This window comes from Acomys russatus, chromosome 25 (genome assembly GCF_903995435.1).
Source record: "Acomys russatus chromosome 25, mAcoRus1.1, whole genome shotgun sequence".
NCBI lineage: Eukaryota > Metazoa > Chordata > Mammalia > Rodentia > Muridae > Acomys > Acomys russatus.
The window spans coordinates 8,961,830-9,106,008 of record NC_067161.1 but is presented as its reverse complement, the minus strand read 5'-3'; the positions used below and the strand labels follow the sequence as shown (position 1 = coordinate 9,106,008).

The following is a 144,179-nucleotide window of genomic DNA, read 5'->3' as shown; positions in this document are numbered from 1 at the left end:
CTCGGATGAGCACCAGCCCTGCTTCCAAATGACAGCTTCATGGAACCAGCCTCATATGACATCACTGTTTTGGACTCCAGCCTAATTCACTTGTGGCTTTTACAGCCTGGCTTTCGGACACGGGCATGACATATTTGTCATTTATGGGACTTGGAGTGGCCTTGGGCCTGGCTTTCATCATTTCTCCTCTGTTCTGAGCTTTTATTTTATTGGAGTTAAGCTATATTGCCAGTGTTCCTGTGTGCCCAGCATGAAGATCTTGGCCCTGAACTTGAGATGATAATTGTGACCTCTTGTTAATGTGTGAGTAGCGTTGGCCATGAGGCACTCAGTTCTTCTTGGGCAGGCTGATGGGAAACATCTGTTGGGAAACCTTATTCAGCTTGGCCCCAGGATTCTGGGGTCCAGAACCCTTCACTATGTGTTTAGGGGCATAGAAAATGCTGTGAGGCTAGGGATGGTCATAGTCTCCAGTGTGGTCTAGGCAGGGGTGGGCCTCCAGGTACACAGTTGAAACAGTGCTGGTTTTGGGGGCAGAGGTGGAGACCCTGTGTCCTCTAAGCAAGCACCCTGCCTCTACATTGTCTCCAGATCAACAGTGCTGATCTCTGATTTTGGTTCCCTGAGATTTGGGGAAGGCTTCCATCAGTGGCAGAGGGAGTGGAGATAGATGAAGTCTAGTGTGTCCCAGGAAGCTGGGGCAACTCTGGGCTGTGTACCATCCTGGCATCACATCTTTGACGTCAGAAAATGTAGGCCTTCAGATCCTAGCACAACTGACTCCATGTTGGAGATACCAAGGAGCCATTCTGACCTGACAGCTCAGCATGAAGACCACAACACTTTCCTGAGAACAGAGACCTAATCCATCAGCCCATAGTCCTGGGAAACTCTCTAAATGTATTAACCTTGCTTAAGAATCTGTGTGTTCTCTGGAAGAGTTACTTTGACACATTCTGGAGGTGCCAATGGAATTCCCAAAGATGCTGGTGGCCTCTGGTCCCTTGGGCTGATAACAAGGGAATTGACAGTTCCTGGGGGTAGGGGTGGGGGCGGGTTTGCACCCTGAGACATTCCAGGGTGCCAGGATCTTCTGCCTCTGTTCTTGTCGACTCAGAGGCTCCTGACGCCTTCACCCTGAATGGGAAACTACAGAAAGTTGCCTGGATCTGTTCCTTCCAGAGGTGAGTCTGTTTATGGCCCCTCCTGCATAAGGCACTCAGGGAGACTCAGGGAAGGCTAGACTCAGCCCTAAGGTCCATGTGAGATGTCACTGGGTGCTGGGTGTAGTCTGTGTGATTGTGTAATGGCCACTCCTGATTGTCTTTACTCTTTGTCCCTCAGCCTCTTTATGTGTTTCTGTCAGCCCAGTTTGTTGGAAAAACAGATCTAACATGCAAAGGGGAGTGGGCAATCCCAATATAGAGGCCACTGTGCCACTGTTGTGACTGCAGCTGTGGCTTCAGTGGCTGCTGCTGCTGTTGCTATGGTGATGCCAATAGTGGTCCAAGGTGGGTTTTGTGGAGAGAGACAAATATGATGTCTGTTTCTTGCCCAGAAAACTCAACACTTCCTGCGAAATCAATTGGTCTAGTGATGGTTCAGGCTGTCTGGAACATGGTGACTGGGAGAGCTGGGCCATCCCAACCAGTTTCACTGTAGTGACCAGTGACTTTCTCTGGCATGCGACACCTCCCACTGCCCCCTCCATCCTAGCTTAAAACCTGTGCCTTCTCCTTGGGTACCCGAATCCTTTTGGCTTAGGCAGGCTATTCAGAAAAACCACAGCCTCCATCTGTTCTCCTAGCCCCACATGAGGAAACTGACCTTCTCATTCCTGTTCTGGTCCGATGGCTTTGTTGCTTGTGGTCTTGGTCCTTGTCTTCGTCCTGCTTGACTGGGAACACTTCCTCCAGTCTGGAGAGCTCTCTTCCTCCTTACTTCACTCTTGGCTTCTTTCTCTGCACTTTGACAGCCTGGGTCCTAGTTTCTGTATGGAGGCAGGGAGGAGCCTTGCCTCTCATCTAGGGCCCCTGCCATCCTTTTGTTGTTGTTGTCGTCATCTGAGTGCTTGTAAGCAGAGTACACACAGGGGGAAGGACATCATTTGTTCCCTCTCTGCTCCCTGTGCTGTCTGCTCCAGCTGCCAGCTGTGCCTGGTGGTGGGGGTGGAGGGCAGGGACCTATAGTGTGTCCCATCATGTCCCTTACCCCATCAACCTGGGGGTGGTGATGAGATAGTCTGTTCTACCTCAGATGCTCTCCCTTCTACACATGCAGAGAAGTTTGGCTCTGGGTGCTCTGAGAAGAATTTCTTTGGGGGCAGAGGCAGTCCCACCCTGCCTCTGTCAGTCCTAAAGCCTGATTGATCCTTCCCTCCCCATTTCATGGTCTATGTCCCCTTTTCAACCAATGATCTATATAAGTTGGAAAACTCAGAATCCATCCTTCTCTGCCTGGGACCCCCCAACACTGACCAAGGTTGACAGGTCTTTGGACAATTTCTGCCAGGCCCTTTTAGGAGGATTGAAGGCAGCTGCTACAAAAATCTACCAATTTGTCTAAGGTGAGTGTGGTAATACAAGAGCCCTAGAATTGCCTGCTGGGTTCCTGGAGCCTCTCTGTGATTGTTTGTTTTTTGAGACAAGGATGTTCTACTTGGCTCAAAGCTTGCTGATTAGGCTCAGCTGGCTGGCCAGTGCGCACCATGATCTACCTGTCTCTTTACCTACTCACCCAATGCTGGAGTTATAAGCACATGGAGCCATGTCTGGCCTTGTGTGTGTGTGTGTGTGTGTGTGTGTGTGTGTGTGTGTGTGTGTATATATATCTTGGGAATCAAATTCTGGTCCTTAGGCTTGCAAGGTAAGCAGTTTGTTGTCTGAGCCACCTCTCTGATCCCTGGCACTTGGTTTCTCACGTGACAGAGTATTCCTTGGAAAGCCCAACTCAGAGAACAGGGACATCTGAGAGATCTGCTGGGTTTTGGGAACCAGCCACAACACACAAGCATGGATGTCAGCAAAGGCATGAGTGGCGGGTATGCCTTCTAGGTTCTGTGTAGCTTTTGTGCCACCAAGATGCAACACTTCACAGGGGAATCTTAGGGGGAAAAGGGTTACCACAGTTTCCTCTCTAGAGGGAGGGCATCGTGCAGCTCATGGTGACAGGAGTGTGTGGCAGGTGGGTGGGGAAGCAGAAAGTGCAGTTGAAACCAGGCACAGGGTGTCAGCCAGAGACCGAGCACTCAGAACAGGAGCCTGTGGGGGACATGCAGGATAAAACCATGCTTTGTCCCATGGCCCCTGAAGCAAGAGAGAGAACTGAAGGGCTAGCATGCCTAGACCATGGGAAAACTCACCTCATTCTCTTTCTCCCTCTCATCTCCATATTGTCTGTTGTACATCTTGAAGAATTTGGCAGAAGATTCTTACCCATTTTTCCTATGGCTTTATCTTGAGGAACAAAACAACCTCCTTCTCCTAGCTACAGTTTGAACTCTCCAGAGGAATTGTGACTGGTCTCTCTTGGGTATTTGTTCCCCGTAGACCGAGACTAGAGGTCTTACAGTCCATGAGTGACCTGCCTGCGGTCTTTCCGTACCTAAGGATAGTTTGGGGTGGTTATGTGTTACCATGAGTGAGGGGCAGGGAGCAGAGGCAAGAGTGCCTAGGAAAGACCTCACCCCAGGCAATTCTGACCACACTCTTTGCAGCACTCCATTTCCTTACTCAGCTCTGGCCAGGAATAAGTCTGAGCGCCGGTACCATCCACCAGCACAACCTACAGTTTTGTTATGGCAGATGTGAGAGTGAAGTTAAAACAGAGAGGCCCACAAAGACTCATGAGTCACCGGAAAACGACCAATAGATCAACACTGTTCTATTTATTCTTGACCATTTGTAGTTGTGAAGTGAACATGGCTGAGCAGGGGATGAGAGTGCAGGTGACTTTATAAGTTGTCTCTTTGGAGAAATAGAGGAAAAAATTGTTTCTTTTTGGTGTATCTCTGTGTGTACATATATGTGTGTTTGTATGCACCAAGGTATGTGTAATGGTTGTGCATTTATGTATGGAGGCCCAGCTAACCTCTCATCTCTGCCTTCCCCAGTGTTAGCATAACAAGCTTGCGCCATCACACACAGACTTAAACATCAGTTCTAAGGGACTGAACTCAGGTCCTCATGTTTGTGAAGCAAGCACTGCAGTGACATCTGTCCTCCAAGATCATGTTGGAGCCAACCTAAAAATGGAAAAACAGACTTTGAATAAACAGGGGAGCACAGTACTGGTACAACAATAGGCAGGTTGATCAATGGAATCGAATTGAAGACGCAGAAATGAATCCATACACATATGGTCACTTGATTTTTGATAAAGAAGTTAGATCTATTCAATGGGAAAAGAATAGCATATTCAACAAATGGCGCTGGTCTAACTGGATGTCTACATGTAGAAAAATGCAATTAGACCCATATTTGTCACTATGCACAAAACTCAAGTCCAAGTAGATTAAAGACCTCAACATAAAACCAGAGACACTAAATCGCTTGGAAGAAAAAGCAGGGAAGAGTCTGGAACACACTGGCACAGGAGACAATTTCCTGAAGAGAACATCAACAGCCCAGGCCTTAAGGTCACCAATTAATAAATGGGACCTAATGAGGCTGAGAAGCTTCTGTAAGGCAGGAGACACTGTCAACAGAACAAAGCGACAGCCTACAATCTGGGAAAAGGTCTTCACCAACCCTACATCTGACAAAGGTCTAATATCCAAAATATATAAAGAACTCAAGAAATTAAACACCACCAAACCAAATAACCCAATTGAGAAATGGGGCTCAGAACCAAACAGAGAATTCTCACCAGAGGTATATCGAATGGCTGAGAAACACTTAAAGAAATGCTCAACATTTTTAGTCATCAGAGAAATGCAAATCAAAACGACTCTGAGATTCCATCTTACACCCATCAGAATGGCTAAGATCAAAAATTCAAGTGACACCACATCCTGGCAAGAATGTGGAAAAAGAGGAACACTCCTTCATTGCTAGTGGGAGGGCAAACTTGTACAACCACTTTGGAAATCTATCTGGCATTTTCTCAGAAAACTGAGAATAGGGCTTCTTCAAGACCAAGCTATTCCACTCCTTGGAATATACCCAGAAAATACTCCACCACACAAGGACATATGCTCAACCATGTTCATAGCTGCCTTATTCATAATAGCCAGAACCTGGAAACAGCCTAAATGTCCCTCAGTTGAAGAATGGATAAAGAAACTGTGGTATATTTACACTATGGAACAGTACTAAGCTATTAAAAACAAGGAATTCCCAAAATTTGTGGACAAATGGATTGAGCTAGAAATGATCATACTGAGTGAGTTAACCCAAAAGCAGAAAGACTCACATGGTATATACTTACTTATAATTGGCCACTAGCCCAAAAGGCATGTCCCACAAAGGTCTTCACTTACCAGGAGATTGGGATAGATATGAAGACATCCTATTGGGACTCTAGGCAAGAGAAATAAAGGAGATGGGGAAATAGAAGGACTAGAGGGTCCCAGAAACCTACAAGAAGAACATCGTGATAGGTGGATCGGGGCCCAGGGGGTCTGCTCAAACTATTGCACTAACCAAAGACAATACAAGTAGTAAATATTGGACCCCTACTCTGATTTACCCAATGGATAGCACATTCTCCACAGTTATGTGGAGAGCGGGGATTGACTCTGACATGAACCCTGGTGCCCCATATTTGACCACTTCCCCTTGGTGGGGAGGCCTGGTAGCACTAAAAGAAAGAATAAGCAGGCTACCAAGATGAGACTTGATAGCCTATGACCATATAGTGGAAGAGGAGGTCTCCCTCAGTCATAGATCTAGGGGAGGGGAATAGGGTGAAAGTGGGAGGGAGGGAGGAATGGGGGAGATACAAGTGATGGGATAACAATTGAGTTGTAATCTGAATAAATTAATTTTAAAAAAGCAAAAAAAAAAAAAAAAAAAAAAAAAAAGAGAATAAACAGGGGACATGGCTATTGTGAGATAAAGATGAGCCCAACACCTTGGAAGAGCCAAGGACTGACTGAGGGACACCCATGGGAAACCCTAAGTTATAAGCACAGGTAAACCGTTACATCTGAGGTCCTCATGCAGGAGGACGCAGTTATTTTTAGCATCATGTGTAAAGGCAGTGAATGCTTGCTGAGGGAATAAGATGACCAGCTCATCGCAGGGCCACATTTTAAATTATCAATTTGTGGATTTTTTTGTGTTTGGGGTTAATTAGGGACAAGAAGAACTGATAACTCTGCCTGGCTGCTTTTAAACTCCGGCATCCGAGTCTGACATGGGCCGACTGCGTTGGAAACAGAATTTTCTTGTCTATAGTGATCGATGCAGGCTGAAAGCTAAGAATGCCAAATGCAATCTAGCTTCCTTTGACATGTGAGGACCTGTGTTTGATTTTCTTCTTGGGTTATGGAGCAAAAGGGACATATTTCTCTTTCTTGGAAAAACCTCTCCATGTGTGGTGAGCAACAGCCTTTGCTGCTGAGAGGACTGACTGATGCTGGTATTTTTCCAGCAAGGCACTGGCTTGCATTCCTGGAGACTGAGCTGAATTACTGGGATTTGTCAGGGAAGAAATATTGCTGAGCTTCCTCCTAACTCAGGAGTGTCTCTGGGTTCTGTGGGAAGGTCTGTGGCTAGCTGAGAAAAACACACCGAGTGAGAGTTCAGATTCACTGGAAAATGCCAGAGGGACCAGGCCATACTGTACTTGTCTGCCATGCTGGAGTAGCTGTGGGCATGGATGTCTGGAAGCTGCCCAAGGGACCCCAGAGAGCTCTCTTTTTTTCTTGTTTTCTCTTCTGTTCTTTTCCTTCCTTCCTTCCTTCCTTCCTTCCTTCCTTCCTTCCTTCCTTCCTTCCTTCCTTCCTTCTTTCTCTGTGTGTATGTGGATACATATGCTTGCAGAGGCCAGAGGTTGATGTCAGATTTCTTCCCCCAATCCTGTCCAGTTTGTATTTTGAGAAAGGGTCTCTCATTGGCCAGAAACTACCTGAATCCTCTTGTCTCTGCCTCTACCAGGCTACAACCACAGGCATAGGATTCCATGCTTGGCTTTTTAGGTAGGTGCTGGGAATCTGAACTTAGGGCCCCACGCTTGATCAGCAAGCACTTACCTCCTAAGCCTTCACACCCCTCTGACACTATGGAGCTGTGGGGCACTCTTTGGCACAATCCATTGACCAAGACTGAATTATTTTTGTTTTTGTTTTTTCGAGACAGGGTTTCTCTGTGTAGTCTTGGCTGTCCTGGACTCACATTGTAGACCAAGCTGGCCTCGAACTCACAGAGATCCACTTGCCTCTGCTGGGATTAAAGGCATGTGCCAGCATGCCCAGCCTGATCAAGACTGAATTTTAGCCAGCCAAGACTGTCCTGATTTGCCTGACTCTGATTTGCATGGCAGAGGCCGACAGCGGCTCATACTGGCCTCCCCACGTGTTGCAGGCAACTCACACAAGAACCTTAGGCCAGAAAGACCTTTTCCCAAATGGAGATCCCCTTCCACTCCTGACTCCCCATCCCACACCACCTGTGCTATGTTAGCTACTGCCCAGCCTATTGCTTTCCTTCAGTGAGGGCAGGAAATTATTCTAAGTTCAATTGCTTCTGCCAGGGCCCTTACCTTCTACTATGGTGGCTAGTAGCTTGCCAGCCAGTTCACTGCAAAAAAAAAAAAAAAAAAAAAAAGACTGGTGTGTGTGTGCATGTGTGTGTGTATGTGTGTGTGTGTGTATATGTGACTGTGTGTACATTTACATGTTTGTGTAGATATGTACATGCTTCTGCTTGTGACTGAATGTGTTTGCACACACACTTATTTATGTATGCATTTCAAAGCACAGAGTCATGGCATTCTGAAAATTCTTTTTTTCTAAATACCATGTCTTAGAGACCTTTGCTTGCTCCAGTTTTTTGGTCACTTTCTAGCGCTTCCACAAACATGTGTTGCCTTTCTTCCACGCGGCGGACCTGTCAGCTGTTTTTGGCTGCTGGCTCTTCTCTTCGATTTTGGTGTGCACTTCCTCCAACACCGTCTTGGCCCAACCTCAGGAGTGTTCCTCAAGAAGTGAGATCTCTGGGGCGGAGGGTACATGCACTTAACACATGCAAAGATATTACTGAATTAGTCAGTTGAATTTGTAAGAGAGGCTCATTAGCAGAAAAATCTGTTAGGTTAAATCTGCCCTGTAAATGTTATATTTGAGGAATTCACGTTACAAAATTGACTTGTGTTCTGTTTTTTTTAATTTTTCTTTTATAAAAGGGTTCATAGAAGCTTATAGCAGGAAGCATGTTATTTAAGGCTGAAGATGCTGAACACACAGCAGTACAATGTGTGTCTTAGAAAGCCAGGGCGGTAACCGTGCTAGCTCCCTCTGTCTGAGTACTGGCAGGAAGCCACACAGTGTTCTTAATGAAACCCCACGATGTCTGCGTGACACAGACAAATCCGGGCCAGGTGCTAGTTGTTTCCTTGCTATGACAGTGTTTCCAATTTAGGATGGGACAGACTCCTTTTGATTCAGACAGAGGGTCCTGTCCATGGTTACTTGGCTCAGTTGCTTCAGGCCTTTGGTGAGGCAGAATATTATGGTGGGAAGTTGGGGGTGTGTAGGGAGCAAGGCTGCTCAATTTGTGATGGAGGGAGGGAGGAAGAGAGAGAAAGGAGGAAGAGGAAGGAAGGAAGAAGGAAGGGAGTCAAGGACAAGAGGATAGCGTTGAGACTATTATTGACCTGCTTCCTCTGTCCAGGCCCCGCATCCTCAGGGCCTGGTTATGAAGGCCAGACTTTTGCCTCACATCTTCTGGTCACCTTTTGGGCTCAAGTGAGGAGTTAATGCTTTCAAGCAAAGGCAGTTTCTAGGCATCTGTTTCACTCTGCGGCTCTGGCCTCTCTTGGTTGTCTGCTAAGCCAAGCTGGAGTAAAAAACATTTCCAGTCTTAATTTTGCTATCGGTGAAAAGGTAAAAAAACAAAAATCAATACCATTTACAGGAGTCTCTTGGAGGTGTGTGAGTTATACAAAACAAGCCAGCCCACTAAAGCAAAATTCCCATCCTATCAACAACACCATTTTGCTGAATCCTGCTGAATCCAGACCTTTGTCCTGGGCCTGTGACGAGGGATGGGGTGCCTGGGTTCTCTGCTCATAGGCTGCTGGTCGTAAAATCAAACAGTCACAGCGCAGGCAGCAGCAGATGCTTACCCACCGCTTCTGTGGTTGCTAGGCACACTGCTAGGGACGTCTCCAGAGGTCAGTGTTGCTCTAACACACCTCCTCAGACTAAGAGCTCTTAGAGGCCCCATTTTATAGGTGGGGAAACTGAGCCCCATGGTGGTTACGTGCTTGTCATATATCAATGGCTAGTAAGAGGAAAAGCAGATATTCAGGGGGCCTCTGGATTCTAGACTTGCAGGCCCAAACAGGACAGCACCTTTCTTCTGTGCTGTCAACTCACACTGAGACACAGAGAGAAAGAGCAGGTGACTTAAGACCAACATGGAGGGCCTCGTGTCTACTTGTGGAATCCGCTTCCCTCCCTCCTTCCCTCCCTCCCTGCCTCCCTCTCGCCCTCCCTCCTTCCCTTTCTTTTTGTTTTTGTTGTTTGGTTTTTTGAGACAGGGTTTCTCTGTGTAGCCTTGGCTGTCCTAGATACAGTTTCTTTTCTTAAATTTCTCCTGCTTGGTTACACTGTGAATTCTTATTTTAAACCGCATTGTTCCCCGAGGGGGTGCACTGTTCCTGGAGGTACTGCAATACCAGGTCGATGCATGGAGTAGACGGAGCAAGCTCCTATTCCAACTCCTACTTCCAAAAATCCATTTAATATATTGTCCTCGGAGAGAGGACGTATCAGATTTTTGAGACAGGGCTTCTTTGTGTATCCTTGGCTGTCCTGGAACTCACTCTACAGATCAGACTGGCTTTGAAAAAACAATCCCCCTGCCTCTGCCTCACAAGTGCTGGGATTAAGGACTGCCTTGCTGAAAGTGAGGCCTGAAGCAAAACGGAAAGCTACCTGCTACCCGCAGGAAGGCACAGGAAGAGAGTGGTCCTAGCTGCTCCTAGAGCTGATCAGATAAAGCTGGTCAGCTTTCTTTCATTTGGGAGTGAGCTCAGGGCTGATCTAGTCAAGCCAATGCTGTGGAAAAGTCCCCAAACAGCAAGGAACACTTACTTAAGGAAGAATTGCTTCCCCAGGGAAGGGCTTGATGAGCTGACTTCAGGGTGAGACCAGATGTGTGTTTGTGCGCATGCGTGCTTCCTCCCAGCAGGCTCAGGCTGACTGATGTCAGATGTGGTCTCTATCCAGGGTTGGCGCTAGCCCTGCTCCCTGAGACCCAGGATAGAGATGAGCTCTCTAAGCAAAGGAGTCCTTGTCACCGTGCACGTTCTGGGAACAGCGGATGTCATCGCTGGACAGACTGACACATAATGTGGGCAAGGCCCTCCTTTTTGGGCAGCAGTCAGTGGAGTGATGCCTAGTCATCGAAGGTCACCCTGGAGTTAGCAAAAGAACCAGAATTCAAAGTTAGACTTGGCATGGTTTGCAATCCAGACCCTTGGGGAGGATTATAAAGTGAGATGGGAAGAATTTATTTTGGCTCACAGTTTCAGAGGTTTGTCTCTTGTTTGTATGGTTTCTGGGCCTGTTGTGAGTTTAAGCCCATCCTGGGCAACTTAATGAAACCATGTCTAAAACAAACAAACGAACAAACACATACCCTCCAACAAACAAAAAAATCAAACCCAAAATTGAATGGCAACAAACAAACAAAACCATAAAATAAAACCCAAAGGATTAAGAGTCATTGCACTTCCTTGTCCAGGGCTGTTTGCAACACAGAACCCAGATTCCAATTTAATAACGAAACAAAACATATGTTATCACAATATGAAGGTCTAGCCGGGCGTGGTGGTGCACACCTTTAATCCCAGCACTGGAAGACAGAGGCAGGCGTATCTCCGTGAGTTCGAGGCCAGTCTGGTCTACAGAAAGGAGTCCAGGACAGCTAGGGCTACACAGTGAAACTCTGTCTCAAAAAACCAAACCAAACCAAACCAAAACAAAAACAAAACCCAAAAGCAAAGAGCAACATGAAGGCGTGCTGTTCACTCAGCCACAGCTCTTCCTTTTCTTTGATGGTCCATAAGCATGGGAAAGAACTCACTGCAGCCAAGAATAAGGGCTTATACCTGAAAGCTCAGCACTTAAGAGGCCAACGTAAGTTCGAGGCCAACCTGGTCTAGATTGTAAGTTCCAGGACAGGCAGGGCTGCACAGTGAGACCCTGTCTCAGAGACAGAACAAACAAAACCCAAGCCAGCCAATATTCAACGACAAGGAAGCAAACAAACCCCGAATAGAACCGATCTCACCAGTGCTGGCTTTACAAAATTCTTGCTTGAGGTCAGAAGACAGAAGAGCCAATTCCAGTCTTGCGATTCTCTCACATAGGACTTGTATCTTTGAACCATGTGACTTAAAATGTTTATTATTTGTGTGTATGTGTAGGAGCTTGGGGGTGGGTGGGGACAAGTGCCATGGTGCGTGCGTCAAAGGACAGCTTGTGAGAGATGGTCCTCTTCTACCATGTGGGTCCTGGGCATGGTGTCAGGTTGTCAGATATGGTGACCAAGCCCCCTATATGCTCTACCATGTCACCAGCTGGAGTGTATGGCTTCTGATTGCTTCTGTTCTTGTGCTATCCTCTTCACTTCCTGGCTGTGTGACTCTGATCAAATTGATCAACCTCTCTGAGCCTCCAGGTTCTAATGCATGCCGAGGAGATGGATTGGATGGAATGGTGCATTTAAAACAGTCGGTGGTGCAAGGCTTTGAGTGTGAGGTCTCCTTAATTCTTTGCACAGGGAAATGGAAGGAGCCAGCCCCCAGGGGTGCACACCTGCAGTGACTTGTTCTGTCTTTAGCATGCTCCTCCTTGGTCTCCAGTGCTCCCTTTCTCCCTTCCACCTTGTGCAGATGTGTACACCTGGTGCAGATGCTCACATGAGCGTTTCTAACTCAGATCCTCTGCTAGCTATGACAGAGGAAGCCAGAAGGGAAAAACATCAGCACTGGGTCTCCTTGTCAGTTTCCAGTTTCACCCTGCCAGTGCCTGGGGTAGTGTAATGGTTCATCTTCATCATCAACCTGACCAGGCTTTAGCATCACCATGACAACCGGCATTCATGTCTCTCTACTCCTGACTGTGGATGCAATGTGACCAGCTGGCTCACGATCCTCCCACCATACTTCTTCCCCCACAATGATGGCCTCTCTCTGTGCAGAAACTGAGTGTGTCACACAGGAGCTGGACACACCTGCGCTAATTCCTGGCACTGGTGTGCTGTCGGTGAGGTTCCCTCACACGCCACTTGTGTGAGGAGGCTCTGGGATGAGACTGGAATCCAAAGAAGAGCTGGGTTTGAGACCCTGAAATTTATTTCAAACACATAGTTTCCCTTGCTGTCCTAAGCAGGCAAGTCAGACTGACTGATCTTATTGCTCTCACCGGAGAGTTCTAGAAGGTGGTGTCCCTGTTAGCTTACAAGCACATAGTCGAGGCAGACAACTGCCACACAAGTCTCTGCTCTACCTCTTTCTGGCTGGCTGGTCCTGCACTGGGTTAACTTTTCAGGCTTTGATTTTGTCATCTGTGGAATGGAAGAACAGCATCCACTGGATGAGGCTTACCTCACTAATTATGTAAAATGCACAGAGTTACTAGTTGAACCAGTAACCACCAGGTTCAGTTAGGGACCCTGTCTCAAAAATTAAGATGGAGAGGAATGGAAGAAGATATGCAAATTTTGACCTTTGGCCATCATGTATACCCACATACACACAAATGCACACACATGTATGCACACATGCAAAATTGAGGGTAGACCCCTATTTCTCTCTCAGAGAGAACTTAGTTTTTCACATATAACTTCAGAGAGTTCAAGAAGTCAGGAAACCATTTTGTGTTTTTTGTCTCATTGCCCATGAGAACTCATTTTTATCTCCTTCATACAATGACTTACAGAGACTATTCTAGAAACACAATAGAGCCTATACTCTGGTGATGGCGAATCTGAAGGCCTGGAGGTTATTTTTCTTGTTGCTGTGACTAAATATTTCCCTGAAGCAACTTATGGGAGGAGAGGCTTACTTTGGCTCATGGTTTGAGGCTCCCATCTCTCATAAGAGAGAAGGCATGGAGGTAAGCAGCTCTGTAGCAGTACTGATTGCTCACATGTGCGCAGGTCAGGAAGCAGAGGGCTCAGGCTGGAATCCCTTAGACTTGCTCCCAGAGATCTATTTCCTCTAACTAGACCCAACTTCTACAAGGCTTAACAGTCTCCCAAAGAACAGCCCACCTGCTGCGGACTAAGCGTTTGTGTGTGTGTGTGTGTGTGTGTGTGTGTGTGTGTGTGTGTGTGTGTGTGCGCGCGCGCGCACGCGCGCTTCAGAACCCAGAACATCAACTCTTTGTGGGACTCTTGTTCTAATCTTTAAACTGCCCCACAGCCCTGTATGAAGCTGTCTCCCAAGTCTCTCACACATCAGGCTGCGTGGGTGCTGCCTTTAAGACTCTTCTTTTACACTCTGCAATTTATGGTGCAGTCATTCTGGGAGAAGGCAAGGATTAATCTTTGTTGTCGGAGCTGCTGTGCGTATTAAAAAGCTCTTGTGGCAAACAGCACCCGATGGGAGAAAACAATGGGGAACTTTGTAGGCCCACTTAGTCAGAACAAGAGGGGTGGAGATTTGGATAATCAAGACAAATGTCTCTGAGGCCAGGTCGTCTCTAAGAAGGGAAGTAGGAGCTGGGCAGAGGCCAGTGTTTCCTGTTTGTTCTCTGGTCTTGGCAAATGCCTGCCTGGTCACAGCATGGAGGAAGAAGAAACAAGGTCTTGAGGGGTAGAGTACCTGCCTAGAATCCCCCAGTAAGGGCCTAGGGGCATGGCTCAGCAGAAATACCACATGTCAGTCATTTCAACTTCAGCAAAAGGCAGCATTCCAGTTACACCCAGAGTAAAAAAAAATGTACAAGCTTGGTGTGGTGGTGCATGCCTAATCCCAGCACTTGAGGCAGAGGCAGGCAGATCTCTGTGAGTTCGAGGCCATCCTGGTCTACAAAGAGAGTCAGGACAGCCAAAGGCTACACAGAGAAACCCTGTCTCAAAACAACAACAACAACAACAACAACCAACCACCACCACCACCAACAATAACAAAGAATGTATAAAGTTATTTTCCAAATTGGAATCTTTGAACTTGAAAGAATGTCATTTATATCTTTTATTTGTTTGAGTCAGGATCTTGCTGTGTAGCCTAAGCTGGCCCCAAACATTTGACCCTCTTCAGTCATCTAAGGTGCTGGGGTTACAGACATGTGTTACTGAGCCAGCCTGTCACTTGCATCTTGATAATCAACACACTTCCTCCCCCCCCCCCCCATATAAATCTCTGGCAGAATTACATCCTCCTGGCTTGCCTAGTGAAAATTCACTGGTGGTCCTAGTGGCAACTGTAGGTCCCTGTGTAGTTCACAAACTCTAGTCACAGAGATGGACACATATTCCAGAGGAGGCAGAAGTTAGGATGATGTCAGAAACACAGACACATGGGCTTCAAGGTGTGTGGCCACCTGTCTCTGCCTTGGTTACTGCTCTGTTGCTGTGAAGAGACACCATGATCAAGGCCACTTACAAAAGAAAGCATTGGATTTTAGGGCTCACAGTTCCATAAGGGAGTCCATGGCTATCATGGCTGGGAGCATGGCAGTAGGCAGCAGGTGTTGGGCTAGTGCAGTAGCTGAGCCCTTACATAGGCACCACAAGCAAGCCAGCAGAGAGAGCTACCTGGGAATGTTGTAGACTTCTGAAACCTCAACGCCCACTCTGAGTGACACACTCCTCTGATAAGGCCACACCTCCTAACCCTTACAAAACAGTTCTACTGGCTGGGACCCAGATATACAAATATATCAACCTCTGAGGGCCATTTTCACTCAAACCACCACAGGCCCCTGTACTTAAGATGAAAGTTCTGGCAACAGCACCGAATGGCTGGAGTTCCGATTTTTTCTCAGTGTGTTGGGGATGTGACTGGCAGCTGAGTCTATGCTTGGTGATTTTCATGTAGTATTGAGAGGTACTTCCTTAGACTAAGGGGGATGTGTCTGAAGAATTTGTGGGCTCAGGGTTCACTACATCCTTTTGAGGGTTTTCACTGGAGAGAAAGCTGAGCGCCTCTAGACAAAACCCATATGACTTGGATGGTGGGAACCTGGTACAGGAACTATGTCATCTGAATGGAGCCTTGGGGACCCAGCTGAGAACTCAGACCTGTGTTGTGGGAAAAGGTGATTTTCATTGTTAGAACTCTTTCTCAACTTTGCCCAAATGTCTAGAAGCCTGTCAGGGGGGTTTCAGCAGGGAAAGCAGTCTCTTAAATGATCAGACCAGAGCATTGTGCTCCAAGCCTGGTTCAACCATGCCCTTGGGTTCTTGCCTCTGGTACGGCCTCCAGTCTCACCAACAAGCAGTTTCCTCTTTCCTTCTCACATTGACATTATCTCTTGACCCTCTGTGTCAGTCATTCTTCTCACTGCTGTGACAAAAGCAACCAAAAGAAGGAAGGAAGTGCTTATTCTGGCTCACAGTCCAAGGGTACACAGTCCATCATGGTGGGGAAGGCAAGACAGCAGGATGATGAGGCACTGGTCACATTGTACCACCGTCAGGAATCAGAGAGAGCTGAATGCTGGTGCTCACCCAACTTCATCCCTTTTACTCCACCCAGGACCCTCAGCCCCACACACTTATCCCACCACAATGCAATACAGGAACCCCCTCATACTTGTACCTGTCAGTTTGTGTTCTGGGTGATTCTAGAGTCTATCAAGTTGGCAATCAACATTAACTGCCACCCCTTCAGCTTCAGGGCTGAGTTTGCCTTTCTCATAAGAGAAAACAAGTAGGTTGACGACACTTAAACAAGGCACTGGGATTGGAACCTTCCTTACATGGCAGCCAGGCAGCTTGGCTCGATTCTCACAACAATCCTTGAGACCCAGCTGCTGTCTTGTTCCATATATGAAGCTCCCAGAGGTCACTGTCCTTGCTTGAGATGACTGGGCTAAGCATGGTAAAGCCAAGGCGCTCACAGAGTCCTCCATGTAGGGCACTAGCTGAGCCCAGCCAGCTGTCCAAGCCCCACTGTGGAAGGACAAGAACCCAACATCTTTGAGACCTGCCTCAGGAAGAGTCCCATCATCACCTGATACCCTGATGTCCCCCTGCTGCCCATCCGCTGCACGGAACTATCTTGGCCACAGGGATTGGGCTTTGTAGCATGGGTGTTCCATGCCTTCACCTCAGTGCATGTTGACTTTTCTGCCTGGAGTTCTCCATGGCTGCTGACGCCCATTTCTGGTGGAAGGACTTGGATATCTATCTATCTATCTATCTATCTATCTATTTATTTATTTATTTAGTGTACATGCACATATGTCTATAGGTGCACAGGCACATATGTTAGAGAGAGAGAGACAGAGAGGGAGAGAGAGAGAGGGAGAGGGAGAGAGAGAGAGAGAAGAGAGAGAGAGAGAGAGAGAGAGAGAGAGAGAGAGAGAGAGAGAGAGAGAGAGAGAGAGAGAGAGAGAGAGAGAGATCATTCCTCAGATCCTGCACTCCTTGTTTTCTTGAGACAGGGTCTCAATGGCTCAGCAGACTAGCTGGCCAGCAAGCCCAGTAGATCTGCCTGTCTCCACTTCCCAGTACTGGGATTAAAAGCACACACCGCTATAACTTGAATAATTTTTTCCCCCTAATGGGCAAATCAGACTCAGGCTCTCATAGTTACATCACAAGCATTTTCCTGGGTGAACCATCTCCCCAGCCCAGACTTGGACATCAGATCCTCTGGGAAAAGGCTCTGTGTGTGTGTGTGCTGGCCACCCCAATGCCTGCACCTCTAGGAGGGGTTGAAGTGGAGGCATGCCCTCTTCCTACCAGGTGAGTGAAGCTTCATTAACAAGCCCCCTCTTTCCAGTTGCCTTCACTTTTCTAGCTTCATCTCACCCCCAGCCCATCACCACACCTCCTGAACTGCCTAAGAACCAAACCCTTTGAACGTGACTCCTATCCGGAGGGGTCCACTTTTGGGGGGCATGTGGGCTCTCAGTGAGCGACGTGTTTCTTCCTCTGAATGGTTCGCCATTGCTCACAGCCCCCATCACTTTCATTGCTGCTCCTTGTTATTGATGTGCTTGTTCTACAGGGAGATGGTGAGCTGTCTGGCCTCGGCGCCCCCGAGTCTTCCTGCAGGGCCAGGTCGTCGGTAACATCCTGCTTCCCTTTAATTGCCATAGATGAAAACATTTGGCAGCACAGGTGGTGAAAGAGCAACCACTGACAGCCCCTGACGCAGTTAAGGGCTTGGCAGCAGGGACAGCTGTGGAGGCTCTCCTAAAGGTAAGCTGTGTGTGGGACAGCTCCAGGGTCGGGAGACGTCCTCAGGACATGCCACGGGGATTATGGTGTGGGACTGTCAGCGTGTTTGGGGTGAACGATGCCCTCTGGCACTCTTTTGGGTGTCTCTAAGGAGTTTTCCAGAAAGGATTAGCCCAGTGGGATGACCTGCCACGAATGCGGGTGACAGCACCTCCACTGGCTGGGGTTGTGGAGCTGGGTAAAAAGAGGATATGAAGAAAACCAGTCGAGGACTAGCATTTCTCTCTGTTTCCAATTTCTTCACGATGACACGGGAATGACTCCTGCCTGCTGCCTCCGCTTTCCCACCAGGAGAGACTAATGGCCTTCAAACCAAGAGCCCAGTTAGATCCTCCCTCCCTTAAGTTGCTTCTTGTCAGGTAATTTGTCCAAACACACGTTGCAGGAGAGAGCCCCGAGGTTAGCTATAGACTTTCCTTAAAACAATATATCAATATTGGCTCACAGTGTTACAAACATACTACCCCGAAGCTACAGTGAGTGACAAGGTTAGGGAGTGAGGGAAAAAGGGTGTGTGTGTGTGTGTGTGTGTGTGTGTGTGTGTGTGTGTGTGTGTGTGTGTGAAAATGTCACTGCTCATTTTTCTGTGTATCTGAAATGACTTTGAACATAGTCTTGTGTTCTGGGTATATGATGCAGGAAGATTGTGAGGTCAAGGGCTTCCTGGATGACACCAGGAGATCCTGTCTCCAAAAAAAAAAAAAAAAAAAAAAAAAAAATCTGTTAGTTAAGAAACAAGAACAAGAATGAATGAGTGTACAGCCTTTGTCCTTACGGAGTTTAGTCAAGAAGAAGGTAGCTCATGTCAGCTGTGGGGTGCGTCTCTAGGAAGGCCGGGGGTATTCAGCTTGAACCAAAGCCATATTTACTGATCACAGTAGAGAAACCAGGGCCTGTTGGTGGCCTCATGGCACTTAAAAAACTCTGTATGTGTGTGTGTGTGTGTGTGTGTGTGTGTGTGTGTGTGTCTGTGCGCGCGCTACAGGGATGGCTCAGGAACTAACAGTGCTTGTTTTTCTTCCAGAGGACCTGAGTTTGATTCTCTGTACCTGCATCAGATGGCTCATAACTGCCTGTAATTTTAGCTTTAGGGGCTCTTATGTCCTTTTCTGGTCTCCCAATATACCTACACACATACACACAGATAAAATAAATCTTAACTCTCTCTCTCTCTCTCTCTCTCTCTCTCTCTCTCTCTCTCTCTCTCTCTCGTGTGTGTGTGTGTGTGTGTGTGTGTGTGTGTACATAAGTTTATGTGTAAGAGCAGGCATGTGGGTACAATGGCGTGCATGTGGCAATCAGAGGACGACCTTGGTGTCAGCTCTTGCCTTCCATCCTGTTTGAGACAGGACCTCTTGTTCCCTACAGCATTTGCCAGCCTAGCTGACCCTCTCTGGAGTTTCCTGTTTTAATCTCCCATTTCATTGCAGGAATGCTGGGGTCACAGGAGCACACCACTGTGCCTGGCTTGGTGTGGGTTTGGGAGACCATGCTCAGGTCCTCACTGCTGCAAGAGCGTTTTCCATTGAGCCATGCCCTTGTCCTGTGATCCACTCACATCTTTCTGCCAGGTTTCTGGTGCTTCAAAAGAAGGACTTGATGCTGACTATAGAGACCCTCGGATTGTACCGGCCATTCTCTCCCAGCGTCTTCTGCTTCTCTTCCCAGGGCAGCGGTGTGACTTGGTTGGAGATATGGCTTTGCCTCAATGGACTTCGGCGCGCTGGCTTGAGCCGTCCACTCGCAGTGCCTGTGACGGCCAGCAGAGGGAGGTGGCGAGCCAGCAGAGCTGCACAGAGATGCCCGGCTCGGACCCTGAGCCCGAGAGAGCGCAGAAGCCCCACTGCCACCGCGAGGCCGCTTGCAGCGGGAGGCGCCTGCTTCTTTCCTCGTCCCCAAGAGCAGGAACCGAGAGCCCCCACCTGGAGCCATGGCCAGCCCCCCAGGCAGCCCTGAAGAAGCAGGCAAGCTGCGAGGAGGCAGGGAGGGCCGGCAGAGGAGGGAGGACGATGCTCCGGAGCAGAAGAGGTTGAGGCTGGGGCTGCGAGCGGGAAGCGAGCCTCAGGACGGAGCTACGGCACCGCGTCCAGCCCCGGACGAGCTCGCCACCCACACAGGTGGCGAAGGCAGAAGTGTAAGTGAGCCTGGGCAGCTGGGACATGGGTCAGGGCTGTGGTAGTCTAGGGATGCTTGGCCATCGCCTAGGTGAAGTTGGTAACTGGACAGCAACTCCTGCAGGCGCATCGTGTTTGCTTGGAGGGACCGCCCGGGGATGCTTGGTGGCAGGAACTGTCTGTGTTTATGTGCTGTTGATTTCCTAATAAGCCCACAAGGTGTGGCTGGTGGGGAACAGACCCAGCTGGACTCTGTGGCTTGCCTAAAGCGGGAGAGGGAGGCCTCCGGAAGGAAAAGGATGTGGGTTGCTTTAAACAGCCCTGGACAGACACCCCATTCTGGCCAGGGCTATTGGGGTGCCTCTCTGAGACTTCACTGTCTCTCCGAGAAACTGTCCCTTTGGGGAGGGTCTCCGGTGGGGACATAAGGAGCACCAGGCTCATTATGCCTTGCGGTGCTCAGCCTGGGACCGCAGTCAGTGTGTACCAGTTACCAGCTCCGCACCTTCCTCCTCTCTTGTCCTTTCCAAGTCTTTTGGGAAGTGTGGACAGGAGGCACATGGCTTCCACCCCAGTGCCCACATTCCTCTCCCTAGCTCCACAGAGGGGGGCAGCCAGGCAAAGTTCTCGGAATCTGCTGGCACTTGTGCCAGGCTCTGTCCCTACCAGCCAAGGGTGCCTCTGTGGTATGCTGTTTCTGGGGCTACGAATGGGATGGAGACGGTCAGATCTGCTCCCCCTGTGGACTCTCTCCCGGGTGTGAATGGACAGACCTTGCTCTGGGAGGTACATACCTGGAGGCCACTGTCCTTGCTGAGGCTGTTTTTTAATGGCTAGTAGGGTTGAACTCTTTCGCTCTCCCCCATGTTTGCTTGGCTGAGCTTGTCTTATCAATTTGATGAGTTGCTGACGAGCCCCTCCAGGGAGCGGTCCCTTCCTCCTGAGTCATTTGGATGGCAGCTGGCCACCTCGGAGCTCAGTGGCTCAGGCACCGGGGCGCTCTTAGGAACTTCTGAAGCCTCTTGTATAGATGCCCACATCTCTCCATAGATGCTACTGCATTCTGAAGGGGGCCACGAACCCACAGGGACCAGGTGAACGGCCTCTGAGATTCCAGGGGAAGAAAATCCTTACAGAAGGTTTTCTGGTTCACATGGTGGGAGGGGCTGGAAGGAAGTGGGGTGAAATGCCTGGCCCCAAGCACAGTGCAGTGAGGTATCACGATGCTTTGGTTGCTGGGAGCTTCTCCTTCCCCTGCCTTCCTTCGTCCCTGGTACAGAACTCTGTTAAAGGCCAGGCTTCCAGAATCAATGGAAGAGACCCAGAGCAGCTGAGTGCCGAGATGTCAAGTCTGAGTGCATATTCTGCCTGCCCTTAGCTGGGTGTCCTTGGGCAAGTTACTTAACTTCTCTGAGCTGTGGCATCTTGGTTGGCAAAACGGATGTGCCAATAGGTCCAGCTTCGTGGTGGTGTTCCCGAGATCAAGTGAAACGCTTTGAGCGGCTTTGGTACACAGTGTGCTCAGTCATGTGCTTTGGTGCCGACATTCACCACAAGGAGCTAGCTCCTGGTGGGGCGTCAGCATGTCCCCATTGAGTGCCTTCTGAGGGTTACAAGAATTCTATGTATTTGAGTGAAATTTACAAAGACAGGAGCCCCACTGAGCCTCTGGCATGGAGTGTGGGGGGCAGGAGCTCCGTGGTATAGGTTTGAAGGGTATGCGGGAACTAGACAGAAATGGTCTTCCCTGGCTTGGTCGTAAGGCTCCGTTTAAGGGGTCCTGTGGCCCCCAGTGCAAACACTCCTGCTTCTTAGTTTAAAGATTGCCCAGAGCCCAGGGTTGCTTGTAATACCTGCCAAATTCTCTTCTTCCTTGTGTCATCCGATCATCCAGGGAGTGCGCACAGGCTGGGGCAGATGTGTGTGTGTGTGTGTGTGTGTGTGTGTGTGTGTGTCTGTGTGTGTACACATAGGGGATGGGAAGCAGAGACTGAGGGGTTGGTGAGGAGAGATGGCCTCTCCCTGGGGGAGCAGAGTCTTTGTCTCTACCCATGGCTCCCAGAGAACGGGTCAGGCAGAGCACAGCACCCTTTCCTGGGTGTTTTTAGTGACAGTTAGCTTGTTGAAAGAGCTGGGCGTGGTGGCACACGCCTTTAATCCCAGCACTCGGGAGGCAGAGGCAGGCGGATCGCTGTGAGTTCGAGGCCAGCCTGGTCTACAAAGTGAGTCCAGGATGGCCAAGGCTACACAGAGAAACCCTATCTCGAAAAACAAACAAACAAACAAACAAAAAAAAGAAAGTGTCACAGCACTCCTTGTTCCATAGTGACAGGTCACTGTGGACTCTTCTCTGCAAAGCTGCTGGGCCATAAGGCTATATCCAGACAGGTTTTTTTTGTTTGTTTGTTTTTTTGTTTTTTTAAAGAATAAAATGTCCCTTCTCATCCCGGCTCCCGGTGATCTGGTGGCAGAGGCTTGCTATGCCTGGCTGTTCCTCTGAGTGGTTCCCTGGCTGTGCTTTTTTTGTCTTTGGGCTAGGGGGTTGGCTGCTTGCTAAAGGTCACTTTTAGGGGGACACACCAGAACTCTAGGCCTCCCTGAATGTGACATCTTGCTGGGGTGCTCTGGAGAGGACTTCTTACTTTTAAGCTCTCCCTTTCCTCATTTTATTCGTTCTCCTTCCATTTATTCCAAATAACATTTTTTATATTCTTACATTAAAGTTAGCGTATAAAGTATTAGGTATCGTTATGGCATTTTCAAACACACCCACACCCACCCACACGCGCACACACACACACACACACACACAGACACACATACACACACCCCACACCACACTAAAGTCCCTTTTTCCTCTTCTTCCCCATCCTGCCCTCATTTTATCCTGTCCCCCTTTTTTCCCCCGCTTTCTTGTTATTTGTATTCTATTGCCCTCTCCTCCTTTCCTCACCACCTCTTTCCTCCTTTCACGGTCACTTTTTAGTTTTATGACCTATTCCTGTACCTGCCCTTACATATATACATAAATAACTATTAAAATATAGAATCCACACAAGCCAGCCTCAGAAAGAAAAATACTGCTGACTGCCTCTTGGGGTCAGAAGTCGCATGGTTTCTTTTGCATCCTCTAACCCTAGGGAAGGATCTCAGAGTGATTTGCAGCCCATGGTTCTTCCAGGAGGGGAGAAAAACCTCTCCAGGGAATTGCTTACTTGCTTTGACTTCTTCAACACCAGGCAGTCCACTTGGTGGAGCTGAGTTGTCACTGAGGCCCTCCTCCGCCCAAATCTTTTTTTTTTTTCTTTTTGTCATCTTGATACAAGGTAGAATTATCTGGGAAGAAGAACTTCAATTGAGAAAGTATCGCCACCAGATTGCCTGCAGTGCAGGTCATTTTCTTGATTAGTAATTGGTGTGGGAGGGTCCAGCCCTCTGTGGGTGGTGTGACCCCTGGGCAGGTGGTCATTCATTGTATAAGAAAGGAGCCTGAGCAAGCCATGGGGGACAAGCCAGCAGGCAGTGCTCCTCCAGGGTCTCTGCCTCAGTTCTCTCAGTGATGGAGACTTGGTTTGTAAGCTGAAACAAACCCCTTCACCCCCAAGTCCCTTTTGGTCACAGTGTTCTATCATAGCAGCAGAAAGCCTAACTAAGGCATTGTCTTTGTTGGTGATGGGTCGCATGGACTCCCTCAGTTTGCTTCTGGGTGCTGATCCAGACTGCTCCTAGTGGAGGTGACAGGGATGTCCTCCTGAGCTGCTAGGTGAGCAGGGCTGGACCTGAACTCTGCCCAGGTGACAGCCAGAATGTCTCCATCTTTGTGAACAGCCTCCCAAGGAATGAAGGCAGTTGAAAGCTATTGGCTTGCTTTCAGTTATTTCAGTGTATGTGGGCACTCAACGTATTTGTGCATATTTCTTCTTTCTGTTCTCTTTTAAAAATTTATTTATTTATTTACTAACTTTACATCCTGATTGTAGCCTCCTCCCTTTTCTCCTCCTGGTGCTACCCTCCCTCTCTCTTCCTCTTATCCGCCTCCCCTATTCTTCAGAGAAGGGGAGCCCCTCAACCCACCCCAGCACTGGTGTGCATCAGGACTAAACACATCCCCTTCCCCTGTGGCCTGGGTGAGGCAGCCCTGCCAGGGGGAAGTGATCAAAAAGCAGGCAACAGAGTCCATGTCAGAGATAGCCCTTGCTCCTCTTACTAGGGGACCCACATGAATCCTGAACTGCTCATCAGCTACATCTATGTAGGGGGCTAGGTCCAGTCCATGCATGGTCCTTGGATGGTGCTTCAGTCTCCACAAGCCCCTCTGGGCTCTGGTTAGTTGACTCTGTTGGTCTTCTAGTGGAGTTTCTGTCCCCTCCAGATTCTTCTATCCTTCCCCTAACTTTTCTACTCCCTAAGCTTTGCTTAGTGTTTGGCTGTGAGTCTCAGCATCTGTTTTGATCTGCTGCTGGATGGAGCATCTCAGAGGACAGCTAAGCTAGGATACTGTCTGCAAGAATAGCAGAGTGTCATTAATAGTGTCAGGGTTGGCTCTCTTCTGTGGGGTGGGTCTCAGGTTGGGCCAGGCATTGGTTGAACATTCCTTCAATCTTTATCACTGAACATCTTGTAGGCAAGGTGAACTGTGGGTCAAGGTTTTTGTGGGTGGGTTGGTGTTTCCCTCCTTCCACTAGGAGTCCTGTCTAGTTAGAGGATGTCTTCTTCAGTCTCCATGACCCCTGCAACCACGAGTCTCAGCTATAGTCACTCCCATATTCTCCTAGGAGCCTCCTATTAGCCTCCTGTAGGTCTCTAGCTTGTCACAGAGAAGCCCCCACCCATGGTTTCTCTTCTCTCTGCAGGCCCTCTGTCCTCCCACTCTCCCTAGGTCTGATCTACACCCTCATTTCCCTCTGCCCTCCTTCTCCTATCTTATTCCCTCTCTCCACTCACTTCCACTGTCTATTCTATTTCCCCTTCAGAGTGAGATTTAAGCATCCTCCCTTGGGTCCTCCTTGCTACTTATCTTCTTTGGTCTGTGCATTGTAGTATGTTTACCCTGTATTATATGGCTAAAATCTGTTGATAAGTGAGTACATATCATGTGTGTCTTCCTGGGTCTGGGTTACCTCATTCAGGATGATCTTCTCTAGTTCCACCCATTTGCCTACAAATCCCATGATCTCTTTGTTTTTAATAGCGGAGTAGTATTCCATTGTGTGTCACAATTTTCTTTATCAATTTTTTTCAGACGAGGGACATCTAGATTGTTTCTAGATTCAGGCTATTACAAATAGAGCTGAACATAGTTGAACAGACGTCGTTGTTGCATGGTGGAGCATGTTTTGGGTGTATGCCCAGGAGTGGTAGAACTGGGTCTTGAGGTAGTCCTAGTCCCAGTTTTCTGAGAAAGTGCCAGGTTGATTTCCAAAATGGTTGTACAAGTTTGTGCTCCCACCAACAACGGAGGAGTCTTCCCTTCCCTCCACACCCTCGCCAGAATGTACTGTCATTTGAGTTTTTGGTCTTAGTTGTTCCAGTGGGTATAAAATGGAATCTCAGAGTTGTTTTGATTTGTATTTCCCTCATGACTAAGGGCATCGAGCATTTCTTTAAGTGCCATTCCTTTGCTGAGAATTCTCTGTTTAGCTCTGTGGCCCATTTTTAAATTGGGTTATTTGTTTTGTTGGTGTTTAATTTCTTGAGTTCTTTATATATTTTGGATTTTAGTCCTTTGTCAGATGTAGGATTGGTGAAGAGCTTTCCCCAATCTGTAGGCTGCCATTTTGTCCTATTGACAGTGTCCTTTGCTTCACAGAAGATATTCAGTTTCATGAGGTTCAATTTATTAATTGCTGATCTTAGATCCTGAGTTGTTGGTGTTCTGTTTAGGAAGTTGTTCCTGGAAGAGTTTGAGGCTGAGCCCCACTTTCTCTTCCAATAGATTTAGTGTGTCTGGTTTTATGTTGAGGTCTTTGATCCACCTGGACTTGAGCTTTGTGCAGGGTGATAAATATGGACCTTGTTGCGTTTTTCTACATGCTGTTCATCAAGTTAGACCAGCACCATTTATTGAAGATGCTTTCTTTTTCCCATTGTATGGTTTTGGCTCCTTGCCACAAATCAAGTGTCTGTAGTGTGTGGGTTTATTTCTGGGTCTTCAATTCCATGCCATTGATTGATCAGACTATTTCTATGCCAGTACTATGCAGTTTTTTTTATTACTATTGCTCTGTAGTACAGCTTGAAATCAGGGACGAAGATACTTCCAGAAGTTCTTTTATTGTACAGGATTGCTTTAGCATTCGGTTTTTCTTTTCCACACAAAGTTTAGAATTGTTCTTTCAAGGTCTGTAAAGAATTGTGTTGGCATTTTGATGGGAATTACATTGAATCTGTAGATTGCTTGTGGTAAGATGGCCATTTTACTGTGTTAATCCTACCGATCCATGAGCTTGGGAGATCTTTCCCTCTTCTGATATCTTCTTCAGTTTCTTTCTTCAGAGATTTGAAGTTCTTGTCCTACAGGTCTTTGACTTTCTTTGTTAGAGTTACACCAAGATACTTCATATTTTTGTGGCTATTGTTAAGGGTGTAGCTTCTGCAATTTTTTTCTTAGCCTGCTTGTTGTTTGTATACATGAGGGCTACTGACTTTTTGAGTTAATTTTGTATTCAGCCACTTTGCTGAAGTTCTTTATCAGCTGTAGGAGTTCTGTGGCAGAATTTTTGGGGCCACTTATGTGTACTATCATATCATTTGGCAATAGTGATACTTAGACTTCTTCCATTCCTATTTGTATCCCCTTGATCCCCTTTAGTTGTCTTATTGCTCTAGATAGAACTTCAAGTACTATATTGAAGAGATATCGAGAGAGTGGACAGCCTTGTCTTGTCCCTGATATCAGTGGAATTGTTTTAAGTTTCTCCCTATTTAATTTGCTGCTGGCTGTAGACTTGCTGTATATTGCCTTTATTATGTTTAAGTATGTGCCTTGTGTCCCTGATCTTTCCAAGACTTTTAACATGAAGGTGTGTTAGATTTTGTTGACTGCTTCTTTGGCATGTAATAAGGTGTTCATGCATTTTTTCTTTCAGTTTATTTATATGGTGGATTACATTGATGGGTTTCTGTATGCCTTGGATGAGTCCTACTTGGTCATGGTGGATGATATTTTTCATGTGTTCTGGATTTGGTTTGTGAGTGCTTTTTTTGAGTATTTTTACATCAGTGTTCATGAGGGAAATTGGTCTGAAATTCTCTTTCTTTTCTGGGTCTTTGTGTGGTTTTAGTGTCAGGGTGATTGTGGCCTCATAGAATGAGTTTGGCAATGTTCCTTCAGTTTCCATTTTGTGGAATAGTTTGAGGAGTGTTGGTATTAGCTCTTATTTGAAGGTCTGGTAGAATTCTGCACCAAAACCATCTGACCCTGAGCTTTTTTTTTTTTTTTTAAATGGGAGACTTTTAATGATTGCTTCTATTTTCTTAGGGGTTATAGGACTATTTAACTTTTAAAAAAAACTTGATTTCCATTTAACTTTGGTAAGTGCAATCTATCAAGAAAATTGTCCATTTCACTTAGAGTTTCCAATTCTGTAGGTACAGGCTTTTGTAGTAAGACCTAATGTTTCTTTGGATTTTTTTCAGTGTCCATTGTTACATCTCCCTTTTCATTTCTGATTTTGTTGATTTGGATATTGTCTGTTTGCCTTTTAGTTAGTTTGGCTAACGGTTTGTCTATCTTGTTGATTTTCTAAAAAAATCAGCTCTTGGTTTCATTGATTTCTTGGTATTGTTCTCTCATTTTCTGATTTATTGACTTCAACCCTGACTTTGATTATTTTTTCTGTCTTCTCCTCAGGTGTATTTGCTTCTTTTTTTTTCCTCCAGAACTTTCAGGTGTGTTGTTAAGTTGCTAGTATGGGATCTCTCAGATTTCTTTATGAAGGTGTTTAGTGCTATGAGATTTTCTCTTAGCACTACTTTCATTGTGTCCCATAAGTTTGAATATGCTGTGCCTCATTTTCATTGAACTTTAGGAAGTCTTTAATTTCTTTCTTTATTTTTTCCCTGATCCGGTAGCCATTGACTAGAGAGTTGTTTATTTTTCATGAGTGTGTAGGCTTTTAAAAACATTTCTGTTGTTGTTGAAGTCCAGCGTTAATCTTTGGTGATCTGATAAAGTATAACGGGTTAATTAAATTTTCTTGTATTTGGTTGAGGTATGGTTTGTGTCCGATTATATGGCCAATTTTGGAGAAGATTCCATGTGATACTGAGAAGAAGGTATATTCTTTTGTGTTTGGGTGATAAGCTCTGTAGATATCTATTAGATCCATTTTATTTATGACATGTTAGTTTATTTCTCTATTTAGTTTCTCTCTGAATGACCTTTCCATTGGTGAGAAAGTGTGTTGAAGGTCACCCACTATTACTGTGTGGGGATTGATGTGTGAGTTAAGCTTTAATAATGCTTCTTTTACACACGTGGGTGCCCTTATATTTGGGACATTGATGTTCTGGATTGAGATATCATCTTGGTAGATATTTCCTTTGATGAGTATTAAGTGTCCTTCCCTCCTTCCCTGTCTCTTTTGATTAATTTTTGTTGAAAGTCTATTTTATCAGATATTTAGATGGTAACTCCAGCTTGCTTCTTGGTTCTGTTTGCTTGGAAAACCCTTTTTTCCAGACCTTTACTCTGAGGTAATGTCTATTGTTGTTTCTGAGGTGTGTTTCTTGTGTGCAGCAGAGTGTTGGGTCTTGTTTACATATCCCTTCTGTTAGCCTGTGCTAACAGGAGAGTTGAGTCCATTGATGTTGAGAGACATTAATGATCAATGATAAATAAATGATAAATAATCATTGCTCTTTAACTGCTGAGCCATCTCTCCCTGCCCCTCCCCTTTTTTTTTTTAGATAAACTCAGGTCCAAGGTGAGCACATCACTGATAGTCTCCTTAGTTTGTGTTGTCTATTTTGTTTCTGCCCTGCTGGGGAGGTGTCACCCAGAACTTCCACGCATTAGTTACTCTTCTGTTGCTGTGACCAAGGCAATTTATAGAAGGGCTTATTTGGGCTTATGGCTCCAGACGGATAGAAGCCCATGATGGTGGAGTAAAGCCATGGTGGCTGGACCAGAAATCTAAGCGTTTACATCTTCAAAATGTAAAGCAAGTGTGTGAAACAGAGAGGGAGAGAGTTCACTAGAATAGCACAAGACTTTTAAAACTCTCAGAGCCCACCTCCAGTGACACGCCTCTTCCCGAAGGGACACACCTCCTTACTGGCTGCGCCAATGGGGCTCGAGTATTCAAATGCCAGTCTGAGGGGAGACATTTAGCACTTTCTAGGCAAGTGCTCTTCCATTGACCCAGGCCACCAGGTCTATACTTATGAATGTGCTTAGAGAGCTACTGCCTGACTTCTCCTGGGAAGCCTGTTCCCATGCACCCCAGACAGAGAAGGCAGCCACAGACAAGACAAATAGTTTCACCAAGTCCAGCCTGGTGAAGCAAGAAACTTATTTGATGTTATTTACAGGGCATGGCTGAGGGATTGATTACAGAAGCCTGGACAACTATACCACAGAGTAGAACACCCCAACAATTGGTAACCTCTCTTATCTCCTCAAGGAGGTGAGGGGCCTCATGTGCCCCAGAGGGAACACCAAGAGCCTCAGTCTTGTGAGGACCTCTGATTTCAATGCCTGTGTCGTGTCAGGGACAGAGGCCCACAAAGGGGCATGCTGAGTGTCAGCCTCTGCTGTGCCTCTTGGCCGTGTGGCATTGAGAAGCCTACCAGACTGCCATGGTCCTCAGTTTCCTTTGTGGTTAAGCAAAGGTAACTAGATACCTCAGAGGAAGGAGATGTGGGGCCTGAGATAGTCATAGAAGAATGGGACATGCTTGGTGCAGCACTTCAGCAAGACAGAAAATAGGTAGTGAATGCCTAAACATTGCTTTGAGTTGGAGAGAGAGAGAGACAGACAGAGAGAGAGAGAGAGAGAGAGAGAGAGAGAGAGAGAGAGAGAGAGAGAGACAGAGACAGAGACAGAGACAGAGACAGAGAACACATTTATCATAGTGTGCATGTGGAGGTCTGAAGAAACTTTTATGACCCATTTCTCTCCTACCATGTGGGTCTTGGAGATTGAACTTAGTGGTAGGCACCTTTATCTGCTGAGCCATCTGGATGGCCCAGAATTTCATTTCATTTCATTGTATTTTTATTTAATACTGTGTGGGTGATTCCAACTCTGCTACCTTTCTCAGATCCACTGACAGGGTACAAAGGGGGTTCCTGCCCATGTCAACCTTCTGGCAGATTCAGGTAGCACCTCTATCTTCTTCTTGAGGCTCCTTGGTCTCCAGATTGCCTGCTGGGGTTCCAGGGAGGCAGGGATATGGAAGGGCAGAGCAGGTACTGCCCAGTGTTCACTTCCATGCTGGAATCTTCCAGAACTAGCTAGTGACACAGAGTTAGGACCATGCCTGGGTTCTGGATCCCCATCTGAGCACCGTGGACTTCCCGCAGGGAAACGGTCTCCCTGAGATGGAAATTTCCCCTTGGCAATGCTGTCTCAGGCTTACTTGGAGACATGACCACCCACTGGAACATGGCATGCTGCAGTTTGTACAGCAAACTTCCATGGGGTACAGTGCAGAAGTAGGAATCAGAAAGGAGTTCATATGTTTCCCAAAGGACAGAAGTTTGGGGTCAGTCCTAAGCACAGTGCAGTGACATTCATTTGAGCTGAAACAGAAAGAGTTTGGGGTATATATCACTACTGTTAGTCCCTTCTGAAGGTACACACCTATTGGTACCTGCTGAGGTTATAGAGAGTGGCTTGTGCTGGCTCCAGCTGTGCTGATTTCAGAAATATTTGATCAGTGCCTGGTTAAATGGCAGCTGCTGTGTGCTGCTGGGCTGTGGTGATATGGACTATAGGTGACTGTCTGTGTAAATTGTTTTTGATGGTGTGTGTGTGTGTGTGTGTGTGTGTGTGTGCGCGCGCGCGCATTCTAGTTTTGAACTCACAGCAATCTTCCTGCCCCAGTGCTGAGTTGTAAGCCATTGATGTGCGGTCTAAGATTTCCCATCTCTTAAAGCTGGGAGCATTTCACTGTTTCTGGCCCATCACAGACACCAGACTCCTTAGATGTTCAAGTCCCTTCCATAAAACGATGGAGTATTTGTGTGTGACCCACCCTTCTGTAGACTCTCAGCCGTCCCTAGGTGACTTACAATAGCTATTACAGTGCTGTTTCCTAACAGTGGCTACACTGTGCTGTCCAGGCCTTAATAACAAAACCATCTCTACGTGTTTTGTACAGAAATAATCTTTTTGTATTTTTCCTTTTTGCATTTTTGTGTGTGTTGTGCATGTGTGTATGCATGATCTTTTGCATGTAAGTGGCTCCATGTGTATGCGTGTGTCTGTGGAGGCTTCAGGTTGATGTTGGGACTGATCTTCCATTTTATTCACTGAGCCAGGGTCCTTCAATTAAACCCAGAGCTCATTGATGGGGCTAGTTTCACTGGCTAGCTTGCTCAGGGAGATCCCTTGGCTCTACCTCCTAAGGTTTCTGGGGATCCACACTTTTCCAGCAATTCCTTCAAGCACTGAGCAATCTCCCCAGCCCCTTAAATATTTCTACTGTGTAGTAGGTGGAGTTTTTGGAACCTCTGGATATTAAGGGCCACTTGTCTGTACCCCACATTTTGCTGGAGTCTTTGCTGCAGCGTGTGGAGGGGGTACAATGCTTTATCCCTAGTCAGGATACTGTATCTGCCACACTGCTCTTCTCCACCACACCCTCTACCCTTGGAAGAGAACCCTACCTCAGTGGAGTATCCTGCCCTGGTGGTTCCTCAGCATGTGATGTTAAAATTTGGTGCCCTCACAAAGCTTCACCTCGGTCCATGGTGAGGGGAGATATTGCCCTTCTCATACCAACTCCAAATATTCGAGCAACTGTAAGCTGGGTGAGCATACTCTAGCAGCGACAGACTGCCGCACTTGGGCCAGAGCTGGCAACCAAGTTGTGTAGATCAATAAAGTTTTATTTAAACACAGCTAGATACATTCATGTATATACTGTTTTTCACTGCTTTCCCACTACAAAGGAAGTTTGGGATATAGATGGTCCTGCCTCCAAGGCTGAAACATGTCTTCTGGCCCTTGCTGGTCCTTGTACCCCGAGAGTCCCAGGTTAAGAAGCTTCACACCCCTCTGGAGTTCACTGGGAGTACGAATACAAGTGCTCATGAAATAGCTGCAGCCCTAGAGACTACAAGCTGCCTTGAAGCAGGTAGCCCCAGCTTTGCCTGTTTCAGGTATCTCCTGCCACCGTGGCCAGGCTGCAGGTTAGCATGCTGTTCAAGTTTTGTACAGTCAGGAGGAGATGGAGGTGTGATGATTTACCTCTCCTGAGGCGTGTCAGTTCCACAGGTGCAGTGAGGATAGCCTCCCTCTGCTTGGGCTCCTAGGGACTAAGCCATCATTATGCTGGGGGCACAGAGAGGAGGAAACAGATCTGGTGCGCGCGCGCGCACACACACACACACACACACACACACACAGAGTTTACATACATGCAGGGACTGGGGTTATTGTAAAGTAACAATACATATATTGTAATTTCCCTCCAAGTTCCAGACTGTCTAGGCGTGCCTGCCGACTTCCAGTCTCCAAAGCTCTTGTTAACAGCCAGATGGTACCATTTTATTTTATTTTTCTCTGAGAAACTTGCAGATTCTTGCACAGTCCTTCTTGCAGTCAACCATCTGTGGCCAGTGACAGGACAATCAGGAATGGCTCAGAAGAGGAAACACTGTCCTTCCACTAGGCTGCTGGGGTATCATGGGGAACCTGTGCACTCCCCAGAGCCCAGCCACCTCCTGCCTTGGCCTCATGGTGGACTCTTGGCTCCATTTGAGCCCTGGGACTTGTCAACCATTGGAGCTATCTTGCTGTGTGGTCTTTGTTGCGGTTCATAGGTTCACAGCTGGGTAGGAATCCCGAGCGCTTTCCTCCCTTGGCAGCTTACAGAGCACCTTCTGGTACCGAGGAAGCTAGTCCTTGGGGGCGGGGTGGGGGGGCGCAGGGAGGCTTCCAGGCCAGACCCAGTTGGAATCCTCTGAGTCTCTGCATCCAAAGTGCACGGTGTCTTCAGCAATAGAGACTCACCTTCAACTTCTGGAATGCAGCCAAGGACAGCAGCAATTGCCTGTGCTGCTTTGGGAATCTCTTGGACAACTCTGACCAGCAACATCTCAGCCCTTATCAAGTAACTTGAAAGGAGATTTCTCATGTCTGTACTGAGATTTTATAGTCTGTGGCTCTTGCAGGAGGCATTATCATCCCAAGTGGCATGACTTCACCTAAACAACATGTATGTATGTATGTATGTATGTACTATGCATGCATGTATATACACACACACTATATATACACATAGAGATATATAGACAAACACACAAATATATACACATACGCATGCACATATACACATGTACACATGTGCCTACACATACACAATATACACATTTATATATACACACATACATGTGTACACACATATACACACACACATACATACACACAACATGTACACACACACATACATACACACAACATGTACAAATACAAACGCACATATATGTGCACATACACACATATAACACATAAATACACACATATACATAAACACACTTAAGTATGCACACATATATACATACATGTAACAATATACACACATAGACATGTACACAATATACAAACATACACATAGATACAAGTACAGGCATAAACATGCATGTATATACACCCATAAATATACATGCACACATATACACGTAAACACACATACATACCCCCACTTATACACACATGAACACACATGTATACACATATGTATACACACATGCATACATAACCTATATGTACACACACAATATACACATAAACATACATGTATACTCACACACACATATGTATACTCACATATATACACATACACATATACGTACATGGCCGCTTTTGCTTTCCTGGCTTGTGTGGTCACTTCAGGATGTGTCCTCCCACCTGAAGATTTGGAGCTCGGAGCCACAGATGAGAGAAAACGTGGTTTCATCTTTCTGGCTTTGGGTGATGTCACTCAACATAGTGTTTTCTGGTTCCGCCCATTTACTTGCAAAGTTCCGGATTCCAGTTTTCTTGGCACTCTTCCATGGTGTGCCTGTGCCACGCGTTCATTGTCTGCTCATCGGCTGAAGGACGGTCAGGCTGCTGTGGGTACAGAGGGAATGAACACGGCTGAGCAGGTGTCTGTGGAGTAGGGTGTCCAGTTCCTTGGCCGGATGCCGTGGAGTGGCATAGCTAGGTTGTATGGTACATTTGTTTTTAGTTTCTTAAGGACTGTCCATACTGATTTTCACAGTGGCTGCACCACCTTTCGATGAATGAGAATTTCCTTTTCCCCAACATCCTTGTCAGTTACTTTGTTGATCTTAGCCATTCCGACTGGGGTAAGATGAGTTCTTGGGTTTTAATGTGCATTTCCCTAATTGCTAAGGATGACTAACATTTTCTGAGGTGTTAGCCATTTTTATTTATTCTATGGAGAACCCTCTGTTCAGATCCACAGTTCACTTTTTAAAAATCGGGTCTTTTATTTTCTTGACTCTTTGTATTCTGGATATTAACCCTCTGTCAGACATGTACCTAGAAAAGACACCCTTCCTCTCCATGGGCTCCCTGTTCACTCTGTTGTTTCCTTAGCTATGTCATGAGTTCCCACTTGTCAGTCGTTGGCACTAACTCCTGGGCAGATGGAGTCCTATTCGGAAAGTCCTTTCTATGTGGTTTCTTTGGTGTGGTAGTTACCATGCTGGTGGAATTGCGAAGAGGGGCAGCCACTATGGCAATTACGTAGGTCTTGGGGTTGGGGAGGCACAGGCAGGGTAGGGTCACCAGGCTGCACTGGAGCACAGCATGTCTGAGTCGTGATACTCCTAGGAGACAGAATGGATCTGTAAGAAGCAGCTTGGGGTGGCCAGAATGGGGGAGCACTGTGCTGGGGAGCACAGGTCGTTACCTGCATCTTTGGGTGGGCTGAGAAGTCAAGGTCCCTGGTAAGCAGCCCCAGGGGGACCAGAGTGGGGAGTCTGAGGTGGGTGGCTTGGTTGTTAGTTGATGCAGGAGGCCCAGCCCACTGTGGGCAGCACCATTCCCTGGGTAGGTGGCCTGAACTGTCTTAAGAAAGTTAGCAAAGCAGAAGCCTGCTAGAGCCAGCCGGCCTTGGCTGTGAGTGAGTTCCCTGATCACAGGCAATGCTGCCTGGAACAGCAGCCACACCAGTCTTCAGGTTCCTTTCCTGACTTGCCTCAGTAATGCACTGTGACATGAAAATGTAGGTAAAACAAACCCTTTCCTCCACATGTTGTTTTTGGATATATATATATATGCAACAGAAAAGAAACAAATACTGGAGTATATAAGATCTTGTCTCAAAAAAATAAAAGGGTGCGTGATGGTTTTTTTTTTTTTTGACCTTGTGTTGTAGAAAAGACTTAAAATTGAGCATCGTAAGTGGCACTGAGTGAACAGTAGGGAAGGTGCACCATATGGGATTGGGCAGAGTTGTGCATTCATGCTGTAAGGCTTCACAGCATACCCCATAGGCCTGAGCGATCGTAGGCATGCAGCTGCTGGTTAAACCAGGTGCGCTCTCTCTCTCTCTCTCTCTCTCTCTCTCTCTCTCTCTCTCTCTCTCTCTCTCTCTCTCTCTCTCGCACATGGGTGTGGTAGAAAGAAGGAAGATGACATTTAGCGGTGTTACAGATGGAGCGGTCCAGGCTGACCTGGAGACTCAAGGCCATGAGGAGTGGGTTTGGGAGGGGAGGAGGCAGGAAGGGTGCAGGGTCTGAGGACATGGTTGGACTTTACATCTGGAGGCTTCAAGGGATGGAGATCAAATAGAGGATGTTGGAGCTGGGCTGTAAGTCACGGAGAGGTGCTGGGTGCGAGGAATAGTTTTGTGAGCTTGAGCTCTGGTGGCGAGGGCACCACCTAAGGGGCCTGCACTATCTCTTTGTTATTTTTCCAGCCTATTTAGGACAGGGCTCCCTCAGGTGGTACATCTTAGTCCCTGTTGATTTGGTGTCAAATATTCATGGCATAAGGAAACAAAGACACTGAGAAAACATTACAGGACGGGACTGTGAATATTGATAGAAGATTCTCTCTCTCTCTCTCTCTCTCTCTCTCTCTCTCTCTCTCTCTCTCTCTCTCTGTGTGTGTGTGTGTGTGTGTGTAACGATAGCAGAAAACTTTTTGAATATTTCTTGCTGAGGCTGGAGAGATGGTTTAGTGGTCAAGAGAGCTGGCTGCTCTTCAGAGGAACTGGGTTCAATTCCCAGCACCCACATAGTGACCCACACAGTCTGCAACTCTTATTCTGGAGTATTTAACACACTCTTATGGCTTCTGCAGGCACTAGACATGCATGTAGTACACAGACACATGCATGAAAAACACCCATGTACATAAGGGGTACTGGCATGTATTCATTTTCATGGTAATGGGCCTCATAAAGTGTGTGTGTGCACGTGTGTGTGCATGAGTGTGCTGATGCTTATTTGCATGTTCAGGCCAGAGATTGACATCCTCAGTTGTTCTTCATTTTAGGTTTTATTTGTTCGTTTGGTTTTTCAAGATACAGGGTCTCTCTGTGTAGCTCTGGCTGTCCTGGACTCACTTTGTAGATCCACCTGCCTCTGCCTCCCCAAGTGCTGGAACTACAGGTCTGTGCCACATGTCCGGCTTCTCTTTAGATTTTGAGTCAGGGTCTCTCACTGAGTCTGGAGTTCGCTGATCGGGTTAGGCTGGCCGGCCAGTGAGCTCCAGGCGTTTTCCTGTCTCCATCCGTCCAGTGCTGGGATTATAGCTGTGCACCACTCAGCTCAGGGTTTTTTTTTTTTTTTTCCTTTTTTTTTTTTTTTTGAGTTGGGCTCTGGGGATTGGCACTTGGTTCCTGGGGCTTGTGCTTTTCTGACTGAATCATCTCCCCAGCCCCTAAGAGGACATCTTCATTGAAGTATGCTGGGTAATTTGCCTGTAATGCTCCCTCCACACCCTCCGTTTTCCTTTTCCCTCCCACTACTTCCCCTTCTCCCAGACAGCCTCACTTCTGTTTTTATTTCATGTCAATGATTTTATGCAGCTATATAAAATCTAGGATCCATAAGTGAGAGAAAATGTGATGTTTGTCTTTTGAGTCCGGCTTCTTTCCCTCCACACAACGATCTCCAGTTCCATCCATTTTCCTGCAAAAATGGTTTCATTTGACTTCACAACTAAATAAAACCTCCATCTTGTACACTTGCCACATTTTCACCATTGATCAATCCACCCATCCCTCTTGCTAAAAAGAAAAAGCATGTCAACTTTATGTTGATTTCAAAAATGTAAAGCTAAATATATTTTACAGGTTTGCAAAATAGAAAAATCAATCAGGAGTCAGTGGTTTGAAGAGCCAGTGTAAGATATCAGCAAGGACCAGCGAGTGCCAACTGCCTCTCCTACCCTAAGTTTCCTGAGAGTTTGGAGCGATGTCAGTGGCACTCAGCGACTTCTCAGTGCAGCCGCAGTGACACCTCATGCCTTCAGATGTGTGCGTTCCATGCTAATTGCATTAAAACCTGACCAGGGCCTTCGCGCTGTCATTGCCCAAATCAAGCACCTTAATCACAGAGGCACGTAGAATTGGATTTAGGGTGACTGATTCCCACCCGTCAGGAAGGCTATAATTAGATTATATTTTTTCTCCAGTTCAACTAAAAGAAAATTGACAATAAAAGGCTGATCAATATGTGCGGCTCAGGAGGTAAAGCCTGCTTGTAGACGGAGAAGCGCTTGTTTTGAAAATCTATCTTCTTGAGTAAAGGAGGAAAAAAAAAAAAAATCCATCTTTCTTTTCCAGAGGGGAAAGAATCTGTGAAACAGTCTTAGCTGCAGCTTGACCATTAGGGTTTTCTGCTGTTTGGCCTTGTGCTCACGGTGATGTGTGCTCCAGCTTGGAGCTTGTCTCTCCATGTGTATGCCTGCGCCTTTGTATCTGTGTGTGTGTGTGTGTGTGTGTCTGTCTGTCTGTCTGTGTCTGTGTCTGTGTGTCTCTATGTGTGTGTCTGTGCCTAGGTGACTGCATGCAGGCAGCAGGGTGTACCTGGCCATGTGCACACGCTTCCATGCGAACCACAGCTTTGCAGGGATCTTGGTGCCTGGAGCTCAGCACATGCCACTTAAAGAAAATTCATTTTGGGAAACAAGAGAGGAGGAAGAGAAGCCAGGTCCTCACTCTAATGGCACCAGGCTTTCAAGCTCTCAGAATCTTTGTTTTGAACTCTGCCTTCCTTCCTGTGAAATTTCTGGTTGGCTCAGAATGAAAAGGGTTAGAGTAGGAGGCAGGCACTCAACAGCAGGTCACACGTGCTCTCTCCACATCCAGATCCTCACCAAGTATCTGGCCACTCTGGTTGGAATATTTCTCTGCTGATGCCTCCTGGTGCACGGTAGGATGCTGAGCAGCACAATGGCCCCTGACACTAGATGCCAGGAACACACCTTCCCCATAGTGTGTCAGCCACACACATCTCCAGATACCGACGGGTGCCTGGGGAAAAACCTGCCTTCATTTGCTGTCATGATATTGCCATGATTTAGGAAAGCCTGGCCTGGGTGGGACAGCTGAAGCCGTTGGTGGCTGGGCATGAGGAGCTCGGCGGGAGCCTCTGAGTCTTGCCACAGTGGGTGTTGGCTGTACGATTCTGCTAGTTTGTGAAGAGGGCGTGACATCTTACATATCTCATGAATAGGCTCTCTCTGATGCTGTTAGTTAAATGTGCTGCTCAAGGCATGCTGGGGAGGGTTGCCTTGATCTGGAAGCTCTCAGAGGAAGGTGGGGGCTGCAGGGTGAGACTTTCAGGGTGGGGTGTGTTGCGTGTGTCTGTGTTGCTGGTCACACAGGAGACAGAACTGGTAATAGAAGGAGGTTTTGCGGCAATCTCAGGCACACTGGGTCCTCAGGAAACCTGGGTTGGTGCGCAGAACACTTTTGTAACAAAGGCCACACGTGGGGCTCTAGTTCACATGCAGGGATTGTGGCTGCCTGAGGAATTTGGCCTCAGTGTCGGAACGATACTAGCTGTGCCTCAAATCCCTCCTTCCCGTCCAGAGTTGGCCATTGCTCCCCACTTTCTGTTCATCTACTAGACTGGTGTGGAGTGCCCACTGGTCCAACTGTGCCAGGAGGGCAGAGGCAAAGATGACTGCAACTCAGGCTCCATAAGGGGCATCTGGAAGCCTGCTTTGAGACTAAAGAGCATTTTTAATTTTCCATGAAAATTCATGGTGCATTACACACACACACACACACACACACACACACACACACACACACACACGTACATGCACACACACAGGCTTGTACACACACATGGCTGTGATATCTCTGTCTCTATAGTGGCTGTGTTCTTACTAATTTTTTTTCTCCTTTTTGGAGAGATGCTTGTTTCTCAGCAAAAAGAAAATCAGTTTTGAGCACGTTGAACTGGAATTTTCCTTAGGCACAATCAAAAGCCAGGGAAAGCCTGGTTTTATGCTCCGGTTAAGTTCTAAAGTCAAGCGAGGGAAATGGGTCACCTGGGATGGGGCAGGCCACACTGGGGGTCCCTGTCAAGCCTCCATGGCTCTCTGGCTCCCATTCGTCCTTCAGAACCAGGCACAGCTTCTCTGTGAGAAACTGATGAGGTCTCCATAGGTTGTGTGTGCTGCATACTTCTCGGTGCATGCCCATGGCCCAACTTCTCTTCCTGGCAACAGGAAATAGTTTATTTGCTGTGTGTGCATGTGTATGTACGCATGTTCATGTGTGCACAGGTGCACACTGTGTCTGCAACCAAATATGAATGAGCATGGCCCAGGAACAACATGTTCCAGTCGGGTAACAGTTTCATAAGTTTTTCTTTTGGTGTGTGTGTGTGTGTGATTGTACAAGTGTTTATGTATATTCACATGAATGTTTTGGTGTGTGTGTGCATGTACAAATGTGTATGCGTATTCACATGAATGCGCATGTATGGAGGCTTCAGGATGACATTGGGTGTCTTCTTCCATCAATCTCCACTTAAAAAATATTGTATGTGTGAGTGTTCGGCCGCTGTGCCTGTATACCGCTTGTGCGCCCAATGCTGGAGAGGTCAGAAGGAGGTGTTGGGTCCCCTTTGACTGGAGTTGCCGATGGTTGTGAGCTGCCATGCAGGTTCTAGGAGTTAAATCTTGATCCCCAGCCCCACATCTGTTGGTATCCCTAGGCTGTTTCCTGTTCAGATACTAATCAGGCCCAATCACGCTTAGCTTCCAAGACCAGATGGGACTGGGTATGTTGAGTGAGGGTGGTATGACTGTAGATTTTTATTTTTAAATTTAATTTGCTATTTGTGTGTGTGTGTGTGTGTCTGTGTGTGTGTGTGTGTGTGTTTACAGGTACATTTGAAGGCAGGGAGGGCATCAGATCCCTGGAGCTAGAGTTACAGGCAGTCGTGAGCTGCCACATGGGTGCTGGGAACTGAACTCTAGTCCTCTGCCAGAACAGCCAGAGCTCTTAACTGCTGATCCATCTCCCTAACCCACCCACCTTACATTTTGAGACAGTGTCTCTCACTCAACCTGAAGTCCACGAATTCATGGAGAGTGGCTGTCGAGCAAGCGCCACAGGGATCTGACCATCTCCATCCTCCTGGTCCAGTCACAGAGTTTCTTTTAAAAATAGTAACAGAATGAATAGGACAATACACCGAGGCATGTTTTAAGTCTGTCAGGTAGCTGGGTTGCAGGAAAATAGGGGAGCCAGCTCCACACCTCAGATGCGCTCTGATGGCGTTCTCAGCCTTTGGGTTGTTGGAAGCCAGGGGAGTTTTTTTTTTTTTTTTTTTTTCATACACAGTAAGAGGATTTACCTAATGATCACAAGGATATCGGGCTACTCATGGAGAGAACAGCGAATGGCTATTTCAGGGGCTAAAGATAACTCGGGATAATTGGCTCGGGACCTGCCACCTCCCAGTGCTTCACAGCCACAGATCACTTATTCAGCCTTGCAAAAATGCTTAGCACAGTTGTGCCTCTTCCCCCGTGAACCTTAGTTCACACTTGCAACGTTGGCCCCCTGGGCTGAACCTGTGCTTGGTGGCACCACTCAATGGGATTCTTTTTGTTGCCAGGGGCTCCAAAGGCTGAGACTAGGAGCACAGACATCGTAGCCTTCCCTGGCCTCTGCGCCTGCCTGGGCTTTGACCAGCCATGGAGCCTAGAGTTCTCCAGGCCGGCGGAGGAAGGACAGCATCCTTGATGATGATCACAGTATATCCACCTGCCAGAAGTTTGGGGCTCATAGCAGCTGTGGCTGAAGTTACAGAGACAGGAATATGACATCTCTCAGTCCCGGTGCTGTGGTGAAACTAATTCACTCCGCTTTAGAGGGAAGGCAAATCTGAGCAGCCCATGACTCCATGGCACATGCTTGGAGCCCCAGTAGTGGGGGATGGGGAGGATGCGGGAGGAGCTGGAGTTCAAGATTTCTAGGTCAGCACCAGCTACGTCATCAGTTCAAGGCCATCCCAGGCTACCCGAGACTCACCTGTAGGAGTCTCAGAAATACAGGCTGCAGTGGGGGCTCCAGGTCCATGCAAGGAACATGTCCGCCGTGGCTGCTCTTGAGCCTGGTACTCTGTTCTTCCCAGCTGTAGGTTTTCCTAGAAAAACCTAGCAGACATCTTATGACTGAGCTAGCCAGCCATCAGGATGGAGACAGGCCAGGGACTGGCAAGGCAGAGCTAATCTTGATTACTGTTCTGTTGCTGTGAAAAGACACCATGGCCAAGGACACTTAAAAAAATTTATTATGGCCTCTCTTACTGCTTCAGAGGGGGAGTCCGTGGCCATGATGGTGGAGAACATGATGCCAGGCAGGCAGACATGTGCCGGGAGCTCACATCTGAAGACACAACCACTAGGCAGAGAAAGCTAAGTGGAAATGGCATGGGCTTGTGAGACCTCAGAGCCCAACCCCAGGGACACACCTTCAACAAGGCTACACCTCCTAATTCTTCCCAAAACACTTTAGCCAACTGGAGACCAAGTACTCAAACATACGAGTCTATGGGGACCATTTTCACCTCACGTGGCAAGCACGTCACCAGCTGAGCTATCTTCCAAGCTGCATGAGCGGTATTTTAGGGTGAGGAACAGCACAGTGAGGGCAGGTTGCAGGGATTTCAGAGAGGCGGGTATGACTGGAGACTGGAGGGTTGGGCAGAAGGCCAGATGTGAGGATGGAGCGTAAGACATGGCACAGCAGGGTATCAGGCTCTCCCGGGGTACCTGGCTGAACTAGACAGTATCCCTATGGTCTCATTATGAAAGTGAGGACTATCATAGGATGCCCTGGGACAGTGTATGCTCAGAGAAAGTGAACTCTATTGTTTTAAAAGTTTTGTTTTATGGTATATGTGTGTGTGTGTGGGCGTGTATATGTACGTATGTATACATATGTATAAGAATGTGAGTGCAGATGCCTACAGCAGCCAGAAGAGAGGGGTTGGATCCCCCAGAGCTGGAGTTGCAGGTGGTTCTGAGTTGCCTGATGTGGGTCCTGTGAACAGAACGCCAGTCCTTCACAAGAGCAATAAGTTCTCTCAGCCACTGAACCATCTCTCCAGGTCTGGGGGTGAACCCGCAGTCATTGTTAACAGACAGGGAAGTGGGGAGCCACGGCAGGTGAGCGAACTGCCTGGATGGGGCGTCTCCTCTGGCTCCTGTGTGGGTGGGGGAGCTGGAGGCAGGCTCAGACTAGAATGTCTACAGCACATTGCCAGGTGGACTCTCGAGTGCTCCTGGTCCCTTGGTGAAGAGGAGCGTGTGCTTACAGTGGAGATATCTAGACTCTGGGAAGCCTTCTGCCTGGCCTCCTGTGCTGCCAACCGCTCCCTCCTATCCCGATTTCTTAGAACTTAGCAATTTCTGGTCAGAATTCATGGCTGAAGGATTTCCATTTGCTTTTGAGAGAAATATAACATACCACCAAGAAACTGCATTAAAACCATTTAGAGTGCTGCAGGGGAGTTAGATCTGTTTAGATTTGTACCCGGGTGGATATTTTGGTGTGAGGCCGTTCCTAGCCTGGGGGCAGAAGGGCCATCATCTGCTGCTTTAATTTGCAAGACCCCATTCGGTGTTCCTAGCCAAGCCTGAAGGAGTACTTCTGCCATCTTCCCCCCAAATCACAAGGCAGGGGCGGTGCTGGTGCTTTGCTGTTCTTCCTCGGCTTGGTAGCTCTGCAGAGCCTCCACCGACGCTCGACCGTGTTATTAAGCTCTGGCTCCAGTGTGGGCTGTGATTTGTTTTTCCTTTGAGTGACATGACCATATTTTCCATTAAAAACGAAGCAAATAGCTGCCTAAGTGCCAGCTCTGTCACTTGCCCTGCCTGGGAGGGAAATCAGTCGGGGTGAGTCTGGTTCTGTATTGGTATCCAGATGGTTCTGGAAAGTTCCTTCCTCTCAAATTAACTCTGACATGCCCCACAGCAACTCAGGCCGACTTTTGAGATGCTGGGAGGTGGCAAGTTATGTTTTCAAAAGGGGCCTGGCAAGTCAGGTTGTACCTGTGACTCAGGTCAAGTTCAATATCATAAGTGGTCTCTGTTTGTCAAAGAACATGTCACTCACGTTCTCTGCAGTACACCACTCTCTGGGGTTCCAGTAGCCTGTGTATTGGGGCCAAGGCCTCAGAAAACACCCCAGCTGGCTGAGGATAAAGAAGAACCACTGCTTCCGTATTCCCTCTTTCTGGGCATCACCACCAAGCACTGTCCATGAGACAGCACTCTACCCTCACCATCTTCCTTCTCCACCTGACCTGTCACCTCTACCTAGGGTGGCTACAAAGTGTCACTGCCCTTTCATTAGGGTGACATTTGTAAGGCTCATTCATAGTCTAGCATAAGTTAGAGTTTTAGGGACGAATCATGCTGTTGTAGGGCTACCTCATAGTTTCTACCCATCCATCCATCTCTCCATCCCTCTGTGTACTATCACCCATTTATTTACCCACCCTTCCACCCATCCTTCCATCCATCCATCTATCCATCTGCCCACTCACCCACTTTTTATTTTTATTTTATTAAATTTATTTATTTATTTCACATCCTAATCACAGATCCCCCCTCCCCTCCTCTCAGTCCCATACTCCCACCCTCTTTCCATTTCCCCCCTTCTTCTCCTCAGAGAGCACATGCATCCACACACAGCATGCACACATACGTGTGCATACAGAAATAAGTAAGAGTCATAGTCACTCTCTGAGCAGGAGGCTGTGTTTAGTTTCAGGGATAAAAACGTCAGTAAAAGGATTGGGACACAGTTTAGTGGTGGAGTGCTTGCCTGGTCTACGTGAAGACCTAGCACCTGCCCCAGCAGTGAACAAAGACAGAAGTTGACACAGCCCTCATTGTTAGGCATCTCACAGTTTAATGGAGTAATTCATACTTGAAGCCAGGACCAATGTAACTCATTACATAAAGGAAACTTTAGCTGAGCCAAGAGCTACTCCGAGGTGCCACATGGTCTTGGCTAAATAATGTGTCAGTTACTTCATGACAAAGTTCTGCCTCCCTGGGTTCTCGCTCATCCTCCCAACTGTGAAAAACAAAATCTGGTTGGTGTTGATATGTCTTTGACAGCTTGGATTTTCTCTTTCAACACAGAGGGCAGGTGCAGCCATCTCGCCTAGAGTCAGTGGAGTCTGACTACTGATCAGTTCCATTGCTGGGTTGCCATTGAAGCTGGTTTTAGGCGTCTTTATTTGAACTATCTTAATGGGGTTCTTAGACCTCTACCTCCCTTCCAACGCTTATCCACCCTAATACCTTCCAACCCCTCAACACTAGGTAGGAATAAAAAAGGTTAGTGGGGAGAGGAGGCATAGTTCTCATTAGCCACTTCCTGCTGTTTAGGGATGTAGCTCCTTGGGGCAAGTCCAGTCTTCATAGACAGGATATCCAGCAGTCCAGCAGTCCAGCAATAAATAAGGATCGTAGTGATGCGCTGAGTCAGAAGCTGTGTTTAGTTTCAGTGATGAAAAAAAAATCTGTAATAGGACTGGGATGTAACTCAATGGTAGAGTGCTTGCCTGACAGGCACAAGACCTGTCACCTGGCTCAGCAGCGAACAAAGCAGCAACAAGATGAGCAGCAGCCATCGTTGGTCCTCTCGGGGTCCTGTTCCCACTTAGAGTCTCCAGAATTAAACAATCTGCAGCTGGCACAGATCATGCCCCTGCAAGAGCATGGGATGAGCATAGTTAACAACTGTGAGCCAACTAAAGCAGCCCCACATCCCACACCTGGGATTAAAACAAAAACATGTTTACACAACCAAAACTTCTGCTACAGTTAGTGTCCACGTCACATCTATATGCAATAGCCTTTTAAGAGGGAATGTATTTAGTTAAGAGAAAAAACGCGACCAACTTTAGAAAGAAGCAGTCACGTGTGGTACCTGTTGATGGCGTGTTTAAAAAAACGACGGGCAGCTGTCAAAGAGAATAAAATGATGTTATTTTTCAGAGAAAGTGATGGAGATGATTAGGTTAGATGAAACAACACAGAAGAGGAAGTAAACATACCCTGTGTTCGCTCATATGTGGACTCAAGACAGAAAATTAAAAACTCCACAGGTCATGAAAGTAGGAGGAAGACTATGCTGGGGAAGGTGGGAAAGAGGGGTCTAAAGAGAGGGAGGGAGAGAGAGGAGCTTAAGAGGGACGTGGGGACAATAAAAATCGAATACTGCACGGCTTCTCTCACATGCAGAATCCAGACTTAAAAAGAGGGGCTGAGAAGATGGTTCAATGGCCAGAAGCATTCACTGCCCAAGTGTGAGGACCTGGGTTCAAATCCCCATCACCTCCATAAAAACATAGGTATAGCTAGGCGCCACATGTAGCCTCAGCTCTGAGGTGGGTGGAGACAGGAGGACTGGACTGCCATGGTTTGTTGGCCAGCAGCCCAGCTCTAGGTTCAGTGAGAGACCCTGTCTCAAAGGAATATGGCAGAGAGTGAAAGCAGGGCACCAGTATCCTTCTCCGACCTCCACCTGCATACCTGCACACACGTGTGTGCACACATCCCCCTTCTCACTCACACAGAAGCATATCATATGTGCACATAAGACATGAAATCAGAGGCAAGTCTATGTGGGGGAGGAAGGGGACCAGGAGAGAAGGTGCTAGAGAGAATGTGAGCAGAGCACAGTGTTAGACACTTGTGAAAATGTCCTAGCAAAAGCCAGGGTTTTGTACACCAGCTCAATTTATGAACAGAAAGGAAGAGAAAGTCTGGAAGTGTGAGTTTTTCTCTGAAAAGGTTTGAGTTACTGCATGCTAGATCCAACAGAAAAAAAAACTGGTTCAAATTAAAGCCACTGTTGGACAGCTGGCCTGTGTTCGATAGTTGGGGGGGAGGTGGTGAAGGTAGCAGGCTTCATTTAGAAGTAATAGCATTATTGGACTTCGTTTGGTGGCTCACATCTGCATTCTACAAGTACAACGACGACGACGATGACGACGACGACGACGATGACGACGACGACGATGACAACGACGACTACTACAGATAGCTTGGGCTATAGAGTGAATTCTAGGCCAGCCTGGGCTATAGAGTGAATTCCAGTCCAGCCTGGGCTACAGAGTAAGGCTTTTTCTCAAAAACAAAGAAACAAAAACAAAACTCACAAACCCCAAACAAATCCAAATCAAACAAAACAAAAACAAAAACAAACAAACAAACAAACAAAAAAAAAAACAAAAAAGGAAAAAGATCAAGTATTGAGGGAATTTTAGGCATGAAACACCTGAACGTGGTGGTTTTAGGTTTCTAGAAGGTTCTTAATACAGACCCCAATGCTGTGTAGGAGTGTGGTTCTTCAGTACTTGGCTGGAGGCCAGGCAGGGGCACACATTCCTGTAATTACAGCACTCAGGACTGAGTCAAGGGGATTGTAAACTTGTGTCCATCTTGGGCTACATAGGAAAACTGCAACAAAATAAGACAAAGAAAAGCAAACCAGCCATTTGACAGTAACGTTTGTTAAGACCAACAGACCAACTGTGTGGAATACCAGGGGTTGGGAGTCAGACAATGGGGAAGGAAATGACGCTTGAAGTGTCTAAGAATTTAGTGTCTGCAGTATGGAGGGGACAGAGCTCCGAGAAGGCCAAGTCATATGTCCTATAGGTTAAAAAATGTATCTGGGGACTGGAGAGATGGCTCAGAGGCCAAGAGCCCTTGCTGCTCCTGTAGACAACCTGGATGCCCAGCACTGAGTGATGGGTCACAGTTGCCCCTAGCTCCAGCCCCAGGGGACCCAAAGCTCTCTTCTCTGTAGATGCACACATATGGTGCATCTACATACTTTCAGGCAAACACGACCCACATAAAACCAATCTAAAAATGATTAAAAATACTTGCTGAGGTGTCTGGAGAGATGCTTCAGCAGTTACGAGCATGTTCTGCTCTCCCAGAGGACCTGAGTGTGGGTCCCAGCACCGCATCTGGTGGCTCACAACCATCTGCAACTCCAGCTGTCTGGGACTGGACACATTTGGGTTTCATGGACACCTGCGCTCACATGAACATGCCCACATATGGACACAAACACACACACACACACACACTTAAAAATAATAAAAACTAAATCTTGAAATATGTGGAGTAGGACAAGTGGCTCCATAGTGTCATCCTGGCTCCATAGTGTCACCCTGGCCATATTTCTTTCCTAGTTGCTTTATCAATTGCTTAGGATGGGGCCTTATAACTTCCTAGCAGGACAGGTGGATTTATCTTTTGTTCTTTCAGTAATTTGTTTATGCCTTTTGGAACTCAGATGCTAGGTGTAGCGTACTCAGGGTTGTTCTGTCTTGCCTATCAATGAGCATATTTTAACCACAAATGACCACTTCTATCTCTCCTACGATTCCTTGTCTAGATGCCTGTGTGATCTGGCGTGATGAGTGTGACTGCTCTGAGTGTCCCTTACTTTTACTTTAATCTCTATGCCCCTTTATTTAATCGCTTCTCACAAATAGCATGCAGCTGGCTCTGCTTTTGTTCAGCCTGTCCATTTCGTGATTTGTACGTGGAGTGTTTGGGCCATTAATGGTTGCTCTAAATACTGATAGAGTCAAGTTTAAGTCTACTATCTTGACTTAGATGATTCTTTTTTTTTTTTTTATCATTTATGTGTTCATCTGGATGTATGTATGTGCACATGTGCAGGTGCTCACAGGGGCCAGCAAAGGGGGTTGAACCCTCTGGATCTGTAGGTGCAGGCAGGTGTGAGCTGCCTGACATGGGTGCTGGGGTCTCGAACTCCCATCCTCTGAAAGAGCAGCAAGCATGCTTACCTCCCGAAGCATCTCTCCAGCACCTTACTTTTATTATTTTCTGTGCCCTCTCTTATTTCTTCTTCTTCTTTTTTTTTTGCTCACCTTCTTTGGAGTTATTACTATTTAGTTATTCAGCATTCTGTTTTTTATTGTTTGATATCTTCTTATAGTTACTAAGGAAAATTTATGCAAAGCCCATCTCCATCCTTTTAGATTCAGCTGCCTATAAGTGTAGATACTGCCTGGGGAGGATGCTCCACAGTCTTCCCATTAATATGATGATTATAAACTGACGGTCCCTGTAGGACAAGCACACTGGATACTGTCCCCTTTGTCCCCTCTGTCCCTGGGCTTTGACATTATGTAGCAGTGGCAGAGGTGACTTGCCACATGAGGCTTGGTCTGTGGTAACCGCTCATCTTTTGGACCTTGTGCTTGGCTTCCCCGGCCAAGCCATCTCCCTCTCCTGGGGGCTCCCAGGCGTCTGCCTGCTGTCACTCCTCTATCCAGCACAGCTGCTTTTCTCCATCTGGCTGGAGTTGGAAAACATTCTGGAGCCCCGTGAAAAGCTGTTCTGTGGAAGCCACGAATGCCAGCGCTTGGGATAAACTTCAGCAAGTCCCCGATTTTGAGAGTCACCGTTGCCGACACGGCTGTGTTTTCCCCACTTCCTGGCCACACGTGCTGGAGGGAGAAGGAGCCCTAGCTTAGAGGTGCTGAATCTTCACCCATTCCATCCCACGCCATTCCTCACTTTGTTTATGACTTAGATTAATTCTGTGTCTCCAGTACCCAGATTCCTATGAAAATTCCAATAAAGCAAAACTGATTAAAATCGGATTGCCCCTGCAAGCGAGATGTTCTTTTCTTCCCCCAAAGCTATATCCAGCATCTAAATAAAGCGAGGAGACCCAAGTTCTTTGCATCAGCCTTTAAAAAAAGGCTCGGTGGGAACACCTCCATTTGGACCCATAAATATAAAGCAGGAACACTAAATGGACTTTTCTAGCTGTTCAGAAAAAAAAATCCAATATGAAATGATAGCCTTGATCATAACTTAATTTTTCATTTCCATTTGAACTTTAATTTTACTTAACTTTTCTTCTGACAAATCTGCAAGGGGATATTTAAGTGACATGGCCTAATGTGGGCTGATTATTCATCTTTCAGCCTTGGGGCTACCCACGAAGGCTTCATCAGCTCAGAGCCAGTTTTATTAGAATCCGCAGCTCAGGAAATATTGCTTTCTGACAGCTCCTGGGCTGTAGAATTTAAAAGGTTTAAGTTTTGGGAGAATTTACACCGTGCCTTCTCTTGTACCTTTCAGGAGCAGTAAATCCCAGATTCCTGGTGCTGCTCAGAGGGACGGTGTCACCTCGCCGAGATTCTGCTTCTCTCTGCACTGGTCCACATGTCCTAGGCCAGCCCAAATTCCTCCTCATAGCACCCAGTGGGGGCTCTATGCCTGGCAGGCAGATACTACACCCGTGAGCTCCCCTGCTTTGGTAGAGATGGTCCTTCATCTGAACATGGATATGAAATGTTTTTCCAAGGCCGTAATGAGTTAAGGGTTCTTCATCCTCATTGTGTGCATATGGGTTCACATGTATGTCCATGTGTGTGCATGCACGCAGGTGCACATGTGAGTGTGTGTGTGTGTGTGTGTGTGTGTTAGAGGAAAACCTCAGGTGCCATCTGCTTTTTAATTTAATTTTATTTTCTGACAGCATCTCTTGCTGACCTAGGACTCCGCAGGTAGGCTGGGCTGTCTGGCCAGCAAGCCCTAGGGCTCTGCCTGTCTCTGCCCCCTCAGTGCATGTACCCCCTCACCAGGGTTTTAAAACATGTGCTCTAGGGATGAAACCCAGTTCTTCATGCTAACATGGCTGACTAGCACGTTACTGACCAAGCTACCCCAGCCCCGAGTAAGTGCTCACTGAATGTCTGCATTGGCTGCTTCTGCACAATAATAAAATACCTGTGGGGACAACTTGAAGGAGGAAAGATCTGTTTCAGGTCATAGCTTCAGAAGGTCCATGACGGCTTGGCCCTCTGAGTATGGACGGAGCATCATGGCAGCAGGAGTGTGGCAGAGCTTCTTCAGCTTAGGGTAGCAGGAAGCTGGGGGGCAGGGGGAGTGCGAGGGGTGGGGAAAGTACAGGGAATTGGCATAACCTTCAAAGGCACACTCCAGTGACCCACTTTCCCCAGACATCCCCAACATCTCAAAATAGCCCCACAGGCTGTCAATGAAGCACCCAACACATTTCACATTCAAACAGTCACAGCTGCTTTCGCCACACATTCTTAGTCCTGGGACACGATGCTGAATAAATCAAATGCCGTCGCTCCCTTCGTGGACCTCCCAGGCTGGCAGGGAAGACAGGGACTAAACTCTTAAACACACACATGAATCACACCCGGCAGCTAGAGCTACGCAGAAAATAATATCTCTTTGGAGGCTTTTAGCAGAGATCTGGAGCATAAAGAGGCTGCCTAGAGGAGGGTACCAGATAACTGACAGGCTTTCATAGGATGGGTAGATGCTGCCCAGAGGAGGGTCCCAGCTAACACAGACAGGGGCGTTTGTTTCATTTCCTGCCCCTTTCCCAGTGGGTTTGCACTTCCTCATTCTCAACTTTTGGCAGCTCTAATCTTTTGTGACCCTTGCCGTCCCCGCTCTCACAGCTCTCTCACTCTTACCTGTTGCTCTAGAGAGTTCTGCCGTGTGTGTGTGTGTGTGTGTGTGTGTGTGTGTGTGTGTGTGTGTGTGTGTGTGTTGGAGTTGAGGCACTTGCAGTGTGTGGATGTAACTCTCCACCTTCGTTGTCAGCTTGTTGGGAATTGGATCACCATGGGGGCCAGCCTCTGGGCATGTCTGTGGAGTGGTTCTAGCCTGGGTTAATTGAGATGGAAAGACTCTCTTGAATGGTGGGTGGCACGATTGAGCCACACAGGTCCCAGACTGAATAAAAAGGAGATATGGTCTGAGCCCTAGCACACCTCTCTCCCTGCTGCTTCTCGGTAGATGCAGCATGAGAAATAGTTTCAAGCTCGTGCCACTCTGCCTTCCTACCATGATGGACGAGACCCTTTCTCCTCTAAGTGTGTTTTGTCGGAACAATGGGAAAAGTAACTAACGCAGTGTCGTTGAGTGTGTGGCTTGTGGGCGTCGCAAATGGTCTGGAATAAGGGGTCACATCACTCTGACCAAATATCTGACAGAAACTGAGAGAGGAGGCTTTGTTTTGGCTCACGGCTTCAGAGAACATGGTCGATTGTGGTGGGGAGGGCACGGCACTATGGCGCTATCTGTGCATGGTGGGACCTTGCAGCTTGTCCACAGCATGGCTGACCAGAAGCGGAGAACTTAAAGCGGAGGGCTTGGGCTGGGAGTGGCTCCAGGATCCTGTCTGTGAGGCCCACCCTTAGTGGGTCATGGCTGTGCCTCCAGCTGAAAGGTTTTTATAAACGTCCCTAGATGGCACTGCCAGGTGTTCCAACATGCTAGAAAGGGAGGGCACTTCCCATCCAAACCATGGCAGCTGTCCTGTGAGGAGAAGTCTAAAGTGACTGCCCGCATCAGTATGGGACCAAGTGGGGGACACACTGGAGACAGAGTGAAGCCTGTTTTGACTGGCTTTGGCATCGTTCCAGAACCTGGGCTCAGTGAGAGGATGTCTGAACAGCACCCATGGCCTCCAATGGTTGTCAATAAAATATTGGTAGAGATTCTCACACTGTCTAAAATACAGGCAGTCTGTATTCAGCTAAGGCCCTTACTTCTGTGGAGGGTGGCTGATGGGGGTGGGGGTTGTGGTAAACAGTGGGTGCTGCTTTATTTCTCAGCTCTGCATCTGTCTCTCGATGTTTCTTTGATGTCTTTAAAGACTCTGTTTCGCTCTATTGATCGGCAAAACAAAGCGGCGTTCAGAGCTCTTGTGTGGAGCTCCGAGAAGTTCTATTGAGCGATAGCTTTCTCTATAGTTTTTGCCCTTGCAAGAACTTTCTTTCTAAAACGAAGGCTGTGAAGAAGAGATGGGAGGTACCTGAGGTGCAGAGGCCACACAGAGGCTTCCTACTTCCTGAGTCTCAAGAGCCTCCCTCCAGGATGGAATGTTTCAACCAGGAGGAAATTATTACACAACACTATCCCATCATGCTATACCCTGTGTAGACATTACTAATTTCATCCTAACTCATTTTCAGGAAACGTTTCTTGTACAGTGCTCTTGGAAATCCCCGATAATGAGCTGGGGCTAGCTCGTAAGTGGAAGTAAGTACCTTTGTCTGACCTCACCGGAATTCTGCCCTTCTGTGGTTGTTGTTTTCTATTCCAGTTGTTGCATTTTGTGCAGACGTCACTAATTGATCCTAATTGTCTTTAGGGTGCTGACCCATACAATACTCTTGGAAATATCTTTCAGGGATTTGGGACCAGCTCTTAGTAGGAAATATATATCAGCCTGCCTTTGCCAGAATTCGCTTCCTTTCAGTTTTCAAAGTAGTCTGGGTAACCCTGTGTTTTTTGGCCTGGAATTTTCTAAGAAATGTTAAGCTGACAAAAGACTCCTGAGATAAAAGAATGTAAATAAATGCTCTTTCTTCAGCTTATTTGGGCATCTCTGTATCCCTTGTGTGAACAAATGTGCATATTTGAATTAGCCTTTTTTTTTTAATAGCACCTGTCAAAAACCTAAAAGTATGTATGATGCACCATCATAAATTGTATCATGGTTATTCATCCACTGATGATGTATCCACTGGGAAGCTAGCTGGGTACTGTTGGTGCCATGTGAGAGGAGCCCTCAGGAGAAATTGGGGTAAGGGTCTTGGGCCGAGGGAGTTTGCTTTTTAGTGGGGTGGTCAGGAGGAATCCTATTGTGAATTTGGTGAAGAAGACAGGCTGAGGCCCTAGGAAAGAACATTTGGGCCTAGGAGGAGCAGGCAGAAAGGATCTGAGGTTTGAGCTTGCTCAGTAAGTGTGTGGGGCCAGAGTGGAAAAGACCGTGGGGGAAGGGAAAGAAGGCTGGAGCTGGGTACCGCCACAGGGAGTGCCTCCCCTTATGGAGTGTGGGTGGGATTGGGAAGATGCAAGGAGATACTTAGGACAGAGTTTTGTCCTAAGCATCGAGTTTGATACGCTTACATTTCCTTAAAAAATGTTTAATGGAGGTGTTGATCAAGGAAATGTGGCACATGTACTCTATAAAACGGGATCTTTCTCAGCATGAAGAAGGATGAAGTCATGTTGTTTGGGAGGAAAACGGACACAACTGAAGATCATCGCAGTCAACCAGTCTCACAAAGAGAAAGAGTGTATACAGATGCACTGCACGGCGTGTGTGCACATGACAAGGAAGCGAGCACGAGATTATACAGATGCACTGCACGGCGTGTGTGCACATGACAAGGAAGAGAGCACGAGATTATACAGATGCACTGCACGGCGTGTGTGCACATCACAAGGAAGCGAGCACGAGATTGCTTAGGGAACAAAGGAGACTAATGGGAGGCGAGGGACAACCAAGGGAGGGTCACAGGGTGGGAGGGTGTGCCCAGTGTACATTATATGTGTGTGAAAATGGCCTTATGTAACCCAGCTTAATACAACCAGTGTAACTGTGCATTCGTTGCACAGAGTAACGGTTTCTGTCATTGTTTTCACACGTGTGTGTCCTGTGCTTTGCTCACCTCACTCGCATTGCCCTTTCTGTTCTTTCCTCACCCCTCCTTCCGGTTCATGTTCATCTTCCTTCTATTTCCATGTACACATACAAGTGTAACACACACACACACACACACACACACACACACATACACACTTTAAAATCCAGATCCCATAGGGGAGAAAACGCACAGGATTTTGTTTTTCCAAATCTGGCTTATTTCACTTAACACACTGATCTCCAGTTTCGTCTATCTTTCTGTAAATGACAGTATTTCATTCTTTTAGGGAGTGTCATTTGGTTTTCCTATTTGAAGTCTGCCTGTCTGTACTCCTGACCCTGGCTGTGTGACTCCTCACTTCCCACAGTGTGCAAGATTCCGCTTCCCCACGCTTTGGCTGACAGCCTCTGGCAGGTGGGAGGTGAAGACTCAGTGAGGACTGGATTTGCATTTCCGTGGTGATTGGTGGTGTGGAGTGTTTTTTAATGAATATATAATTATGATTAAATAGGAAAAATTTTAAGAAAACATCCAGAACCGGCAAATGCATAGCCAGGAAGTGTGTGATAACCTACGGCTGGGGCGAGAGGGGAGATGTTGGGGAGGAGGGGTGGAGTGGCTGTGGAGGTTGATAGTGGGGTGATGGAAAATTTCTCCAGTTGACTGTGGCGATGGCTTCGCGCTTGAGGATTACGAGCCACTTGTAGACTGTGTTCTTGAAGTGCGTTTATTAATACTGTGTGTGCGTGGTGTGTATGGGTGTTGGTGTCATGGGTCATGTATGGAGCCATCGAACAAGTCGGTGGAGTCGGTTTTCTCCCTCTGAGGCTCAGATTCAGGTTGTCAGGATTCTGCACCAGGAACAGCCATCTCATCAGTCCTGGGTTGCTCTGAGCTGCAAGCCTCTGCCTGCCAGATGGCATCCCTGGTCCTGATGCCATGTCACTTGGATGCTCTGGTCTGAGCCTGAGATCCCAGACTGGGGATGTCGGTCGGTTAGCTAAGTGCTTGTCTGACGTGCACCGAGCCCCAGCTTTTATATCTGGAACTGAATAAAGCCAAGGTGATACGCGTCTGCGACCCCAACACTCCGGAGCTGGAGGCAGGAGGAACAAAAGTTCAGGACCATCTTTGGCTACAAAGGGAGTCTGAGGCCAGTCTGGGCTACAGGAGACCCGTCACACACAGATAAACAAACATCCACTCCACAACACACACAACAGTCCTCCAAATTCAGCTTGGTGGAGCTGGGCAGAGCAGCCCTAAGCCTCAGGCCTTCCGGGGTGCTCTGTTGTCAGGGGTTTTGGGGGACAATATTCTGTAAGCACCCAGGGAGAAGCACCCAGAGAGAAGCAGCAGCCCCTTGGACTGAGGCTGGCTGCCCCTCCCCCACGGCTGCAATCCCTGCAAACTTTAGCAGGCAGTACAAGCTGCTTGCAGCATAAATTAGAGATCAGTATTTTCATTTCTTCCGAAGCTCTGTGGTTGGGGAGAAAACCCAGGAAAACACACCCGTCTCAGAAGCTTGGCAAAGCGCTTATTAAATGTCACCTGGTGTGTCCCAGGCTTGTCACTGTGGCTGCTCTGTCTGCATTTTTTTTTTTTTGTTCCAGCAGTGTTCAGGGTGGCACATGGCAGGTCCTGTTTTGGGGCTCAGACTACAGAATTTTTCTGAGCTCCCAGGTGGATTTGTCCTACCCACCTGCCAGCGACTTCTGGATTTTTAATTCTCTCCCTGTCACCAACAACCGCCTCCTGAATCACAAAAGTAACACATGCTTATAGTGAACTTCCTTACGCACGCACGCACGCACGCACGCACGCACACCACAAACTGTGGATCCTACATCAGCTCCAGTCTCCATATCTGCCATTTTAAATCATTCATTTATTACTTATTTAATATGTGTGTGGGCACGCCCATGCCGTGGCAGTTGTGTGGAAGTCAGAAGTCAACTTACAGGAGCATGTTCCTTCATTTCACCACGCGGGTTCCAGAGACCGAAATCAGGCAGTGTCTGGCCCGGCACCAAGTGTCTTCACACACTGAGCCGTCCTGCTGCCCACACCTGCCACTTCCTGGGGGCTGTCCAGTGAGAAATGTTTTATTCTAGCTGTTTGAGGGGCTCACAACTGATCACACACAGGGTGTCACATGAATGAACACACACATGCCCAAGGGCTTCAAATATGTTATTTAAAATGATCATATTTACAATTAAAAGAGGAAACCCTGAAGGGCTCTTAATAAATAATTCACTTTATGCCTCTGTCCTCTTGAAGGGAGCTGGCTCTGAACCTTTTTAGCTTCAGTGCCACTCAGCTGGTATGCGTCGACCAGACATAAGCAGCTGATGTGCTTGTGGGGCGCTGCGATGTTTCGTTTTTACGTTCATTATTTTGAGGTTATCATGCATTCACATCACGTTAACCTCGTCCTCTCCCTCTTCCCAAGCTCTTTCTGTGGTCCCTCCACTTTCTCTCAGCTTCATGACCTTTTCTTTATTATTGTTACAGACACACAGCCACCCACACCCACATCCCCACCCACACTCACACCTCCACCCCCACACTCACACCCCCCACTAATATAACCTGGTGAGTTCATTTTGTATTGCTTGTGTGTGCGCGCGCGCGTGTGTGTGTGTATGCATGTGTGTGTGTGTGTTTAGGGATGACCAGCTGGGATTGGGTGACCTACCTCTGAAGGTGAGGGGAGGGGGGGATATGGGAAAGAAGGAGGGTAGGCCGGAAGAAGAGGAGAGAGGGGGCTATGATTGGGATGTAAAGTGAATAAATAAATAAATAAATGCATTTTAAAATACCAAAGAATTAAAAAATGTATACTGCATTCTAAAAACCTACCTTATATGTACCCTGCAATGCGTCAGTACACATATACTGTATAATGATCAAATAAGGGCTGATGTGTACATATTTCATCTTAAATGCTGATTGTTTTTCAGAAACATTTACATTTCCCATTCTAACTATCTGAAGTGGCAATCTTTTACTGCTAGTCATCCCACTACACAGTAGTATCTACACACTTGTTCTTTGTATATGTTGTGCTCTTAGCCAGCCTTTCCCCCTCTGTTCTTCCTTGCTCTTCTCCCAAGCCTATAAGCACTGCAATACTCATAGTTTCTGAGACTTGAAAGAATTAATGTGTGTGTGTGTGTGTGTGTGTGTGTGTGTGTGTGTGTGTGTGTCTTAGCATATGTGTGGAAGTCAGAGAACAGCTTGCAGGAGTTTGTTCTCTCTTTCCATAATGCAGGGTCTGGGGCTTGAACTTGGGTCATCAAGCTTGACAACAGACACCTTTTTTTTTTTTTTTTTCCTACTGAGCCATCTGGCATTTCACCTATTTTTTGAGACTGGTCTCTCACAGAACCTGGAGCTAATTTATTTGTCTAGACTGGTTGGCCAGTGAGCCACAGGCATCCTCCTGTCTCTGCCTCACAGCTCTGGGGTTATTACACCAGCTTTTAATTTTTTTAAATGCTTGTTTCATTTTTCAATTATGTGTCTGTGTGTTGGCATGTGCACATGGGTGCCAGTGCCTGCAGAGGTCAGAAGAGGGCAGTAGATTCTCAGGAGCTGTAGCTCTAGGTGGTGTGAATTACCTGATGTGGGTGCTGGAGCCAGACTAAGGCCCCCCAGAAAGAGAAGAGCCTGCTCCCCGATCTCCCTTCTGCCCCTGCACCAGTGTTGACAGGGTTCTGAAGTCTGTGCTCAGGTCCTTATGCTTGGGTGGCAAACACTGTGGGGACTGACCCCACCTCCACCCTGTCACCTCTCTCAGTGCCTGACCCCACCTCCACCCTGTCACCTCTCTCAGTGCCTGACCCCACCTCCACCCTGTCACCTCTCTCAGTGCCTGACCCCACCTCCACCCTGTCACCTCTCTCAGTGCCTGACCTCACCTCCACCCTGTCACCTCTCTCAGTGCCTGACCTCACCTCCACACCGTCATCTCTCTCAGTGCCTGAGCCACCTCTCAGTGCCTTTTAATGATGAGTTCATGAGGAGTGGGACTCTGTAAATTCATACAACATGGGAGAAGCAATTTTGTTCATGTCTAGTACACGCGCAGAGCTGCCCGCAGACGTGAGAAGCTGCAGCTCCTTCCAGCCCTGGAGGCTTCATTTCCTTGCCAGACTGTGTTGGCTGCACACGAGTGTCTTTCCTTGAGGCATTTTCCAATGAGATGGGGGCCAGGCATTTTTCTGCTTCTTTGATTTTTTTTCCCCCTTTGAGACAACAGTAGCAAATGTGAAAATCTTGGTGGCTGTGGTCAGTGTGCTTCCTGCTTTACTTTTGAGATTCACTTTCGAGGATCCCCTTCCTGCTCTGCGCAGACATGGGTGGGGTCCAGAGCGGAATGTGTGGGTCTGGGGGCTAGGAAGACGTGTGGTGGGGACCAGAGTACAGCATCTTCCAGGTGGAGAGGGCATGGCCATGTGACTGGACATCTGTCTCTTTACTTGTATGGCATGTGGGAGTTCTACGTGCCTGGCCTCGTGAGTGCGTGTGCTGGAGCTCACCAGCAGGCTGTCCACAACCTGCTCTGGGTTTACGGTTGATTTTCAGAGCCTGAGAGTCATTCTCTGTGAGATGTGGTGTATTTGCACACATTCTTTCTGAGGAAAATGCACGTCTCAGATCTTCTTTCTTCTGAGTGTGTGTGTGTGTGTGTGTGTGTGTGTGTGTGTGTAAGCTGGAAGTCAATCTTGGGTGTCCTTCCACTAGAGGTCATTTTGCTCCCCCCTCCCTCTCTCTCCCTCCTTCCTTTCCCCTCCCTCTTCCCCTCCCTTATTCCTCCCTCCCTCCTTCCCTCCCTCCCTCCTTCCCTCCCTCCCTCCCTCCCACCCTTCCCTTTTGAGGCAGACTTTTACTGTGCAGCCATGATTGGCCAGGAACTCAGCTTGTTGGCCAGGCTGACCTCAAATACAGAGGTTTGTCTGCTTCTGCCCTCTGAGTGCTGGTATTAAAGGTGCTCACCACTATGCCTGGCTCCACCTTTTATTTGACAAGGGTCTTATTGTTCTGGGCCCTCCTTTTGGAGCTGGGCTGTCCAGGGAGCCCCAGGGGTCACCTGCCCTGCCTCCCCAAAGCACTGCATTTTAAGTGTTTTTCACATGGATTCTGGGGATTGAAGTCAAGTCTTTGTGCTGTGCAGCCAGCACCCTACTGGCTGAGCCACCTTCCTGGTCCCCTCGGTCTATATTTTTTAAAGGAATAAAAATACAACTGGTAGCATACGAAAAACTAACCTCTCAGATCAAACAAGATCCTACTGTTCAGAGAGTCATTCTCTGAGCACCAGTGCCCCTGTTCATGTTGCTCAAGTATTGGGACTTGACTATATTTTCATTGGTTTATTGGAGACAGTGTCTCTTGATAGAGCCCAGGCTGGCCCGGAACTTGTAACTGTCTGCTTCAGCTCGCTCCCTTCAGTTTTGGAATTACAGGTGCATTACCCGGGCCTGCATGTCTTTTCTCTGAGTACAGTTGTGGTAGCCGTCACATTCTCAAGAGAGTCCAAAGAACAAAACCAACACCAGTGTTGTTTGTAATAGTACCCCTTATCACGAGAAGCTGTCACTGGGCACTACCTGAGTTTTGGCTCTTTAAATCCTCTTTGTAACCTGGTCAGGCAGCTGTTACATTTTTTTTTTTTTCTCCTCTCACCTACTGGGAGACAGAAGTCGCTTAGTCAAGGCCACAAGCTGGTCCTTGATGCAGCTGAGCCCCACTTAGGTAGTTCAACTGCAGAAAATGAATCTGGCTGCCCCAGCAGAAGCCATCTTCTGGGGTGGGTGTGCACCCCATCTTTGGGATGGGAGGCTCAAGTGTGGAGACTTGAGGACCACCAAGGTCTAGAGGGGAAGCTCAGGGCTCCTGGCAAGGGTGCAGCAGGCTTTGCCCCAGGCAGCATTGTGGACAGTCTGTTCCCTATCCTGGGATGTCTGGGGCGAGTGCAGCAAGGTCACCCTCCATTAGCATAGCAGGTTCCCGGCTCCTTACGGATCTGCTTTCTTTTCTTTCTTTCTGTTCAGGGGACGGGCTCCAAGACTTTGCACGGAAGACAAGTGCTCTATCGTTCAGCTAGACACACAGCCCTGATTTGTTAAAGATTTTTACTTTTATTTATGTGTATGCCTGTGTGTGGGTATCCACGTTTGAGCACAGGAGCCCGTGACAGCCAGGAGAGAGTATTGGAGTCTCTGGAGCTGGCAGCTCGGAGCTGGGCGACGTGGCTGCTGGGAACTGAATCCAGGCCCTCCAGAAGAGCAGTAGCTGTTCCTAACCATTGACCCACCTCTCTAGAAGAGCAGTAGCTGTTCCTAACCATTGACCCACCTCTCTAGCTTGAGGATGGTTTCTTTGAAGACAGAAAAAATTTGTCCCCCATCCTGAACTTTTAGGTCAAAGAGAAAAATTTTAATTCACAATAATGACATGTTCTTTCAAAAAACCCATAAAATTTACATTTATTTATTTTGGGTGCATGCATGTCAGAGTACACACGTGGAGGTCAGAGAACAAACTGCAGGAGTCTGTTTTCTCCTTCCACCATGTGAGTCCTAGCAATTGAACTCAGGTTGTCAGGCTTGGCGGCAAGTACCTTGGTGTGTGTGTGTGTGTGTGTGTGTGTGTGTGTGTGTGTGTGTGTGTGTGTGTCCATGCCACAGTGCATATGTGGAGGTCACAGGAAAACCAGCAGGAGTCAGTTCTATCCTTCTACCATATGGGACCTAGGATCAAACTCAGGACGTTAGTCTTGGTGACAAGTGCCTTTACCCACCGAGCCGTATCTCCAGCCCTAGAAGTTTACTTCCATTTTTGAAAGAGTGCCCCAAGACTACCAACACTGAGTTGTGGCCTTGGGAAGGGCACGGAGCCTCTGGCAATGGTGTGTCTGCCTTGGGAGTTTACTCTGGCTCTGAGATTTATGAACCAATGGAGTCAATTGAAAGTGGGTGGACTCCTTGATGGAATCTACCAGGCCAGCTACTGGGAGGAGCAGGGTCTGGTAGAACCCCAGAAATGCAACTGCCACATGCTGAGGGCTGTGGCCCCTGTGTCCAGGTGAAGATGATCACCTTAGGGTTAGCACTGCCACGGATGCCTCAGAAGCTAGGAAGTCATAAGTGATTGCCTGCTGATGGGAGGGCTGCCTGGGGCTCACCTCTCTGGCATCAGAACCAACAGTATCAAAGGCTTCTGCTCCACTTCTCAGTTTCCCTAAGTCCAACAGTCAGCAGCTCTGTGGGGTGGTTCCTGGGGACGGTCTCTGCGTCAGGGCCAGCTGGTGGCTGGGGACAGGAGTCCCTATTATGCTTGACATTTGTTTAGCGGGACCCCATTTGTTCAGTGCAGTGAGAGCTTTGCAGGCAATTAGCTTCAGGTCTGTTTAATTTGCTCCGCTGCTCGCGCACTTGTGGAAATATCAGGAGGCAGCTGCCAGCCTCAGCTTTGACTGATCCTCTTCTGCAGGCTGTGCAGGGCACAGCTGCACTCCTGGGGGTGTCAGGCACCCTCAGCCCACGTCGCCCAGGACATTCAGCAGCACCTTGTGGTATGAGGATAATGAAGGGCCACCCCGACTAAGGGTGTGGCTGAGTTGACGCAGGGTGCTTTTCTATCGCCCATGAGGCTCCCTAGCTCTGACCCTTAGCGCTGCAGAAATCAAGTGCGGTGGTGCGGGACTGCAATGTAGCTCTTGGGAGGGGGAGGCAGGAGGGTCGGAAGTTCAAGGTCATCCTTGGCTACATAGTGAGCTTGAGCCCAGATTGAGCTGTGTGAAATGATCTATATTACTTACTTTTCTGTTATGGTGATAAAACACCATGGCCAAGGCAACTCATAGAAGAGTTTATTTGGGCTTGTGGTTTCTGAGGGATAATACTCCATGATGGCAGACAGAGCAGTGGCAGACATGCTGGCAGGAAAGGGAACAGGAAGAGGGAGCAGAGTAGAGAAATGGAATGAGTCTGAACTCTCAGAGGCTGCCTCTGATGACATACTTCCTCCAAGAACCTCTCCAAATAGTGGCAACTACTAGGGACCAAGTAACCAAATGCCCACAACTATGGAAGATATTTCTCATTCAGGCTACCTCTTCATCACTTACTGAAGAGATCCCTGGGTCTCAAGCCCATCCCTCTGGGCTCCCTTAGCCACGGAGACTTCATCTGCCTGGCTGTTCTCTTATTTCCCTCTGTTTCTGCCGTGTGTGTTACTTCTTAGCTTCTCTGTTGGTTGCTTTTCTAGGGTCTGATGAAACATTGTGATCTATGGGAGAAAGAGTTTATTTTGGTTTATGGTTCCAGAGGGAGGCATGGCAGCAAGCAGCCGGCATGGAACATGAACATGGAACATGAACATCTTCAAACGCAAGCATGAAACAGAGTGAGTTAGAAGTGGGGTGAGGCTGTGAGCTCTTAAAGCCTGTTTCAGCGATGTACTTTTTCCAGTAGGGATGCAGAACCCTCCCCCAATACCATCCCCACACAGCACCATCAGCTGGGGACTAAGTGTCAAATACCTGAGACTATGGGGAATGTTCTCAGTCAAACCAGCACAGGCCCCACGGCAGGGTGTCTGCACATTCACTGCACCCCTGGTGTGGAGTGCTCTTGTCTCCTTCACTAGCACAACGGGGTGCTCTACAGATATGCACACACACAGCTTGGTGGGTGGAGACAGAGAAGAAAATCACAGAGCTCACTCTGGTCCCTCAGATGGGGATTTCTGGCAGGAATAGGGTCTTCGCCTGATGACTGAAGGATACACAAAGCTGAAAGATCTAAAGATCGGTGCATGCAAGCCTAGAATGTTGACATGTGTGCGCTGTGGATGAGGCCTGTGGGTATCTAGGCAGGAAGAAGGGGGCAGGGAGACGGTGTTGGGCAGAGCTAGCACACGTGGTGTTGATTCTTCTCATGACTGAGGCAAAGTAACTGACAGGAGCAGCTTCAGGAAGGGCTCATTTGAGTTTGCAATTTGAGGTCACAGTTGGTCAGGGAAGGAAATGCAGCAGGACATGTTGCAGCCAGGAAGCAGAGAGAGGTGGGAAAGGGGCTAAGGGAGTCTCAGGCATGGCTGTGACCTGGGGTGTGTTACAGGCACAGCGAGACCATTCCGTTACGTTACACTTTGTGGAGCCCTTGGGCCATTCTATCTCTGGCACTAGAGCCACTGCTGTGGGCTGCCTGGGCATGGATGGACTCCAGTGGATCCCGAGGCCGTAGCATCTCAGGCCAGACGTCTCACTGGCTGTCTTTCCCAGGGAGGCCATGCGTTTGCACTCAAGCACTGGACACTGAGTGCTTTTGGTTTTTTGGCACTATCGACCTTGGGGGGGGGTCAGACCTTTCTTGGTGGCAGGGCGGTGACCAGCTTCTCTGGCCTTTCCCTGATGGACCCTAGGAATAGCTCAAATTGAAAGATCCACTCTAAATCTGGGCCACACCTTCTTTTGGCAGCTTATATAAAGGACAGGGAAGAAGGAAGCTTTTGCTCTTTGCCTGGCTGTCCTTGTCCTTCCTGCACTGGCATTAGAGCCTACGTCTAGATTCTGAAGGCCAGCAGAGACGTCCAGCCTTGTGGACTGAATAGCTGCTGGATTCTTGGTCTTTCTGTTGAGAGACAGCCATTGTTGGACAGGGTAAACCACAGCCTGTATGCCACTCTAATAAATATATATATGTATATATTATGTTAATTATATATTATATACAACATGTATATTACATATATGTGTGTATATGTATGCATGCCCACATGCGTGCGCGCGCGCGCGCGCGCGCACACACACACACACACACACACACACACACACACTCATTCTATCACTTCCGTTGTTCCAGATTACCCCATTAGTCCAGATTGTGGTACTAGAAGTGGGTCTGATTCTATTCACTGAAAATTCCTATGGTTGTACCCAGTGACTTGGGCTTTTAGTTATTCCAGATGTAGTCAAGTTGAGAGCTAACAGTAGCCACCACACCATCCACGACATAGATGTTGGTGGGACTTGTTAGACTGTTCCTGGGGCCCACTGAGACAGTAGAGATGGTCCAGCACAGGTGTGTGCCCAGCTTGGGCTCAGGTTGGACAAGCCCTCTCACAGGCGATCTGCTGCAGGCTCCTGGTCAGCATCATAGTTCATGTGTCACAGTGTGCTGGAGCCTCCAAATCCTCCCTGTCCTCCAAGGATCTGTCGTCCCACACCATGGAGACAGGAAGCACCTCCCTTACAAGGATCGGAATGTTTAACATTTCATAGTGCTGTGAGCAGTCTTGGCGAGCAGCAAAAGGCTGCAGATGCATGCATCAAAAGAAATGCATGCAATGGCGCTCAGCACAGATGGGATGCATACATGTGGAGCATGTTACATGGCATGCACCTGTGCTTTTCCTGCATCTCTCCTCCCCTCTGTCCCTTTCCTTCCTTCCTTCCTTCCTTCCTTCCTTCCTTCCTCCTCCTTCCTTCCTTTCCTCCCTCCTCCCTCCCTCCCTTCCTCCTTCCTTCCTTCTTCCCCACCTACCCCTGCCTCCTGCAGTATCACTTTTCTATCACTGCGATAGAATCCCTGGCTTTAGTAACTCAAGAGAGGAAAGGTTTATCTTGCCTCAAGTGGGGACAGATATAGTCCATCCTGGCGTGGAAGGCAGGACCACAGGAGTGGCTCTGGCTGCTGGTGGCATTTGCTCATGTGTGGGCCAATCAGGAAGCAGATGAGGGGAATAGTGGCACTCCTTCTCTGCTTTCTTTTCAGTCCAGGACTTCTGTCCCTGGTGGGATGGCTCACACTCAGAGTATGTCTTCCCTACTCAGCTCAAGCTCTCTAGAAACACCTTCCATGATACCCTTAGATGTGTATCTTCTAGAGGGTTACAAATCCAGTCAGATTGACAGTGAAGACAAACCAGTGTCCCCTCCCTCCATTGATGCCTCCCTCCCCTGGCTCATTCCTTTACTTGATCAAGTCATGGTCCAGCGAACTGATTTCTCCATTTGTGTCTGGGTCCTGGTATGTGGTTTGGATGGACCCTTGCATCCTGTTTGGCTCACTGAGATGTCTAAGTCCCTCACCTGCCCATGATTCTCCTGTCTCTTTACCCTGCACCACCTCTATAGTCTGGGCAGACTCAGTGTCCTGTGCACCTTCATGAGCATAAGGTTAATTGCACATTTCAGTGGACATGGATTCTTGCAGCCATGGGCTTCATTAGCCCACCTATGCAGGGAGCTCTGGGGAGTGAAGCGCAGTTATCGGTGTGTTGATGGGCTACGAGGAGCCTCACTAGCCGGTCTGATGCTTTGGTCTTAAATGGGTCTTCTGTGAAACTTGATCACACTTACCTCACAAGGATCTCTGAAGATTTTCTTATCTCCAGGCTGCTGTGGCCAGATAGGGGACAGAGGCCAGGGCAGGGTCCTGAAACCAGATATGCTGTGTGTGTGTGTGTGTGTGTGTGTGTGTGTGTGTGTGTGTGTGTGTGTGTGTGTGATCTGCTGTGGACTGTCCTAGGAGCATAGTGATGCTGATGGATGCCATGTTATTTGCACCAGAAAGAGGAAGATAAAGGTCTAGGGACCCCTTAGAGTTTTAATATGTGCTTAAATTAAACAGAGGAAGAATTAGGGCAAAGGGCAAGAGGTCTGTGTTGTTAAGTGGTCCTGATCAAGATGGCCTGTTGAGCACTGTCTTAGCTGTGGTTCACACATAGCTGTCAGTCTGTCAGTCCCCCATCAGAGGAGAATTGATATGGCCCACACGAGATGATCTGCAGAGCAAAGCCTCTCCACCATGGTTGGTCCCATCTTGGAGTGGGCTCTGCTGTGGCCTAACTGTAGCCCACGGGTGGTTTTTGGATCGGTCCCATTCTTCCTGGAATCCAAAGTGATGTGTGTGGAAAGGCTCATGTCTGCATGTCCAGCCTTGATGGGGATGGGCTGGTTAGGTAGACAGACCCTCCTTGGGTGATTAGTGCAGGGTCCAGGAAGGAGTCTTTCCAATATCAAGGAGGGAGACACAGAAGGAAGGCAGAGAGCAGAGAAGGCTTCATTCTGCTGTTAGTGATGGTGTTCGTTAGGGTTCTCCAGAGAAACTGGCCACCATAGGCTTGAATATTTGGTCCCGGCTGGTGAAACTGTTTGGGAAGGATTATCAGGCATGATAACCCTTGTTGGAGGAGGTAGGTCCCTGGGTGAAGGCTTTGAGGTCCCAGTGTGCCCTCTCATCATGCTTGTGGGTCAAGATGTGAGCTCTCCTCTGGTCCACCGTCATGGACTCTAACGCTCTGAAATCATAAGCCCAACTAGACACCTTCTTTCGTAAGCTGTGTTGGTTTCATCAAAGCAATAGGGAATTACCTAACATGGGCAGAACTGAGGGTGAGCATATGTGTTAAGTGGGGATCCATTCTGTTGTTTCCTAGGATGCAGTCTGGGTGGTCAGTAACGGCTGTCTTACCCTGGAGAGGCTGAGAGTCCAGCTCAGAGCATGGAGCCCCAAAGGCCTCGAGGATCCCTAGAGAAATGCTGGTCTTCATCGTCTGTATGAGAAACCTAAAGAAGCTGGTTCTAAAATCAGCAAAGGGTGAATGAACTTTCCAAGCAGGGTGAAGGCAAGCAGGCAAAAGCAAGCATCATCCTCCCATCTGCCCTTTATCTGGTCCGCAGCTGGAAGGTGTCACCCACATTCAGGGCAGGTCTTCCCACTTCCAATAATCTGACCAGCAAGTCTCTCCCAGAGTGTCTTGAGACTTGCATTTTAGTTGGTTCCAGATGCAGTGAAGCTGGCACCAAGAGTAGCCATCATAATCACCCATGGGCCCCGTGAGGCATCCGTGTTCTTCAATTAAAGCAGCTTCTAGGTGCCCGTGGTAACCTGTCTCATGTGTGTGTGTGTGTGTGTGTCACTGAACACCCCATCTCCCAGGGCCTTGACATGTAGACCAAGCTGACCTGGCACTCAGGATTCTTCTCTTTGCTTTCTGAATGTTGGGGCGACAGGCATTCAGTGTACCCCTAAGGCAAGCTCTGGGTCTCTTTGCCACTTAAGTGCCTGTAGCCTTTCTACATAGCACCTGGCTCCTTGCAGCAGGGTACTGGGTCAGTAGCTTCCGTGTCTCACAAAAGTCCTAGACATGGGTTTTCCTGCACACCTCAGACTTCCTCAGGGCCTGTTTGTGACCAAGCAGTTTACACACTGGGTCAAGCCGGGGAAAGGCCAGGTCACCACAGCTGCTCCTCACGCACCCTTTCTCCTACTCCTCCCCCTCTCCTTTTTCCATTATTCATGCAACTACACATCTCAGCCTTCTGCAGAGCTCTGGTGCGTGGGAACAGAGACGGCCTTTAGTCCCTGTGTCTGCGTTCACTTTCATTTGACTGCCATTCCCTCCTACACACTAGCGTGAAGACTAAATTTAGTGCAATCCAGTAAATTTCCGATCATGTTCGTTTTTTAAAATATTTTTTAAAAACATTAACATGCATTCAAACCGAATTTATCTTGGATATATAGTTCTTAGGATTTTCTTTGTGTGTGTGTGTGTGTGTTTGTGTGTGTGTGTCTGTGTGTCTGTGTCTGTGTATGTGAATATGATGTGCAGATCCCCAGGGAGGCCAGAAGAGGGTGTCAGATCCCCTGAAGCTGGGAATTACAGATGATATTGAGCTGCCCAACATGGGTGCTGAGAACCAAGCTGCAAGTTCTCCTAACTGCTGTGCCATTTCTCTAGACTCCAACCTTTTATTTGTGTGTTTTTGCCCTTATGATATTTTTAAACACACATCTTGGTGTTTGTATATGCTCCCATAATCCAGATACAGAGCAGCTTGCCCGCCCTTGTGATGGGTCTCTGTAGCACTGTACCTCCTCCCACTCCTAGTGCCCCCATCTGTTCTCCAGAGCTATGACTTAGTCCTTCAGGACTAAGATGTGGGTGCGATCTACATCACGTGGTATCTGACCTCACAGTAGCTATTTTTTTTCTTAGCATTTGAGAATTTGAAAATCCTGCAAGAGGCTGTGTCATCTACTTTTCTGTTGCTGTGATAAAATATCATGGGTAAAATCAACTTACAGAAGAAAGAGTTTATTTTGGCCGAAGGTTCCAGAGGGAGGGTCCATAATGTCGGAGGAGGCATGGCCGCAGTTAGCTGAAAGGTCACATCTTCAACTGCAAACTCCTTGAGCTGAGTTCCACCTCCTAGAAGTTCTATGAATTTCTCAAACAACATCACTAACTAGGGGACAGGTGCTCAAATACTTGAACCTATAGGGCGGGTATTTCTCATTCAAACCACTACAGTTAGCTCCTTTTATGCTGAGTGGTATTTCACTGGTAGCTGTACTCCTGTGTGTTCATCCATTTACGCTGTCTTGGACATTGGGCTAGATTCTAGGTATTCGCAATTTGAAATAGAGCTTGGCTGTGCACATTTGTGTCTATACTTCTTTGGGTAGGTTTCCTGCGTTTAGGATAAATGCATCAGAGAGGCATGCTAGGCTGTGTAACTGTCCATTTGACTAGTCAAGAAATGCTCAAACTGTTTTACATTCCCATAGCAAATGTACAGAGTTCCCACTGCTCTGCATCCTTGTCAACACCTGATATTGTCAGTATGATCTCTGGACTAGCTAGGTCTGTCCTAATGGGTAACAGCACCTTGTAACTTCTTTAACTCCCTATTCCTGGAGACTCGCCTTCCTTCCACATCCTGACCTCCCCACTGTGCTGAGGAGACACAGATCTAGAGAGAATGTGGCCAGTGCAGCCCCAGGCTATACTAGCTCCAGTGTATAGGAGCTGGGCTGTTCCTCCTACCACACAGACTTAGAGGCAGACACAGGGTCTCCCTGGTGCTCTGAATAACACCCCAGAGTACCACACCCCCTCTCCCACCCTCAGCCTCCTCATATTCTTGAGGATGGGATAAATTGAGGAAACTTGGGAAGAACAGAATTTTCACTTATTCCTTTGACCAGTGAGGGAGCCCACGCTCACACAGAATCCCCGATAGTAGGTCTCCGTACCCTTGTTCTAGGCTTTAGATCACAAAAGATGGAGGACGGACATCATTAATTCCTTTGTATTTGTATGCATGTGTTGGAGGTGTGGAGGTCAGAGAGGGTGTTGAGTGACCTGCTCTATCACTTCCTGTTTTATCCTCTTGAGATAGGGTCTCTCATTGAATACGGAGCTAGGCTGGAGGCCAGAAAGCCCTGTCTTCAGCCCTTTTCCCAGTGCCGGCATTGCTGGTACATATAGCCACACTTAGCTTTTTATGTGGGCACAGAGGAGTCTGACTCAGACCCTCATGCTTGGATGGCAGTCACTCTTACCCACGGGGTCATCTCTTTAGCCCTGTCATAATAGTTCTTAGTTAGGCTTGAGACCTGGTACCCACCCTAGGTCAGCAGGTGCTGCGGTTTGGTGACTGCACCCTAAAAGGCTCCAGGCTGAAGGCTTGGTCCCAGCCCACGGTGGTATGGAGTCATGATGTGAGGTCTAGTAGGAGGAAGATAGACGCCTAGCAGAGGGTCCACGGAAAGACATATTGGGACTGCAGCCCCTTCCTCTCTGCTTCCTGGCTGACAGGATGTGGGCACTCTTCCTCTATCATGTGACCCTTCTTTGATGTTCTGCCTCCTCACAGGCCCCAAGGCCACAAGCCCCAAGACTATGGACTGAACGCTCTGATACCATGAGCCAAAATAGACTTTTTGTCTTTACAAGTTGTTACTCTGAGGTACTTTGTCGTGGTCACAGAAGGCTGGCTGCCACAGCAGGCATCTCCCCTTCAGCATTATCTGTCTGTCTCGATGAAAAAGAAAGCTTCCAAAGCAGGATGGCTTTGTGTGGAGCCCAGTGGCCTGGGCATCTCTGCCAATCAATAGAGAAGGAAGGCCACATGCTCAGAAGTTCAGTGCCTGGGAGGGGCCTTGTACTAATTCCCTTTTAATATTAGCTTGTCAAGTGGCGAATGTTTTACCTCAGTGAAGGTACATTCACTCATTCAGTCTGGGGCAAGTATGAGTCCTAGGTGCTGGCCTTGGAAGGACACGTGGACAGATGAGCATGCTGGGAGGCAAGGTGAAGGAGGGCAGAGGGCAGATGGGGCTTGGCCTTGGAGGCCCATGTGCGTCCACTTAGAGAAGATCAATGGAGACCTTTCTGGTGGCCCTTGAATAACTCGTGCTCCCTGCATCTAAGTTCGTGCGCGCTCTGTCACTGTAACAGAATCCTCAACAACACGTGGTTTATCTCTTCAGCTTCCGGGTTCAGAGGCTGGGATGTCTAAGAGCATTCAGCCGGTAGCGCCTCCACTTCGGGGATGATTTTTAACACACAGCGGGAAGTGGAAGGGCAAGTGGGCACCTATTTCACGGAGAATGGCGTTAAGTCTTGTCCCTAGAGGGTCCAGCCTCCTTAGAACTCACCCAACACTGCCGTATTGAAGAACTTATGCCCCCAGAGTGATCGTTTGAGAGATGTTCTCAAGTCCCACAGCGCCCCGTGTGCTAGGGTCTGTGAGGTCGGAAGACCCTGCTTCCGCCTGCATCTTCCCATGGTGCACCTGGGTAGAGCTGGGGCATCTGCATCTCCCTCCAGCTTCCTGGGATTTTGAAGCACACTACTGTGCCCTGCCACCTCTCCGCATGTGCTTGTAGAGGTCAAAAGTGGAAGCTGAACGCCTTTTAAAACGACTTTCTACCTTTTAAAATTTACATGTATTTATTTGTGTGTAAGTGTATACGTGCGTGGGACTACAGTGCACGGTGGTGGTCAGAGGATGACTTGGGAGAGTCAGTTCTTGCCCCCCCCTCCCCCCATCACGGGGATCCGGGATGTCGGGTCCTCAGCTTTAGCGGGAGGATGCCTTTACTTACTGAGCCAGCTCACTGCCTTTTCACTTTAGTTTTTGAGACTGGTCATGCCTCTGGCCCTGCAGCTTGCTCATTCTGCTAGGATGTCCTGGAAATGAGCTTCAGGAATCCTCTGGCCTCTACTTCCCCAGTACTGGGCTGACTGGTACTCACTGCTGTGCTTGGAGTTTCGCACGGGTTCTGGGGATGGACCACATGTGTGTGCAGCAAGCCCTTCTCCTGACTGCTTTGTCTCCCCAGTCCGGTAGCCCACTTTGTCAAGAATCCAAGTTTAAAATAGTCTGTGTGGTTTTGGTCCCAGGAAGTGAGTGACGTTGTCAAGCTGGGTCCAATTAAAAGAGCATTCACTGGTCTCCCCATCCCTTGGCTGGGAAATGGTGAATGTTTAGAATGTTTACCACGCAGCTGCCTCCAGTTAATTTTAGCCTCAGGGAGCAAAGCTGGGCCCTTGACTGTAAGTTCTCTGGACCTTGCCTGACAATGCTCCTCCTCTGCCTCCTCCCTCCCACACCCTGCCCTCAGCAGAAGGCTGACTTTTGCTGCAACTGGAGTCTGTTATCTTGTTCAACCAAGAAAAGATGAAGTCTGAAAGATTCCCTGGACCAGTCACTGGACCCACTGGAGCATCATCACCTAGTGCACCCTCCAGGACTCTCCCTGGAACATCCTCTGATCACTCCCTGAAGCATTTCTTGGAAGCCCCTGGAGGAAGCCCGGAGTGCCCCCTAGGGCTCTTGTTGTAGAATACTAATTAGGTTCTAAAAGGCTCTTCTAAGACCTGGCTAATTCCCAAGTAACTGAGACAGAGACCTATCGATTTATTTAAACAAGCTTTAAGCACAATAACTGGGCAGGTGTGATTAAAACTAATTTTCTTAGTTAATCTGGCTACTGCCCAGCTGCACTCCCCAAGTTACTTGCCAAAAAAGGTACTAGCCCATTCGTCCTACATGGGCTGAATCTGCTCCACCAGGCCGTGATCTCTTTCCATCTTCTTTTTCTTCCTCTCTCTCCTGGCCTTGTGGTCCTTACTTGAGACCCCAAGCCTTGGAGGGGGAAGCTCTAACTACTTCTCTTCTGCCCAGTTCTAGGATGTCCAGCCTTTAAATTTTTAATTAATTAATTTTATGTCCTGGTTGTAGCCCCTCCCTCCTCTTCTCCAAGTTCCACCCTCCCTCCCTGCTCCCTCCCCTCTCCTATTTCTCAGAAAAGGGGAGTCACCTCCCTAATCACCCACCCCAGCTCATTGAGTCAGGATTGAGATCTTCCTCTTTCCCTGTGGCCTGGTGAGGCATCCCTGCCAGGGGAAATTGATCAAGAAGCAGGCAACAGAGTCCCCATGTGAGACAGTCCCTGCTCCCCTTACTAGAGGACCCACATGGACCCTGAGCTGCCCATCAGTTACATCTGTGTAGGGGACGTAGTTCTAGTCCATGCATGGTCCTTGGTTGGTGTTTCAGTCTCCACAGGCCACTTTGGGCCCTGGTAAGTTGGCTCTGTTGGTCTTCTTATGGAGCTCTTGTCACCTCTAGGTCTTTTAATCCTTCCCCCCACTTTCCCATGGGTCCAAGAGAGGATGCTTATATTTTACTCAGAAGGGGAAATAGGATAGACAGAAGCAGTGGTTGAAGAGAAGGAACAAGGTAGCAGAGGGAGCCCAGAGAGAAATAAGTATGGAGATCAGACCTGAGAAGAGTCGGGCTGGGGTGGGGTAGGGGTGGGGTGGGGCAGAAGGCCTGCAGAGAAAAGAGAAACTGTGGGTGGGGACATCTCTGTAATAAGCTGGAGACCTAAGTCAGGATAGGCTTCTAGGAAGATATGAGGGGGACCCTAGCTGAGACTCCAAGTAGCAGGGGCCATGGAGACTGAAGAGGATACCCTCTAACTAGACAAGTCTCCTAGTGGAAGGAGAACACCAACCCACCCACAAAGACTACCCTGTCTACAAGTTGTGCAGGCATAAAGATAGGGCAAATAGAGCAGAGATAGAGGGAATGTCCAATCAATGCCTAGTCCAACCCAAGACCCACCCCTATGGAAGAGAGCCAACCCCTGACACTAGTAATGATACTCTGCTATGCTTACAGACAGGGGCCTAGCAGTAGCAGACAGGGTCCTCTGAGGGTCTCTACCCAGCATCAAAACAGATGCTGAGACTCACAGGCAAACATTGGGCTAAGTATAGGGAGTCCAGCTTTAACTGGGGAGCAATGTTTATATAACAAAGAGCAGTGTATGTGAGAGTACACTCTTCTGGACTGCAACCAGGTCCTTGGGGCCCAGAATTTAGCATTTGTATACATAGCACCAGCCTATCCCCTCCCCCACGCTCTTCTTGGACCATCCTCTAGATCATTCTATCCCATCAGTCTGAAACAAATGCATGGACTGTTAGCTCTGTGGCCTTAGCTGGTGGGGAAGCCAGACTGGGGTTTCTCTTTCTCACTGTTTACTTCTGAGACTGACAGGAGCTTGGCAACCAGGAGAAACTTCAGAGTGCTCTGTGCCCTGTAGGACTGAACGCCCAGGCCCAGCATCACTCTGTTACTTAGGAGTCCAGGGACTAGGCAGAAGGGGCATCTTTGGCTCTGGAGTTTGCTGAGTAGGTGTGAGTACTTGGGTTTGCCCCCTAGCTTCTGCATAAAAATGGAGTGTGGTGCACACTTTGGAGCCAAGTAGTGGAGACAGTGCACTCCTATTTTTGTTGACCAGCCAGCGTAGCCCACTTGGCAAGTTCCAGGCCAATCAGGTCTTGTACAGACACACACACACACACACATACACACACACACACACACACACACACACACACGGTGCAGGAAAATAGAAACATGAAGCGTCTATGACAGTCCTATTTAATTATGTTCAAGTCCACTACCACATCTGAGCCCATTTCTAGGAGGCAGCTAACTCAGGCAAACTCATAGCACTGTTCATGGGAGCCATTGCAATGCAGTCACCCTAGGTGCCAGTCAGTGGAGGACTGGATAAAGGAAGTAATTATATGTGTGTGTGTATGTGTGTATGTGTGTGTGTGTGTGTGTGTGTGTGTGTGTGTGTGTGTGTGAGAGAGAGAGAGAGAGAGAGAGAGAGAGAGAGAGAGAGAGAGAAAGAGAGAGACAGACAGACAGACAGACAGAGAGACAGACAGAGACAGAGAGACAGAGACAGAGACACAGAGACAGCAACACAGAGAGAGACAGAGATACAGAAACAGAGACACAGAGACAGAGACACAGAGAGACACAGAGACACAGAGACAGAGAGAGACAGAGAGAGATAGAAAGAAGCAGAGATGATACTTTTAGAGATGTGGAAGGATAAAAGCAGAGAGGAAGAAGAGGAAAAGTTAGTGGAGAGGTGAATATGATCAAAGAATACCATATCCGAATATGGGCTTATTGTCATTTCAATTAATATATGGAACAGAAACCACGGGGCAGTGGTTGCTTGGGGCTGCAAGAGCTGCTGTTCTCCTGGTGTAGAGTTCCAGTTATGTCAGACAGGAACGTTCTTTTATAGCTGCCAACACTGCCTTGTGCACTTCAAGTCTCGTTGGGATGGCAGACTTCCTATTAAGCATTCTCCCCGCACTTTTAAAAATTAGAAAAGAATTGTGGCTTCCAAATAATATTTAAAGCTGGCACTGTCTCTGGGTCTGGCAGGGACTCTGGGAGCTACCTTGGCTTGTGGCTGGCACTGTTCACAAGCCATGGGAGCACCCTACATTAGGGTGAGCAGAGTCCCTCCTGGATGGGCACCCCAGGCTTGCGCCATCAACTCCCGCTTTTCTGAGTGGCCTCCCACTCTTCTGTAGTTAAAGCTCTAATTGAATTAACTGATCTGCTGATGGATGCTCATTTTCATGTTGTAATTTGGCTTTAATAGAACTGATGCTTGGATGAGAGGAAATGAGAGCCCAGTGGAGAAGTGGGACCTTACAATGCACAAAGAGAATAATTCTCTCCAGAGACAGTGTTTGCTGCGTATGCTTAGCGTGGTGTGCTGGGTGTCAGCGCTGATTGGGGGTGCAGTGTCTCTTAGCAGGAAGAATGGTTCCTGAGAAATTCACATGAAGTCTTGACACGAAATTCATAACTTGGGAAGCAAGTGGGGCTTGAAGAGGGGGTGGTGGTGGTGGGGCTCTCTTCACTGGGCTCTTCCTCCTGTCAGCTCTGAGTAATGTATGTTGGTGTGTCAGGCTGACTCGAGGTGAGCACAGGAGGGGAGGTGTCCCTAGCCTCTGCGATCACGGAGAGTGTAATTTGGGGCCCAAAACCATGCGGTTCTGCTTTTGTAAATGGCCTTCGCTGACTCTTAAGTTTACTCTTGTAAAAAGCAATTTGCAGGGGTATGGACAGAGCTCAGTGGTAGAGCATGTGCCTGCTGTGTGTGTAAGGCTAGTGCCACCAGCAAAATACAGCAGAAGGGACAAGACAAAACAGACACAAGGCTGCCTGGGGTGTGTGAGACCATCTCAAAAACAAATAGCCAAGCCAACCAACCAACAACAATAATGCCTGACGTATGCCTGATGATGTAATGCCTGATGATGTAATGCCTGATGATGTAATGCCTGATGTATGTAGATGGAGAAGGATCAGGAATTTCCGGTCCTCCTCAGCTACATAGGAAGTTCAAGCATACACCACACACACACACACACACACACACACACCTGCCACCTTGCAAGATTGTGTTGGGGAATGACTGCGTTTGAACCACTGCCTGGTATTTGGTGAACACCATAGAGATGGAAGGGCTGGTAGCATTGGCATCAAAAGCAATCTGTCACCTGCCTGGCATTTATGAAGCATTAGTCTTGAGCAAGGCCTGTGGTGGTGAGTCAGGGCAATCCCAGGCGGGGGTCAGCGTTGTGATAATGCTGTTCTCCCGTAGGGTATCTGATGCCTCTTCCCACCACAGCAGAGGTCATTGGCCTGGCTGCAGAATTCATGCTGTACTGGTCCTCACTGTATGAGACGGCAAGCTCAGTCTGAGCCCATTAACAAGCCCTCATGGTCGTTACATCTAGTTCTCTGCTTCAACCTGCCACAGAGCACCCTTTTGTTTGCTAGTGGTCTGTGAGGCAGACACATTCATTGACCTCTCCTTCAGGGTCAAGGCTGGCAGGGTTCAGAGAACAGAACAGAGAGATCTGAGGTCAGAGCTATTGGTGTGTGTGTGTGTGTGTGTGTGTGTGTGTGTGTGTGTGTGTGTGTGTGTGTGTGTGTGCGCGCGCGCGCGCGCGCGCGCGCGCGCATGCGGGACTTGAACTTAAGACCAGCCCACTCCAGGTTTTGAATTCTGTTGCTCTAACTGCTGCCCAGTAGTGGGGCTGGTGGAGATCCTATATCTCCTTTCCCAACTTCCGTGGTCTAAATTCAACTCAGAGGCACGAGAAGGCAATGGCAGACCCATTGGAAACGTCTGCTCTTGGCTTGAATTCTGGATTCTACAGGCCGGTGAACTAGAAGCTTGGTAAAACACCTATAACGCAGGTGGCAGGGGGTCCTGAGGCCTCGGTGTTGGTGGACAGGTCTATTTCTAGGTTATCTTTGCAGAGCTGTGAGAAGGTACAGGCACAGAACAGCGAGTCCCTGTACACCATGACCAGGTGTTAGGTGCGCTCCCTGTCTCCTCCCACTTCCGCATTCTACTGTGGTCACATGTTACTGACGGTCAAGGGCGTTCTTTTCCATTAATCATGACTCGGCGACCACACTAGGGAAGTTTAATGAGGAGGAGCTGAGGAGACAGCTCGTTCCGGAAGGCGCGGACCCTGAAAGCACACGGACCAGAGCACATCAAAATGCTGGGCTTGGCATTATGTATTTGTAATCCTGGCACTAGGGATACAGAGAGGTGGGGCCCTAAGAATCTGGCCGGCCAACCTAGCCTATTTGGTGAGCTCTAGGACAGTGAGATACCCTGTCTCAAAAGACAAGGCACCTGAGAAATGTCACCTGAGGTATGCTCTGGTTTCACATATGTGTACACACACATGACACCCCTTCCCATCGCTGCATGTATGTCTTTCTCACACAAAGAAGTTGAATGGGGGTGCTATACTTATTTAACCTACAGTCACTCCCCAGTCGCCTTAGTGTCCTCTGCAGCTGTTCTTCCTGGAGTACAATGCCCAATCAGAGACAATGCATTGCATTTAGATCTCACATTACAAACACTTCTTTACCCTCGAGGAGTCCTGGGCTACTGTGCGAGCACTGTGCATTTTTTTGTCATTGAGTCCCTTAGCAGAACTTGTCCTTCTCGGATGTTTGGCAGAGAGTCCTGTTGCAGACACAGGGTGGCTCTGTCTGTCACCTTCTGAGGAGGCTCAGGGATGGAAGTTTTGGCAGCTGCGCTAAGGAAGCCACGTAGTGTCCTTGGTGCATCACACCCAGATCGGATGACGTCAGTGTCCTCTGCTGGGGGTGTTAGAGGAGATACGTTCTCAAGTCGGTCTGATGAGAAGAGTCGCTTCCTGTCTGACGCCCAGGCTGAGAACTGATTTCCCACTCAGGGAACAAGGGCCAGCTGCATTCTGTGAGCCCTCACTGAGCCCTGTCCTGGGATGGCTGTGTGGGTTCAGGGCTGGCTGGTCGATGCTGCCACACAAAGACTCTCCTGGGATGAGGTTGTGACTGATGCAGTGACTAGTGCAGAATGGAGAGGGAGATCAGCCCCTGGGAGGTGGTAGAGGGAGCTTTACACATGGGCAGAGGTGGAAGGAATACATTTTAGCTTCTTTTCCTCTTGTGATAAAAATATCATGACAAGCAGGGCGTTATGGTGCACACCTGTAATCCCATCACTCGGGGCGGAGCCGGGGGAGAGGGAAAAGGGGGGCTGCCGGGGGTGATGGAGGCAGACCGCTGTGAGTTTGAGGTCAGCCTGGTCTACAAAGTGAGCCCAGGACAGCCAAGGCTATGCAGAGAAATCCTGTCTGGAAAAACCAAAACCAACCATCAAAACACCATGACAGAAGCAGCTTAGAGAATGTCCCCCACAGGCTCAGGCATTTGAACCCTCGGTCCCCAGCTGGTGGTGTTATTTGAGAGGTTTGAGCAGTATGGCCCTGCTGGATGAAGGGTGCTAATGATGGGCTTCGAAAGCTCAGAGACTCTTGCAGTTCATGATGTGAGGCCTCAGCTTCTGCTCCGGCCACCACATACATTGCTGGTTGTCATGGTTCCCGGCCACGATGGACCCTGAAACCATAAGCCACATAAACTCTTCCTTCTAGAAGTTGTCTTGGTCACGGCATCTTATCATGGCAATAGGAAAGCAACAGGTGCATCTATCTGATACTGTGTTTGTGTGTTAGCTCAGCACTCCAGGATCCAGAAGTCATGGGGACAGGAGCCTGAGGGGGATTGGTTGTATCACGTGCATAATTAGGAGCAGGGGGCCAAAGATGGCACTCGCGTTTGTGCTCAGCTCACTTTTTCCCATGCTCACACAGCTCACAGTGGGCACTTCTTCCCACTTGAATTAATGTAATCAAGGTAAAATGTCCACAGGCCAACCTGAGCTAGACATTCCTTCATTGTGACGTTTCCCACCCAGGTGATTCTAGACAGTGGTAAGTTGGCTGCTAAAACTAACATCCCAAGCATCGAGGGAGATAAGTAGCCATGGGAAACTGGGGTGAGGCTAGGAACAGATGGCTTCCAGAAGGATCCAGTTCTACTGACTTTTATGTTAGACTTTTGACCTTAATACATGTTAACACTTTCCTCATGGTTGTGACCAAGACTTGACAGAAACAGTTTTTAAAAAGTTCACTTGGTTCACAGTTTCTAATACTTCTGTCCGTGATATCTTGGGCTCATGTGGTGAGAGTGCCAGGTAGTGTGTTTGTGTGTGTGTGTGTGTGTGTGTGCGTGTGTGTCTGTGTGTGTGTGTGTCTGTGTGTGTGTGTTGTAGTTCCTCAGTAGGTATCTACTCTATTTTCTTTTTCCTTTGATCCTGAGTCTCTTGCTGGGCCCCAGGGTTTGCTTTAAAATTATTTACTTATTTATTTTTTAGGCTAGGCTGGCTGGCCGGTGAGGCTCAGAGAGACTCCTGCCTCCATTTGTTAGTCTGGGTTTCCTAAAGGACTAGCACCTTGACAGAATGAAGATCTATGGGATTTACTCTGTTGGCTTTACCGGATGCACTCTGGGGAGTCCAAGAGTGGTGATCTCACAGCAGAGGGGCTAAGAATCCTCAACCTGCCCAGTCCAGGATGCTGGATGGTTCAGCTGTTCAGTCTGGAGCTGAAGGGGCGGAGGATTCCTGCAGAGCTGCTGGTGTGTAGTCCACACTGGAAGCCCAAAGACACTGGCTCTGACGTCTGGGAGGAAATCCCACAGCCAACAGGAGAGATGAGCTTGCCAGTGAGAGCAAGGGCGAGCGGATGGACGGAGAGCAAAGTCTCCTTCTTCCATGTGCTTTTATGTGGGCAGCTACTGGAAGGTGCAGCCTCCATTTTGGGTGGGACTTCCTGTTTCAAATACTCTGACTAAGGAGACTTACACAGGATCCCAGAGGCTTGTATTTTAGTTGTTTTCATATCCAGTCAAGCTGACAACCAAGAGTTGCCATCACACTTGGCCTCTCCAGTGCCGGGTTTATAAGCACGTGCGCCGTGCTTCACGCGGGTACTGGGGCATTGAGCTCATGTCCTTGTGGTTCTGCCTCTAGCACGTCACTGAGATAGCTATCACCCTAGATCTATTATTATTATTATCATTATCATTATTATTATTATTATTATTATTATTATTATTATTATTATTATTATTATTATTATTATTATTTTGAGACAGGGTTTTTCTTGTAGTCCTAGCTGTCCTGGACTCACTTTGTAGACCAGGCTGTCTTCGAACTCACAGAGACTCGCCTGCCTCTGCCTCCTGAGTGCTGTGATTACAAGTGTGTGCCATCACGCCCAGCTTATTATTTATTTTTCATTGCTAGGGTGGAACCCAGGGCTTTACGCATGCTAAGCAAGGGCTTTATCACTGAGCTATGTCCCCAGGCCTCCTTTCATTCTTAATTTTGAGACTGGGTTTCGCTAAGCTGTCCAGCCTGACCTTGAATTTGTGATGCTCCTGCATCAGCTGTCTGTGTGTGATTGTGTGTTTGCTTGTGGGAGTGAGTAGGGACACACACCTGCACTGGAGTATGTGTGGAGGCCAGAGGACAGCCTTGGGTGTTGTCATCACATTCCTGGTGTGAGACAGGTTCTCTTCTTACTTGCTACCATGTATGTACCATGGCCAGCCTATGGGCTTCTGGGGAGCGCCTCATCTCTGCCTCCCATCTTACCACTGGAGCACTGAATTACAGATGTGCGCTGCTGCTCCTGCCTGTATACAGCTTCCTGGCGTTTGAACTCCAGGCCTGATGCTTGTATGGAAAGTGCGTTGGTCACCGAGCCATTGCCCAGTCTTTCCTTCATCCCTGTGAGTAGCTGAGTGACAAACTTGTGTCACCGCAGCAGGCTAGTTCTCACGTTTGAAGTCTCCTGCTTGGTCTTCTTTTTTATTTGTTTGCACTTAAGATGGAGCTCAGAGCCCTGTGGACCCTAAGCAGTCTTCTAGTGCTGAAATGCAGCCCGGCCGCATGTTGGTTCTTTTTGTGTCTTCATCACAGAGTGTATGTTCCGGCTGGAAAGCAATTTTCAAAATGCGCCCACACAGAAGGTGACACAGATGTTCTCTAGGGTGTCTGCTGGCCAAAGGACACTGCAAGGATCAGGTGACTGCTGTCCAGAGGAGCAATTGACTCCTTTGGGTCAGAGGCAGTCTGGGGACCTTGTCCTTTGCCTCTCCTCTATAGCTGCAGAGAGGGCTCAGCCTGGCCAGCTTGGTGGCTGCTGCTGACAGGTGGGAAAAGGCAGCAAGTGAGTGACAATAAGAGAGGTGCCTCCCGGAGTCAGGGCTGCAGACTGAGTCCTTCCGTCCTGGGAGCCGGGCAGCAGAACATCCCTGACTGCTTCCTGTATTCCTGTATTGTGGTTAGAAGTGCTTGTTTTCATTTGGGACTGAGGCACAGACTGTCACCAGGAGGTCTATGGGGGACCAGGCACACCACACTGTAACCGTGAGGGGGGAATGGGCCAGAGTTCTCAACTTTGTGCCACCTTGGGTTGGGTGCATTGTCCCCAGGTTGGACTTTTCAGGGGGGAAAATGGAGAATGGGGCAACGTGAGCAGCAAGCGGGCTGACTGCGAGAGCTCAAGGGGGGTGGAGAGCTGCAGAGGGGCTGGCAGCTGGCTTGCCCGTTCCTATGAGCCAGAAGAGAGTATTGCCATCTTGGGGACAGAGAAGGTGTGAAGACCTGCACAGAGAGACTGCGCCTAGTAACATGCCCTTGTGAAGGGAGGTGGGGGATGTGCTTGAGGCAGGAGAGGCTCCGGAACCTTCTAGCCTTTATGAAGCCTGTACCAGGCCCTCCCTCTGCTGCATAGCTTTCAGTAGGGGTAGAGGGAAGAAAGGCCTGGAAGGGACATTTTAGCAGCGAGCTTCCCGTGAGCTGTCCGTGCTATGGATGGTGTAGCTGCCCTCCTTCATGTTCACATGGGTGACGGACTCCAACAGACCCATTGATTTACTAAGCTGGAGTTGGATGGCAAGACAGCCCTTGGGATGTGGCTGCGCTTTCTATCCGAGTGGATGGAAATAGTCGGCCACAGTCAGTACTGTTTTTCCTGGATCTATGCACTCAACGAGAGCACTCCAGAATGTCTCCCGTCCTCGCCTTTTTCTCCCTTAGCTCTGGAGAAGCATGTGACTGGTGATGTCATATCATTACCCGCCCCCCCCCACCCCCACATTCCTTCAGTGGTAACAGCACAAGAGGAAAGAAATATCTAGAGACCTCGGCCTAATGGGGAGAAATCTTGCACCCCAACTGGTGTCCGCACTGGGAGGGAGCACTGTGGTTGTTACAAGAATTTCTTCCCTGGGGAGATAGAGAATCAGTGTCTACCCTTCCTCATAATATGCCTTTGGTAAACCAAAGTACAGTTCCACCACAGCTGGTCCCCAGGGAACCATGTGCAGCTAGGGCAGAACTGCCTACAAATGGCTGGAAGGTACAGGAGGAGGTGGACAGAATCTCAGGTGAGGGATCCACGGCCCTCCCTGTCCCCTCCTTCTCTGAAGGAGCCTCAGTAGTCAATACAGCCATTCGTGATGGCCTCTTCTTGCAGGCAGGTGCAGCCGATATAGGAAGATGGTGGTTATTTACTGAGAGTGCTGTGTTCTACAAAAACCGGAGCACAAACAGCACAGTCAACACTCTTCCTATGCATGGCGCACTCTGCGCTTACGGCCTTTTTAGCCCCCACAGCCACTGGGTAGCTCTGTTGTCTCCTGGGTTCAGGAGCTGTTATAGCTTCTTAGGTGTTTCCCACAAGCCCTTGTGTTTGAATACTTGGTGTCCAGCTCTGTTTCTGGAAGTGGGTTACAGGAGGTGGTGTCTTTAGGGGTTATAGCATGCCCCAACTTCCTGCTCTCTCTCCCTTGCTTCTTCATTCTTCATATAGCGTCTCAGCTGTACCCTCCCACTGCCATGGCCTCTGTCCCGCTGTTTCTGCCCCGATAGAATGTAGCCTTCCAAACTGCCAGCCCGAATGAACTCCTTCTACCTTAATTCTTTCTGTCAGATGTTTGTTACAATGACGAAAAAGCAATTAATGCAGAGAGGTGAAAGGCAGAGCTGGGATTTGAACCTACCCAGTGGGCTCAGTGAAATCGTTATTTATGGAGATGGCCTCATCTGCTGAGGTTGTCAGGCTGCCCAATGCAGAGATGCTAACAGCCGAGCTGCTGTCCAAGGAGCCTAGTGGTTCTTGGCTGCAGAAGTAGGTTAAGGAGTGGGCCAACTGGGTAGCTGCCCAGGGGCCAGTCATTGAGGCCCAAGAGTGTGGCTGGACAGAAAGTCTGTGCTGATTTGACTTGTTCATTGCTGTATAGGGAGAGGCTGTTAGTGACTGAAGAGAAGAAAAACTGTGGCAAAACAGCCTAGGATGTGGCCAGACCAGATGGATGTCATAGAATTGAGGTTGTCAGGGTATTGACAAGAAGCTGAGCACAGGCCCTGTTGTCACAGCGCTGGGTGATGCCCCTGAGGCCAGCTTGAGGATGGAAAGGAACACTTGGGGCTTATTTGTCAAAGGCGATGCTTAGTCCTTCCTATCTGGGGGCCCACTGTACTGTTTCTTTGTGTGCGTGTGCTCACGGGTGCATGCAAACATGTGTGTGGGTGCCCATAGACACCAGAGGCCAGTGCTAAGTGACTTCCATTTTTGTTGTGCACCAAATTAAAAAAAAATTTTTTTTAAATATTTTAAATTATGTGTGTCTCTGTGGGAATGTGCATGTGAGTGCATTTACCTTCAGAGGCCAGAAGAGGGCGTTGGATCCCCAGGGATGGAGTAACAGGCAGTTGTGAGCAACTGGACTTGGGTGCTGGGAACAGAACTCTGGTCCTCTGCAAGAGCAGCAAGTACTCTTAATCACTGAACCATCTTTCAACTCTCATACCTCATCTATCTGTCTGTCTGTCTATCTATCTATCTATCTATCTATCTATCTATCTATCTATCTATCTATGTTCTTTACTGAAGCTAATGTTTACCAATTCAGCTAGACTTGCTGCCTAGTGAGCTCCAGGGATCCTCCTGTCTCCCCTGGCCCAGTGCTGGGGCCATAGGCACACAATGTTGTGCCTAACTCTATGTGGGTCTGGGAGATAGAACTAAGGGCCTCATGCCTGTGTGACAAACACCTTACTGCCTGAGTTGTCTCCCAAACCCTGATTTGATGCTTGCTTGGGATGTCCAGATGTCTCCGTGAGCCTGTACAATTCTCACACCCAAGGGAGGCCCTCAAGGATGCAGAGAAGGGGCTACAGGGGCTGAAAAGGGTCTCTATTTATAGCACACCACTCACAGGTAATGGGCATTCCTGAGTGTTCCGAGGCTCATGAGAGTGGCAGGTGGGTCACACCAAAGTAGTATATCGTTAATACAACTAAAATGAATTAATATCTCAAGCAATATTAAACAACTTAATTTAGCAACATATCTGGAATAATATAAAGATTTCAAGTGTTAAGACCATATTTAATAGTTATTGTAGTTAACAAAAAAATTAATATTGAGAGATTAATTATGTCAGGTGTGTGTGTGGTCTAACTCACTGTCCTAGTTTCATGCTGTCACTGAGATAAAACACCAAAAGCAACGTAGGGGATGAAAGGGCTTATTTGCCTCACACTCTCAGTCTACTGTTTACCATTTCAGGGAAGCCAAGGCAGGAACTTAAACCAGGAAGCCCTGTCACATCTGCAGTCAGAAGAGAAATGGATACACCCTCGCTACCTGTCTGCTGGCTTGCTTCATGCAGCTCTTCCCCGCTTTGTGTAGCTCAGGGAATGGGCTGAGTCTTCTGACATCAATGCATAATTAAGACACCTCCCCTGGCACACTCACAAACTGATCTAGACAATTTCTCACAGAGTCTCTCTTCTCATGGGATCCTAGGCTGTGTCACATTGATACTTAAAACTATCTGGCACACTTGCATTGCTTACTTTTTTTTATTGGAATTAATATCATGCATATGTGCTTGACCTAAGACATAGCCTGTTAATAAACATTTACATGCCAGGTGTGGTGGCACGTGTTTTTAAACCCAGCACTTGGAAGGCAGAGGCAGGTGGACCTCTGTGAGTTCCAGGCCAGCCTGGTCCACCGAGGGAGTTTGAGGACAGCCAGGGCTACACACAGAGGAACCCTGTCATGAAAAATGAAGCCAAACAAAGGAACAAACACAACAAATAAGCAGCGTTGTCATGTCACGGATCTCTAGAACTCATTTCATCTAACAGCATGGACAGTTCCCTGTTCACCACCTCTTAAGTCCAGGCAGCCATCTGCTTCTGTGAGCTTGACAGCCTTTGGGTCCTCGTATAAGTGGGGCTGTACTTACCCTTTTGTGAGAGCTTTCCGTCACTTATACTAGCTTAGGTCAACTGCCATGCCCCGTGCTATTGTATATTACAGCACACCCTTTAGAAGGCTAAATACTGCTCTATCACATGGACATGCCACATCAACTCTGTCCCTTTACCCCCGCATTTTAACACCAAACATGGAGATGTGGGTGTCTTTTTTGTGATTCTCCCTTTTTTCCCCTTTTGGGTGATGTCTTAGTCACTGTTCTATTGCTGTGATGAGGCACTCTGACCACGGCGACTCTTATAAAGGAAAGCATTTAATTGGGGGGGGCTTGCTTATAATTTCAGAGGGAGAGTCCATTATCATCATGGTGGGAGACGGGCAGGAGCATGGGGGCACTCATGGTGCTGGAGAAGGAAGTGTATCAGGATATCCCAATTCACAGGGGGGCAGAGAGAGAGAGAGAGAGAGAGAGAGAGAGAGAGAGAGAGAGAGAGAGAGAGAGAGAGAGAGAGAGAGAGAGAGAAGCACTGGCATGGGCTTTTGAAACTTCAAAGCTCACTCTCAGTGACTCACTTCCTCCATCAAGGCCACACCTTGTAATCCTTCTAATCCTTTCAAACAGTGCCATTCTCTGGTGACTAAGCATTCAAATATATGCGCCTATTGGAGCAATTGTTATTCAAACCACCACAAGTGAGGGCCTGGGAATAGGACTGTTGGGGTTCCAGGCTTTGAGGATCTGCCACACTCCTTTCTTGGTTTTCCTCTGCGTCCTATGATGGTTAGTTTTGATTTTTTTTCAGTTTAACATAATCTAGAACCACACAGGAAGTGAGTCCCAGTGAAGGATTATCTAGATCAGACCCACTTGTGAGCGTGTCTGTGGAAATTGTCTTGATTAAAGACCCACACACTATGCGTGGCACTATTCCCTAGGCAGAGGATTCTGAATTGTGTTAGAGGGAGGAGAGAGAGAGAGAGAGAGAGAGAGAGAGAGAGAGAGAGAGAGAGAGAGAGAGAGAGAGAGAGAGAGAGAGAGAGAGAGAGATCATTCTCTGCTCTTGACTGTGGATTGGTGTGACCAGCTGCCTCAAGTTTCTGCTGCCCTGACTTTTCCACAATGATGGGCTGCTATTGTAACCAAGTACATATTTTTTTCCTTTTTTTTATTAATTTATTCTTGTTACATCTCAATGTTTATCCCATCCCTTGTATCCTACCATTCCTCCCCCCCCCATTTTCCCATCATTCCCCTCCCCTATGACTGTTTCTGAGGGGGATTACCTCCCCCTATATATTCTCATAGGGTATCAAGTCTCTTCTTGGCTACCTGCTGTCCTTCCTCTGAGTGCCACCAGGTCTCCCCCTCCAGGGGACATGGTCAAATGTGAGGCACCATAGTACGTGAGAAAGTCATATCACACTCTCCACTCAACTGTGGAGAATATTCTGACCATTGGCTAGATCTGGGAAGGGGCTTAAAGTTTACCTCCTGTATTGTCCTTGGCTGGTGCCTTAGTTTGAGCGGGACCCCTGGGCCCAAATCTGCCTATCCAAGTACATATTTTTATCTCAAGTTTCCTTTTAGGGTGTTTTATTACAGCAGGAGGGACAGAACCATGATCCTTCGATCCTCAGCTTCAGTTTAGAGTTGTCTTCTAGTTCCTTTCAAGGCCCTAGGACATCATGGCTTCCAGGCTGGCTCTCTCTATGTCTGGAACAATCTATTTTTGCCCTCTGGCCTGGTGACTCCTCCCCTTAGGTCTCAATTGATGACACCTTTCTTAGCTTCTAAGATGAAGTATTTCCTTGTACTAATGAATTGTGGTCTTTGCTGCCTGGGTAGGATGTGACTTATGCAGTTGCTTGCTGTGAGCCCTCCCCTGTTCCCAATGCCTGTGTCTTTGGAGCAGGGATGTATCTGTCTTGTTCATTGCATTTCCCCCCTGGGCTCACAGAATTATGGTGTTCCCTGGGCTTCCTGGGGCTCCCAGGGTCATTATTTCTTAGTTTCTTGGCTGGTCCCCTCTGTGCTTTTCTGCCAAGGCTGGCCCGGCTGAATGGTGTGTGCTGCTAGAGCTCCTCCTAGAATCACAGCTGTACAGCTCACAGTCGCTTTCCAAGAGAAGCCAAAGCCAACACGGGGGCCTTCTTCCTTCCTCCCCTAACTCTGCGGCTCACATGACCAGCCACAGACTCGGCCACCAGAGCCCCTAATTAGGAAAGTACGTGTTGTGGAATGACTTAGAAGACAGTAGGGAAAAGAGAAGAGTCGTGGTGCTCAGGTTGTTCACAACTTCATCAATTTTTAAAGTTTTCCTCGTGTGCTTGGAGACTGACTCCTTCCAGAAGTTTCATGTTGCCTTTGCCCAAGTCTGAAATGCAAATGTCCTTGCAGTCCCCTGGGAAGCCTGTGGGAGCTGTCAGCCACATTCCTGTGCTGTTTCCTTCTCTCTCTCCGTGACTGAAAAGTCACTGTGTAGCTGTCACTCACTTTCTGAGAAAACAAACCGAGGGACGTTCTAGTTCCAACCACAGAAGCCAGTGACGCATATGGCTCAGCCAAGGCTCTGGCTCCCTTCGCTGCAGAGGCTGAGGAACAGAATCCTCCCCCATGTCCTGAGTGAGAAGGGCTTGTCCTTTCGGTCCTCGTGGCTCCATTCTCTCCCTAAAAGCCCCTCCTGTTTGTATCCTGTAAGTCTACTTTTTAATAGCCAACGCCCTGTACCAAATGCTGCTGTTGTCCAGGCACCTTGGAAATCTCTGGGCATCCACCTCTCTAGGAAGATCCATCAGGGCCGTTAAGAGGAATGAGGTTGCCCTTGTGTCACCTCCTCATGACATTTTCCTGTGGGGTGCATGTTGCTTTAAAAATGGGCTGTAACTCAGTGGTAGAGTACCTGTTTTCTATCTCCAACATCATTCACAAAACGTGGAGCCATCACAATGTGTAGATGGGATTTCTAACCGGCGACTGGTGGAGTTTGGATTTGGATGCAGAAGATTACATGCTAGTGTCTCAGGTCTCTCCACGACACCTCATGGGCCAGCAGGACAGTGGGAGACCTCCGTCAAGGAGACGTGAAGAAGGGAGCTTCACTTTGTTGGTCACGATTTGGGCTCCCCGAAGAACACAGCATCCTCAGATAACAGTTTCAATGCAAGGGGTTTGTTTGGGGGTGACTGTACACTGGGGAAGGAGAAATATGCAAGGAGACTGGTGGAAAACATTAGACAGCCATTGGCCATAGTGGGACTGGGGCTCAGAAGGGGCCTGGGGTGGTCCATCCTATCATCTTCCAGTTGAGGATAATTCTAAGGTATGCCACTTGGTAGGCGCTGGCTTTTCTGGAACATGTGCTGAGCATGCTCAGTGGTGTGGGATGTTCTTAGGCAGAAAGACACTTGAGGTAAATACCTAGTGGGGTAGGAGGAGCCAGACCTTGAGGGCAAAAGTTTAGTTGTCTTAGAGGGATATGCCATGGCTGCATCTGCTATGTGGACATGGGGACAAGATGGGGGAAGGCTGGCAAGGTGGCTCAGTGGGTAGAGGTGCCTGCTTCCAAGCCTGACTACCTGAGATTGACTCTTGGAACCCAACTCCTGTGAGTTGTCTTCTGACAGCCACACGCATTGTTGTGGCATGTGTGTGTGTGTGTCTACATACGAAGTCACATATGCATGTACACACAGAGATAAATAAATACATGCAAAGAAAACTAAAGACACAGGGAGACATCAGCACCCCCCCCCCCCACTGAGGTGTCAGGCCCCTCCCTGGATGTCCTGGTTCCTCTCCAGTCTAACTGTCACCAGATGTGACACATCCTGGCTGTAACTTATTACGTGCCAGTTGTGGAGCAACCACTGTGCTCAACACTATGCAGACACCTTCCATTTAATTCCCAATATCCTGAGGCAGGGGCTGTTATTTTCTTTCTAGTGGTGAAGGACCTGAGTCCAAGGAAAGGAAGCAGATTGCTTATGATGACACAGCCAGACAGGAGCAGGGAAGGCTTTAAATCAGGGTCCATTCAGGTTAAGTTGGAACTCTCAACCTCCAGTAAGGGGAGACTTTGCACTTGAACACTGTACTGTAAAAATAGCCCCATTGCACTCTTTGGACCTTGGGTTAGGGGTTTGGGAGGCATAATCTGGCTTGTCTTTTTTTTTTTTTTTTTTTTTTTTTTTTTTGAGACAGTGTTTCTCTGTGTAGCCTTGGCTTTTCTAGACTGGCTTTGTAGACCAGGCTGGCCTTGAATTCACAGTGACCCACCTGTCTCTACCTCTGCCTCCCGAGTGCTAGGATTAAAGGCACCCACTCCCATGCCCCGCTCTGGGTTGTCAATATAACAGGATCTAGAATCACCATGGAAACAAGTCCCTGGGCATTTCTCTGAGGGACTTTTTGGATTTGCTAGCTGAGGTGGGACAAGTGCCCCAACAGTGAGTGTTGTTACTCCATGGGCTGAGTCCTGGACTCAATGAAAAGGAGAAAGTGAGCCAAGGGCCGACATACATCTCCCTCTGTTTCCTGACTGCAATGTGAACAGCTGCCCCATGCTGCTGTGGCCAAGACTCTCCTGACCTGATGGACTGTACCCCCAAACTGTGGCCCAAAATACACCTTCCTTCTGTAAGTTTCTTTTGTCAGGTATGTTTTGTCACAGCGATGAGATAAATTATGAGTATAGAGGCGTTTCTCTTTTCTTATCCCAGTGATGTCTCATGCATTCCGCTGAGGTCTTTCAGAATCAAGGATGCTCATTCAGTCTGAACGCTGCTCATCATGAGGGTGTTGACTGTGCCTGCCCTTTCTCCTTTTTCCTCAGTTTAAGCCACCAGCTCATGGAAGAGTGCCACCCACAGCGAGGCAGGTCCTTCCACCTCGATGGGGACTATACTGTAACACATCCGCCCAAGACCCTTGCGTTTGTCATCACGATGTGATAAACAGTCATCTTCTGACCTCATATTTAACCTCTGGAGGGCATCCATGTGAATGACGTCACTGCACAATGGCTTCTAATGTTATTACCTGAATCATCGTGAAACATAAGGCTTGAGTGGTGTTTCCCAGTATCTCCCCTCATGCTCACCCCTTCATCCTTCCATCCTGCTTCTGTCTAAGGAAGACCTCCTATTTCTTCTCTTCGCCTGTTGAATATTAATGTGGATCAGGACTGCACTGGGAAGGATGCTCCCTCCGCTGTTGCAGTCTGTTAGCACACAGTATTTATTCAGAATCTCTCTGCAGTGCCGTGGGCCACTTGGCTCACATGGGTTTGTGTCTCCTACCTCCGTTTCCCTAATTTTCCTGGAGCAGAGAGCAACAGGGAGAAACAGCCTCCCTTCAGAGCGAGAGGAAGTAACGTGTATTTAGAGGCTTCAGCCGAAAGCTGGCTTCCTTCCCATGTGGCAGCCTAACTCCACAACTCTTCCTTAGCTTTTATTCCTAATGATTTAACAAGCCCCAGTCTGTGATTTCTGGAAAGGCTCACTGTTATTCACGTTGCAGAGTTCTGTCTAAAACCGAAAGCCTATCTCTTAGAGGCTCCTGGCCTCTCATCAGGCCAGAAAGTGGCTGTCACTGAGTGCCTGTTCCACAGTGACCTCTCTAAGCAGGGTGGCCTGATTCTTTCCTTTAAATCTCACCCAGAAGCTTCTGAGTCCCCTGTGCATTTGACTCTGTCACGCCAGCTGTCTCCTGTTAAGGAAGCGTACCCTATCAGGGTGACACATTTTGAGCTTCATGCGAGGTTTTTCTTGGCCTGTCCCCTCAGTTCTTTGTCACTTCAGTCCATACTCTGCATTGTCCCCAAGAGCTCTGAAGAAGCAGAGAAGGCAGTGTTTATAATGTGATCATGTTTCTATCTACTTCCAGCCCTCCTTTTCCGCACCAGGTCTCCAAGGACCCTTGAGATAGACAGGGACATGCAATGGATGGACAGTGCTCAGGTCACTAACACTGACTGACAGCCTGCTTTAGGGTGTACCACAGGCTTTCACAGGGTGCCTTTTGCGCTGTCCATGGTAGCCATCTGGCTTGGCTATTTTTACTGTATGGAAAAAGGCTGCGTGATGTACAGGGGTTCACTCGCTTGGTTGAGAGCTCTCACTCTTCAGCATGGAGATGCCTTCCAGGGAGAGACATTCCACTGGACCATTCAAAGAGCTAAGTGTTTTCAGACTGTGCTATCTTCAAAAGGTAGATCAGTGTGAGCACAGGGGCAGCTATGCTGCCTTCCTCCTCTTGAAACTAACTAGCTCTTTTGCTTAGTAGAGTGGTCCTAATCCTAGCAGCTGCCATTTAATAATGAAATATAGATCCCCGGGAATTCTAGGAGAAGTGATGCCATCATGCCTTCACAGCTTGGGGATGGTTTGAGCAGTTTCCTGTTAGCACTGGGCCAAGACGTATTTTCCTTCTCATTGTGTCTGTTTCTGTATTGAACATCACTGAACACCTACTGTGTGCTGGCCTAGTTGCACATGCTGGGGACACAGGCAAAAGCAGCTGCTCTTGGGGATAGCAACCTCCTCTTAGGGTGTGGCGTGGTTTGCTTCTACCTGCTTTGGACCTAGTGTTTTAACATTCTTCTCTGTAGCCACTTTTATGGGCACACTGGAGGCCAACTGTGCTCTTTCCACTGAATGAGCCCAGCTGCAGGTGAGCCCCATGGACTCAAGATCCAGGCAGCAATGACATTCTCCAGCAAATCTGGGTACCAACCAGTTTCCGGTTGTCATGAGCTGTGATGAGGATATCTTATGAGGAGTTCCCGCCTTGGGGAAATGGAGGCACAGGTAGATGTCCCCATGTTATGCCCACCTCTTCTTATCTGTATTCCTCTTTCTAGATATTTAGCTGGCCCATGAATCAGGATCCAGGCTGTGTTTGCCATGTGATAGGTGGACTGAGAATGATGAAGGTACTTCAGACACACACTGTGTGCTTCATCCTGGTATCAGAATACTGAAACAAACGAACCCCAAGAAATAGGAACTCCCCTAGGAATGTCATGCACAGAGAAAACCTAAAGCCTGGGCCAGCCAGAGGGGAACTTGTTGCCCAGACAGATATTTTCAGCTTGTCAGTGGAGATAATGGAGCCAAAATAATGATGAGTCAATGATGGGTAGAACCATACCTTGACCTGGACTATCTTCACTGGGACCACACCTTGTCTGGTACTCCTTAGATATGCACATCCTTGGTCCACTACTGGAAGTTTACTTTAAGACCCTTCAGAGGTCACCAAGTCTCTCTGTCTCTCTTCTCAGTGGCTACAGTGAATAAATATTCCATTCCTGATTTTCACTATGAACTTAAGTATTTTAATTGGTTTATGGAGGATAGATAGCAGAACCTGGTTTGTCACCAAAGCCTTGTGGCATATGGTCACTAAGTTCCTATGTTGAAGCCCTCACCTCAGGGCTTAGAAAGTGGCTGTGTGGAGACTGAACAGGGGTTTAAAATGAGGTCATTCTGACAGCCCCTCCACATTGCCCTTATATGAAGAGAAGTTTGGAACTGGGTGCAGGGGGACACCTGTAATCCTATGTTGGGTGACTTTTCTTAAGGAAACACGAATAAACATTTGCTCACCCAGATAGGGCATAGACAATAGTGATGCTACCAAGGTTGAATCTGGAGAACCAATGAGTTTACTGGGGTCACTTTCAGGAGTATGGCTTATGGGCCTCTCACAGAATCAAGGATAACTAAAGATGGCTGCATCGTTTGAAGCTACCCCAGCACATCTGACAACTCACACAACTTTGGTCAAGGGCCTTGTGAGTCATGTTAGTTTCAGGACTTTCTTAAGACTTGTGTATTTCTGAGTTTTATGAGCCCTAATGTCATTGAGGAGGGACTGTCTTGGCTTGGAAGACATTGCTACACAACACTCCAGACCTCAGAGATGAGGCAGGATGATTGTCACAGGCTCTGTGCCAAACTAGTGAGTTCCAGGCTGAAGCAAAGGAAAGGACACAAAACCCCAGTGAAGATTCATCTGTAGACTGAGTACACATGTACAGAGAAAAGGCTCCAAGAGGCCCCTGGGAGCAGATGGTCCCTGGTGGTCAAGGAGAGGCCTTGGAAGGAGCCTACCTTGAAGCATATTGGCCCTAGACTTTGGCCTCCAGAGCACAAGGAATGAATTTTTGAGTCTTTTAAAAATAATTTTCATTATCTATTATTTTCCTTATTATTCTTTTATGTTTATGGATATTTTGCCTGCATGTGTGCTTATGTGTCGCACGTATGCCTTGTGCCCACAGAGGCCAGGAGAGGGCATTAGGTCTTCTGGAGGTGGAGTTAGAGATGGTTGTGAGCCAGCGTGCAGGTGCTGAACCGTAACCACAGCCCTCACTGGCAGATTCTAGATAGGCATTTTACCAGTGTGCCATGTCCCCAGCCACAGTGTAGCTTTACTCAAAGCATGTGTGTGGTGGGCTAAGAAGCGTAGGGGCTGGTGCTCATGAGGAGGATGTTTCTGAGACACTCACAAATTAATGAGAGCAAGAGGGACCAAGATGTTCACAGTGACTTCAGACCTTGCTCAGAGAACCAATGTCACAGTGAGTTCAGACCCTTCCTTAGAGTACCAAGATGGTACACTGGAACCACGTCCTTTGATTGGCCTTGAAATTAGATAAAAATAGACATTCACATTTGAGGGATTCTGCAGAGGAACTATGCTGGACAGTTCCATTTCAACTTGACACAGACCGGAGTCGTCTGAGAGGAGGAAACATCAATTGAGAAACGCCTCTGTACTGTTGTGCTGTAGGCAAGCCTATGGGGCAATTTCTTAACTAGTGACTGATAGGGAGGGATCAGTCTATTGTGGGTGGTATCACTCCTGGTCTGATGGTCCTGGGTCCAATAAGAAAGCAGGCTGAGCAAGCCAGTAAGCAGCACCCCTCTGTGGTTTTTGCCATCAGCTCCTGCCTCTGGGTTCATGCCCTATTTAAGTTCCAGCCCCGGCCGCTTTGATGATGAACTGCTCTAAAGAAATGTGAGTAAACGTACTATGGTGCCTCACATTTGACCATGTCCCCTGGAGGGGGAGACCTGGTGGCACTCAGAGGAAGGACAGCAGGTAAGCAGGTAGCCAAGAAGAGACTTGATACCCTATGAGAATATATAGGGGGAGGTAATCCCCCCCCAGGAACAGTCATAGGGGAGGGGAATAATGGGAAAATGGGGGGGGGGGAGGAATGGGAGGACACAAGGGATGGGATAAACATGGAGATGTAACAAGAATAAATAAATTAAAAAAAAAAAAAAAAGAAATGTGAGTAAAATAAACTCTTTTCTCAAGTTGCCTTTGGCCATGGTATTTTATCATAGTACTGGCTAAGGCTGAGACAGTATCCGTTTCCTGTGAGTTGCATACTGGCCCAGTCCTAAAAGATGGTGGTAGTGGAAGAGACTAAAGAGAGGGGACAGAAATGACCCAGCCCAGACTCAGGTCCTCATACTTGCAGTACACAGGCTGCCAAGTCCTGGGTGGGAGCCAGCTCTGCGTGGGAATGGAGGCTCAGATCTCTCTGGTGTGATGTAGCCTTCCGGCCTTGCTGAGGGTGGAGCCGAGCTGCTGTCTTCCCAGCTGCCAGGTGCCTCTCTGCTTGGTCCCCTCTGCCTCTCATTCATCTTATGTGAAGAGGGGAGATTAGCGACTGCGATTCTCCAGGCTAGGTCACCATAACTCAGTGCCAGATCTGTGATATCTTGTGAGATTTCCTCTCTTTCCCTCCCCTTTTCTTTCCTCCTCTTCTCTCTCTTTCCTCTCTCTCTCCCTTCCACTGTCCCCTTATGTCCACCCCTTCTCCTTCCCTTTTCTCTACTAGGATGGAATCCAGTGCCTTGCCCTGGCCAGGCAAGGTCTGTTTCCAAGTCTCGCCACAGCTGGGAAGTCAGCATTTAACCCGCTCACAGGCCTGGCCTTGATGACTTTTTTGTGAAGCTTTGGAACGTTCCTGGGCCAGAGAAAGTGTCCTTGCTCCACCCTTTCCCCGACTATCAAGGGCTTTCCAGAGATTTCTACAGTGGAGGCTGAGAATTCCAGTGGCTGTCTGAAAGACAGAGGAGAGAGCGACTGATAGAAATCAGGAAAGGCAGGGGGCTGAGGTCGAATTTGTTTCCCTGGGAACAGCAACTGAGGGTCCTCACAGACCTTCTGTCCCCATGGGCTGGGACGTGCTCCGGAGCGTGCTTGGTGGGCTGAGTGATGTGCAGAGGCCCAGGATGGCAAGCCCTCATACCCGGCTTCAGGGCTGCCTTCTTGGGGGAGCCACAGGGGAGACTGCTCCTCCCACGGACACAAGCTTCTACAGGCAGCTTCCTCCCTGTCTTTTGCTTTTAAAAGAGACTCATTTTAAAGCATAATGACCTTTTTGCGTTTTTCTTTCTATAGTCTCCCACAGTGAGAGCTGACAACAGCACTGTGTTGCACTGCCTGCCAATTTGAGGGGGGAAAAATTCTAAAAACATCTAAAAGGAAGGGAAAAAACCCCTCACATCAGGAGACAGACGTGCAGAGCCCGCAGTTGGTGAGGTGGGGGAGCCTTCTGGAATATTCAACAACTGCTTCTATTTTAATAAGGAAGCAGGGGGTGAGAGCCCGCCTTGGGGTGTGGTAACCAGATCTGGTTTTCATGAAAGCCAGCATGTTCCCTTGGCTCATGGTTCTTGAGGCCGGAGGCTCTGTGGGTCACCTGTCCTGCTCTGGCTGGGCAGCAGCAGCAATACCTTGGGTTACACATGGGCAGCATTCAAGGACTCCACAAAATGAGCCCTTAGGTGCTAAAGGGAGGGAACATCCCACAGCAGGTGCACTGGGCCTGAACTGGCTTCACAGTCGTTGGTCCTGGGACATTCAGTATGAGGGACACAACAACCACCATGGCAAAAATTGGGGACTATAGATGCGGTCCTGTGCTCTGTGAAGGCAGAGGACAATTATTTATTTTGAATGTGGCCCAAACTGTCATCCTCCTCCCATCCTTGGCAGAGATTGTGGTGAGCTTCCCCACCCTTCTCCCTTCTCCACACGCTGGGCTGGCTGTTCAGCTTCCCAAATGACTGCCAAGGTGCTGTTGGCAGCTGGCAGCTGGCATGCTATTAGCTCACAGAGGGGAAGTGTGGACACGACCTAAGTGCCCAGTGGCAGGGGGGATGGTTGAGCACACAGTGGTGCTGCCTGTCTGAGTGTGGGTTTAGAAACTGGAAAGGAGTGAAGGACACATGTATTCCTTAAAGTGACCCCTAAGTAAAGAGGATGCTGAGGGAAGCTGTGAAATCAAGGCTGCGCGGCCATGGTCATGCTAAACACACCATGTTTGCAGGAGGCATGTACAGGCTCTACACAGCGTGGAGTCCCCCAGCTTCATACCCAGACTACAGCGGCGCTTAGTTTTGGGGACACAGAGCTCTAGATGGGTGTATCTCAGGTATTTGTGTTCACTCCCATATATGCCCTATGTACTTATCAAAAACACTGAAAAAAAAAAACCTCATTTATTTCCTTGGTGGTAGGGAGGGGATGGGCATGTGTGTGGAAGTCAGAGGAAGTCAACGTCCTCTGTCTACTCTGTGGGTCCTGGTGATTGATTGAACTCAGGCCACTGGCCTTGGTAGCAAGAGCTGTTTACTTGCTGAGGCATTTCTTAGGCCCACCTTGTCGACTATTTTTATATCAGCAACAAACTCAGGCATTACTTCTGTAATTGAAACAGCAGAATGTGGGGTTGGGGGTGTATGGTAGGGTGCTGGTCTAGCACGTACGAAGCTCTGAGCCTGATCCCCATGAAAACCAGACAAGACAAAATCAACCAAATGAAATGAGTTTTGAAAGAGAGAGAGAGAAAAAAAAAAAAAGCTGGAGATTTTTAGATTATGGATGAGATGTCATCACCTGGGCTTCTGGAGTGGGCATGGCACTTGTAGTTCTTGAGGTTGGCAGCAAGAGGCAAGACAGTTTGAGGGCACAGTTTGCCCTCACTCTGCCAGTATCCCCAGGAGAGGTGGCACAAGCCATGGGTCACAAGTCAGTCACACCATAGTACGGAATACACGTTGCATGAGAGAGGGTAGGGGTTGGAGGAGGGAGAGTGAGTTCTGTTCTGCCTCTTCCATTTTTGTCACCTAGTCTTTCTCTACCCGAAGGAGCTTAATAGATGGCAAGGCAGACCCCATCCCTGCCCTGGTTCCTTCGGAATTACAAACCGCTATGGCAGTGTAGACAAATTGACACACACTGCACGCTTACTTAGGGATCAGATGCTGCCTCTATAGTTGTGGCAAAAACTCTTAGTTGCTCACGGCTCCTTTGTCACTTGGTGGGGGCACCAAGAGCCTGTGTATCTCAGGAGCCCCCAGTGGAAGCTGTGTCTGCTGCTCTGCTGGCCTCATGAGGCGCTGACCCCGGCTGGTGAACATGATGTCGTCTGTGGAAGCCTGGCCCCAGGCCTCCTTCCTTAGCATGGCTGTAAATCTTGAAACCCTGTAATGTATATACTCCACCTTTGGCTGGTGATGGGCTGGCTAGCTTGGGCTCCCTGACTGGCCATGATTGTTGTTACTGATCTCCCCTCACTGCCCCTCAGCCAGAGGGCCTGTTTCATGATGCCCTTTAGCTAAGGAACAGGAGAGCTAAGCACAGAGAAGTGAATCCCCATCTCCCCCACCCCACCCCGCCCTGAGTGCCGCCATGTCATGTGACCACGCAGCAACCCAGTGTCCTCTCCTGGGACTCTAGGGCAGATGACTTTGATGTGAGGCCCCTCTGTGTGGGTGCCTGGGCCTGTAGGAGCCCAGCCATGTCTGGATGAATGCCCCCAATATTTTCATCCTTGAGTTCTGCCACCCCCGCATGTCCTCTTCATTTTCACGTAAGTACCCCACGGGAGGCAGACCCAGCCACATCTGGCTCAGGAGACTTTCTCTAGATTGCTGTCAACGGGTTCCTGGCCAAGTTTCTCCCCTTGATTCAGAACTGCTGCTCTGGCCTTCAAAGGGTTAACAGACTCAGTGCTTGAGAGAATGGCAGCTAATGCAGTGACCCCCAGAGTCACGTCTTTTATTTTTCAAAAAAAAAAAAAAATGCTAGAGTAGTTCAATTCTGCTGTTATTCAACCATTCCTCAGTCCTTTGAAAATGCGGGGGCTGATGTTACTGCACACACGTTTGAATTGGGTACAGAGGAAGCTGGCTTCTTTCTTCTTTCTTACTGTTAAAAAAAAATCACATTTTATTTGTTTATCATGCGTGTGTGTGTACACGCTTACTCCTGTCATGGTGTTTGTGTGGAGGTCAGAGGACAACTTGTGGGAATTGGTTCTCTCCATGTGGGTTGTAGACATCCAACTCCGGTTGTCAGGCTCAGCAGCAAGCTCCCTTACCCACTGAGCCATCTTGCTGTCCTGTCCCACTGCTTTTTGTTTTCTTGTTGGTTTGTTTTGAGATAGGGTCTCACGTAGCTCAAGCTAGTCTTAGAGACATTGTATGCTATGCTGGTAGACTCTAGGGTCAGCCAGGAGGAGGGATCTGAACTCGGGAGTTGCAGCCATCAGACTGGCCTGTGCGGGTGCTGTGGTGCCTCACAGGGAAGGGTCCATCTCATTGTGGTCAGTGTTAACCCTGGGTTGGTGGTCCTGGGTGGCACAAGGAAGCAGGCTGAGCAAGACAGTAAACAGCAGTCCTCGTGGTCTCTGCTTCAGTTCCTGCCTCCAGGTTCCTGCCCTTGATGTCCCTGTGTGATGGCCTCTAAGCTGTGAGGGGCAGTAAAGCTTTGGTCAGCAGGTCGCTTTTAGTCATGTATCTATCACGGTGCGGATAGCAAACTGATACAGTAGCCAAGGGTGACCTTGGACTCATTCCCCGGCCCCCACTTCCCCAGTGCTGGTATCACAGGCATGTGTCACCGCACATTCTCCGAATGTTGCCCTGAGGATGGGACCTGGAGCCTCCTGCGTGCTAGGCAGCACCCTAGCTTCTAAGCCATACCTACTAACCTGTTGGGTTTATTCTGAGATAAGGACTCACGTGGTTCAGCCTGGCTTTGAACTCTTGACCCTTCTTCTGCCTGCCCTGCTGGGATTAATAGGTGTGCACCATGGTGCCCGGCTCTCATTTAATTATTTCTGGACTGTGACTCCAAGTTGATGAGGTCCTGAGTGTTCCTGTATGTGTAAGGAGGTTGGAGAGCTGGTGACAGTTCATTTTCTGAGTGCTGACATTTTATCATTATTGTTTAGTTTTCTGCCTCCTTCGCAGCACTGAGGGAGTGGTTTTTGTCTCTTTCATGCACATCTCATGGGTAGGAAAACCCAAAATTGAAGTGAGGATTTAAGATCTGATGAAGAATAAGTGGTAAAGGCAGGATTCAAACTCATAGACCTTGGGGTTGGCCTCTTATATTTTTGTGTTATTTTCTAGGCCTTGGGGAACTGCCTGGCCTTAGACCTTGGCTGTACTTGGCGACTGTGGAACCCCAGGCCTGAATGACTGTACCACATAAATGTTACCCAGACAGAGCACCAACCATTGTCCATGTGTCCTGTCTATCTGATGTCACAATGCAACTGCCAAGCCATCTAGACATGGCTGAGTGTCTCATGCCATGGGGTCCAGAAGTTTTATCTTTGTTTCCTCAGGGGCAGCGGGGACTCCTGCAGAGAGGGCTGGTAGATTCCTATTTCTGTGGAAGTGTAATGTGGCAGAGTGGGGTAGGAAGTGAAGAAAGGGGCTGTGTTTTCTTGACGGTACAGATTATGGCCCCAAAGACTGAGATTGATGTAGAGATGCTCAGGCTGGACCAGGTCCTGTAACCAGAGCTGTAGGGCTGGAGCCTGGGCCGTGGCAGCTCTGAAGAGCGGCTTTGCCATCCGTCGGCCAGTTAAATAGACAAATAGCAGAGGTAAGCAGAGGAAGGTTTATTCAGTGTGGCCACCCTCGGAAGAGAGACAGAGAGATGCAGGGACAGCTCAGGTTCATCTTGAGGGTCTCGACAGGTTCAGGTTTAAATAGAGGGCACAAGGTAGGCACAGCCTGGTCAAGGTGCGGTGCTGCCCGTTGCAACAATGTCTGGCTCCTGTCTCTCTTGTAAAGTGGTCTGCCAGGTTGTCAGAACTGTGTGACATCTGTTTCCCTGCTCCTTTGGCAGGCACCAGGTTCCAGACTTCCCTTCCTGGCAGCATGAGTCTCTTGGGAAATCTTAACTCCTTGGGGGTCTCTTGTTCTAATAGTCTGAGGGCCAAACTTGGGACACAGTTCCTGCAAGGTGCTTATGGTGATGGGGACAGGGTCCAGCCTGGGGCCTGGGCTGCCTTCTTCCCACGCCAGAACTCAGTGGGGTCTCCTCTCAGCCAGTGGGCTGGGATTTTCATCTGGCTGGTGAGACCTGGCTCAGCAGCCTGGCTCAAATGCTAACTGTATGTGTACATTCCAAGCGCTGGACTTTCCCGGGGCAGAGCAGATGGGTTCCAGCGTAATTTGGGGCATGGCGCTAGACTTTCTGGGCCCCACTTTCCCTTCCAAGTCAGGGACAGGGACAGGACCATATACCAAGTCCCAAGATCAGTCGAGTCAGCACTTTGGAACGGCCAGGTCGGCTGTCCCGGCAGCCTGGTTGTTTCTGTGTGAGTCAGCCATGCTTGTTTTTTTAGCAAACCTCAGCCACGGGTGGCCTAGACAATGTGCTAATCTTGGCTCCAGGTGTTAAGAGTGACAGAACCCTGACTCCAAGATCACATGAGTCAGCTTTTGCGACTGGAGCTACTTAAGGTATGGCTGGATCCAAGTGCTGGACGATGCCATTCAGACCCGGTGCTTTAACTCTCTGTCTCTGGTCCCCGCACTCCCTGCCACGTGCCCTCCCATGGGGGCCTAGCCACAGTGTGTGCCTGGTAGCACCAGACTTTAAGGCTGTCACCACCGCCCTGCCAGAGGTGACTGTATGTGAGCAGGCAAGTCCAGTTGGAATCTTGTGTCTGCTCATGGGCTCTGATGGGTCACAGGCTCTTCTAAGCAGTTACAGTCACCATGCCAGCTTGTAGCTCGGATCAGCTACCCAGGAGCCACAGCTGAAGGGTTAGAATGGGCCTGTCAATAAGTATCCCAGTGCTTAAGGTGGAGGATTGAAAGATGGGCAGTGACTCCAGCGCCAAGGGAAGTGTTCATGGAGCGCGTGTGGAAGCAGTGAATTTAAAGCTGGGTTTTGAGGGATAAAAGGGAGATTTTGGGGGTCAGCCAGGCAAAGGTCAATCACGTTGAGCAGACGGGTTTGTGGAAGCCAGGGTCTATTAAGTAAATATATTTCATAAGTTTCTCTTTTTCTTTTTGTGCTTAGAACTTGTTAGGAATTTCATTTTACCTCAACAGAGCTCTTCCACGCACAGCCATAAAGGAGGGATCCAGAAATGGATAAAATCGGAAACAACCAAACGATCAAGGCCCACAAAAAGGATGTTCCCCTAGTATCGCTGGGGAAGCCATGTGGCTTGGGCCACACCTGACTGGAGAGCATGGTACAAGTGTCAGAGAAAGACCTGTTGGTCACTCCTCTTCAGGGGCCTGAAGAAGAGGCTGCCTGGGCGGGGGGGCGGCACCTGCAGCCTTAGAGCAAGGGGCAGGGAAAGCCCCATGGCAGATGCTGGGCTGTGTGAGGGTCAGCGGCCAAGGTCAGGGGCGAGGTCCTAAGTACTTTGGTATATGTGCTATGGGCAAGGTCAGAGGTCAAGACTGGGGCACATGCTGAGGCTCTTGTGTTAGCAGCTGGGAGGCAGGTGGGAGGGCCCTGGCTCTCCTGTCTAGTTGACTCCTGTGAGGTTGCTCTTTTCTTAAATAGCCAAGTGACCAGGTGTGGTGGCGCACACCTTTAACACCAGCACTTTGAGGCAGAGACTGGTGTATCTCTGTGAGGTCGAGGCCAGCTATGGTTATACTATGAGACCCTGTCTCAAAAACAAAAAAAACAAAAAAACAAAAAAACAACCCCCCAACAAACAAACAAACCAAAAAACAACAACAACAACAACAACCCAACAACAGCAATGAAGTAGAATTTGTATAAGGATTTTGGAAAACAAAATAAGAGGCAGGGAGGATGAGAGGCTTCGGGTTTGGCATGTGGTGGTACCACACAGCTTCTAAGCATTTTCTGGGTACCATGGCAGCCCCTGCTCTAACCCCACAATCCAAAATGTCTCCAGACACTGTCCTCTGGGAGGCAGAGTCCTTAAGGTGGAAAGAGGTGTTTGGGGGAGCTGCTCCTTCCTTATGCCCACCTCCCTCCCACCTCCGTCCCACCTCCCACCTCCTTCTCGTCTTCCCCTCCTCACTGTCCCTCCTTCCTTCCTTCATTTACCTCCATTCTTCCTTGCTTTTCCCTTTCCTATCCCTTCCTTTCCTTTCTCTCCTCTCTCTTCCCTCCCACTTTCTGAGTTTGTTTATAAATCCTTGTTCACCTCTTTTCCTTGTCCACTGTTTAAAAAAAAAAACATGAGTGACATCACGCAATTTTATTCTGGAGTTTAAACCCTGTTTCTGAAGTTACAAGATGCGAACCAGAAGAGGTCACAGATGCTAAGCCACAGCCTGCGAGTTAGCAAATACACCCACCCATTGGCACCCACGGTGGAGAGTTGCCTCATTAGCTTTGTGTTTGGCAGTATGTTTTACGTATTATATATAATTTATGTAGCATGTAATTTTATGAAATGTAGATGTATATGAAATATTACATACATATGTAGTTTTAGAGTCTGGTCATGTAGCCCAGAACTCATAGTCCTCCTGCCTCAGACTTTGCCCCTGAGGGTGGGGATTACTGGCCTGTGAGTTTAACAATCTTTTGGAATATTCCAGGAGAGCCCTCATGCTGTTTCACAGTTTTCCAGATTGACACTTTGTCCTGCAAGGGAGCTGCTCATATACAAGGGTAAAGAACTCAAGATAGCTAGCTCCAGGAAGTCCCTGAAACTGACCAGACTCACTAGGCTCCTCCCCGCCAGAGTAGGCCAGGCAACCTGCTGAGAGTCACTTTCAGAGGAGCCAAGCCGCGAAGAAGACTGAGACCAGACCCAGAGCAGCTACATCGAAGAAGCAGAAACCAGCCGAGCTGCCTGGAGCAGGTTTAGATCAGGGTCCCTTGGAAAGGACACTCTTCAACCTACTGAGCCACCTGCAGGCTGTGCAGTGAGCTCCAGCTTCCCAGCTTTGGTGAGCTGTCAACTGTGCTGGGGTAGGCTTTGGTGATATGGCTGCCTTTGAGTTATCTGCGCTCCTGTTAGTAACTCCTCCCCCACATTCCTGTAGGTAATCCCAGTAAAACTCATTCATTGGTTTATCAAGGTGGACTTTGGTATCCATACTTTTGTCTGTCACGGACTCCCTGGCCGGGATGAGTAAATGTATGTGTTGTGTCTCCTTAGGAAAATTCACACATCTCTTTTTTTGGCTCTGTTTTCTGCCTTTCTTTGGCCCCACAATCCTTCAACCAATCATGTCTTTCCACCTTCCATCCGCACAGCAGCTGACTCAGGTTCCGTTAAAGTCTCTGCTTTTTGTCTTTTCCTGGAACCCTGTCTTGTTTTTCTTCTTACAACTCAGTGACTTGTCTGGACATCTGTGGTCCCATCCATGAAGCCTCGCCAGAGGGCATTGCCCTCTGCCTTACACCTCATTGGCTCCCTACTCCTCAGTGTCCCTAACTGCAGATTGCTTCATGGGCCTTTTTTTTTTTTTTTTTTTTTTTTTTTTTTTACCTTGCTCTGTCATCCTTGCATCTTGTCAAATCTCTTTCACATCATTTAAGTTTCAGCACAGAACGAATCAGCCTCTCGGTTGCTCAGTCCTCCGTTTAGAGGTCCCTGGCAGTCAGGCATTGTCTCTATGCCATCTCACCTTCTACCTCGTCCTTGAATGCAGCCAGAAGCACCATCACGGACCCGCAGCACCATCTCGCTAACTGCGCAGTCTCCTGTTGGCCTTGCTAGTTTGCCATCAGGACTGTGACTGGCAGGGAGGCTGTAACTCTGCAAGGCGGTTCTGGCTTCTGCGTCACGTGCTGGAGAATAGGCCTGGGGTCTTGGAGATCGCCGGGCATTATATCTCATCTCAGGCCTGTGGGTGGTCGTGTGATGATGGAGTCTTCCTTGGTATCCCAGCCACCTTGCTTCTTCTCCAGTGTGTAACACACACAGAACGCAGACCTCCTGAGGCTCAGACCTCATGGTGCCCATTTCTCCAAGTGTGGCAAGTGACAGTGAAGGGGCACCCTCCCCATCACACTGTACACTCAAAGCTGGCTTAGGTACTTGCTTCCTCTGTGGGGCACTCTATTAAACAAGCGGCCATGGGGGAGATGTCAAGTGGCAGGGGACCATGGCCTGCCTCTGAGAGGCAATGATGGAGAAGCTGGAGGAGCAGTGACCAGGGGGAGATTCTGGGAGCTGAAGTGACCTACAGCAAGAAACAGATGCCACTCCTGTGTATGACCTTTCTCACTTCCATGGAGGGATTCCAGAGAGGAGCTACATGGGGGAGCAGAAGGCTGTTGTCTCAAGAAGGCATGGTGTCAAGGACTTTCAGAGAGCTGGAAACTTAGCTTGTCACGTCTGAACAGGCCCAGGAAGCAGAGAGAAGTCAGGCAGGAAGCAGGGCTTGGCTATGGCCCTAAAGGTCTGCCCAACAGCCCTACTCCTGACCCACTTCCTTCAGGTAGCCCTTGCCTCTTGAAGGTTTCACAAGCTCCTGAGGCAGAACCACCAGAGGAGCCATAAAGGGAGTCTTTCATAGTCCCGGGGATGCTGAGAGTGAGTCTTCCCTACCTACCCTCAAGTTAGGGCTCAGCCTGACTCAACTCTGAGCTGAGGCCTGGAGGAGTCCCAGGTCTCAGCCATGTTAAGCCTCTCTCACCGGAGCAGGAGGGAGTAGGCAGGAGTTGTTTTAACCCTCTAATTACTGTAAGCTGGAATCATTGAAAGCTGCTGTTAGCAGCAGTTCCTGCCCTCTGGGGTCCATCCTCGTTGACGTGACATTCAGCTGTGCACCCAACAGGAAGGGCGTGGTCATTGCTGCTCCAGAAAGCCCTCTGTTTCCTCAGCCCTCGATTGGAATGCTGTGTTTTCACTATGCTGAGGGTCTGGTGCATGCTAAGCAAGTGCCTCACCACTGAGCCAGGCCCCCAGCCTGCATCTAGAGCAGGTGACCTCACCACTGAGCCAGGCCCCCAGACCTCATCTAGAGCAGGTGACCTCACCACTGAGCCAGGCCCCCAGCCCGCATCTAGAGCAGGTGACAAGGACAGGTCTCTTCTTTTCCCAGCCTAGTAGGAGGCCAGTGCAAATCTTCTTTAGTTGGAACATTTTCTCATGTCTTTGAAGTCGAATCTCCAGCGGGCACATCACATGGATTTTGTGAACCTGCTTGGCTCCTGGAGGGGAACTTTGACCACACACAGCACAGGTTCTTGGCTGGAGCAGAGCTTGGGTGGTCAGCTCTAGTGTTCTGAGATGCTTCTGGATCTGTCACACCCCTGAGGTCCCTGCAGCCAGCTCAGCCCCTTGTCTCTGTATAAGTTGTCCTTGCCCAAGGCTGCCGCTGGCTCTGGGCAAGAAAATGAAAGCCATGGTTAGCAGATACCTACTAAGTCAGTGGACAAAGGCCAGGCCTTTGGCAGTGTCCTTGAGTGACCTTGAGTCTATACAAGGGGAAGATAAGGGGGCAGAGCCATTTGGGGAGACAGAACCTCAACTGAAAAAATGCTTCCATGAGACTGGCCTATAGGTAAGTGTGTGTGGGGCATTATCTTGATTAATGATTGATGTGGGAGGGTTCAGCCCACTGTGGTACCACTGCTGGGCAGGTAGTCCTGGCAGGTATAAGAAAGGTAGCCAAACATGAGCCTGGAGAGCAAGCCAGTAAGCAATGCTCCTCCGTCATGCCTCCAGGTTCCTGCCCTGCCTGAGTTCCCTTCCTGATGGACTGTGCTAAGTGCCCTCACATCTCCTCCTGGAGTGACAGTTGCCCTTGGGTATCTGCTGGGTTGGTGCAGCTTTGGTATTTGTGTGGCAGGAGACAGGGTCGTGCAGCCTCCACCAGGCATGCCTTAAGTATCAGGTACACCCCTGAACCTCATCCAGAGCTCTGGCAAGTAGGGAAGCCCTCTGTGGGGCCCACAGCAGACACCGAAGAGACACAGAAGTCACTTCTAGAACTGAAGTATGGAATGATACTCAATCCCATGTCTCAAAAAACAAAGGGAGTGATGGGCAGGAAAGACCTCTGTGGGTGGCCAGACCCTGAGGACACTCAATGCTGAGGACCTGGCCTTCTTGCCAATAGGCCGACATTTGGTTTCCGTAAGGCATCATGGGTCATCATCACATGCTATCTTTCCAACACCCTCTGTTGTTGGGGAAGCACACAGTGCTGTTTGTGAGCAGGTTAGCTTTGAAATAAAAAGCAGCCAGTGGGGCCTGGGGTGGGGAAGCTGGGCCCTGAGGGCACACCTGAGACGGAGCTACAGTACTAACAGCTGGACGGCAGGCATGGGGGTCTGGCGTGTTAGCTTTCTGAGCTTGCTAGAATGTCTATGAAAAGTGGCAGGCATACGGGCTCCCTGTCATGAGAGCTGGGTCCTGGTGAGAGCTGGTTTAAAAGTGGGTCAGTTTTTCATATTTCAGGTGGGCGTAGCATCTCCTTCCTGCACTGTGTTTGTGTTTCTTGTTAATGTATACATGATATATGCTTGGTATAAAAGACAGACATGGTCCCTGTCTCTATGAGATTCATTGGCTGATCAGAAAGCCTTTCTTTCTTTCTTTCTTTCTTTCTTTCTTTCTTTTTTTGAGCCTAGGCTGACTTTGAATTTGCTATAGAGCTGAAGATGACCTGATTTTCTGATCTTTCCACTTCCAACCTCCTATGTGCTAGGATCACAGCCACATGCCACCATACACCATTTACACAGTGCTGGGGACCAAACTTAAGGCTTCATGCATGCTAGGCAAGCACTCTTCCAATTGTGCTAAATCCCCAGCCCTGAGAAATGTGTTTAATTAACACATGCCAGGGTAGCATTCATTTGACATTGAGGCTTTGACTGGAGAGGAAAAGGTATCGGGGCAGCAAGAACACGCTTTGAGAGGTTCTGAATAGCTCTAGGAACAGGAAGTCCGGAGAGCCTGACCCAAGGGCATTGAAGCTGGTCATTTAATGAATTTACATTAAAGAGTTGCAGCTAAGTGTGTGTGTGTGTGTGTGTGTGTGTGCATGTGTGTGTGGTATATGTGTTTGTGTATGTAAAAAGGTATTTGCATATGGTTAGCATGTGCACCTGTGTGTGAACATGGTGCATATGAGCTTGCTTATTTTCCCCAGGGACACGTATGTATAAATGCATGCTTGTTTGTGAATGTGTATATGATGTGCATGTGTAGTGTGCATGGTGTGTGTGAAGTCATGTATGTGTGAGCTATGTGCATGCTGGGAAGGGGCAGAGGAGTCCTATGAGTTCCTGTACTTGCTGGAGTGGAGGAGAGGCAGAAGAGACGGCTTTGGGATTAGGGGGTTGGTGATGTGGGGTCTGAGGACCCACTGGGGCTGCAACAGCAGCTCCTGCAGGATGTGGGGGCTTGTTTCTGCAGAACCAAACAGGAGTGAGTTTAGTTAAGCATAGCAGGCAGGCATAGAGCATCCAGGGACCCTGTTACACGCTCCATTTCAGCTGTGAGGCTCTGAACAAGAAAGGCAGCCGTGGAGAGGGTCCCTTGGCTGCTCCTCGCTTCTGGCCTGCCTCTTTTGCCACCACCTTCCAGAGCCTTCTGGACAGTGTCTGTTCGGGAGCCTGAGCCCTTTCTCAAAGCCCTTCTGAGCTTGCTGTGTGCTGATAACAAACTGTATTTGGCCTCAGTTGATCTGAAGCCCAGCAGCCATGCCCAGGGCCAAACCCTATCACAGGGTCCTGGCAATTTCCACATTGTACAGTAGGTAAAGGACAACTTGGCCCCCCTGAGAGAAGCAGGGCACACATTTCCACTGCTCTGAGATGTTACTGTCACTAGCACCTGGGATTCAGCCTTAGCACAGGGTGGGGGCGTCGGGGAGTGAGGTTGAACCTGAGTATATGTGGTTTTGGTCCCAAACTAGATATTGGAGCTGAGTAGTAGGGAAGCAGATGAAGGTCTTTTGAAGCATGTAAAGGCTTAGCTCTTCCTTGCAGATTTGGACACTAGAAAAAGACTAGTCCTAGCAGGACTAGCAGGAGGTGGATGTGGTGGGTCTTTGGCAAAATTTTCCTTGTTTCTTCCTCCCTTACCATCGGGTTGGCTGCATTTCTGAGTCAGGATGGGACCTCTCTCCCAGATCTGTTCTAGTCTGTCCATCTGGCTGTCTATTCACTGAAGTGACCTATTAAGGATGTCTGCCTGTGCTGGACATGGTGATGCACAGCTGTCATTCTGGTGCTCAGGGAGCTGAGGCAGGAGGATTGTGAGCTAGGAGGGCGGCACAGGTGACTTCATCTGAAAACAGAATCTGAAACAAGAGCCGGGGGTGTCTCCTAGTTAGTAAAATACAAGCCTGGCATGCACAGGGCCCTCAGTACTGCTGCAAGATAGTAAATATATAATAAGAAAGAGGAAAATCCCGCTAAACAAAAACAAAACAAACCCTATGATTTAAAAATACTTTAGGGGCTGGAGAGATGGCTCAGTGGTTGGGAGTGCTGGTTGCTCTTCCGGAGGTCCTGAATTCAGTTCCCAGCAACCACATGGTGGCTCACAACCATCTATAATGTGATCTGATGCCCTCTTCTGGCAGCAGATGTGCATGCAGATAGAACACTCATTCATATAAATAAGTAAATATATTAAAATATAAAAATACTTTAAGATATTATTATTATTGTGTGTATACATGTGCATATGCATAATTACGTGTGAGAATGGTATCTTGTATGTACATGGTGTGTGTGTGTGTGTGTGTGAGTGTGTGTGTGTACATGCTCATGTGCAGGTCAGCTAGCATGCATACAGAAGTCAGAGGCCAGCTTGCAAAGTTGGCTTCTTCTTCTGTCACAAAGTGAATAGTAGATATTTATGATATTTATTTATTTGTTTGCTTATTTATGTGTGCAGGGGTAGGTGGGAGTGTGTGGTTTTGTGTGTGTATATGCATGTATATGCGGGTGCATATGTGTGTGGAAGCCAGAGGTCTGCACTACATCTCTTTCTCTCTTACTCTGCATCTTGTTTGAGACTGTCTCTCACAGAACTCACCCAACTGGCTAGACTAGTGTGGAACAACAAGCTCTGGGATGCACCTGGTTCTGCCCCCTCCACACGGCACTAGGGTTACAGGCATGTGCCACCAGGCTTGGCTCTTACAAGGGTGCTAGGGAATTTGAACTCAGGACCTCATGTTTATGTGGCAGACATTTTACCCTCTGAGCCACTAAGCTGGTTGGTGGCTGTTGCTGTGGTTAGTAGCATGCTGTTGTGTTATTCTGATGTGTCTGTGGGCTTGTGATCAGCGAAGGAGAACGTTGGGGTTTGCTGTTGTAAGCTGTTAGCCACAAGGATAAGAATGTCACTGTTCAGGGTCCCCGGTTCCCAGGTGCATGCGCAGGACGGTTTATTGCAGGAGTGGATTTTATTAGGATGGACAGTAAGACTTTCTAGAAGGAGCTTTGGATGTGGAGGGAGGGTGGTCAGATGTAATAGTACACATGAGTGGTTGAGTCTTCACCTTGCCTGACACTCTTGAAGGACTTGGCCTGTGTTTGCCGAGTCATTGCTCCTAACAGCCCTCAGAGGAACTGGAATCAGTGTCTCCACAGGACGGAGGAGAAAGAAAGTCCCAAGGAGGGCAGTCAGCTGCTGCATAGCCCCAGGTCTGCCTCCTACTCACAAGCCCTGCGATGACTGCGATGACGGGCGTTCATTCCTGAGGAGGAAGCAGGAATCCCAAGCGGACCCCTGCAGCCAGCTGCTCGGATTCTCCAGAAGACTCTAGCAGGATAGTTGAAAGCATGTTGCTCTCTTGAGAAGAGGAAGGTCAGTGGATCTCTGGACCAAGTCATTTAGGTGCACTGTGGAGTGCAGTGCCCCCTTGCTGGTATGTGCACAAGGCGGGCTGCACTCTTGATGCTCCCGTCGTGATGCCCAGGCCTCTGTCTCTGGTCCCTGAGCCTTCAGGTTTCTCAGCACAGTTGCCAGCTCTCTTCATGCTCCAGGAAGTGGAGTGAAGTGGGGACCCTCTTAACTAAGAAAGCAGTGGTTTCTACCGGTGGCCCCACCAGTCATGGCTACTGATGACTTGATGAGGTGTTTATAGCTGTTTCCAGGATTCCTTCCCTGGGGAAAAAAATAAACACTTCTCTCTTCCTCATAAGGTCCTGATGGTAAGACAAAGGATGATTTTATCAAATGGGAAACCAATGAGCTTATTAGACTTCTTCCAGAGCACAGGTGAGGGGTTGCCCACAGGAGTGTGTGTGTGTGTGTATGTGTGTGTGTTGTGGCCCCAGAACTGTCATACTGAAAAAATCTCTTAACCTGGCATGGGTGATGGAGGCCCCTCCATTAACATGCATAGCCTAGCTACATATATTCTAGCACCCTTAGAGATCCTGGGACAATTAGGACAGGACCAAATTAGGAAGACTGGAAGGAGTGGCTACACAATCAGGTGAAGATCACATGACCTACAGCATTCCCCTCTTCCCATGAGGAAGTCAGCAGTCCACAGGCCTCACAGTGGGACTCTTGCAAGCAGACATGGCTGGCAGAGTGATGAAAAGGGCTGCTGCTTTGCTCAGAGGGCGGGTTTTATAACAGCAGTGTGGCCTAGGGACCATCCTGGGCCCTTATCTTCCTCCGCCTTCTTTTCTGAGTGCTGCGGAAATTCCATCTTTTCATTTTCTCCTTCTCCACCCACAAGCTTATTTAGCTCAATATACAGAACTTACGCTCTGAGCCTCAGCAGCGGTCAGTGGCCATTGCTGGGTTTTCCTTGTGGGTCGTTGTCCTAGTTTGCCTCCTTGATGATGAGATAAACACTAACCAAAACCAGCTAGGGGAGGAAAGGGTTTATTTGGCTTACAGCTCCAGTCCATTTAGGAAGCCAATGCATAGCGAGGGTCGAAGGATGCTTATCTGTGAAGTGCCCATTTTGCCCCCCCCCCCGACCCCGGGGTCCCTCAAAGCTCACAACTCCAGCTCACTTACTGAGTCCTTCAGAAGAGTGAGGTGTTGTCATCTTGGCTGGGTTTGGAATCACCCGAAGACGTGCCTCTGGGGGTGCCTGTCTCTAGAGAGGCTTACCTAAGGAGAGACGATCCACTCAGTGTGGGCGACAGCATCCCACAGGGGTGCTGGGATCTTGGATTGAATAAAAAAGAAAAAGGAACCAACCAGGATAGACAGAATTACCTTCCCAATGAGGTACTTCTCACGAGTCACAATACGCTCCTCTCCTGTTAAGCTGCTTTTGTCACCACATTGGGAAAAGTAATGAATCCAGGCAGTGCTGGTCCAGAAGGAAGGGCAGGCCCCAGACGGTGATGTCTTTTCTTTTCTTTTCTTTTCTTTTTTTTTTTTTTATGAGTGTGCCACACTTGCCAGTGAGATGAAGGGGAGCTTCAGGTGGACACAATGTGGTCTGACAGCTGTCACTCCAGAGAGATGGCAGGGTCAGCACTCCACTGACGACAGACTGAACGCAGAATGTTGGTTGACTTTTCTCGGAAGGAGCGTGTTTACCTTGCAGGGGTCTTTATTCAGATGCACGGAGTCGTAAGTTTCTACTGCTGTGATAAAAGTCATGACCGAAAACATCTTGGGGGAGGGGATGGTTTTATTTTAGCTTGCAGATTGTAGCCCATCATGAGTGGAAGTCAGGGCAGGAACTCAAGGCAGGCATGTGTGGAGGCAGGAACTGAGGCAGAGGCCATGGAGGAGTGCTGCTTACTGATTTGGTCTCTAAGGCTTGTTCAGCCTGCTTTATTATTTGACCCAGGACTACCTGCTCAGGGCTGGCACTGCCCACAGTGACATGAGCCCTCCCATATTAGCGGCTAATCAAGAAAATGCCCCACAGACTTGCCTATAGGTCAGTCTTTCCCCAAACTCAGTAATGTGTAGTTTGTGTCTAGTTAACAAAAGCCAACCAGTACATGTTAACTTCACTCTTCTTCCAGTCACCTTGAAGCCACTAAGGAGGAGGCAGCATTGAGGAGTCTGAGGCTCAGACCAGAAGGAACTATAAGAGAGGAACTAGGTATTATGGTGGCAAACATCACAGTGGGTCACTGTTTTCATCATCAGCCTCTTTTAAAGCAAATATGTCTCCCTCAGTGACCTGTGACTTGGTGAGAGTAGGGATTATCACTTGTATGGAATGCAAGGAAGGGGCTCAGTGAAGGCACTTGCACTGGTCAGGACACAGGCCAGGTGTGGCTTGGTTGGTTTCTGAGGCTGTGTCTGACATACCGGCTACTATCATTTCCCAGGGCTCAGGCTTGATCTCTGAGAGTCCAAGAACTTGGCTGGAGGAGACAGCTGGGCCCATGACGATCCTCTATGATGCTATTCAAGTCAGTGCTAAGATGTATCAAGGATCATGACACTGAAGTTAAACAGGGATCCTGGCTGTACACTCTGCATCTGCCCATGAATAGAGGTTCATCTTGTATCCAGAGGCGAGGTAGCATCCAGCCAGACGTGCCCTGACAGAGAAAGAGGTCTGCTGGTGCTCTTCTAGTCCTGGTGGGTTATGAGATTAAGGAGCCAGTAAGGACTGAGATTCTAGGGTTTATCCAATAAATAATAATCAAAGTCTATTTTTCATCCTGGTGGAGACTTTTCTGTGTTTGTTTTCTGTTCTTTTGAGACAGGGTTTCATGTAGACCAGGCTAGCCTTGAGCTTACTATATAGCCAAGGAAGACCTTGAATTTCTTTTTTATACTTAAACATATTTTTATATTATAATATAATGTCACTTCTCCTTCAGAATGCTTCCACATACCCCTCCCTGCTCTCCTTCATATCCCCGGTCTCTTTTAAAAATCATTGTTATTATATGCATGCATATATATGCATGTGTGTGTGTTCCTAAATATAACCTGCTCAGTTTATATAATGTTGCTTCTATGTATGTTTTCAAGATGACTATTTGGCTCTGAAAAACAAATCAGGGCAGAGCACCTTACCCACTCCCAGCTCTGCCCAGTTGTTCATCATGTAGCTTGAGGACTTTTCCCCTGTCTACTTTGGCGTGTCTATTGGTGTCGTCCTTTTTCAGCTGACATTGGGCAGTCATGTTGGTGAAACTTTACGAGTGTAGTTTCTGACATTCCTAGGAGACACCATCACACAGCAAACTCTCTGATCTTCTGGCCCTTACAATCGTTCTTCCACCTCTTCCACAGCTTTTCTCCGAGCCTTAGGTGTAGGCATGCTTTGTAGATGTGCCCATGGGGACTGGGCTCCATAACTCTGAATTTTGATTGGTTGTGGTTTTCTATAATAGTCTTCCCTTGTGGCAAAGAGACGTTTTCTTGACAAAGGGTGAAGACTACACTTGTCTGTGAGTAAAGAACAAATGTTTACACTGTTGTTAAGGGTTACGCTGGCTTAGTAGAGTGTTGGTTAGAGATTCCCCTCCTAGGACCACGAGTTCACTAGCGCTGAGCAGTTAGGTAGGTTTCCAGTACAAAGCATGATTTTCCTCTCATTGACAGGGTCTTAGAGAGCTGTTGATTACCACCAACGCATGTGTACCACTACTACATTCTTTGACTTATCATGCCTTGTTGGTAATTGATATGGTTCATAGGCATTACAGCTGGGTAGGACTATTGGTTGCCTCTCTCCTTTGGAATCTTGCACGGTGTCTTCTGGTACCATGAAAGCTAACTCTTGACCTTGAATTTCTGATCCTCCTGCTTCCACCTCCTGAATGTAGGGATTTCAGGTGTCGCTTCGTTGGCCCCAGGGATGAAACGCAGGACTTGCTCACCTGAGGCAAGCACTCTGCCAACCAAGCCACATGCCCAGCCCATTGGTGGAGACGTGAGAGATCTGTCTTGAAGCTCATGCCTGAGCATCCTGTCCTTCAGGTTATGAACCTTGATTCTCACAACAACCCAGAGGCTGGGTCCCATCTGTCATTCTCATTTACAGACAAGTGGATTGAAGGGGGACATTTCAGGTGATGTTGAGTCATAATAGAGGTAGTGTTCAAATCTGAGCATTCAACGCTCTTCTATTGGGGCCAGGCATGTCTTCATCAGCTGGCATCATAGAGCTGAGTCCTCAGGCTTAAAGCTTTGGCCAGCAACAGCACTTCATCAGAATTTAATATCTTCCTTTGGTCTTCATTGTGTTTGTTTTTACTTGAAATGCTACTGATTTTCTATTTATAGTACTGATATTTTTTTTTCTAAAAAGGAATGTATTTATGTAAATGAAACGAGTCTATTTAAAAAAAAAGATGTTAAATTGTTGCACTCTTGTGTTTGGATATGGCAGAGATAGTTACTGGTGGGAGAGAGCTGTTTTACTGTTGTCGTTGGGACTGAGACCCAGGGCGGTGTGTGGATTGCAGAAGCTGGTGATCTGGGAGACTGAGTTGAGCTGGCAAAGAAGGCAGTTTCTATGGAACATGGGCAGAGTGAAGTCACTGATCATGGCTAGCCATCGCTGGGCTGATTTTAATGCATACTGGAAATGCCCATGGTGTCTTCTTCCATGATGGTTGACCTGAAGCTGTCACTCTGCTCACTCAGTTGTATTGATGACCCTTTGATGCTGATGCTGCAGTGGACTATGAACATTAGGTTTGGGAGATGGTACTGTGTCTGTCTCATTTTCTCTCATCATATGGGGCAAATGGTAATAGTGAAGAGGATGTTTGCTCTGAAGATCTAGGTTCAACCATGAGCACACTGATGACCTGGGACCTCAGCTGATCAGGATGAACCTGTAGCACCCAGTATATCATTCTTAAGTGTTACTTCACATGGGGGTGTATTTGTTATGCCACAAAACTCAACCTGTCTTACTTGATAGGCTCTTTTCATCACTTCTCCTGATGAAAATCCAGGCAACAGGGTTGGGATGCAGCCTGATCCTGGCCATTTCTCCCTTGCAGATTCAACCCAGTGACAGACACAGGATGAAGAAAGAGCAAAGAGCAAACTACAGTAGAACAAAGGAAAGGAAAGTAGCCACAGTCCTGAGAAGCTCAGGGTTCCCCTCTCGTTTTGCAGACAGCATCAGTACCACCTGCTAATTAAGATGTACACGCCGACTGACATCAAGCAGCCTTTTGTGAACTGTTAATTAAGATTTAATCAGTCACATATTTTATTCTTACTGAATTAAAAGATTAGTGTTCATTTCTGGCAGGGTTCCCTTGCTTCCTGTCGAAGGAAATCAATGTGTTCGAACATGATTTAAGGAGAAGCAGCTTGTCCCACTGGGAAGTCCTGCTTAGGGAGGCATTAGCCTGACATTGGAGATAATTCAGGGAGTCTGGCCAAAGTGGGCTGATCGACAAGGTTGTTAATTCTTCCAGCAAGAGGTGGGAAGCATGTGTCTGATGATAGTGTTGGGTTGTGTGATGAGAGAACTCTGAGAGTAAAGGATAGGTGGAAGAGGTGGACCTGTACCACCTCACATGACACTTCTTGGGGAAAAACCCCCATAAATCATGGGCTTTGTTCTTCTATCCCATGACAAAGAAAATGGCTACAGAAGTGCAAAGATGGCCATAGAAGGGATACTGTTGCTTGGAGTTTCCTGGAGAGACATGATGAAATGTCTACGCACCCCAAATAGGGCCCCAGTGGCAAGTCACATCAACAAAGCCCATTCAAGTCCAGTTTGAGAAAACAATGAATTTGTTGGGGTCCACTTACTGAGTGTGGCTGATGGCTGGCTTACAGGAGTATGGGTGACTGCAAACAGCTGCATTATCACAAAGTCCCACCCCATCATGAATGATGACCTCATGGAAGCTGCATCATGGAGTCTTGCTCTCAGTTAAGCTTCCTTCTCTATGGAGTCTAGCACATCCCTAAATCACTGGCCACTGGGGGTCAGGGTAGGTGGAAGTAGTGTCTGGAATCCCAGAGAAGGGTGCTGTGACTTTCCTCCCTCCCTTCTTGCCAGTGTTAACAGCCCCATTATTACTTCTATAGACCTAGTTACTTCTGGATTGGTTTGCTGAATTTGTTGCTATGTCTACCAGATCAAGGTAATCTCTATCAAGAGCTGCTCATGTCACCTCTGGAGGAAAGAGACCACATTGCAGAAGATGCTCATTCCCAACACCCTTTCAGGATCTCGTGGGGATTGTCACTTACAGGGAATTTGGAAGGCAATAAGTAAATGCATGCTGTGTGGATAAGTCCACGGAAGTATGCGCATCTTCTGAGACTGCTTATGTCTTACCTTTAAGATACACGAGCTCTGCATACACATCCTGGGACATGCCCCATGGTCTTACAGCATTGAAACTTTCCTCTAAGCCCATTTAAAATGCAAGAAGAGGGCTGTGGATGTGCCCAAATAAATCCTTCCTCCTTTAAGTTGCTTCTTGATAGGGATTTGGCCAAACAATAAGAAAAGTAACTGATATGGAACACGTATACTATTGCTGGTCTCTAAGAGCCAAGGGGAAGTGCCCACTGTTCCTGTGTAATCATTCATAAAGAGACCAAATGTACAGTTTTACAGGGCCACAGGCAAACCTTGTGGGGAGGATCTGTTACCCTCCTGGCCTTGGTGGAAACAAACCTTGAGTGTTTGACTGATGTCCGAATGGGATCAGGGCCAGCACTGGTGAGGTGTTGACTCTTTGGGAGCCGGCAGTCTAACTGACCCTAGTATAAGCTTGCTTCTCAGGGCTTGCTGTAGTTCAGGGTGGGAAGGCAGGACTTAGGCACGGCCATGGTTCTCATCTTCTCATCCTTGGGAGGGGTGAATGTGAATTTCACTTTACTAGTGGTGTTTCAGACATGGCACTGTTCCTGGGGAAAGGGACAGTGGATCACAGCAACCATGGACATCTGAGGGCTCTAGTGGGGGAAAAGGAAAGGGCAAGAGATAGAAATGTCAGAGGAAGATGATGCATGAATCTCTCCAACACAATGTCACCAACCCTGGAGAACTGAGTTTGATTGCTGGACCCACATGGTGTAAGGACACCATGCTGCATGACAAGGAGAGTAGCAGACACCAAGGCAGAGGAACTGCTGTCCAACAACTACAAGAAAACGTGGACCCGATCCTGCAGCTTGGAGCTTGCAGCAGGGTCTCCACCAAGTCCTTCGCAGTGGAGTCTAGTGTGTGATGTGGTGACATCAGTCATTGAGACCCTGGGAAGTGTAGGATGTTCTTCACCTGCTGTTGGGCTGCCTGTCTTTTATGGTGTGAAGACATGTCCCCTTCTCTGCAGGTGACAAGCTTCATAATCCTAGCTCCCAGAAACATAACAAAACCTTGGAAGAGAAATCCTTAGGGTGTGGCTCATCAGTGCACAGCGTTCACATGAACAACCATGTGAACATGATTAGGACACCATGAGGACCACTGGAATCTTCTGGGACCTCTGGGATTGTCACACTGGCTTGAGTTTCTACCGAATCATGCAAACTTCACTGATAATCCTGACTCCCACCTGGGGCTTCTACTGATACCACATCCATGAAGCTCCAATGGTTGCAGCATTGGGTTCTGAACAAGAGACACAGCCCACCCCCCTCTGTGTCAAATCAGGACTGTGGGGAAAAAATGAGAAACTTCTAAAAATACAGACTGTGTGGAATCTCATTTTATGGTGATTCTCGGCAGCTTTGGGTTCGTGACTCTGCATTGAGTGAGTTAGGATGCCAGCTGACTCTTCCCATGAGAGGATGGCGTGAAATACCAATTCCACCTGCTGAGTTGACCCCCTGACTGAAGGGCACTCAGAAGTGACAAAGCCTGTACTCTTCCATAGAGGGAGGCTTGTTTCTCTGAGGGCAGGAGACAAACCCACCACAGTTCTTGCCCATGGTGGGTGTGGGACAAATATTGGCTGAAAAGGTGAAAAAAATCACACACATACTTCCTATCAAAATGCAGCTGGCCTCCTGCCTTGAATACGAGTGTCTGACTGTAGGTAGACTTCTGTGTATGATGCGAACTCTTGTGTTTGAGCCAGTCATCACTGAAAGATTTTGTGTTTTGAGTTCAAATGGGGCATGAGTATGGATTGTCCTTTTTATAAGAGATTCCATAGTCAAGTAGACAGCAGCATGGTGGGAGGTACGAGGAGGAACCAGGCTCCTGTGGCAAGTAGGGGAAACCCTTGCTTTGTTTCTTTAAAAAGGTTTTTATCTTTATTTTAAATTGTGTGTATGTGTGTGTGTGTATGTGTGTGTGTGTGTGTGTGTGTGAGAGAGAGAGAGAGAGAGAGAGAGAGAGAGAGAGAGAGAGAGAGAGAGAGAGAGGGAGAGAGAGAGAGTGTCAGTGTGTACATGTGTGAGTACAGGTGTCTGCAGAGGCCAGAAATGGGTATCAGATCCCCTAGACCAGAGTGAGGGGTGGTGTGAGCTGCTGCCTGACGTGGGTGCTGGGAACTGAACTCAGTTCCTCTGAAAGAACAACAAGTACTACTAACCCTGAGCTGTCTTTCCAGCCCCTGCGAGTCCCTTCATATAGTTCTCATAGGAAGGGGGTGGGACAGAGATAGAAAAGTTTGCCCTTCTTGGTCCCCAATTGGCTGTTGCTAGGGGTAACCAGTGAGTGCTTGGTTAATGTCAGATGGTCTGTAAATAGCCCTCTTGGCTGCCATTGCTGGGGTGATGGTTAAGGAGGCCAAGAGTCTAGACAAAGTTTCTGGTTCTGGAATAATTACTGTAGTTCCAGGAATCACCACAATTCCACCCAAACAAAGAGTCTTTAGAAAATGGTACGGCCCCAGCTAACAGACGTCACCTTTGGCATGACACTGTCTTTGAATTCATATCATATCAAATTGCCTTGTAGGACTTTGAGTGAAACATTCTCTCCCTTTGCTCTCGTCGTGAAGGGTTTTCGGTGGCAGGGTTGGTGCCCTCAGTCACTTTCTGTCATGTGTTCTTTCTTTGCTGCGACTGGGAAATGCCTCCCATGTGAGGACCTGCACCTGGAGTTAGAGGAGAAAGAGAGTGGAGCTCTGCAGTATTCTGTGATGTCCACTGTGGGTTGACAAACTTGCTGAGTGATGAGGTCCCTTTTTTCCAGTCCTCAAGTCTCCATACTAGATTCTTAGAGACAGTGCTGATTTTCACGCTGGGTGTCTGTTGTGTTTATCTTTCTGTTGCTGTGATAAAATGCACAGGCAACTTAAGGGCTAAGGGGTTTGCTTGGCTCACAGTTCGAGGGTCATGATGGAGAAGTCAAGGCAACAGGAGCTTGGGGCACTGGTCACCTTGTATCCAGAGTCAGGAGGCAGAGAACCATGGACCCACACCACTGCTTGCCATTTTCCTTTATTTATAGTGCTCAGGATCCCAGCCAGGTAATGGTACTCCCCATGGTGGGCAGTCCTCCCCACCTAAGTTACTGCTACCAAGATTACCCTCCACAGGCATTCCCAGAGGCCTATCACTCATGTTATTCTAGATAATGTAAATTGACTGCAACAAACCGTCCCAGCTGCCAAGTTTGTTCAGTGTTGAGGGCACCTCTTGCCACAGTCTCCAAGTCCCTTGGGATACTGATGACCCCAGAGGGGGGGCAGTGAGTTGATACTAGTGTTCAAATCTGTTAGTAGTTAGCTGTTGGATTTTCAGAGAGAGAGAGAGAGAGAGAGAGAGAGAGAGAGAGAGAGAGAGAGAGAGAGAGAGAGAGAGAGAATGAATCTTCCAGCATGGGAAATAGCAAGGTGTGTGGGTAGGCATCTCCTGGTGAGTAGGAGAGAGTGGCTGATGTATATCTTGCATCATTCTACACTTGGCATCATCAGTTTCACCTGGCAGTATGTGAATCCCAGGTCTCTGCAGCCTGCAGGAGAGAGAGACAGAGAGAGAGAGAGAGAGAGAGAGAGAGAGAGAGAGAGAGAGAGAGAGAGAGAGAGAGAGAGAGAGAGAGAGAGAGAACAATTTGGTGCTGTAGAACCCAACTCCAAGTCTCCTGTCTTCAGCTTCCCTGGGTCCCAGGGTATACCAGCAGGTGCCCTGGTGTCTCTTGAGCCCTGGAGAAGGTGGTAGTCAGGGTTGATGATCTGAGAGGAACCTCCGTGGTGGAAAAGAGGAAGCTCAATACAGCAGTGACCCCTCAGTCTCGATGTCCTGGGTCTTGTTGTTCCTCCAGCCCTTCTGCCACGCCGTCGCCGACACTCCCTCCCTTGCCTCCCCTGCCTCCCCTGCCTCCCCTGCCTCCCCTGCCTCCCCTGCCTCCCCTGCCTGGAGTCTGTTCTTCATAGATGAAAACACAGTGACTCTCAGCCTGCTGTAATTGGTTCAGGCAGGGCATATTTGGACTCAGAGGGCCTATTGTACAAGGCCACTGTGTCAGAGTGAACTTGCAGGGAACAGGTCTTTGGATGGTACGGTCAGTGTCTCTCAAATCCCCAATCTGATTTAGAGTGTTCTTAAGCGGGACTATTGCTAAATATCCTTTCATGGGGCAGGAGGAATAAGTAATTTTAAAAGAGCACCATCTCTTTTGAATCTCAAAGACATAAATTGTACCCCGAGTATCTGGTTCGCTGCCACTGTGTAGATCTCGGTCGGCCGCCTGAGCTGTGCTGGGTTGGCACAGCACTTCTAGATGCCCTCCTGGCTCACTGCCAATGCAGTGCAAACACGACTCTGTTATGGCTGAACCCTGCACTGGAGGAAGCTGTCATTCCCTGTTCAGTTCTTGGTTCTGAGATGGCCCTTAACCAGCCTGTTTGCTTCTAAAATGGGGTCCCCCAAGGGAACAGAGTTTGTTCCTGTACTTGCTCAGTGGAGGAGTGATGGGGATGTCTCCTGAATGACCCCTGAGGGGAGACTGGTCACCTGCTACAGCAGGACAGTTATTGCCAAGATCTGGCCTGAGTGGTAGCAAACAGCCCTCTGAGAAGGAGTTGCAGACTCCTGGTTTCACAGATGAGAGTTGGAGCCCAGAGGCCCTGAAGGTTCCGGAAGCCAAAGATAATGCCAGGGAAGCAGACTGCACTTCAGATCAGGGGACAACTTGCTCCTGTCCCAGGATTCCTTGGGACCCCAAGGAAATTTTGGATAGCCCCAAGGGTTCTTGACTCTTACTTTGGGGTAAGCTGGCTTGGGGTTCAGGGTCCTCTGCTCCTACTCATTTCTGTGAATGTGCTTGCGTTGCCTCTAAACCACACTCGTGTGTGTGTGTGTGTGTGTGTGTGTGTGTGTGTGTGTGTGTGTGTGTGTGTTGTGTGCATGTATGCTCACTGAGGACTTGACTCAGAGAATTCTGGAAGCTGGTGAGTCGAAAGAACCTCTCAGATAACACATTGGGAGGTAGCTAGTCACAGCCCAAGCCTGGTGGTGGCCTGTTATTAAATTCCTACTTGCTGCAGGAGGTTAATCTTTGTCCTCTTCAGGCCTTCAGTTGACTGGGTAAGGCCCATCCCCAGTATGGAGGAAGAGCCGACTGACTCACAGTCCATGACTTCAGGGAGTACCTCTTCCTAACCTGCTTTCATAGAAACATCTAGAATAGTGCTTGAGGGTGTGTCTTCATACCATGAGCCAGCTAAGTGCACACCCTGGAAGTGGAGGTAGCATTTAGTGGTGGCTCAGTTGGTAATGTGTCTGTTGTGCAAGCACAAGGACCCAAGTTTGGATCCCCACACCCATATAGAAACCCAGGCATGGTGAAGTGCTTCTGTCACCCTTGCACTGGATGGCAGAGAGAGCATCTCTGAGCTTTACTGTCAGTCCGATTTCACTGAGATGGCGAGGTCCGCGTTCAGTGAGAGAGCCTGCCTTAAAATATTAAGGTGATGGGGGCAGCCTGGCATAGTGGCACACACCTTTAATCCCAGTGTATGGGAGGCGGAGGCATGTGAATCTCCCAGTACGAAGCCAGCGTGGTCTATAGAACAAGTTCTAGGACAACCAGCTGGAGTCGAAGCTCAGGGCTGGCCTTGCCCACCACAGTGTATATATAGACTGAGGGGTTTTTGGATGTGCTGCTGGCCGAGTGCTCGCCTGGTGTACACAAAGCCTCGGGTTTGGTCCCCACATTGAATAAACTTGGTATGACGACACATGCCCGCCAACCCAGCCATCAAGAGCTAGACGCAGAGGTACCGGAAGTTCAAGGTCATCCTCAGCTACATAGCAAATTTGAGGCCATCCTGGGCTATGTGAGATACTGTCTCAAACAAAACAAAACAAAACAAAACAAAACAAATCATCCCCTGTCCTGCCTGAGAAAAATAAAGCTTAACAGGTTGTGAGGCAAAGACTCTTAGACCAGGGGGCCTGCTCTGTGTCCTGTTTTGTACAAAACCTCTAAGCTGCCGGTAGATGCTGCTGACCCTGTGGCCTGTCCTGGTGCAGAGGGGAGGAGAGGAGGCATCTCTACAGTCTGACCCTCTTCAGCTGCACCCGCAGTTACCCCCTAGTGTATGATGAGGTCACTCACCACACACTGCAGATGGACATTAGGATTGAAGAGAAAGATGCTGGTGTTGGTGACACCGGCTGTGGTGACCTTTTGACACGGGAGCCTCACTAAAGTGCCAGTGTTTAAGTATGCAGGACCACTACCTGTGATGCCTGCTCCCACAATGGGTCACTCTGGCCACTTGGATGGCGTCCCTGATGGTCTTCTGATTTTCCAAAGTTCCTACCAACCTTCCGGGAAGTGCTGGAGGCCTAGTCCACAGTCTTCCGTGCACTAGTACAAAATAATTGAGTGTTTTTACAACAGAACATTTGTGTATAAGACAGAGCCTTGACATTAGGTGTGGTGGCCATGCCAAGAATGCAGCACTTGGGAGACTTAGGATCACCATGAGTTTGAGGCTAGCTTGGGCTATGTAATAAGACTTTGTCTAGATTACAAAAAAAACTTTTACTTTTGTATGTCTGTATGTGTATCTGTATCTCTGTGTGTTCAGACAAGTGTATGCAGCTATCTGAGTAAGGTGTCAGACCCTCTGGGGCTGCGGTTACCAGCAGTTGTAAGCTGTCTCATGAGGGTGCTAGGATCTAAGCCCTAGTCCTTTGGAAGAGACTCGGGCCTCTTAATGACTTAGCTGTTGCTACCTCATGTGCCTCTCCCACGCCAGTCTCAAAAAGAAAAACGCCAAAACAACACACAGCACTCGGAATGTTAGGTTGTAGTTACAGCAGCTCTCTGCTTATTTACTACTGTTCAGCCGCAGAGAGTGTGGTGGAGCTGTAAAGCATTCTAGAGACATAGAATTCAGTATTTCCTTTGTGTGGCTCTTTCCCCAAGGCTGCAGGATGTTGCAGATTCCCAGAGTTTCCTCTAGGGGGGCAGCGTGCTTTCCGGGAGAGCTGTGGTTTTCACAGTCCTAGAGTTTCGGGGCTTTCATGGGGGTGCCTTCTATAGCTAAAGTCACTCTTGAGGACATAGTGGAGAAAGAGAGATATCTTGTGTCCCTTGTTAGTTTTCTGCTGTAGGTGAAGACACCTATTTTTGGGGTGATATATTTAAGATTTTTGGGGTCCAGTCCAAGGGAGTCCCCGTGGCAGGCTGGGGCTGGGCATGGGGCCTCTGATGTGGAGAGACGTAATTCAGGAAGGTCTCTCTTGATCTCACAACCAGTGGCAAGATTTGTGTCACAGATCTGGAAAACTCAATTCTGAAAGCGTGGAGTGGAATCGAATTGGCCCATAAAGATAAAAACATGGTTAGGGTGAAAATGAGGCTAACTGGGTGAACGCGATCTCTCTGAGAAACTCTCACTGCCGCTAACCGGATTAGTCACCGTAATGGCCTTGGCGCGAAGCCCTCCACGTCCGCCTCTGTCACCCCAATGCAATATACCTGTAACTCCTACCTTTGTTTATTGTGCCTCGTTATCCCGTTACTCCACACCTAGTGCATTTTATTAGAGTTGAATTAAGTTAACGACTCTGATATTCTGTAATTCTACAATGTATAGACTGCTTGCAACCAGGGATACTCCCCATCCCCCCTTTGCCTTTGTGGAAAGAAAGAAAGAGAGAGAGAGAGAGAAAAGAAAGGAGACTTAAATATAATAAAATCACTTTTCTCCGTTATAAGAGGAGACACACAGGTCAAAAAGGGACAGGTATTGGAACCCTGAGCCAGGGGGGGTCAGAAGAAAAATATACCTCATCATGCTGGGAAGGACCACAGTCCCTGGGGAGAGAAGGGGAAGATGGTGTCTGGAGGCCCGCACTGGAACTTTGAAGATTAACCCTAAGCTTAACCTAAGCACAGGCTGCTGGCATGCCCCAGTACACACAGGTGTTTGGGTAGCTCTGCGCTGGTCCCCTGCTTCTCCCTGACTACCTCACTGGGGGTGCCAGTGCCAGGTCACATGTGTCATCTCTGGCTACTTGCCAAGATCCTGGACCATGGATTTTCTTGTGGCTGGTGATGGTTTAGGTACCAGGACTCCCACCTTTGCCAGGAAGTAGATATCCAGTCCTGAGGCTGTCTTTAGAGAGGCCAAGGACAGTGCTTCCTCACTCTCTGGCACAAGGGGAGGGACAGAGCAGTGGAGGAATGGGGAATAACATAGATTTTCAAAATAACCTCTGTTTACTCCTTCTATGAAAATAAAGTTTGCTCACATTGTATCCTTTCTTTCATTGTATGGATGAGTTCTGGTGTTATCATGAACGAATGAGCGAAGGTTAGCTTGTCTCCCTTGGTTCGTTAGTAGGTGCCCTGGAGCAGAAGCATCCCAGTGGGGGCTCAGGAAATGATCAGTGCATGGAAATAAGGCAACTGTGGCAGGCAGAAACAACAAAAGAAGCTGGAGAGCATGGTATGGTGACTGATACACACACTTGTAATCTCAGCATTCGGCAGGCTGAGGCAGGAGGATCACGAGTTCAAGGACAGCCTTGAATACTTTAAGAGACCCTATTAAGAAGATAGCAAGATTGCCTTTCTATGCGCAGAGAGCATGTGGCCCTCAGCCTGGGATGTGCATCAGAACCTCCCCTGCAGCTCAGACCCCGAAGGGAGCTTGTTAACTGTCCCTGGTCCCATCCCCACCAGCCTAATCTGAGATCTGGGCTGACTGGGATTCCTCAAACTCCCACTTGACTATAACCTGAAACCAGGAAGGGAAGGCATGAAGGATGCCTGCATGTCCTGGCTAGGTTTGACTTAAATGTGTGTTATGCTTGTTGAAAGTTCAATCATGTAGCTCTGCCAGGTGAATCAAGTCCTGTGGAAGGGCACGGCCTTGGGAGCAGAATTCCCTGTGACCTCTGACACCGAGCCCTTCACTCTGCGATGGGTCCCATTGGAGCCTTCTGTTTTAAGTTTACTTTTGTGCCTCTAAATCCCATTGCCTTCATTCCCTGGGAGCCAATTTTAAGTTCCCCGGGGTCTATGGAATCTCTTGGGAAGCTCAGGGACCATAGAAGTGTGAACTGCCCTTCACATCCCTTACTCTTATTTTGAGTAGATGTAGAATTAATATCATCTTATTGGCTTATTCTGAGTTGAACATTCTTTTTAATTTTTCTTTGAGGTAGTGTGTGTGTGTGTGTGTATGTGTGTGTGTGTATGTGTGTGTGTATGTGTATGTGTGTGTGTATGTGTGTGTGTATGTGTACGTATGTGTGTGTATGTGTGTGTGTATGTGTACGTATGTGTGTGTGTATGTGTGTGTATGTGTGTGTGTATGTGTGTGTGTATGTGTGTGTATGTGTGTATGTGTATGTGTGTGTGTATGTGTGTGTGTGTATGTGTGTGTGTATGTGTGTGTGTATGTGTGTGTGTGTGTGTGTGTGTGTGTGTGTGTATGCAGTGCCTCTGTAGGCCAGAAGAGGGCATCAGATCCCCGGCACTGGAGTTGTGAGCCACAAGTGTGGCTGGAAGACAACTCAGGTTTTATGGAAGAGCAATGCATTTCTTAACTGCTGAGCCACCTCTCCACACCCTCTTTCAAACTCTAAGGGTTTTAAACCCCTCTTTTTTCATCTGTCTCCATTTTTTAGACAGGGTCTCATGTACCCCATGCTAATCTTGAATTCACTATGTAGCAGAGGGTGACCATGAGCTCTTTAAAAATTATTTTATTGTTTTTTGTTTATGAGTATTTTGTCTGCATGTATGCCTGTGCACTACATGTGTGCCTGGTGCCCACAGAGGCCAGAACGTGGCATTGGGTCCCTTGAAATTGGAGTTACAGATATTTGTGATGGGAACTAAATCTGGGTCTTTCTGAAAAGCAGGCAGTGCTCTTAACCACTGAGCCATCATTTTCCCCAACCCCAGACCTTGACCTCTTGATCCTCAAGCCTCCAACTTTCTGAGTGCTGGGATTGCAGGCTCACACCAACTTACCTAGCTTTTCATGTTTTATATACTAATTTTTATGCCCTGTTAAATAGCATGGGAATCAAGGGAGGCCCTGGCACTCTAACTGTCCTCCAGCTAACAATTCTACGTGGTCAGGGTTATGACATTTCATGCACCCTATAGCTGTCCTTGAAATTCAAGCTTTGTCTTTGGTCTTTGGATTTTTAGAAACTGAAAGCTCAATCAATGGAATTTATACTAGAACACAGAATATTGTAGGCATCTTTATTTTAATTATTTTAATGGTGTTCTTATACCTCTACCTCCCTTCCAACCCTTATCCACCCTAATACCTTCCAATCCCCCAACACTAGGTAGGAGCAAATGTTAGTGGAGGAGGGGGGGCAGAGTTCTCTTTAGCTACTTCCTGTTTCTTAGGGACGTCGTTCCTTGGGGGCAAGTCCAGTCTTCATAGTCAGGATATCGAGCAGTCCAGCAGTCTAGCAGTCCAGCAAAGCAAATGAAGCAGCAGGACAAACCAACAGCAGCAGTGGGAAGCCACAGGGAGAGCAGCAGCCACCCTCAGCCCTCTCAAGGTCCTGGCATGTTTCCCTGCTCAGGGTCCCCAGAATTAAACTCTCTGCAGCTGGCACAGATCAGGCCCCTGCCAGAGCACGAGAGAGTCATAGTTAACAGCTGCGGGCAAACTAAAGCAGCCCCATAGTCTGCACCTGGAATTAAAACAGAGATAGGTTTACTTAACATAACTGAGTTTTTAAAGACAAGACTTCCACTGCAGAATGTGGTTGGTCTCTAGACAAGGCAATGTCCATGAGTTTTCCGCGTCCCTCTGTGCTGACTCACTCTGTCCCTTTGGTGTGGATCTTCCCCATGTGTTCTTTGTTGCAAAGTAACTCCTTCAAAGAACATATAGATTCTTAAAGCCAATAAAAAGTCTTTATGCTTTGGCTAGTGGGCCCTTGGGAAACTTGCTTAAGTCCCGCAGCCATGGCCTTTACTATTCTTGGATTTTTATGCACAAAAAAAACAACCTGATTGACACACTTCACTTAGCAAGAACAGTTAGCAACATGTGGATCTGAAAAGCAAGGTTAGTATATTTAGGGGCTTTCCTAGAACTACAGACTGTGATAGATTAGGTCTTCATTCTCATTTCGGCTGGTGTTGCGATGTCCTGGGCTCTTAGGTCAGAACGGTGCCTTATTGCCTCTGACATGGCATCAGTTGTGCTAAGGTGTGGGGGCCTGTTACACTTGGTCTTCACACCTACGAGGAAGGGGTTAAATGGATGTGTTAGTTACTATTCTTGCTGTTGTGACAAAACACCCCACAACAGCAACTCAAGGAAGGAAGAAGGAAGTGTTTATTTCAGCTCACAGGGGTTCAGGGAACAGTCCATCTCTACACAAAAGGCGTGACACAACAGGAGCTCAGGCAGCTTCTCACACTGCACAAGCAGTCAGGAAGCAGACACAGATGGATGCTAGTGCTCAGCTGGTGTTCTCCTTTTATTCAGTGTGGCATGCCAGCCTGCAGGATGCTGCTGCCCCTATTCAGGATGGGGTTCCCTTCCTAGTTAAACTTCTCAAGAAAGGTCTTCATGGACACACACACACACACACACACACACACACGTATATCTCCTGGGTGATTCTAGGTCCTGATCGATCAAGACAGCTTCAGTGGGATTCCTCCTCAGAGTCTGCTGTGAATGGAAGAGCTGCATGCATGTAATATGTGGGTGAGCATAAGTGTGTGTGTGTGTGTGTGTGTGTGTGTGTGTGTGTGTGTGTGTGCGCGCGCGCGCGCGCATGAACAGAGCTCTTTCTTCTCACAGTTGAGAAATTTGCATTCCTGCCTGCTTGGGCTGTGCTTCTCCTGGCTCTGCTCTTGGTGACTGCACGAATAAGAAGCCTTCTCTGGGAGGTAGATGAATCTTCAAACACCTTTTCTATATTCAGGATGAGGTGCTATTGGGAACAGCACTTCTCCTTATGTCCACATAAACCCTTCGAAACCCCATACCTAGGTATGGCTGTGCATATATATATATATGTATGTGTATATATATATATATATATATATATATATATATATATATATATATATATATATATATAAAATCCTAGCACTTGTGCTACATAGAGAGTATATGGCTGATCTAGACCATATGTGAGCCAACAGTAACAACAACAGCACCAGCAGTATAACAGTACCAAAAATTAAAACAACCACAACAATAAAACAAACAAAACCCCAAGCCAAACCAGAGTCACTAAAGCAAAGCAGAACAAAACCAGTAAGATAAAACAAAGATACCCACCCTGCTCCCTTAACCACAGTCTGATACAGTTAGAAAAGAGTAGCATTGTAATTGTAAGCAAGAATGATGTTTTGCAGGTCTAGCTGTTAAACATAGGTGTGCAAAGGGACTACCAGTAGTGGTGAGGCCTACCTCATCTCCTCCATGTGCCAGCACCCGGGCACCAGCTCTACCTCCAGTCTCTGAGGTGGCAGCCATCAGGGACTACCAGCAGTGATGAGGTCTGTGCCCTGTCCACTACATGCCATTTTCTGGGACCCAGCTCTAGCTGCAATCCCAGAGGTGGCAGCCTTCATGGACTACCAAGGATCTCCAAGCCTGCCAATACCTGGGACAATCAAATGGCTAAATGTGTAAGAACACATTCAACAAAACCTAGCGCAATACGGTACCACAGAAACTAGCTATCCTAGTACAGGAAGCCCTGGATACCCTAACATAACTAAAGTGCAAGAAAATGACCTTAAATCTAATCTTATGAAGATGATAGAGGCCTTAAAAGAGGAAATTAATAAATCTTTCAAAGAAATACAGGACAATACAAACAGGTGAAAGAAATGAATAAATTCCTTACAGAAATACAAGAAAATACAAGCAAACAGGAGAACAAAATGAACAAAACTATTCAAGACCTGAAAATGGAGACAGAAACAATAAAGAAGACACGTTCTGAGGCAACCCTAGAGATGGCAAACCTAGGAACGAGAACAGGAGTGACAGATGCAAGCATTGTCAACAGACTGCAAGAGATAGAAGACTGAATCTCGGGCGTAGAAGATGCAGTAGAGGAAACTGATACATCAGTTAAGTAAAATGCTAACTCTAAAAAGTTTCTAACACAAAACCCCCAGGAAATTTGGGACACCATGAAAAGATCAAACCTAAGAATAATAGGAATAGATGAAGGAGAAGAGTCCCAGCTCAAAACGCCAGAAAAGATTTTCAACAAAATCATAAAAGAAAATTTCCCTAACTTAAACAAAGAGATGCTTAAAAATATACAAAAAGCCTAGAGAACACAAAAAAGATTGGACCAAAAAAAAAAAAAAAAAAAAAAAAAAAGGCAAATCCTACCACCACATAATAATCAAAACAGTAAATGTACATAACAAGGAAAGAATATTAAAAGCTGCAAGGGATAAGGGCCAAGTAACACGTAAAGGCAGACCTATTGGAATTACACCAGATTTCTCAACAGAGTCTTTAAAGGCCAGATGGGCTGGGGGCAGATGTCTTCAGACCCTAAGAGACTACAGAGGCCAGCCCAGACTACTACACCCAGCAAAACTTTCAATCACCATAAATGGAGAAAAGAAGATATTCTGTGATAAAACCAAATTTAAACAATATCTTTCCACTAACCCAGACTCAGTGAGGATATTAGAAGGAAAACTCTAACACAGTGAGGGTAACTATACTCAAGAAAACATAGGAACTAAATAATTTCACACAAATAAAACCAAAAGAATGGAACACACACTACCATCATTGATCATTAATATCTCTCAACATCAATGGACTCAATTCCCCAATAAAAAGACACAGGCTAACAGAGTGCATGTGAAAACAGGGTTCATCATTCTGCTGCATATAAGAAACATACCTCATCAACAAAGGTAGACATTACCTCAGAGTAAAGGGCTGGAAAAAAGTTTTCCAAGCAAATGGACCCAAGAAACAAGCCAAAGAAGCTATTCTAATATCTAATAAAATAGACTTTCAAAGTAAAAGTAATCAAATGAGAAGGAGAAGGGCACTTTATACTCATCAAAATAAAAATACACCAAGATGATGTCTCAATTGAACACCTATGTGTTCAGTGAAAGAGCACCTACATTTGCAAAATAAACATTACTAAACATTACTAAAGTTTAAATACCACATTGACCTCCACAAGGTAATAGTGGGAAACTTCAACACCCCACTCTCACCAACGGAAAGGTCAATGAGATAAAAACTAAACAGAGAAATAATTAAATTAACCAACATTCCTAATCAAATGGACCTAATAGATATTTACAGAACATGCCACCCAAACATAAAAGAATATATTTTTTTTCTTAGTACCACACAGAACCTTCTCCAAAATTCACCATGTAGTTGGTCACAAGCAAGCCTCAACAGATACAAGAAAATTGAACTAACACCTTGTATTCTATCAGACCACCATAGATTAAAGCTGTAACTCAACAACAACAGAAACAACAGGAAGCCTGCAAACTCATAAAAACTGAACAACTATCTACTCAATTACCACTGGGTTAGGGAAGCAATAAAGAAAGAAATTAAAGGCTTTCTGGAATTCAATAAAAATGAAGGCACAATATACCCAAACTTATAGGACACAATGAAAGCAGTGCTAAGTGGAAAGTTTATAGTGCAAAGTACCTTCATATTAGCAATTTAAAATCACACCCAAAAGATCTAGAACAAAAGGAAGCAAACACACTCAAGAGGAGTAGATGACAGGAAATAATCAAACTCATGTCTGAAATAAATAACTTAGATACAAAGAGAAGAATACAACAGATCAATGAAACTAAAAGCTGGTTCTTTAAGAAAATCAGTAAGATAGACAAACCCTTAACCAAACTAACTAAAAGGTAGAGAGATAATCTCAAAATTGACAAAATCAGAAATGAATAAAGGAACATAACAACAGACATTGAGGATACCCAAAGACTATTAGGTCTTATTCAAAAGCCAATACTCCATGAAACTGGAAAATCTAAATGAATTGGATTGCTATCTTGATAAATTACAAATACCAAAGTTAAATCAAGACCAGGCTAGCAATCTAAATAGTCCTATAAACTCTAAGGAAATAGAAGCAATCATTAAAAATCTCCCAACCAAAAGAAGCCCAGGGCCAGATGATTTTAGGGCAGAATTCTACCAGACTTTCAAAGAAGAGCTAATACCAACACTCCTCAAACTCTTCCTCAAAATAGAAACAAAAGGAACACTGTCAAATTCATTCTACGAGGCCGTAGTCATCACTCTATAGCTAAATCACACAAAGATTCAGCCAAGAAAAGAAATTTTAGAACAATAGCCCTCATGAACATTGATGCAAAAAGACTCAATAAAATATTCACAAATCAAATCCAAGAACACATCAAAAACATCATCCACCATGATTAAGTAGGATGCATCCCAGGGATCCAGGGATAGTTCAACATACGAACATCCATCCGTGTAGTTCACAATATAAACAAATTGAAAGAAAGAAAGAAAAAAACCCAGATGATCATCTCATTAGATGCTGGCAACAACCTTTGACAACATTCAATACCCCTTCATGACAAAAAGTCTTGGAGCGATCAGGGCAATGAGGCACATACCCAAACACAACAAAGGCAATATACAGTAAGCTGGTAGCCAACACCAGATTAAATGGAGAGAAACTCAAAGCAATCCCACTAAAATCACGGCCAAGACAAGGCTGCCCACACTCTCCATATCTCTTCAGCATAGTAGTTGAAGCCAGCGATGAAACAACTAAAGGAAACCAAGGAGATACAAATTGGAAAGGAAGAAGTCAAAGTATCTCTATTGATAGATGATATGAGAGTATAGTAAGAGACCCCCAAAATTCTACCAGGTAACTCCTACAGCTGATAAATATGTTCAGCAAAGTGGCTGGGTACAAAATTAACTAAAAAAAAATCAGTAGCCTTCATTTATACAAATGATAAATGGGCTGAGAAAGAAACTAGGGAAACAACACCCTTCACAATAGCCACAAATAATATAAACTTTCTTGGTGTAACTCTAATCAAACAAGTGAAAGACCTGTATGACAAAAACTTCAAGTCTCTGGAAAAAGAAATTGAAGAAGATATCAGAAGATGGAAAGATCTCCCCTGCTCATGGATCCATAGGATCCATAGTAAAAATGGCCATCTTACCAAAAGCAATCTACAGATCAAAGCCAATTCCTATCAAAATACCTATACAATTTTTTTTACAGACCTTGAAAGATCAATTTTCAACTTCATATGGAAAAACAAAAACCCAGGATAGTGAAAATAATCCTGTACAATAAAAGAACTTCTGGAAGTATCACCATACATGATTTCAAGTTGTACTACAAAGCAATAGTAATAAAAACCTTACAGTATTGGCATAAAAACAGACAGGTTGATCCATGGAATCAACTTGAAGACCCAGAATTAAACCCACACACCTATGGACACTCGATTTTTGACAAAGAAGCCAAAACCATACAGTGGGGGAAAAAAGCATCTTCAACAAACGGTACTAGTCTAACTGCATGTCTGCATGTAGAAGTATGCAAACAGATTCATATTTATCATTCTGAACAAAACTCAAGTCCAAGTGGATCAAAACCTCAACATACAGCAGGGTACATTAAATCTAACAGAAGAAAAAAAAATGGGGATTAGCCTTGAACTCATTGGTACAGGAGACAACTTCCTGAACAGAACACCAACAGCTCAGGATCTAAGAACAACAGTTAGTAAATGGGACCTCATGAAAGCGAAAAGCTTCTGTAAGGCAAAAGATACAGTCAATTGAACAAAATGGCATCCTACAGTTACAGTTTGGGTAAACATCTTCACCAACCTCACATACGACAGAGGGCTAACATCCAAACTATATAAAGAACTCAAGAAATTGAATACCAACAAACCAAATAATCCAATTAAAAATAGGGTACAGAAAATTGGGAATAGTGCTACCTCAAGACCCAGCTATACCACTCCTGGGCATATACATAAAAGATGCTTCACCATACCGCAAGGACATTTGCTCAACTATGTTCATAGCAGATTTATTCATATTCCAGCCATAAACTGTAAACAACACAGATGTACTTCAACTGAAGAATGGATAAAGAAACTGTGGTACATTTGCACAATGGAATACCATTCAGCTATTAAAAACAAGACAAATGGGTGGAACTAGAAAAGATCATCCTGAGTGAAGTAACCCAGACCCAGAAAGACACACATGGAATGTACTCACTTATAAGGGGATATTAGCTATGTAGAACAAGATAAATATACTACATCTCACAGACCCAGAGAAGCTAAGTAACAAGGCGGGCCCAAGGGAGGATGCTTGAATCTCACACAGAAGGGGAAATAAAAGAGACATTGGAAGTGTATGGAGAGAGAGCTGGGTGGGACAGGGGGTGGGGAGGGGAATGAGAGTGGGGATCAGGTGTGGGGAGAGCCAGCGTGGGAGGTGAGAGGGCTGGGAGAGGGAAGGGAAACCAACCAGGGTTGGGCATTACTGGGACAAACTGGAGACCTGTGAAGGGGTAAGCTTTTGGGAGGATGTGGAGGTGACTCTAGCTGAGTCTACTAGCAGTTGGGAATACGGAGACTGAAGTGGCCACCTCCATGATCCAGGCAGAACTTCCAGGGGAGTGAGGAGGACACCAATCCTTCCCCCAATAAAACATTTGACCTAAAATTTACCCTGCCTACAAGATATGCATGGATAACAATGGAGCAGAGATTGAGGGAATGGCCAACCGATGACTGGCGCAACTTGAGAGCCACCCCATGTGAGACAGCCAACTCCTGACACTACTAATGATATTTTGCAATGCTTGCCGACAGGGGCCTGACATAACTGTTTTTTCGAGAGACTCTAATCAGCAGCTGATAGAAACAGATGCTGAGACCCACAGCCAAACCTTAGGTGGAGCTCGAGGAGTCTTGTGGAAGAGTTGGTGGAAGGGTAGAGGGACCTGGAGGGGATAAGAACTCTATAAGAAGACCAACAGAGCCAACCAACCTGGACCCATGGAGGCTCACAGAAACTGAACTGCCACAACCAAAGAGCATGCATGGACTGGACCTAGGCCACCATGACATATGTAACTGATAGGCAGATTGACCTTCATGTGGGTCCCCTAGGAAGTGGATCAGGAGCTATCTCTGATATGGACTCTGTTGCCTGCTTTTGGATCACTTCTCCCAGGCAGGGCTGCCTTGCCTGGCCTTAGTGGAAGATGATACACTTAGTCCTGAAGTGACTTGATGCATTGGGGTAGGTTGATAGGGGAGGGTTCCTCTTTTCTGAGAAGGAGAAGGGAAAAAGGGCAAGAGGGTGGGACTGAGAGGAGAAGGGGCTGTGGTCGAGATGTAAAGTGAATAAATAAGTAAACCAATGAGGAAAAAAATGTTAACCTTTATCTGGAAAGCAACAGTTACACAAAATAGATTGTGCAAAAGAAAAAAATAGGTGTGCAGGGCAGGTGAGGTGGCTTAGTGGGTGTGTGAATGTGTCACATCTGACAACCCGAGTTTGATCATGGTGACTCACATGGTAGAATAAACAAGATGTTTCCGTAGCCTTTGCAGCTTCCTGACCCAGAAGAGTTTGAGGATAAGATCATATTCTGGGGCTGGAGAGATGGCTCAGTGGTTAAGAGTGCTGCCTGCTCTTCCAGAGGTCCTGAGTTCAATTCCCAGCAACCACATGGTGGCTCACAACCATCTATAATGTGATCTGATGCCCTCTTCTGGCCTGCAGGTGTACATATATGCAGACAGAGCACTGTATTCTTAATAAATAAATATATCTTTAAAAAAAAAAAAAAGATCATGTTCTGAAGTTTCTCCAGGATCGTCTTATCTGTGGAGGCCAGGGCTGAACTTTCTCTCTGTGCCTCTGGGTACCACCCCGTTGCTCCACAGCATGGAGGCTCTCATGTGCTGGGAACAGAATTCTGGCCAGCCAGGGCACCTGTGCCAAAGACATTGCCTTCCAAGGAAGCAAACGTTGTGCTTCCCAAGATTGAGCTGGGTGATGGAGGAGGTGGAGACCAATTCAAGGACAGAGACTGGGACCTCAGACAGAGTGAAAGTCTCATTATACATTTTGAGAGACCCAGACACATCCAACCTTTTTGACACTGGGACACAACGCTGCTATCTGCAAAGTTCACGCTCAAGAACTACATAATTGAGGCATAAAAATTAGTAAAAGCACACATGTTTTAAGTTAGGTTTACGGTTTTGCTTTGAATTGCATTTGTAGGTATTCTGGTGGCATGTGTGGCTCATGGGCTTCAGGTTGGATGTGTCCACTAGGTCACAGCTGGCTAGAAGCTCATGGCCTTGACTGGCCCTGTCCTCTGCCCTCTCTCTTTCCATTTGTATACACTTCATATGATGTTCATTTTCCAGGAGAAAATGAAATGTGAAAAGAAAAGGTCTCTTTACAAGGTTATAGTGTCTGCTGCTGACCTTCTGGATGTGCTTAGAGGCACAGGAAGGCCAGTGAGGGTAGGGCTGGTGGGGTCCCTAATTAACTGGCAGGTGTCAATCAAGCTTAGTGCCCTTAGGCCATTGCAGACCACCTGTGAGGGTTTAGTCATCGACTCCTTTGTTCAGCGGATTTCCTTACACAACCCTGGCTCCAGGTTAGTGTTGGGAACACAAAAGTGAGTTAGGATGTCCTTTCTATGTCCAAAGTCAGTCACGTCTCTAAGCAGTCATATTATGGGGGGGATGCAGGGTTTCTATTATTTTTACTTCTGGAGAGCTGTGAACAAATGTCTGTTCACCCTAGACAGGGACTGACAACAGACCAAAGAGATGATTCCACCCTGAGATTATTGGGGATACTTACAGGAGTACGGATGACTCAAGGGCAGCCACATCACCAAAGGGCCCGTCCAAGCAGTGCGTTGACTCACAGGAGCTTCTGTGTGCCAGTCTCCAGCCGAACACACCCAGTGTTCTTCTCACTTAGACACCTGACCACAGTGGAAGTGCCCAGACCAGCCTCTGTGGTGGGTCCGAGGGCATCTCTGCAAACAAGTGTCTCCTGCAATGTGGAAATGGAGTCTTAGAAGAGGGAATTAGCTTAGGACTTGAAGAGGAAGTCTTCTTGGACTCTTTCTCTTGTTTCCTTGTAAGAAAAGAAGAGGATCATGGGAAGACTGAGGTGGAGGCTGGAGTAATGCTGTGGCCACAAGCCTAGCAACAGCAGGAGCCTCCAGGTGCTGGAGGAGGCAGATCCTTGGTGCCTTTGGAGGCACCTATGTCCCTTCTGATTCTGTGACTTTGATCTGGGCGCTAGGAATCCATGGCTGCTTTTTACAGCAGCTTCTGGAAATGGACATATACCACTTGAGAGGCAGACACAAACCAAAGTGTTGCTTTGACAGGCTTGCTCTGACCCATAGAGTCCCTCAGTAGATGACAGAGCTCTGAAATCATGATGTGACTTGTTTATAACCTCCTCAAGGCAATCATCACTGTATTATTATTATTATTATTATTATTATTATTATTATTATTATTATAGTGATACTGATTTCAAGTTAGGTACCACATTAAACGTTTCACTGTGTTTAATTCATTTATCTTGAGGATTATCGCTTAAGAGAAAAGTTCATTTGAAAATTCAGAGGAGGCTGATGAGATGGCTCTGCCATTAAAGTGCCTGCTCTGTAAGCATTGGGACCCAAGTTCCATCCCTAGAAATCAAAAAGCTGGTGTGGTAGCTTGTTATTATAGTATCATATATCCTCATAGGTGGAGGCAAGACGATCCTTGGGGCTTGCCTGCCAGGCAGTCTAGCCAAATCAGCGAGCTTCAGGTCCAGTGAGAGACCGTCTCCAAAAATAAGGTGGATAGAGACGGAGCAAGTCGCCTGACATTGACCTCTGGCCTCGACATATACACGGGAACGTGCACACATACAATTTCACACACATATGTACACATATACACACACTGAAAAGTAGGTGGCTGTCTCCCTACTTAGAAGAGTAATAAAGGACGCTCGAGGGCTTCAGGCTTATTTAATTTAATTACCTTTTTAGCTGTGTGTCTCTGTGTGGATGTCAAGTATATAGGTGCTCGAGGAAGCCAGAATGGGGGGGGGGGGCATGGGATTCCTGGGAACTGAATTTACAGGTGGTTAGGAGGCACTTGTGCATGCTGGGAACTATCTAACCATGTCTCTAGCCTCCAGGTCTTCTCTCCCCCAGCCCCTACCACCATGTTCCTGGCATCCAGTTGTCAGAAGGTGTACGCCTTCCCATCTTGAGCCTGCTAAGAGAGGGAAAAAAGCAGCACTGGGCACATCGCTCAGCAGCTCATAAACGGTTTCATTACACACATTAATGGAGAACACTGAGGTGCCTCTTGGCCCATTCCAGTAAATCTGTTTTAGCACCAACTGCTGATTAATTGTTCCGAGCGAGCTGAGCCTGACTGACAAAATACTGCTGTCTGCCCTGACACAGAGGCAAGTGAAACCCCATCAGAAATTATTTCAAAATAAGAGGCTGGAAAACATTCTGCATTCCATTAATTATGGCTGGCCGTCTGAGCCACACCTCTAATTGGTGACAGAAGGAAGTATAGCATGCTGGCCCAGCAACGTCATTGAGACTTCAGCCTGACAGCTCAGGGCTGTGACAGTCCGAGGCTCGCACAGTTTTTTATTCAGTTCTTCTGGCTGAACATCAGGTGCACCAACCACATGCTAACAGCCAGCATGATCAGAAAGACAGCTGAGGATGGGCAGATCCCGAGGGAAGCGGGCTGAGCGATCTTTCTCGGCAGGCAGGACTCTGCTAGGCAGCACTGCCTGGAAGCTTAGCTCACCCCTTTTGATGCCATCACAGAGAAAAGGATAATAGTTGCTCCCTCATCTCAGGGCCCCATGTTGAATGTCCTTGGAGCCAGTGGCCTGGCTGCCCAGCATGGCCAAATACAGAGTGAGGAGAGTGAGAGAAACAAGGAGGTGAGCTGTGAGCGTCCTCTCTGGTGCTCTTGCTTCCTCAGCACAGTCTCATGTAGTGGCCCATAGTGGCCTGCAGTGGCCCACAGTGGCCTGCAGTGGTCTGCAGGGGCCTGCAGTGGTCTGCAGTGCTCTGCAGTGATCTGCAGTGGCCTGCAGTGACCCGCAGTGACCAGCAGTGGCCCGCAGTGACCAGCAGTGGCCCAGAGTGACCTGCAGTGACCTGTAGTGGCCCGCAGTGGCCCACAGTGACCTGTAGTGGACCGCAGTGGCCCGCAGTGGCCTGCAGTGGCCCGCAGTGACCTGCAGTGGCCCGCAGTGACCTGCAGTGGCCCGCAGTGGCCCGCAGTGACCTGCAGTGGCCCGCAGTGGCCTGTAGTGACCTGCAGTGACCTGCAGTGGCCCGCAGTGGCCTGCAGTGGCCTGTAGTGACCTGCAGTGACCCGCAGTGGCCTGCAGTGGTCTGCAGTGACCTGCAGTGGCCTGCAGTGACCGGTAGGAGGCTGCTGCTCTTACAGCTCCCAGGGATTCTTAGTTCCCAGCTCAGTTCTACCTCTGAATGAAGTAGGTGAAGCTTAAGATGCTTCCTCGAGGTCACATTCTAGTAAGGGCGTGGCCATACAGGGGGAGGTGGAGGGGCAGCGTTCTTCTCTCCTCCCTCGCCTTCCCTCCCTCCACTCTGCATCATCTTTCTCCTCTTCCTCCTTTTCAGTTTCCTCCTCTTCATCTCTTTCTTTTTCTTCAATTCTTCCTTCCCTTTTCTTAATTTTCTTCCCTTTCCCCCTCTTTCTCTTACATCTCTTTAGCCTCCCTTTTATTTCCCCTTTCCTATTTTCCTTCCTCTTTTTTCCTCCTCCTCCTTTATCTCTTCTTCCTCCTCCACATGCTCCACCTCTTCTTCTAGTGGGCTTTCCCAAGCAGACAGCGTGATGACTCTTCACTTTAAAGATCCCTTTGGGGGGGGTGCTCTGGTGGGGGTTTCTGTGAAAAGGCATGGATTCTAGGAGACCCTTAGGAAGCCACTGTTAAGGGTCTCCAAACAGTGCCTCGGTGGCCTAGACTAGTGCGATGTTTCAGGAGTAGGGAGAATTGTTGTATACCCTGAGACTTACAAGGGGCAAGGCTGTGGTATTTGATGGACATGTCCATTCCTCTGGTTTCTCCTCCTCCTCTTTGTCCTGGATCCCATGTCCCACGCCATCAGTACTTGAACACCCTGAAATTTGCCTCTGTTGCATGTTTCTTTTTATCCATCAGCTCCTCAAGGTTGGGGATCAGCTGTCTTATTCATGGCCATCTGTAGCACCCTGGCCAGCTGTAGCAGCCTTGTGTGTACTACCCAGCAAACAACTGGTATCAATTAGAGTAAAGCATAACATTCAAGCCTAGCAATTGAAGTCTAGCGTGGTGTCATGTGCTTCTCCTGTCAGCACTGGGGAGGCTAAAGCAGGGGACCTCCAAGCCTGGTGACAGCCTGGGCTACATCGTTAGATTCTGCATCAAAAATGAAGCCCAAACAATGAAGCCCCTGAAAATGAACAATACACCGGCACCCGACCATGTTCAGCGTGGTTTCATGCTTGCTCTTGAGCTCTACGTCTTCCTGCCAGAGACGGTCAGAGAGGGAGGAAGAGTCTCACAGGCACCCGGCAGCCATCTCTCCACCAGCCGGGGTCAGGGGGACTGTCACCTTGAAGGTAGTGTGACCTGCTAATCAGCTGGCCCTGTATTGCTGGCTGGTATGATGTAGCCATTTAACTCAGCTCCTCTGTTGCCTGCCAGAGAAGCTTAGACTATTTAAAGAGGAACATGCTGACCAGCACTGTGTGTGAAATCGCTTCTATACAACAGAAGTTCTGTTATCACAAACCAAACATCTTTCCTCAGGACAGCTCTTTTTCTTCTTTTCTTTCTCCCCCTCCAGGCTGGCTTTGAGTGGGAGTTCACGGAGTACAAAGGAGATGTAGCTTGAAGAGTTTTTACGGTGTTAACAAGTAGGAGACTGACAGTCACATTGATTTTTTAGATGGATGTGAAGGGCTTGAAAGGGAATTCTTACTCTGGGTAGAACCCATTTGGAGATGTCAGCATTGGACCACATTCGTAGAGGATGCTCACAGGGATGGACCACATTCATGGAGGATGCTCACAGGGATGAAGGAACTGGGTTTCCCTCCGGAAAAACCAGCTCTCACTGACAGTCTGCACCAGGAAATGGGTGTGAAGTAGCTGACTCATATTCATCACATAGAAGACTTGGGGCTGGCTTGTACACATATCTCTTCTATGCAAAGGAAAATGGGAGCCTTTGCAGGGAAAAAAAAAAAAAAAAAAAAAAAAAAAAAAAAAGCTAGTAACTACTGGAGTCAGAAGTGCTCCCTAGAGGCCTGGAGGATATGTCTAGAGGCAAAGTGCTTGCTATGTAAGCATGAGAACTGGGTTTGAAACCCCAGTAACATGATAACCTGCGCCCATTACCCTCATTCTAGGAAGGCAGGGAAGGAGACAGGAGGATCTCAGGGGCTCACTGGTCCAGTCTAGCTGGGAGAGGAAGGTCCAGAGAGACCTCACCTCAGAAAGCGATAAGATCAAAAGCAACGGAGGAAGACGCTGATGTTCACCTCTGCACCCTACAAGTGTACAACATACAGATGAGCATGCATACACACATGCACACATACATGTGCATGCACACACATACACACATTCTACACATATGCAAATACCACACACATATTTGCTCACTTGCACATGTATGTATTCACCACACAATTTGCACACACACATATACTCACATACATGTACATATTCACAGAAATGCTCCCAGTAAGGGTTTTTTTCCTCCTGGCTCTTGGTTCTTATGTATTGTCCAGAAGTGGAGTGGCCCTTCTCCTCCTTCAGGGCACTGTTGAGCCTGGAGATACCCTGCACCCAGTCTGGTCTCGGCTCTTGGCTCTGTGTGATGGACAGTGCCATGGACCATGCAGCCTGCACTTCTGGGTGTTGTCAGACCTGGGCTCATACCCAGCTTCATCTGGAAGTAGCCTTTCCCCGCTGAGGTTGTTTGTACTGCCTGTGCCCTAGGTTCATGACTACACAGTAGCCACACAGTCCTTCCTATTGTTAGGAGTTGGTGGCCGTGGTATGACTTCACCAACACATTTCGCAGGACACTGAAATGCCCAATGAAGTCTCAAGCTACCATCCTAACAGGTAAGGATGCTGCCATGGCACTTGTGCCTCCTGGCTGAGAAGCAGCTTTGTCCCACACCCACTTGCCATGAGCAGAGCCTGAAATCTTTCTTCTTTCCCCACGAGTGTATTCTATGGCACACAGTATGATCCTAGCATCTCCAAATGGGTCTTGATTGGGTAAGAATTTACCTAAAACTCTCAACACCTGCCACAGACAACCAGGTTCGAATCCTGGTTCTGCCGCTTACATGCTGTATGACAGAAACCTATGTTCTGTCACCTTCTCTGAGTTTTATGGCCTCTCATCTGCTTCTCTTCATATAATCTTCATATAGTCTCTCTCTCTCTCTCTCTCTCTCTCTCTCTCTCTCTCTCTCTCTCTCTCTCTCTCTCTCAGTCACAGTATCTTTCTCTTTTCCCTGTGGCTGGTGATCAGCTGGCCTTACTCAGCCCTCTGCCTTTCCTGGAGGTGACCTGGAGGTGACCTTTTATGGGTACACAATGTCAAAGGAGGTCCCTGTTTGCCCTTTGACTTTGCAGTTCCATTGCCTAAGTTAAAGACTCACTGTGTTCAGAATGACTGACTATGTGCCGATGACCCAATGCTGTGGATGCTCCTGGGCCAGGTCTCAGTCTTTGCCCAATCAGGCGAGGCCCTGATGAAGTACCATGATTACCATGGGGGTAAATGAAGGACATTTATCTAAACCAGGAGCCCAATGCCCTTTGACCTCCTGTTCCTCAATCAGGAGGCTCATCTCTGGGTTTCATGGGGCACTGCTTATGTGTGGACGTTCTCAGAGCTCTACCTGTACTTCTTTGAGCAGGAGGACTGGAGGAAGGTGACCTGACATTTTGGCTTTGCCTTCACTAACCACACTGGGACTCTCAGCACTTTCTTTGCCACCCTGCTGCTCAAACTCACCTCTTAACCAGGTCAGAGAGAGACGAGATGTCATGTGCAGGACAGAGGTGACTTTATCCCACAATCCAGGGCAGTTCCCTTCTGGTGGCGCTTAGACCACAGGTCCAAGCAGAGTCTGCCTTGTGAAGGACAAAGGACTTGGGGACACATTTTATAAACTCAGCAGAGTTTGGTGAACACGCCCAAGCTGGCTTTCAGCATCGTGCATATGTCAGAGGGGAGAGAGGACAGAGGCATTTGTTTCTCAAGGCAGCAGGGCTCTTCTGCTTCTGGTTTCTGCTTGGAATGTGTCTCCTTCCTCTCCTTGCTGCAGATCCCCTGCTTCTACACCAGACCACTCTTTTTTTTCCTACCACAGGGCCTTTGCAATGTGCCATTGCTACCGCTGCCCTTTCTGTAAGGATGCTGACATAGCTATCTTGGGAACATCCCCCCTTCTGCCTCTCCTCATCTGTGTAGTCTAGCTCAGGCCTGCTGCTGGTTTTTTTTTTTTTTTCACCCAGAGTCACACTTCATAGTAGCATAAACCTTGGTTTCTACGTGTCCATTTATTTCACAGATTCCGTAATGACCTAGTTTTTTTCGCTGGACCCTAGAACACCTGAGATGTTAAATAGCTGATGGGCACACAATCTAAGGGACCCGACCAGGGTTCAAGCCCAGAGTGCCCCGCCCCTCTTCACACCATCTAACCAACAGTGACCTGGAAATGCTCAATTTGAAGCTCTACCCTGGGCTTCCCCCCTCCCCTGCCAGCCCCAGCCCTGTCCTTGCAATTAGCCATGTAAACACTAAGGATCACCAGAGCTAACATTTGATGAGCGTTTGCTGTTTTCCAGGCCCCAGGATCACACCAGTACAAGCTCTGCATGCAATGGACATAGGAGACAGGGAATACAATGTTTGGAAAGGCTTGAGGGGGGAAAAGGGCGGTGACACCCACAGAAGAACACAAGTAGGGTGACGCAGAGCCAAGCCTCATGCTGGGGGCCCTGGGTTCTACCTGAAGGGTAGACTCTGGATCTGCTATTGGCTTATTGCTTGTTGATGCTCTGGCCTTGGCACAGATGGGAGAGAACACAGACTGGTGTAGTTAGGCCATTGGAATGGCCTTTTTGTTCAGACCCTGGTCCCTCAGACAGGCAAGCTGGTTGTCTCTGGCACCAAAAGGCCACTTTCCACTTTTCAGTGTGCTGTTTTGCTTAGGTTCATGTAACCCACTTCCAGGAGGCTCAGAGTCAAGGAATAAAGAAGGGATCCTCCCCCTAGGTCAGACTTAGGCTGGCTGTGTAACACTTCTTCCCCAAACACTTTCCTGCAAGTGGGATTTTGAGTAGGAGATGCTTCAAAAATCCTTTTGACCTTTGTTCCAGTCCCTGAAATTCCAAGCAGGAGGCCCCCTACAAGGTACACACAGGAGCCTGGCTTGTGAGAACCTGTACAATTCTGTAGCATCTCTGTGTAACGTGGTGAGCCCACGGTTGAGTCTGAGCCTCAGTGACTCCATTTGAGGAATGGATGGATGACATCCCAGGCTCCTCAGCATTATTGCATGGCACCAATGTGCTCAGGACCTGGTATGTAGAGGGTGTTCAGCAGCAGCAGGTGTAGATTGAGATGGCTTCTTCACTCCTGACCCACACTGTGGCCCCTGCTCTCCCACTCTGGTCTGGGCATCAGCCCAGGCTCTTCATTTCTGAGGCTCAGTTTTGATTCCTTTGTAGGAT

At 47.9% G+C, this 144,179-nt stretch overlaps 1 pseudogene; it reads right to left on the bottom strand.

Annotated features, from left to right (window-relative positions):
- Positions 1 to 9,809: 9,809 nt before the first annotated feature.
- LOC127208922 (uncharacterized) lies at positions 9,810 to 10,022 on the bottom strand (annotated as a pseudogene).
- Between the last annotated feature and the right edge of the window lie 134,157 nt (positions 10,023 to 144,179).